Source organism: Budorcas taxicolor, chromosome 20 (assembly GCF_023091745.1).
Source record: "Budorcas taxicolor isolate Tak-1 chromosome 20, Takin1.1, whole genome shotgun sequence".
Classification (NCBI taxonomy): Eukaryota; Metazoa; Chordata; class Mammalia; order Artiodactyla; family Bovidae; genus Budorcas; species Budorcas taxicolor.
In genome coordinates, this window is record NC_068929.1 from 12,665,897 (window position 1) to 12,810,075 (window position 144,179).

At 43.8% G+C, this 144,179-nt stretch overlaps 1 protein-coding gene across 1 annotated transcript; it reads left to right on the forward strand.

The window, feature by feature from the left end:
• The first annotated feature begins 23,536 nt into the window (after nucleotides 1-23,536).
• ZNF366 (zinc finger protein 366) lies at nucleotides 23,537-84,444 on the forward strand. Its single transcript, XM_052659278.1, has 5 exons — nucleotides 23,537-23,672; nucleotides 65,205-66,556; nucleotides 70,006-70,197; nucleotides 80,762-80,936; nucleotides 83,813-84,444. The coding sequence occupies exons 2-5, from the start codon at nucleotides 65,219-65,221 to the stop codon at nucleotides 84,334-84,336; spliced, it is 2,229 nt and encodes a 742-aa protein (XP_052515238.1). The 5' UTR covers nucleotides 23,537-23,672; nucleotides 65,205-65,218; the 3' UTR covers nucleotides 84,337-84,444.
• Nucleotides 84,445-144,179: the final 59,735 nt, after the last annotated feature.

Consider the following 144,179-nt stretch of genomic DNA (forward strand, 5'->3'; position numbering starts at 1 on the left):
CATCAGTCCTTCCAATGAACACCCAGGACTGATCTCCTTTAGGATGGACTGGTGGGATCTCCTTGCAGTCCAGGGGACTCTCAAGAGTCTTCTCCAACACCACAGTTCAAAAGCATCCATTCTTCAGTGCTCAGCTTTGTTTACAGTCCAGCTCTCACATCCATACATGACCACTGGAAAAACCATAGCTTTGACTAGATAGACTTTGTTGGCGAAGAAATGTCTCTGCTTTTTAATATGCTGTCTAGATTGGTCATAACTTTCCTTCCAAGGATTGAGCATCTTTTAATTTCATGGCTGCAGTCACCATCTGCAGTGATACTGGAGCCCCCAAAAATAAAGTCTGCCACTGTTTCCCCATCTGTTTGCCATAAGTGATGGGACCAGATGCCATGATCTTTGTTTTCTGAAAGTTGAGTTTTAAGCCAACTTTTTCACTCTCCTCTTTCACTTTCATCAAGAGGCTCTTTAGTTTTTTTCACTTTCTACCATAAGGGTGGTGTCATCGGCATATCTGAGGTTACTGATATTTCCCCAGCAATCTTGATTCCAGCTTGTGCTTCTTCCAGCCCAGCGTTTCTCATGATGTACTCTGCATAGAAGTTAAATAAGCAGGGTGACAATATACAGCCTTGACGTCCTCCTTTTCCTATTTGGAACCAGTCTGTGGTTCCATGTCCAGTTCTAACTGTTGCTTCCTGACCTGCATACAGATTTCTCAAGAGGCAGGTTAGGTGGTCTGGTATTCCCATCTCCTTCAGAATTTTCTACAGTTTCTTGTGATCCACACACTCAAAGGCTTTGGCATAGTCAATAAAGCACAAATAGATGTTCTTCTGGAACTCTCTTGCTTTTTCCATGATCCAGCGGATGTTGGCCATTTGATCTCTGGTTCCTCTGCCTTTTCTAAAACCAACTTGAACATCTGGAAGTTCACAGTTCATGTATTGCTGAAGCCTGGCTTGGAGAATTTTGAGCATTACTTTACTAGCGTGTGAGATGAGTGCAATTGTGTGGTAGTTTGAGTATTCCTTGGCATTGCCTTTCTTTGGGATTGGAATGAAAACTGACCTTTTCCAGTCCTGTGGCCACTGCTGAGTTTTCCAAATTTGCTGGCATATTGAGTGCAGCACTTTCACAGCATCATCTTTTAGGATTTGAAATAGCTCAGCTGGAATTCCATCACCTCCACTAGCTTCATTGGTAGTAATGCTTTCTAAGGCCCACTTGACTTCACATTCCAGGATGTCTGGCTCTAGGTGAGTAATCACACCATCGTGATTATCTGGGTTGTGAAGATCTTTTTTGTACAGTTCTTCTGTGTATTCTCGCCACCTCTTCTTAACAGCTTCTGCTTCTGTTAGGTCCATACCATTTCTGTCCTTTATCGAGCCCATCTTTGCATGAAATGTTCCCTTGGTATCTCTAATTTTCTTGAAGAGATCTCTAGTCTTTCCCATTCTATTGTTGTCCTCTATTTCTTTGCATTGATGACTGAGGAAGGCTTTCTTATCTCTCCTTGCTATTCTTTGGAACTCTGCATTCAAATGGGTATATCTTTCCTTTTGTCCTTTGCTTTTCGCTTCTCTTCTTTTCATAGCTATTTGTAAGGCCTCCTTAGACAACCATTTTGCTTTTTTGCATTTCTTTTTCTTGGGGATGGTCTTCCATCTTGATCCCTGTCTCCTGTACAATGTCATGAACCTCCGTCCATAGTTCATCAGGCACCGCTCTGTGTATCAGATTTAGTCCCTTAAATCTATTTCTCACTTCCACTGTATAATCATAAGGGATTTGATTTAGGTCAGACCTGAATGGGGTAGTGGTTTTCCCCACTTTCTTCAATTTAAGTCTGAATTTGGCAATAAGGAGTTCATGATCTGAGCCACTATTGTCACAACTGTATCTGTTTGTTTATTTTTTATTTTGGGTGTGCTGGGTCTTCATCACTGCATGGGCCTTTCTCTAGTTTCACTGAGTAGGGGCCCTCTCTCTAGCTGCAGTACACGGACTTTTCGCTGTGATGGCTTCTCTTGTTGAGGAGCACAGGCTCTCAGGCCCTCGGGCTTCAGCAGTTGTGGCACGTGGGCTCGGGAGTTGTGGCTGCCGGACTCTAGAGCACAGGCCCAGTAGTTGTGCTGCATGGGCTGAGTTGCTCTGAGTCATGTGGGATCTTCCTGGATTAGGGATCAAACCCATGTCTCCCACATTGGCAGCTGTATTCTTTACCACTGAGCTACTAGGGAAGGCCTAAAAATACATTATTGAAATTAATTTATTCCTAATGTGGCCACTAAAAAATGTTCAGTGACATACATGGCCCATACTTTTTGCTTGCATTGTATTTCTTTAAAAAAAAATTTAAAATTTAATTATTAATTGCTTTGGGTGGCTTTGGGTTCTTTGTTGCTGCCTGTGGGCTTTCTCTAGTTGCGCTGAGTGGGCTTCTCACTGCGGCGGCTTCTCCTGTTGCAGGCTCTAGGCGCGTGGACTTCAGTAGCTGCAGCCTGTGGGCTCAGGGCTGCGGCTCGTGGGCCCCTAGAACATACAGGCTCAGCAGATGTGGCGTTGCGGCATTGTGTTGCATCTCTATTCCCATTCTCAAGTCTGGAGCCGTTTGGAAGCAAGGACTATCAGCTGGGATGCTTGAGTGTTCTTATGAAACCTCAACTCAGGCGGTGTAAATAATAATGAGAAAACAGACTGAGGCTAGGCAGTGCTGGCATTGTTAACACAGTGGTTCAGCAGCATCATAGGACTAGGGGCTTCTCACTTTTCCACTTTACTTTGGTCTGGCTCAGCTCAAGGAGAATATGTATCTGTGGGGGTCCCCAAAGTCACATGCACACATTTTTAATGTCCAGAGGAAGTAAAGGGGAGGGAGTGGTGACTTGTCTCATCTCTCTTCTTAGGCGTGAGGAAGTCTTCTCCAGACGTGCCCTCCCTTCCCACCTCTGCCACGCTCTTATGTCCGATGGACCAGAATTGGGTAACATAGTTCATGCTGAGCCACTCACCAGCTAAGTAACCGGATACTTGGTGGCTTGAAGTAATGTGGGGTGAGACATCTGTTGGAAAGAGAACCAGGACCAGGACAGGAAGAATGGCTACTTTGGACGAAATAATAAGCCCTGACATTCTTGGACAATTCAGAGAGAGAGCACATTTCTCACAAAGGGTCTTTATACATTCTGCTATTCCAGCTGAGCTGATTTAGTTTGAAACATGATAGAGCTGCTGTTTTATTTGTATCCTCAGGCTACTGAAGTTTAATAAGTATGTTTACATAAATATACCAACAAAGCAAATAAAATCTCATAGCTCAATGTGGTGACATGGAGAGAGCACTGTATCTTCATCGAGTGAAAGTCACTCAGTCGTGTCCAACTCTTTGCAACTCCATGGACTATACAGTCCATGGAATTCTCCAGGCCAGAATACTGAAGTGGGTAGCCTTTCCCTTCTCCAGAGGATCTTCCCAACCCTGGGATCAAACCTAGGTCTCCTGCATGGCAGGGAGATTCTTTTACCAGCTGAGCTACAAGGGAAGGCCAAGAATACTAGAGTGGGTAGCCTAGCCTATCCCTTCTCCAGTGGATCTTCCTGACCCAGGAATCGAACCAGGGTCTCCTGCATTGCAGGTGGATTCTTTACCAACTGAGCTATCAGGGAAGCCCTGTGAATGGAATACAAATCATTAAAAAAAAAATGTCATACCAAAGGGTTCAGGACATTTTAATATGGAGGGGGAAATGGGGTGGAGGGTGGTTTCCACACACCACACTGCAATTTTGGCAACACCAGCTTAGTGTCCTGCAACTTAATTCTGACAGTGTGAACTAGAAGGTAGTGTCAGATCCCACCAGTTAAGGGCTCAGGCTCAGTCCCCCAAGACTGCCCCCCACATTGGTGTCAGATAACAACTGAAAGTCCAAGTTGCCACCTGTGCGTCTGGCTCAGAAGCTGCTGCTTAAGGCTCAGAGGTTCCCATGATCCCCTATTTAGGTTCAGTTGATTTGCTAGGGTGACTCACAGAATTCAGGAGGAAATCAGTTTGCTTCCTAGGTTACTGGTTTATTGTAAAAGGATCTGGGACTTCCCTGGTGGCCCAGTGGTTAAGACTCTGAGCTCCCATTGCATAGGGCATGGGTTCCATCCCTGGTTGGGGAACTAAGATCCCACATGCTGGTTGATGTGGCAAAAATAAAACAAAATAATAAAATAAATCTCAGAAACGGCCAGATTGAAGAGTTACAAAGGGCAAAGGTATGGGGAAATGCTGAGGATCTTCCCTGAATCTCCTTGTGTTCCTCAATCTAGGAGTTCTCTGAACCCCAGCCTTCTGGGGTTTTATGGAGACTTTATTACCTAGGTAGGATTGTTTAAGTCATTGGCCATTGGCTTTTTTTTTGGGTGGGGGGGAAACAAACACAGTTTTTTAAAATTGGAGGATAATTACTTTACAATGGAGAAGGAAATAGCAACCCACTCCAGTATTCTTGCCTGGAAAATCCCATGGACAGAGGAGCCTGGTAGGCTGCAGTGCATGGGGTCGCTAAGAGTCAGACACGACTGAGCGACTTCACTTTCACTTTTCACTTTCATGCACTGGAGAAGGAAATGGCAACCCAGTCCAGTGTTGCCTGGAGAATTCCAGGGACGGGGGAGGCTGGTGGGCTGCCGTCTCTGGGCTAGCACAGAGTCGGACATGACTGAAGTGACTTAGCAGCAGTAGCAGCCAGTATTCTTGTCTGGAGAATCCCATGGACAGAAGAGCCTGGAGGGCTACTGTTGATGGGGTTGCAAAGAGTCAGACACAACTGAAGTGATTTCGCATGCATGCAATTACTTTACAGTACTGTGTTAGTTTCTGGTATACAACAATGTGAATCAGCTACAGGCATGCCTAAACTCCCCTGCCCTTGGACCTCCGTCCCCCCGCCCCACATCCCCCTCTAGGTCCTCACAGAGCAGCCAGTGGAGCTCTCTGCGTTATATCGCAGGTTACCACTATCTGGTTTACACATACTAGTGTGTATATGTCAATGCTAGTCTCTTGACTCAGCCTCTCTTGTCTCCCCTCCTCTGGGGGACGAGGGTGGGTTAGGGAGTGGCACTGAAATTTCCAGCCCTCTAATCACACGGTTGGCTTCACTGGCAATCAGCCCCCAGCCTTAGGTGCCTCTAAAGTCAAATCTTTACAAAAGACTCCTTTTCACTCACATCACTTCTGAAATTCCAATGGTTTTAGGAGCTCTGTGTCAGAAACAGTGGTGGACAACCAAATATACGTATTTCTTATTACAAAGCACAGTATCACTGATACTCAGAAACTAAAGGAAAAATCTCTTTCTAAAATTAAAAATAGCAGATGTTTGGAAAGTTGAAGTCATGGGGCATGTGGAAAGTAGATTCTGTCAAAGTTCCTTTGTACATGGGGCTAAGTGAACGGTGCATCATGGTGGACCAGGTTTTCTGAGTTAAGCAGGGGGCTGGGGCAGTACCTCAACAAGGGAACTGGGACTGAAATAACTCAGCTGACCACTCAGCAATGGCCAGACAGGTTCCACTTGCCCAGAGGGGCACAGACTGGAACTGGAGTCTGTCTAAGGTAAGAGTCACTGCATAGTAATGCTCAACCATTCTGATTAAAGGACCTGTGGCTCTTCAGTTCCCAGGTAGTCCTAGGATTCATGTCATTCTCAAAGTCAGCCCCAGGGATCTGGGGCTTTAAGTACGCCTAGGGTCTCCAGATTTTTTTGTTTAGTGCCCACTCTGTACACCCACCCCACCATTTGAGCATATATCTCCAAAATGTCTGTCTAATAAAACAAGCAAGCAATCATCTCAGTTCACTATAAAACATATGCAAATGAAATTTTTTAAGGATAGGGAAAAATGTAATAAGCCATGCTTTAAGGTTTTGTGCTAATATAATGACCCTATTTGATCATGAGTGGACATCAGCTGATATTAATTGAGGTTTTCATCGATGTTCAGTTCAGTTCAGTTATTCAGTCATGTCTGACTCTTTGCAACCCCATGGACTGCAGCACGCCAGGCCTCCCTGTCCATCACCAACTCCCAGAGTTTACTCAAACTCATGTCCATTGAGTTGGTGATGCCATCCAACCATCTCAACCTCTGTCCTCCCCTTCTCCTCCTGCCTTCAATCTTTCCCAGCATAATGGTCTTTTCAAATGAGTCAGTTCTTGGCATCAGGTGGCCAAAATATTGGAGTTTCAGCTTCAACATCAGTCCTTCCAATGAATATTCAGGACTGATTTCCTTTTGGATGGACTGGTTGGATCTCCTTGCAGTCCAAGGGACTCTCAAGAGTCTTCTCCATCACCACAGTTCAAAAGCATCAATTCATCAGCGCTCAGCTTTCTTTATAGTTCAACTCTCATATCCATACATGACTACTGGAAAACCATAGCCTTGACTAGACGGACTTTGTTGGCAAAGTAATGTCTCTGCTTTTGAATATGCTGTCTAGGTTGGTCATATCTTTCCTTCCAAGGATTGAGCATCTTTTAATTTCATGGCTGCAGTCACCATCTGCCATGATTTTGGAGCCCCCCAAAATAAAGTCTGCCACTGTTTCTACTGTTTCTCCATCTATTTGCCATGAATTGATGGGACTGGATGCCATGATCTTTGTTTTCTGAATGTTGAGTTTTAAGCCAACTTTTTGACTCTCCTCTTTCTGTTTCATCAAGAGGCTCTTTAGTTCTTCTTCATTTTCTACAATAAGGGTGGTGTCATCTGCATATCTGAGGTTACTGATATTTCTCCCAGCAATCTTGATTCCAGCTTGTGCTTCATCCAGCCCAGCATTTCTCTTGATGTACTCTGCATAGAAGTTAAATAAGCAGGGTGACAATATACAGCCTTGACGTCCTCCTTTTCCTATTTGGAACCAGTCTGTGGTTCCATGTCCGGTTCTAACTGTTGCTTCCTGACCTGCCTATAGGTTTCTCAGAGAGCCAGGTCAGGTGGTCTGGTATTCCCATCTCTTTCAGAATTTTCTACAGTTTCTTGTGATCCACACACTCAAAGGCTTTGGCATAGTCAATAAAGCACAAATAGATGTTCTTCTGGAACTCTCTTGCTTTTTTCATGATCCACCGGATGTTGGCAATTTGATCTCTGGTTCCTCTGCCTTTTCTAAAACCAGCTTGAACATCTGGAAGTTCACGGTTCATGTATTGCTGAAGCCTGGCTTGGAGAATTTTGAGCATTACTTTACTAGCGTGTGAGATGAGTGCAATTGTGTGGTAGTTTGAGCATTCCTTGGCATTGCCTTTCTTTGGGATTGGAATGAAAACTGACCTTTTCCAGTCCTGTGGCCACTGCTGAGTTTTCCGTATTTGCTGAAATGTTGAGTGCAGCACTTTCACAGCATCATCTTTTAGGATTTGAAATAGCTCAACTGGAATTCCATCACCTCCACTAGCTTTGTTCGTAGTGATGCTTCCTAAGGCCCACTTGACTTCACTTTCATTGATGACATAGCATATAAATCTGTATTTCAAAAATACAGAGTCAGTCTTTTAGTATTTTTGGCAGATTTCTTTGCAGATCTGATTATTTTGTTTTTACTTTGTAATATGGATGAAAGCGTAGGAAAAATGTCAGCTCTTCCATCTTCTTGTTCTTTGCTTAAGCTTGCACTATTAATATTCTATTTAATTTGTAGTTTTTTGGCAGGAATATTTTTAAGCCAATTGTTCAAATTGTTAGTTGGCAGCATACAAGCTGTACAATGTTATAATGCACTGAAAGAAAATGAAGGCAGGATGGTGTAAGGGTGAACCCCTTCCCATTGTGGAATTCCCAGTTTTCCCTCAGGATAATTTCAGCTCTGTGATGTATGACCATCTTATATATGGACCAGGTAAGAGCACCAGTGTCATTAGGTATATTCAATGTTGATAAATATAAATTTCTTATGGAAGAGGATAGATACAAATATCTTTGAAAGTTCTGCCCAGCCTTCTTTAGAGACCAATGGCTTGCACTTTCTCATTTGCTAATTCAAGTTGGAGATTCTGGTGAGAGTATAAATGGTTGTTTAAAGGCTGTTTGTTGTTGTTCAGTTCCAACACTTTGCAACCCCATGAACTACAGCACACCAGGCTTTCCTGTCCTTCACTATCTCCCAGAGTTTGCTGAAACTTACGTCCTTTGAGTTGGTGTTCACGTGATGTTTAACTAAGTCCTTTCCACCTATAAATATACCATTTCTATATGCCATCTCAGGTATCTTCTTGCCCAGTAGCTGACAAAGGCTTAAGACAATTCAATTTTGTCTCAGTAGAGGGCGTCCCTTCCTGCTAGGAATGTAGCAAGCCCTTAGCAACAAGAGGCTGTCTTAAGATCTGGGACCTATGAAAAGAGGCCAGGAGTGCAGTCTCTGTATCTGTAAGGGCTGAATGAAGTTCACTCATTATTCATTTCCTGCGGGGACTGAAGTCCAGAGAACTGCTCAGAACTACATGCCTGGCTGATGACTAAAGCCACACCTGAATTCAGGCCTGCCACCCTCTGTCCAGTACACTCTCGAATATTCCTCACAGCCCTCTGATGTGTGCTTGTTAAACAATAGTAACACTAGCCCATTTTTACATAATGTGATTATTGATATAGTTGAGTTTTAATCTATCATCTTATTTCATGATTTCAGTATGTCCAACCTCTTCTATGAGTCTTCTTTTTAAATTTTTTAACTTTTTGGCTGCACTTGGTCTTCTAGTTGTGAGCCAGCTTTCTCTAGTTGCTGCGACTGGGGGCTACTCTTCACTGGGGTGTACAGGCTTCTCATTGCAGTAGCTTCTCTTTTTGCTGAGCACAGGCTCTAGAGTTCAGGTTCCATAGCTGTGGCATATGGGCCCACGTGCCCCGAAGCATGTGGGATTTTCCTGGATCAGGGATCAAACCCACGTCCCCTGCATTGGCAGGCAGATTCCTAACCACTGGGCCACCAGGGAAGTCCATCTTCTGTGATTCTTTGTTTTCTGACTTCTTTTGGATTAAGATTTGTTTATTATTATTATTATTTTCTCCTGTCTCTTCTTCCAGTGTTAGATTAAGAACTATTTTCTTAATATTTATTACTTTGTTTTTAACTTTGGATTAACTTCTCTAAGTCTAGTATAAATTTATATATATATTATATATATATATATATTGGTCTTTGCCATTGGCCTATGCAATTCAGAAATATAAGAACACTTTAATCTCATTTAACCACATCTCCGGAGAAGGCAAGGGCACCCCACTCCAGTACTCTTGCCTGGAAAATCCCATGGACGGGGGAGCCTGGTAGGCTGCAGTCCATGGGGTCACAAACAGTTGGACACGACTGAGTGACTTCACTTTCACTTTTCACTTTCATGCATTGGAGAAGGAAATGGCAACCCACTCCAGTGTTCTTGCCTGGAGAATCCCAGGGACGGGGGAGCCTGGTGGGCTGCCGTCTATGGGGGTCACACAGAGTCAGACACGACTGAAGTGACTTAGCAGCAGCAGCAGCAGCAACCACATCTCAATTCATTTGCTATTGTCAAAATTTTAAATTCTATATAATTTTAAAATTACATAGATACTTTGGTTTTTTTGCTTTTCATATTTTCCTTTATCCCAAACTTTCCATCTAGATTATTCTACTTTATTTTGACATACATCTTTTAGAATCTCCCAAAGTCTTTCGTTTAAAAAAGTATTCATTCATTTTTATTATTGAGCAAGCTCTCTCTCTCTCTCTCTCTCTCTCTCTCTCTGTATATATTCACACACATACTAGAAATAGAATTCTAAGCAGGCAGTTGCTTTCTTTCTGCATGTTGATAATACCATTTTACTGTCTTGTGATTTCCATTATTGATTTTTAGAAGTCAACTATCAACTTAACTTTATATATTTGGTACTATGCCCTTTTCCCTATGGTTGCTTTTAATATACAGTATATATACAGTTCTGTTTCTTTGACTTACTATGATTTTATGTATCTGGGAGTGCTGAGTGCATCTACTGTATAGAAACAATTAGGCTTCTTGAATCTATGGACTGATGTCTTTCATTAGTTCTGAATATTCTCAGCTATTATATCTTAAAAAACTATTACCTTTGGCTCTCTCTCTTCCTCAAAAATAAAATCTTACTCAAACAAGAGTCTCTCTCTTGCTTTCTTCTTCAAACATAGCAAGGTGGTTTTATTGTTCATGGCTAATGATCTCAACAGATATTAACTCCAGTGCTCATGAGCCTATTTAAAATTTTCTGTTGTTTTTGCTGGCTCATGCTCAATGTGTTTTGTTTCCCTGTACGACTGGTGATTTTTGACAGTGTGTTGGACATTACATTTCAAAAACTATTTGTAAGAATAATTTGAGGCTTAGCACGATAGCATCTTCTTCCAAAGAGGATTTTCATTTGCCTCTGCCAGACACCTGATGTCCTACCAGTCTGGATCCATCTCAAACCAAGTTCAAGGCTTGAGGTTCCAGGGCCCACCCAGATAACATAAAGGCAGAAGGAAATTCAGTGCAGAGATTGGTTTACTCATGATTCACCTTACCTGAAGCTGCAATTCTTTGGGACCCTAGTTTAGAGTGGAGGTAGTTTATTAGAATTTCTACCCTTGGTATGTTGCAGGTCTCACGTTTTGCTCCCTGGCCCCAGAGATTTGTCAAAAGTGCAGCTCAGTTTTGCAGCTATTTCTTTAGGACTTGCAAATGCTCTGAGAGAAAAATCAGATTTGAATATCAGTCTTGTTCTCTGGGTTCTTTTCTTCTCGATTTTGACTTTAAACTCCTCACTATTTTGTCAACATTTTGACGCTTTTAAGAAAATGTTTTTATATTTCATACAGTTTTTAAGGTTTCTTTAGTGGGAGGGTTGACCCAAATTCCCTGGTCATCAATTATGGGGAGTGAAAGTTATATTTTTTTTATTCATCAGAGGAAAGAAAAATTTTCAGTTTTCTATTTCTAATTCACACTTATCAGTTTGTTAGTTCCTATAAAGCACTTTATACATGCCAAGGATGTACTATATCCTATAGAACCAAAACTACTTTGTAGTACTCATCCTTTCAAAGAACCCAATATGATATGATATGAAATGGTCCATAAGACAATTTGAAGTCATGATGTCTTCTGGTCTTTGAAATTCAGTCTGATAAACTTGCCCCACCAACTCAAAATAATGGAAGATCCAGTCATCTATATATAATATACATACAAAATATCATTAATTTATTAAGGGCAATTTCTTTTCCCACTGACTGAAAGCCTTTCCCTCTTTTCTTGTCTCTTTCAGATGTTTCGTCTATCTTCACCATCTCAATGAGGCCTTCCCTAAAGATCCTATTTGAAATTGCAAACTCCCCCTTATTCCCATACCTTTTAAAAATTTAAACTTATTTATTTTAATTTGAGGCTAATTAGTTTACAATATTGTATTGATTTTGCCATACATCAACATGAATCCACCATGGGTATACACGTGTTCCCCATTCTGAACCCCCCTCCCTCCTCCCTCCCTGTACCATCCCTCTGGGTCATCCCAGTGCACCAGCCCCAAGCATCCTGTACCCTGCATCAAACCTGGACTGGTGATTCGTTTCTTATATGATATTATACATGTTTCAGTGCCGTTCTCCCAAATCATCCCACCCTCTCCCTCTCCCACAGAGTCCAAAAGACTGTTCTATACATCTGTGTCTCTTTTGCTGTCTCGCATACAGGGTCATCATTACCATCTTTCTAAATTCCATATATATGTGTTAGTATACTGTATTGGTGTTTTTCTTTCTGGCTTACTTCACTCTGTATAATCGGCTGCAGTTTCATCCACCTCATTAGAACTGATTCACATGTATTCTTTTTAATGGCTGAGTAATACTCCATTGTGTATATGTACCACAGCTTTCTTATCCATTCATCTGCTGATGGACATCTAGGTTGCTTCCATGTCCTGGCTATTATAAACAGTGCTGCGATGAACATTGGGGTACATGTGTCTCTTTCAGTTCTGGTTTCCTCAGTGTGTATGCCCAGCAGTGGGATTGCTGGGTCATAAGGCAGTTCTATTTCCAGTTTTTTAAGGAATCTCCACACTGTTCTCCATAGTGGCTGTACTACTTTGCATTCCCACCAACAGTGTAAGAGGGTTCCCTTTTCTCCACACCCTCTCCAGCATTTATTGCTTGTAGACTTTTGGATAGCAGCCATTCTGACTGGCGTGAAATGGTACCTCATTGTGGTTTTAATTTGCATTTCTCCGATAATGAGTGATGTTGAGCATCTTGTCATGTGTTTATTAGCCATCCGTATGTCTTCTTTGGAGAAATGTCTATTTAATTCTTTGGCCCATTTTTTGATTGGGTCCTTTATTTTTCTGGAACTGAGCTGCATAAGTTGCTTGTATATTTTTGAGATTAGTTGTTTGTCAGTTGCTTCATTTGCTATTATTTTCTCCCATTCAGAAGGCTGTCTTTTCACCTTGCTTATAGTTTCCTTTGTTGTGCAGAAGCTTTTAATTTTAATTGGGTCCCATTTGTTTATTTTTGCTTTTATTTCCAGTATTCTGGGAGGTGGGTCATAGAGGATCCTGCTGTGATTTATGTCAGGGAGTGTTTTGCCTATGTTCTCCTCTAGGAGTTTGATAGTTTCTGGTCCCATATTTCTTAATCTCCTGCTGTCCTCTTCTTGTCTCCGTCACCGTCCACTATCTTACACACTATATGTTATATATCCTGCCTATATTCATCCCTACCCTTCCAGTCTTGATAAATCTGCTTAACCTCTCAAGCTTTTATTCTTCTAGATGTGAAAATCAGACCAAGAGAATTATTTCACCATTCATCATATGTATGTTTCACAGATGAGTGTAGTGATAGATTAGAAAGTGATTCTAAAAAAAAAAACTATTTTAATAACAAAAAAGGAGAGAATTCTAGAACTGAAAATTGCCATGTCAAAAAAAAAAATACTGGTTGGGCTTTACAGTAATGAAAGAATAGGAAAAAAAAAAAAGAAATTAGTGAACTTTAAAATAGTTCAGTAGAAATGATCCAATATGAAGAACAGAGAGAAGAGAGATTTAAAAAAAAGAAGAAAAAGAGCAGATCTGTGGGGACTTGTAGACATTATCAAAAGGTCTAGTATATGTGTAATTGGAGTCGCTAGGGAGAAGAGGGGAAAATGGTGCAGCAAAGAATATTTGGGAAAAAAAAAAGAATAGATTGAAAATTTACAAGTATGGAGAAAGAGATGAACCTACAGACCTAGAAAGGAGAGCAAACCCCTCACAGAAAAGATTTTAAAACACACACACATATGCCCAGACATATCAGAGTTAAATGGCTAAAAAACAAAGTTAAGGAGAAAATTCTTGAAAGAACCCAAATGATTTGGTTATAGACTCACTCATTCCACCCCAGGTAAAATACTTGAGTTAAATTTTAGTGGACTTGGAGTACTGGGGGAAACTTTTCAGTGGAGAAGAAATTGCTGCTTTTCTCTACAGTACATCCTTTATGTGAGAACTCATTGACAGTGAGGGTTAGATAGATGCAGGCTGGTGGATGGAAAGATTAGCAACCCTTCATTTCAGTCATGGTTGGGTAAAGTCTTCTGGAGGGAGAAGTATGCTACAGGCTCTCTGGAACACATAAAGATTTTGACCCAATGACTCTGAAATCAGGGAAAGAGAAGTGAGATCCTCATGGTAAACTTGAGAATGGTCTGACCAAAAAGTCTAGTGCTTCTTGAAGCCAGGGGGATTTTTGAGGTGGAATTAGAGGAAAGAAATTTGGGGGAAATGGGAAAGACCCAGGAGATTTTGATTATTTGACAACATTTATTTCCTTAGCGTTATTTTCTTCCTTTCTCTCACAATTTAGTCTAACCTTTCTTGGGGTGGGTAGGTCTCATGAGAAAGCACTTGGAAAAATATGAAGGCTAATTCTTTCTTTTCCCCTTTCATAAACAAATCACACAGTTCTGGAGGTAGCTATAGAGAATTCCATTTTCAGGGCAAAAGTGTGGCTCCATGTTAGCAAATGTGGCCTCTTTAGTTACTGAAGGATGATTTTAATGACTGAAAATAAATGAGACCACCAAAGGTTAACCTAAGGGTTGCTACTTGTTATTTGCTGCTAGCATTTTCCGTACTAGACTGGAAACAACGTCATGATCTTTTGTTTGTGATGTAAGCCTCTTTTTCTCCTTTTGTTTCCCTTTCTCAGTCCTACCAGCCATCCCTCAACATCTTTGTGTTTTAGGAAACAACATCCTTGAGGAATGGAAGAGCCGATGAAGTCCAAGAAATAGTTGACGGTTGGTTGCCTGACGCGGAGGCAAGGACCCAGGGTTGGTCCCAGGGCTGCTCATGGAGGGGAAGGTGCATCTCCACTGCATCGCGGCAAGTCTTCCAGACCTGTCTGCAGCTCTTCCTGTAACCAAGAGGCCTTTTCCTGTGTTTAAACTCACCACCAATGGCTATCCTACCAAAGGTAAACAGCAGCGGTCTAAGCAAACGGCTCTTTTCCCAAAAGAAAGCTTTTAACTTTTCTTTTGGAGGAGAGAGAAGAGGGTTGTTTGAGGACTGGGTGGAGGAGGAGAGAGAAGACATGAGGCCAGAGGAAACCCAAGTGACCCCAAACCTTGCCCTGCATGTTTCTTCTTTCTTTCTTTTATTATTTCTCTCTTCACCTCCCTCATTATTTTTGGCTGGCTCTTTGGTGCAGGGCGCCTTCTATTCCCCGGCAGTTGCTTTGAACATCAGTCACATCAGGTCAACTGCCAAGCTGTGAGCCTCTGGTCACACGGCTCTGAGCCCTCCAGTTTGACAGCTTCAAAGTGCCTCACATGTGGTGATTTGCCTCCTTTGGGCTGGATGTTAAAAGAAGGGGAAGCCTGTACAGACTCATGACACTGTTGGAATTAAGGCTGGGAGATTCTATCTCATTTTTCAGAAAAAATCAGGACCGAAGAGGAGAGCTGGGGAAACCACTGCCAGGCCTTGTGGCCAGTTAAGTGGAAGGACGAGGGGCGGGTCTGCTTGTGTGTAGACCCGTGGGGCTCTTCCCAGTCTTTATGCTTAAAACTGTGTTTCTCAAGGAGTCAGCCTGTCTCCAAAGTGCCTCAGCGATGGTGACGTTTGAGATGGGAGGAAGGAAGGGAGGAGAATGCTTAATGGATGGAATCCCACCCTCCTCCTCAATGGAGTCTCTTCTCATTGCGCTCATTCACTCATTCATTCATTCAGCTAGTGTCTATTGAGCAGCTTCCATGTGCCAGTGACTTCCAGACACTGGAGATACAGCAAGGAACCAGCAAAGTCTAGGTTCTTACAAAACTTAGAGTTCGTTTTCTGTGTTAGTCTCTAAGTAAGATTACTTTTCAGTCAAAGGATTCTATCCGTTTTTTTTCTTTCAAATAGAATAAAATCTTTCCCATATCTGCTTTTGAAGCATTAACTGGACTCATCTGACACTCACAACATTAAGTAGAGATTGTGCCACTACATAAAACAAATTAGCTGCTGATCTTCCAGCCTCTAACAATTTAAAATCTCCCAAGAAAACTCTCCTAAAAAGAGAACTGGCCCAGGGAGTATCACTCACTGATGAAAGTGGGAGAGAAATAAAGATACAAATTGATGATATGGATGGTGAGCCGAACACTAATAGTCCATTATATGACTACCATGGGTCATGTGTACATTCACTTCTCACGAATTTCATGTAGCACACGATAGGCATGTGATCTTTTAACGTTGCCCCCTTTGTTTGGTGGTGGGTGGAGGTGAGTGTAGCAATCAGTTAACAGTTTTGATGAGTTTCAAACTGGGATAGCCACCAGCAAATATTCCCATGTGGGAATTTTGGTTTGAAAAGTTAAGGCCTAAATTAAACAGCAGCCTTCCCTGGTAGTGTATTATTAATAATAATCTTTTGTGGTATAACAAATTACCCCAAAGCCTGTTGCTGTTTAATTGCTAAGTCATGTCTGACTCTTTTGCAACCCCTTGGACTGTAGCCCAGCAGGCTCCTCTGTCCATGGGATTTCCCAGACAAGAATATTGGGAGTGGGTTGTCCTTTCCTTCTCCAGGGGATCTTCCTGACCCAGGGATCAAACCTGTATCTCCTGCAGTTCCACCAGGGCAGCCACCCCAAAATTTAGTGGCTTAAAAAAGCAAATGTCACCTCACAATTTGTATGGTGTCAGGAGTTTAGGGACAGATTAGCTGGATGGCTTGACTCAGGATTTCTCATGAGGTTGCCAGGCCAGAGGCTTCAGTCTTCTGAAGGCTTGACTGGGCTGGATGACCCTTTGCCTAGGTCCCTTCACATTTAAATTTTACTTTTTCATGTAGACTCTTAAATAAATCACATTTCACTATATATTTTAAAAGCAAACCACTGCACCATTGTCACACCCCAAAGATTGATAACTCTTTAATACCTTTTAAAAATAGTCTGTTTTCAATTCTAAAATATTTAAATCAAGAAATTTCACATTAAAAATTCATATTTTCAGCTTTTTTTTTTTTAATTAGATGATCTGGTCACATTAGGCTTGTGTTCTTAAACGGTCACAAGCCACTTTTGATGTGTCATGGACTATTTTTCCATGATTCCTGGCACACCCTATTATGTTACACATGGGGTACTGGTTAAATGAACTTGCTTGGTTCATTGAATGTTTGGGTTTATCCCTGGTCTGGTCCAAGGAGCCTGAAAGGTGTGGCAATGGGGTTGCAGAAGGGAGAAGCCTGAGCTTTGGTGTGAGTTGGACCCCTGAAGATTAAGAAAGAAGACAGGCTACAGAAACCTTGGGTCTCACCTATGTAGTGCTGTAGAGATGACAAGGATAACCATAGAGATTTGGTTAGTATGTGTTAAAAGACCGGGTGGGCTTTCCTTTGACAGCACTTGGCACTGAGGGTGTCGGGGCACCAGCAGAACCAGGCACCTCTGAGGGGACTGCGAATCAGCCAACACGCACCAAGTCTTAGAGCTCTTTTCTTAGGGCTGTGAAAGTCCTGGGTCTGGTACAACCAAAGGAAGGGTGTGAGGACCATGGAAAATAATGACACAGAACTTTAGCCAACTTTATCAAGGAAGGGGAACTCTAATCCTGCTTAATGTAACGTGTAAAAACGAAGTTGTTTCTTGTCTCTTGTGTGCTGCTGAAACATAGGATCTCGAGGTGCTTGGAGAGAGCTTGTCAGTAGACGAATAGGCCTATACAACCACTCTGGAGGAAGACTGTGGGAAAATGAGCCCTACTGAACAATGGAAGCGAGTATTGGAGGAGGGTGCTTGCTTACCTCCGGCCTGACAGGAAACCACAGGTGCTTTTTAACACAACTACTGCCACTCCCCAACTTAAAAATGACTATGTGTATGCACGCACAGTCGCGTCCGACTCTTGCGACCCCACGGACTGTAGCCCACCAGGCTTCTCTGACCATGGGATTCTCCAGGCAAGAATATGGAGTGGGTTACCATTTTCTACACCAGGGGATCTTTCTGAACCAGGGATGGAACACCTGTCTCTTGTCTCCTGCATTGGCAGGGGGATATCACTGAGTCACCTGGGAAGCCCCAACTTAAAAATGCTCATTTGCTGATATCAAACACTGGGAGCTCAGAACTCATTTTTCTGCAGAAACCATGTGTTCCTTGGTGATTAAGTCCACAGGCCAGCTCTTAAGATTTAGTCCTGTAACTAACTCATAACACTACCCGTCTACCCTGCTTCACAGACTTTCCTTAGGGAATTTCAGCCTGAGTCCTAATGTGGAACACCTAGAGTGCGTTTTCCCCAGCCCTAGTACCTCAAACGCTGAGTTCTGCTCCAGGAGTCACCCCTCCTGGGCCGGCTTTGAGAATGCCCCTAGTTTTTCAGTAGCAGCACTGGGTGTGCTAGCGCACCTGTCGCCAACATTTTTGGCACCAGGGACCGGTTTTGTAGGAAACGATTTTTCTATGGATGGCAGGGTGGAGGAGGAGGTGGGTGGGTGGTTCAGGCGGTAATGCAAGTGATGGGGAGTGATCTTGGGAGCAGCAGGTGAAGTTTTGCTCACCCGCCCTCCACTTGCCTCCTGCTGTGGGGCCCGGTTCCTAACAGGCAGCAGACCTCTACTGGTCCACGGCCTAGGGTTAAAGACCTCTGTGCTAGAGGAAAGGAAACTCTCTTGGGCGAATATTAAGAAATGCAGGCATGGGGCTACACATGAGGACAGTGACGCCAAGGCAAGCAGACAGGAGGCCGAGGTGGAACAAAGGCAGGTAGGTACTCAGCGACAGAGGCTCTGGAGATAAGGGGTGGAGTGGGGCACGGGAGAGGATGCTGCTGTTCACAAGTGTGAATCTCTCATAAGCCAGCTGTTTTCGTGCCAGGCAGTGCCTGAATTCACTCCCCAATAAACTCTTGTCACCCAGCATATCAGTGTGGCTCTCAAACCTCTTTAGACACAGCCACCTGCAGCTCCTGACAGCCCTTCTGTCCCAACCACATTTAGACTAGAATTTACAACTCTCCACCTGCTTCCTCTCTTGCCCTCCATGAACCAGTCTTTGCACAGTGACCCACATAGGCTTTCTGAAATACAATCTGAGTATGTCCTTCTCCTGTGTGAAATATTTCATGCTTCCCATCCCTCTGAGGATCTAGTAAAGAATCTGAACTCGGATCCTCTGGCTGCCCCTTGTAAGACTGTTGCCTCCCCAGCTTTGCCTGACGCATACCTGCTCCTTCTTCAGGCCTCCATGCATCTTTCATTTTCTTAGGGAAACTTTCCCTGACCTTTTGTCCAGATTTGGTACCTGACTACAAGCTCTCCTAGCTCTTAGATTTCCCCTTCAGAGCGTGGACTGCAATTTTAATTGTTTAGATATCCAAGCGTGTTTTACTAAATTGAAAGTGTCTCTCCCCTGCCAGAAAGTAAAATTCACATGTACATTGCCCATACCTGGCATGGGGCCTTCTGGTTCATAAGACAGGCTCACTAAATAGTTGCAGAATGCACCTTTGTGCCATATATTTTTGCCTTTTCTACTATACAGCATGTTCTCCAGTTCTAGAGACCAAGTTTTACTATGTGACAGACAGTGTTTATTTAGAGGGCAGGGTAAGTTACCTTTTGTTGAAATAGGGCTCTGAGCCAGAATTCCCTGGGTTTGAAATCTTGCTAATTAAGTGATACTGGAAAGTTGTGTAATGTCTCCATGCTTCAGTTTCCTCATCTGTTAAAAAGAGGAGGAGATAAAGGGCAAAATAGCAGCGACTTCAGTGGGCTGTTGTGATGAGTAAATAAGTTGTGACACATAGTTGCTTAGAAAAGACTTGGCACGTGGCATGCATTGGAAAAATTTTAGCTCCTCTTCTTCACTCCTAAGACTATGAAAAATGGGTGTTATGTTAGTGTCCCCACTCCTTAAATGAAGACACTAAATCCATAAAACAGACTTTTTTTTTAGCAACTTGTTTATAGTCCTTCATAGCATCATTTCATGCTACAAAGAAACTAAAAAGAAAGAAAGAAACGAATGTTCTCAAGTTTGGGGAGTTGGGGCTTGGAGGATATTAGGGCTTGGCAAGACCAAGAAAATAAATCAAAGGAACAAAGGAAATTTCAAAGCAGCTTCAGGCGCGGGACTTGGCTCCCTCTTTTGCACGTTAGTCTAACACGTGAGAAGCCTGCACGAGGGAGGGCAGACTCAGTTGCCATAGAATCTGGAAGGGGGATGGCGAGAACATGGAGCATGACTCAGAGCAACAGGAACCAGCATCTCCAGGTTGCAGCAGGAAGTGAGAACCGTGACTCCCAACCTGTTCCGAAGCTCCGCAGGAACTCTGCCAGCATCTCCAAACACATCACTGTGTCCTCAAGCTGAGTCCACTTGAATTCAAGAGTAAAAGCCATGCCATACGTCCCATGTGAGAGGAAGTGGGCATAAAGAAGCCAAACAAAGGGCCGTGAATCACTGGAGTGGACATTCTTCCTGGAGAGAGGGGAGTCCTGCACCAGGCTTTAAAAAGACATCTGGCAGGGGCAGGAATATTCCTGGCAGCCTGCTGGTAATGGCCCCGAAATAGAAACAACCCAAATGTCATCTTCAGTAGAGTGGATATATAAAGTGTGGCGCAGTCGCAGAGTGCAATACTCTCCAGCAAGACAGAGACTGAGCCACACTCAACAATAGGGGCAAATCTCACAAATGTAGTACAAAACAGAAAACACAGTTCAATGCCATTTGTTATGTAAACCATGTGATATGTATCTGTGTCAGGTTTGAGGACTGAGGACCCTTGAGGAGAAGTAGAGGGATGGAGGTTCACAGGGATCTCTTGTTAGGTTTCTCTTAATCAGATGTGTTTGTTTTATAAAATTTCACTGATGTGTACGCTTACTTTTTTGCATACTGTTCTGAATATACGTGCATGAGCTCAGTCCCTTGAGTTGTGTCCTACTCTTTGTGACCCCATGGACTTTCTGTGATTCTTTGCCAGGCTCCTCTGTCCATGGAATTTCCCAGGCAAGAATACTGGAGTGGGTCACCATGCCCTGCTCCAGGGGGTCTTCCCAACACAAGGATCGAACCCATGTCTCCTGGGCCTCCTATGTTACAGGCAGATTCTTTACCTAATGAGTCATCAGGAAAGCCCATTCTGAACTTATCTTATATTTCAAATCATTCTTCATTTTCCCACCCTCCATGGCCAGGGGTTGAATGAGTCTTGGGGTAAATAGATAGCCCTAGAGCTCTCAATAACCAGCAGCTGGGAAAGTACCAGTTAGGATGCTTCAGAAGCGGGAAGCCATTTTGAGTAGAGCTTGTGTTTCTGCAGCGCTGGTTCTGAGTCTTGGGGTCACTGCTTTTGTCTCACTGAATTTTAACCTCGGTGTTTATCCTTGTCCCCTGAAGTTATGCTGGGAGAGATTGGGAGCAGGAGGAGAAGGGGATGACAGAGGATGAGACGGCTGGATGGCATCACTGACTCGATGGACGTGAGTCTGAGTGAACTCTGGGAGTTGGTGATGGACAGGGAGGCCTGGCGTGCCGCGATTCATGGGGTCTCAAAGAGTCGGACGCGACTGAGCGACTGAACTGAACTGAACTGAATCGAATGATCTCTGTAATAGCTAATGCAATGTGAGCTCATCTGCTGGGTCAGAGGCTGGCCCATGGTCTGCTTCTACACATGCCTTTCCTCAGGGGTCTGCAATACAAACACCCATTCCCTTCACTCCCCTTCTGAGTCTGAATAAATCCTGAGGTGGCTGGAGAGGAAGCTTCACCAGCCTGAGTGACCAGATGAGAAATCTCTCCCGTGAAACCTGAGGGGAGGGACTTGGGAGTTTCAGCTTCTAGACACCCAGTGGGTGACATTACAAGTATTAGAGGATCATCTTCATATGATTGACAGAGCAGGGAAAGAGACAGAGGTCCATTCTATGAATCTCACAGGAGGCGACAACGAGCTATCTGAATGGAACAGCTTGGCACAGGCAGGGCTGAGAACCCCTCTTGGAAAACCGAGGCTGACCTGCCTAAGACCGACACTGCTTCACGGTACTTTGGAAACACTAGAAATCACTTGCAAGTTTTTCCAGAGATGACATGGACCAGAGAGAGCTGCAGCCTGAACGCCTTTGTTCTTCTCATCACCCCGTGGCCTCCGCTGACTGGGGCCTCAGAAACCCAGCCCGGCCTTTCCCTCCTTCTCCTCACTCACCCGCTCCTCACTCCCTCCCACTTACTTCCACATTTTATTGTAGAGCAGAGCGCTTCTTAAACCTCACAGTTACCCAGAGTTTGGCCCCCAGTATTGTTACTGCTCTACAGGAATCAATTCCTATCCCTCCCATTCTCTCATGCTCTTCTCTTGCTTTCTCAGATTCTCCCGCTTCTGTTCCTTCCCATGTCTACAAAGGCAGGAGAGAGAGGAAGGCCAGCAGAGGGCAAAGAGCACCAGAGCTGAATCAGGAGGCAGATGAGCTGTTTGGGTTTGGTCCCTGATGTGGATGCCTTTGGGCAAACAGTACAGATTCTTGTCTGGGCACCAGGGTTGTCGTCTGTAGACGGAGCTGGGTACCCCCCATGGCAGAAACCCAATGCCACGTGTTGTGTCAGTATTGGTGCCATGAGGCTGGAAAGAATAAAACTGTCCTGGCTTTTACGAACTTACTGAGTAATGTCACATTCTTGATGACACACACACATATTCAGATAGAGAGATAAATTGATAGATAATTACTGGGAGCAGAAAACTGGATAAATGAAGGATCTTATAGTCCACTGAATCCAATAAAATCTTGCAGAGAGAATGAACCAGATTCATCCTTTCCCTGACTTTACTTGACTTGCTCCTTGTGTTCAGGTGTGACGCTCCACCCCAGTTTTTCACCATTGGTTGGAATAAGGAAGCACTTAAAGCTGTTGTGTTTGTTTTTTTTTTTTGCCGCCACAATGATCTGCAGCTGCTTCCTGCTTGTGGCAAAAAACGATCTTAACCAGATGAATGAAGGGCATGGGACACACAACACAAATCAGAACTGTAAACCAGGCTTACTCCTGAGTGAAACATACCCTAACCAGAGCTTGTGCTTGCCCTTTACATGCCTGGGACCCCCTAACTGGGTAAAGAATAGTCCCACAATTATCTAGCTCCTTGTAGTCAACCTCCCATTCCTTTTCAAACTTTGTGGATGACTTACCTAAGACCTGTGCAATATTCTGAAAACAAATTAGAAATCAGCTTCTGGTTTTTCCAGAGGTGACTAAATCCAAAAAGCACTAGGAATATAAAGGACATGACAGTCTGAACAGCAGTTCTGAGATAACTATGTCCAGCAGCAGTGTGGTGAGTCGCTGCTGTTGTTTTTCATCCATCAACAAAGATGAAATCTTGGTCCTCTGCATGAGGCTCAGTGACCAACGCATACATCTGTTGTTTGGTCCTGGAAGAATGGAAAGCTCTAGAGTCAGGCTGAAAACTTGCAGCAATGCTGGTGTTTCACAGAGCCCAGGGAGAGCCACACATTCGGGCTAACCTGTGCACGCCTGGCCGCACAAGCTGCAGGTTTGCCTTGGTTAGCATGACAGACCGAACTTTCCCTCCATCAGAGTGGATGAGATGGATTTGTTCCCCTTTCGTCGTGTCTTTTCTGCAAACTAGATGTCAGGCTGCAAGCTCAGGAGAGTCTGCCTTTCTGGAACACCATTTGTTTGGACAGGACAGGCCAGTAAGGCTTTTCATCTCTTTAAAGCTCCCAGGGCAGAGAGCATATTTGAGGAATTCCTTTTTTCAAAGTTTTTTTTTTTGCCCCTTCCAACATTTTGTTTAAGAGAAAATGAGATGTCTATCTTCTGTTTCCTTATTTTTTTTCAGGAAAGCAAAGGGTTGTTGACTTCCTCCCTCTCCCCTCCCTTCCTTCCTTCTTCCCGAAGGTACTCATCTGAGAAAAAGAGAACGAAGTATTGTTCCTGTTCTCTTTCTTAAGTCATTTGAAACACTGTCCCTGCGAGTTCTGTAAGTTCCCTGCAATCTGTACACAAGAAGGGAGAAAGAGAGGGAGAAAGACAGAGAGACAAGGGATCAGGTAAACCTCGGGGGCGGCTGCAGCCACTCAGACTCAGGAGCTGGTAAGTTACCCACGCAATCCTTTCTACTTCCATTTCAGTGTCCTTGTGATGGATGTTGCTGTGGGCATCTTCCACAGAAAGTGCCTTACTGGGTGTAATCCTTAATCAAAGGGTGTGACTGAAGGATGGCCCAGAATTGAAGCTTGTATGTCTTTTTTTTTTGAGAGAGACTACTGATGTTCTGCAGGGTTGAGCCTGGCAGAACTGGACATAGAATTGCTCTAGGCTAAGAAGGACATTGTGTTAAATCTGAATTTGGGCACAGATAAGCTGGTGGGTTAATCAAGAGCCACTGGAGTGCTGTATCTCACTGAGAATTTGCTCTTCCTCAGTGCTGGGTCCTGGGAGCCTTCTCAGGGTGTCTGTTAAGAACTGTGGTTTGCTCTGGGGATTTTGTTACCCATTGTCTTGATGGAGGTGCCTGCTCCTGTTCTTTCCTTTTCATTCAACATCTCCCGCCTCAAAGAGGACTGTTAATTTGTGACTGTTATTCTGCCTCACTGAGGCAGGAGGAAGAAAAAGAAGAGAATGTCACTTTGATTTGTACTGTAAGGGGGGGTGGGGTATGCTTATGTGTTCAGGCTCCACATGTGGGTTGAGTGTAAATTTATTATCCACTGTCAATTGAAGATGTCATCTGCCACACAAAAGAGGGCAAAGATTTAGGGGCAAGCAGCTTTAATTTTGGAAAACAACATACCACTAGGATAGGAAGGTTGAGATTGATCACTTGCGTCAGTAGGAGTGAAAAGCCCAGCAAAACATTGAAGAATGTTTATCCAGTGCCTGGTTTTTTAAGCATCAAATAGAATACAGCAAACCAGTCAAGATTATACACGCAATTAATTTTTAAAAGTCTATCTTGCTTCATTTAGATTCATCAGGATGTATAATGTTACCAAAAACTCATCATGGCAAGCCACAAGAGAGTCAAGATCACATTGTCAAAAATAGACCAGCAAGGTTGCTCTGAAAGACTGTGTATATTTACTAATATTAATCATTCAACCCAGAGAGGTGTTGAATGGCTGAAAGACAAAGGACAGGCAGAGGTTTTTCTTATATTTATTTCTATGAAATTTACTGATTGAAGTCATCTGGGATGTGAAGAGTGTAATAAAATTAGCTGTTCTCTCATTTATATATTAATTTGGCCAGACTATGCATTAACCACGCTCAAGTAATTAATCTTTAGTTAAAAATGAGCCATCTTAATAAGAGTAAGAAAATATAAAATTGGACTATTATATGGGTTTTGTTCCATTAGTCAGACTTCTTTTTTCTTCTCCTTTTTTTCAACAGACTTTCCTTAGGAGCACTATAAAATGAGCAATGGGAAAGAGATATGATAGCGTTTTCCTGCTTGTGGAGGCAAAATTATACTAATAATAATTGAAAGTGGTGTCTAGCTCCCCTACCACCTACCCTTATTCACCCCATTTCATAGATCTTCAGGTCAAAAGGTAGCCGGGACTGATCAGCTTGGGCTTTTTTTTTTTTTTTTTTCCATTTTTTATCAGCAAATGTGACTCAGTAGAAAATTCAGGGCTGCAATTTTTCGTGCTTCTTTCAGTTTCATTTTTCCTTGATAATATATTTAATTTTATGCTCAGTTAGAACAACATCAGAGGATACTATCTCATTTGGGTTATTGAATAAAATCATCAGATGCAACACAATATGCAAAAAATGACAGCAGAGTCCCACCGACAAGTAAGACAAAAGGTGGGTCTGCCTATGGCACAGAAAACAGCCCCTCCTGTGCCTGTGTCTCCAATGTGGCCCAAGACTAAGGCGCTCAAGATAGGTTCTTTTCTGTAAAAGAAAAAATATATATTCAGTATTTCCATTTGAGTTGTTAAGTCATTGCCATGAGAATTTTGGACACTGGGGGAAAAAAATGCAGCTTCCTAAATAAGAAAGTCATTGACAAGTTTAACCTATTTGCTACTAATCTGTCTTCACTCAATTCCAAGGAGTGAGTTGGCATTTGTGGAAACTTCCAGTGTGTGCTTCTTACTCGGAGTCATCAGAGGCTCTTCTGTGATATCATTAAGGAAACTCCAGGTTGAAATGAGCCAGAATTTGACACACAGAAAGTTGCATTAATTAATGTGTGCCAGAGTTGTACGTATAACTAAACCATAAATTTGCTGTGTAAATGTTAAATCATGTTAGGATGTGTCCTGTGGGCTGATATGTGAATTAAATGTGAGCAAGCAGAACACCAAAGCACAGGCTTTGTTGTTATCCAAATCTGGGTTTGAATTCCAGCTTTGTCGCTTACTGTGTGACACTTAATTTGGCCAGGTAATTAACTCCTCTAAGCTGCAGGTTCCCCTAACGTAAAATTGCATCTATTTAATCTAGTTGTAGTGAGGATTAAACAAGATTATTTATGTAACACAATTAATACATAGTATGGTAAGTAGTAGGAGTCAACCCATGTCAGATGTAATTTTTAAGTCTTCTATTAATACTTAAAGGTACTGTCTTTTGAATGCAGAGAGTGGAATATACACACTATAATTTGTATCATGATCCTTGATCAATACCATACCAAGAGTCTGCCAAAAAAAAAAAAAACAAACCATCCCTCATAGCTTTGAAGTTGGGCACACATTGAGTGAAGCTATCCTGAATCCCAAAATCTTGCAAAACAAAGGAAAGCAGAGTTTAACATTTTGATGTTTATCTCTGCTGATGGCAGAAACAGCCAGATTTAGCCTCATTAAAATGCCAGCTGTGTTCAGCAGAGTAGAGAGTAGGGGAGAGTTTGTCTTGGGATAAAAGTCTTCAATTTTCGTCATGAAGAAACTACATGATGTTGTGGACGTTTCATTCTCCCTTTCACCCACTTCCCCAAGATGGTGAGCTCTGGGTTGCTGATGACCTTTTCCCTGGCAGTGGAGGGCTAGAGGCTTTTTTTTTTTTTTTTGGAGACCATTGTGGCAGTTCGTGACTCAGCCAGAGACGAACAGATTTGAAGTGACATGTTCTCCTCACAGTAAAGACTAAGGACACTCAGTGACCCCTCTCCTCAAACATTTTAGCGGCAAGCCACCTATCACCAATAAACAGAACAGGGGTACCACTACTGTGTGCGTGTGTGTGTGCGTGTGTGTGCATGTGCGTGTGTGTATGTGAGAGAGAGAGAGCTCCAACTGCTATTTTTCTCTCACTCTAAACTTTAAAATCTACGTGCTAATTAGCCTATCAAGTAATAATGATACTTTAACTTAGTTAAACTTCCCTCTCCACTTTACCAGAGCAAAACACAGCCACAAAAACGACCGGAAATCGACCACCAATATCCCAAACCGTTGAGGTTCTTTTGTTAGAGTCAGAGGCCCTGATACAATAGAGACTTGCCTGGACAACCTAGCCTTTGGAGAGCAGGTTGAAGCTGTGTTGTTCTACCCTAAAGTGCAAAACAAGCGTCTTCTCAGGTGGCTTGGAATAAGAGAACAAAGACCAGACTGGGAGTCCGAGCGCTTCTGCCAGCCTCTGCCGCCCTCTCCACCTATGACCTGAGAGGTCTGCACTTGCTTGGACCTTAGTTTTCTCTGTAAAATGATGAAGTTGGATGAAACCGGTGACCCTCAAGGGCGTCTGTGTGTGTGAGTGTGTATCAGAATTCATCTGGGACTTGTTCACACTCTTCTGCCCACTGCACTAGATGCCCTATGAGACTCCCATGCTGACATCCTGTGATTTTCTAAAATGGGTGATCACTGTTTTGTTCTATCTTCCTTAGGATTGCATCGACATTAAAATGTATTTTTACATTTTTGTTCTAAGAACCATACTTTCAAGCATAATTCCTATTCGGCATTGGATGTTCTCTTTAGAAATTAGTTTCAAATATATCAGTTGTTATTCTAGAAGCTGTTAGTTTTATGGAGTGAGGAATATGCCACCAATCTGATCAATATTCTATAATGACATATATTATAAAGAGCAATTACTTACAATTATAAATATTAGAATTCTATATGAATAGCACTTTTTGATTTATGCATTTATATATTATTTGTCTCTTGGAGTGAGCATGCATTCTTTCTTTCATCAAAGAAAACACAGATACTGTTTTTCTATTCACTTTAAAGAATGTAGATTCAATATAAGTTTTTTGGTTTTATTTTCGCCTTTTTACAATGTGTGTTGTGCTGAGCCTTTATTAGAAGTTAGACCCTTGTCCCTAAGTTAATACTGACATGGAAAGGCAAAAGATTGATAATGGTGTTTGAAAAACCAGCACCCACAAGTCATATTAAACCTGCTATCAAAAGAAGAGTTCTCCACGTGACAGAGAGACAGCAGATACTTTGATGTGCACTTTCAGAAACAGCTAGCCTAATGATGGCTATTCTTTTTAATTATTCAAATATCAAATACATTTAGATAAAAGAATAAGAGCTTGTCTTCATCAGAAGTTATGTATACTACATAAATTCACTAGAAAGTAAGCACCATGAGGACAGGGCCTTCTTTTGTTCACTGCTGTAAGCGTATAGCCTAGAACACATAATAGATGTACAAAATATTTATTGAATGGATGACAAATAAGTGGGCTGTAGAGTGAAGCATGCCATTTCTAGTTAATACTAAACACAGCAGTTAGGAAGTTAAAGATCAGTCAAACTCTCTGGGACTCTGGACAATGCCAAACTGCCGGCTTGACATGTTTATTTCCCACCTGAACTGACTGAATGGCCTACTCCTCCATCACGTGCCTGGGGCTGCTACCTGTGTATTAATGTGTCACCTTGGTGAGGACCCTGCCCACTTGTTCCTGGGTGATAAACATTTATCAGATGCACAGAAAAGACTGTTGGTTGCATTTTGTTTTCCATTTCTTTCCTGGGCAGATGATGGGTTAGCACATTGTTTTTGGCGAGAGGGAGAGGGGTCATTTGTTTTCCCTTGACTGAGGCAGTCGTGAGCCAGGGTTTAGCCTTGTGGGAAATGCTCAGTGCTCTCTGGTTTTTACAGGCAGGGCTGTAAATCCAAGTTAAAGGGACGCCACTTTGGTTGAGTTTACATAAACATGAAGGAGTGAATTCAGGGAGGGAAACGTGATATCCTCGCGGTGCACAATACCCTTTCCTTCATATAATTAGGCACTGGAGACAGCCAAAACAAGCAAATACCGGGTTGCGGCAGTTTTGCATTTACATGGCAAATGTAAAAGTGGTAAATATATGTATGAATATGATAACAACTTTGCTGTCTTAGTTGTTAAGACCTCTCATTGATAAAGCCTATCTCTTTATTGCCAAATACCAGGACCACACAAAGGAATTCTTCCCCCTTCTCTTTTCCTATGATCTGTTACGGCTGCACTCTGACCTCATTCTGTGACAGCCACTGGTATTAATGGGGAATGAGATAACCACAAGAGCACCACCACCACCCGCAGTATTTATGGAAGAGTTTTTAGCAAGATTGGGGCCTGCCAAGAACTTTACGTACATTATTTCACTTAACCCTCCCATTCTAAGAAGTAGGCGCTTTAGAGATGAGGAAAGGCACCTACCTTGTTTAACAGATAAGCTAGAAAAAGTAAATGATTTGCTCAAGGTCACTGAATTGATGTTGCTTGTTTTCAGCCTTCTCATTAAAGAGGAAGCAGCTAATAACTTTTTTTTTATTAAGTATCCCTTAAGGTGTGTGTGCAACCTTAGTCATGTTGCTTTGTGACCTTCCCAGCCGCCCCCCCCCCCCCCGCCCCCCCCCACACACACAGACTGTAGCCCACCAGGCTCCTCTGTCTGGGATTCTCCAGGCAAGAATGCTGGAGTGGGTTGCCATTTCCTCCTCTAGGGAATTTTCCCGACCTAGGGGTCGAACCCACATCTCCTGCATTGCAGGCAGATTCTTTACTGCCGATCCATCGGGGAAGCCCATCCCTTATGGCAGCATTCCTCAAATGTAGTCAAATAACCAATAGTATGGTATTACCTGGGAATTTGTTAGAAAAGCAGAATCTCGGGCTGTATCCCAGACCCCCTGAATCAGAATTGGCATTTTAACATGATCTCCATATGATTCAGGTGCACATTCGTGTTTGAGCAGCACTGCCTTAGGGTTTTGATCTGTTATATATACAGACTGACATAGGTCCCTCTCCTATGGAGCTACAAAGCCCTTTCATAAATTCTGAACTTGTCCAAGACAGCATTACTCCCTCTTGGATAACGGTGTTACTAGACAAACCTCAAGTCTATCAGCTGTGAGCAACATTAGGCGTGACTTTGATGGTCTCACCTAGCAATGTGACACCATACAAAGGGACCCTGATAATCTCAGAGAGTACAGGTCTGGGGTGTTGTTTTTCAAGTCTGTTCTGAGAGCCGAATATCAGAGTCACTGGGATAGATTCCTAGACACTTCTCCAGATCTGATGAATCTGGGGAGGGGCCTCAGAGGGGAACATCTTCCTCGTGGTATCATCTTGTGGCTTATGGAAGACCCAGCAGGGGCAGTGACAAGTTTGGGGAACATCATTCCAAAAAGGTGTCCAGCTTTTTCAGCAGCTTGAAAAAATATTTAAATGCAATAGTACAAGATAGAGTATCTCAGATTATCTTCTTCCAGGAAGAAGAGGTATTCTGCCAGCTTCCTCATTTGAAAGCTGGAGGACGGGGTCAAGAGACCCCCTGCTATCCGCCTCTGGGAAAAGAGGGGCGGATCCCCAGCATCACCGCCCAGGAGCAGACGCCAGCACACACCCCTCACTCTCGAAAGAGCTTCCTCTGCACTGGGGACTCACCGTTCTGGCTTAGAACAGAAATCAAGAGGGGGCTATTGTTGGAGGGGTGGGGAAAGGAAGCTGGCCGGAAGAGAGTGAGGGAGAGGACCGGAATAGCCTCTGGTTGGCTTGGGCCCGGACAAAACGCCTCTGCCTGGATGGAGGTAGTGGCTTCTCCCCCTTAATTGAGCCCCTCTGGCCCTCTTCCACCGGAAGTGTAGGGAGAGAAAGAACTTTGAGTTTTCAGTGCTGTTTTATGGAACACCCACCACAAAAGCCACTACTTGGTTCTTGCTGTTTTTCTAATTCAGGTGGTTTTCTTCCCCATAGCATAGTGGAGCTTCCTCTCCTTCCCTCCACACCTAGTAGCTTGTTCAGTTTAAAAAAAAGTGTACAAAGAGGGGTCTTTCTTATCCTGAAAAACGTATGTATTGAAAACTTTGAAGCTGCCATAAGGAGCACCATACTTTATCCATCAAGGTGGGGCTCCTGAACTTTTAGAACTTGAACTCTTAGGGTGGAGAACAAGCAAAAAGCTCTACAAGGTTACTCTAGGTATATCCAGAATCCTAGCCCCTACTGGATTTTTTAAGAGAGTAGCGCAATCATGGTCTTTCTCAACACTTAGGAGATGGCCAGTACACAATGCAGCAAGCAAGCTGGTGTCTCCTGCCACATGCCCACAGCTCCTCTGCTGCCAGTGTTGTCTATACACCCCCCCTCCCACCCCCAGGGATGGAGAATTCTTATCTGCTGGCTGTAGCCTAGGCCGTGAGTCTTAATGAGGATGTTGGAGAAAGAGAAGAGCCTAGGTTTTGGAGAAGAAGGTGCAGCTCAGTAATACATCATTTTGGTGTGTCTGAACAACCTTTAAGTGCTCAGATGTCTCCCACTTTACACTAGCTCCTCTTGCTCTTTCTGAGCCTCCTAGGAAAGGAACTGTGGTATCACATACTTGGTGCCTACAGTTAGGAAGGACGTTCAGCTGTGAGCAGATCCTACCCCAGAAGGATTAGGATAGAAAGTGCCAAGTGTATTTGCCTTCAACCAATGTGGATTTTTTGGGAGACGGTAATGGTTTACTTAATAAAGTATTATCTCTTTTGTTTCTAGCACATGTGCTTTACACACATGTGTACAAACACACATACATAGAGACTATCCAAAATCACTGGCTCTTATCAAAGGAAACTATGGATTAACCCCAAATTGTTTATTTGACCAAGAATGTAGTATCTAATTCTCAGTCCCTTGTACTTTCATATAGATTTACTATTGTAATTAAAATTTTCCTACTGATGATAAAAAAAAAACCCCTGAATTTTGTTAGTTAGTGGCAGTGGAGGAGAAGAGAGGACTTGTGTTATTGCAAGAAATTCATAAAGTGTTCCATTAACTTATTGTGTGTTGATTTGAGAATGTTAATGCAGGAGAGAAAGCTAAACTCTGAGTTAGTGATAGAGGCTTGAGTGTGCTCATTGACACATGGACAGAAGGCAAGTGAGTGAACCTAAAAGCATATGGAAATTTAACATATGACAAAAATAGCATTGCATATCAGAGAGGAAAGTTAGATTATGTAACTAATGATTGGGACACCTAGGGAGAAAACAAACATATCTGTTCTTTGTTTCATAAAATTCAAGATAGATCAAAGATTTAAAATGTTAAAAATAAAAACGTAAAAATAATAGGAAAACGGCAGATTTTTTTTTTAAATCTCAAAGTAGGAAAAGTCTTTCTAGTTTTATCTAAAAGCCTTAACATCTGTTATACATTAAAATTAAAAAGCTTCTATAGGGCCCAAATTCAATAAGCAAGATCAAAATAGCAAATAAAACACTAGGGGAAACATTCTAAACATGTATATCGCAAAGAACTTAATATGACCAGAAAATGGGCAGATGACATGAAACACATTTCTTATTAAATGAAATATAATTAGTTCTTAGACATGCGAAAAATAAAAGATAATATGTTGTTGTTGCTGTTCAGTTGCTCAGTCGTGTCCGACTCTTTGTACCCCCATGGACTGCAGCACACCAGGCTTCCCTGTCCTTCACTATCTCCCACAGTTTGCTCAAATTCATGTCTACTGAGTCAGTGATGCCATCCAACCATCTCATCTTCTGTCGTCCCCTTCTCCTCCTGCCTTCAATCTTTCCCAGCATCAGGGTCTTTTCCAATGAGTCAGTTATTGCATCAGGTGACCAAGGTCTTGGAGCTTCAGCTTCAGCATCAGTTCTTCCAATGAATATTCAGGGTTGATTTTCTTTAGGGTTGACTGGTTTGATCTTGCTGTCCAAGGGACTCTCAAGAATCTTTTACTTCATAATAAATAAATGCAAATTAAAACTATGAGATACCATTTTTTACCTACTTGATGAAACAAAAGTTGAGGCACTTGTTTGGATATTTGTTTCTGTGGATTTGGAGAGTACTGTCATACACAGATGGTGGAATGGAGAATTAGTAAAACTTCACTGTAGAGAGCAATTTGTGAGTGTCTATAAAAATGTAAAAGTGACTCTTCTTAGAAATTACCTTACAAATATACTTAGATGATGTAAAAAGATATACCTACAATGCAAGATTAAAAAAATATTAATATAGCATAATTGTTCATCAATAAGGGATTGGATCAATTAAGTATATATCCATATACAATGAAAATGCTTCTGATTTTAAGTTCCATGTTCTGATAATTTCCTTAAGGATGATCACTTCACATCCATCTACATTCCTCTTGTCCTTTCCCTGCCAGCATGTCACCGAATGCCATATATAAAGCCACAGCCAAAGTCTATGTTCCTTCTCCTTCAGTTGCCTCTCAATTTATAGGGTCCCTATTCCCTTGGCAACATGTGAAATATGAGTGTCAACCAGGGTGAGAAAACAGTCCTGGAAGCCAGGTATGAGGGGGAGTGGCAAGGCAGTATAGAGGAGTGGTTACAACCCCTGCTCTGGGGGCAGATACTTGAGATCAAGTCCCCATCCTCTCACTTGCCAGTGGTGTGATCATGCATAGTTTAATTTTTTCATCTGCATGACAGGTACAAAATCACACCACCCTCTTAGGGTTTGTTGTAAGGATTAAGAGTGATAATTCATGCAACTGCTTACTCACAGTGCCTGCCTCATAGTAATATTCAATAAATGTTAGCTCTTTTAATTATTAATCTGAACTTTCCCTCCTGCCCACGGGACCTGAAACTCTCTTGGGGGAGGAGGGAAGAGAGGCATCTAAGTTATCAAATTATGTACTCATTAGCATCATGAACTTGGAATGCTGGGATGATTGAAGGGTTTTTTATTTTTCAATACAACAAGAATAAAGGGAGAGACTGGAGTAATTTCTGTTGCCCCCAAGTTAATATCATCGAGGGAAACTTCTTCCAAAATTCTATGCCCTGGAGTCAGTTATATCCTGAAAATATGATGAATGCAGGCCGTAAAACTGCAAGATTGTATGTAACATTGTGCTGGGAGTTGAGCCAGTTAACCAGCAAGTTTCAATTTGCATGAAAAATGTGCCTTAAATTACATTTGGATCAAACTATCATTAAATATTAATATTAGGGCCATAGTATAACTTCCTCCCCATGGTAGTCATTTAATAAATGAGTTGCAGTTTCAAACCAAACCAAACCAGACCTAAACCTTCTGTCACTGTGATGTGCATATGCCCTTATTTCCCAGCTCTAGTCTCAAGGCAGTACAGCGAGGGATGAAGCTAAACCCAGCCAGTCTGTGTGTCCCTGTGACTTCAAGGATCCCAGCCAGAGATAGCAGACCTCGGCAAAAACAATAAAAAATATCTGATGGCTTTTACAGGAACTGAATTTCCCTTCTGTGTGTAAGGTGCTAGTGAACCCTCTTTACATACATCTTGCATATATATAAGGAAAGAGACACAGGAAGAGATTCAGCAATGACTACTTCCAGACACTTTCTATCTAGACTTCTATCAGATGTACAAACTTGCTATAGGTAGCAGTTTAAGAGTAGAAAGCTCATTGCCGCCAGAAGACCTGGATTCTTCAAAGTATCTTCCTTTGTATGCCTTATATGTTATTAGATCACATTCTAGAAGCTTCCAGAAGACATAGTTTAACTTAATGGGTTGCCCTGCTTACTAATTCTTTCATGTGTGTCTGTTCTCCCTAACTACATTGGAACCATATTTGTCAGAGACTGTTTTTTAACCATTTTTGTACTCCCTCAGAACCCTCCAAATTCTTGTTGGTCTCATCTTAATTCTCTCTGAGATTCTTTGTAAAAGCTCTTATTATCCCCACTTTAAAGATGAGCAGACTAAAACTGGGAGATGATGGATGATTCAGCAGAGGTCATGCAGCTCTGTGAATCTGCAGGGTCTATGGAGTTATTGCAAGGAGTCAAGGGGTCTCTACTTGGGTGTCAAGTGCCTACTGTTTGTACACGGACTAATGTTTTGAAAGTATACGTACCTCTGCTTTCAAATATGGTTCTTTATATCATGGTAATTAATAAGATATAAATTAATGTAAAATGTAAAATTAATGCAAAATTTTTAATTACTGAATTAAAAATAGCTTTTGGTTACTTTGTATTTTTACTGGGGATTTGCAAAATGAGTTTAGTTAGTTATGGAATTTATGAAATTTACAAAGGGAATCATGCTGAGAAACCTGGAAACCACTGCTGGGGTTTTCTAATAAATTATATGGAGGTGCTTTGAATAATCTAGGTCTTCTGGTATAAATGAAATTTTCCACTCTAAAACTGCTACCTATAGCAAGTTTGTACATTTGATACAAGTCTAGATAGAAAGTGTCTGGAAGTAGTCATTACTGTTTAATCTCTTCCTTTGTCTAACAACTATCTCCCCAAAGACTCCTGGTTCCTTCCTTTGTAACCTGTGTGACCTTGAGCAATCTGCTTAACCTATTTGTGTACCAGTTTCCTTACTGGCAAAGTGGGGGAAAGTGTAGAGCCTACCTCATAGGATGCTGTGAGGTCCCATGAGTTAATACATGTGATAACTTACACATTCTTGCTCCATAAGAAACATTCAGCAAGTGTGGTTGTTGCTGTGGCACCCCTTGGCGCTGTTCTTGTCACAGAGTTGGAACCTGATGGACCTTTTTTGGGATGAGTTAATGGAAAGTGAAAACGTGGCGCAGGCAGCAAGGGCAATCCAGATCCATATAACTTCTCCTCTACATCTCTTTAGTTACAGGCAGGGCTTTTATGCAGATGCTGCGTTTGGAGTATTTGCTTCAGTGAGCTCTAGATAGCGAGATGAGGTTTCTATATCTTCTGGTCCAGTAGCCTTTACAAATCTATCAATTTTATGCATTAGATTCATCAAAATATGCATTTAATGGATCAGGCAGGAAAACTCTGGAGCTCATGTCAAGTACAGGCTTTACTCCTCATCAAAAACTATAAGAGGAAACAAGACCAGTAGACCGTCTAAATGGGAGGAGAAAAGCATTGCTTTCTTGCCACAAACCAAAATGCTGAGGATCACAGTTATGAGAGGGTCAAAGGAAGTTAGAATGAACTTTCATAGCAGGCTCAATGTTTATCTAGCTTAAAATTTCACTTCCAGATCATCCCATGGATAGTTATTTAGCTTTATTCCATAAACAACCTTTGAGCCAGATAGAAAGTTTTTCTGTTTATCTTTTTTTCAGTGTTTGCAAAATGAGGTGTTGATGGCAGGAGAAAAGAAGCCCTCACTAGACTTTTAAAAATGGGCCACCCTGAGTGTCACTGCTGGCTGACATAGTTTTTTCTAACAAAAGTGTCAGGCATATGGGCCAGCGCAGACGCAATCGGCTTGTCCGAACTGGGTGCTTGTTCCAAGGCCAGGCAATAACAGTCCTAGCAGCTTCTCACCCTTGGCTGTCCCATGTGGGCAAGGCTCTGTGCTCGTGCTATGGACACTACAGGAATAAAACTCAGTTTGAGCTTTCCATATTCACCTCCATCCATTGACCCTATTTCTACCCACTGGGACCACACAAAACAAATCCAGTCCTTCCATGTGTCAGTTCTTCAAAGTATTCAAGTAGAAGACCTCAAATCCCCAGACGTCCACACACCTGCTTCTTGAGACGCCGGTCTCAGGCACCTCAGGAAGCGGGGTTTTCTGTCTCCCCTCCAGCAGGCCACCCTCCTCTGCATGCTCCCCACTGTGTCTCAGTCCGCAACATTTCACCCAGAAACCCCTCCCCACCATCCCAGTGGTTTGGCCAGTGCACAACCAGGGCTCTCTGAGGCCCATTTCAGGTCCGGAGCAATTGCCGAAAATCTCCCTCAGAAGGTCCAGATGAAAAGGGCTGGAGTGAAAAACAGAGAACTTAGGATTATTGATTTGTGTTATCATTTTTCTAAACTTCAGCCCTAATCTTGTTGCTGGTCCTTCTCCTTCCTCTTTATGACCATGGGAATCTCTTCTCACCAGTGTTGTTAGGAAACCAAAACACATTACTATAGGTATTATTTATTGAGTGTTTTTGTTATGTTTTGTTTTGTTTTTGCTTTTGGTCAGGTGTTTATATGTCTTATTTTATGAAATCTCAGAACGAACCTTGTGAGGTAGTTTTCTTTCTTGTTTGTTTTGCTTCCGTATGAGAAACCTGAGGCTCAGAGATTAACTGCTCACAGTTGGTAAATGAAAGACACAGAATTCAAACCCTTGGGTGCCTATCTTCCTCGTTTATGCTCCTTCTAACTCACTCAGCCTCTCTGTGACATAGAAGGTTGGAACATTCCTAGCTGACAATACTACATGCTCAGTAAATGTTAGTTTCCCTTTCTCTCCTCATCCTCCCCCTTCCTCCAATGAATGCAACCTAAAAATGAGGAAGAGGGTTGTGAGCTGACATAAGTATATGCCAGACCTCTGAGGTGGCCATGCAACATGAACCCCAACGTGAGGTGCCTTCAGCCCTCTCTGTCCCATGGGGCTGTGGGCGAGCTCAAAGGGCCCCATCGACATCCGATAGCCAACTGGTTTAGTATCAAGCCATGTCTAGGGCTTCTTGCTAACCAATTTGCACCTTTTATAGCTTCTTCATCTTTCTTCTAGTAATTCTATTCATTCCCCAAACTCCAGTTAAATTGAAAGTCTCTTCAGAACTACCAGCACCTCAAAGCTAGTCCTGCTTCATTTGGACCTTTGGGTCCATAAAACAAGTTAAGGTGTAGACAGAGAGCATCACCTCAGGGGAGGCGGGAGGCCTCGGGCGGGCTTCTCTTCGGATCCTTCTGCCTCACTGGGGCCCTTTATGCCCCTTGGAGAGGCCTCTAATGCAGCGCTGCCAGCAGCTATCTGACTCAGGCTCAGTAGTGCTCAACTAGGGACAGTGCATTCCACTACCACCACTACCCCCAGGCATCTGGAAGCAGGGAGGGTACCTTTTGGTTATCACAATGACCAGGGGTACGACTGGCATCCAGTAGTTGGGGGAGGGCAGGGATGTTAGAGTTCTGCAGGGAAGCCTCACAAAACAGATCCCCTTGAGAAAGTCCGGACTATGACTGTGCCCAGCACAGTGCCTCTCCTTCCACAGATGTTTAATACAAATCTTCTGAAGCAATGTTCCCCTTCGTCACATTTCCTATTTTTATGCATATCTCATCTCTCACTGAAGGTTCTGAAATAGAGGTATCTTGCTTGCCTCTAATTTCTGGAAGAGACTGCAGAGGTGGAGGTCTTATTCAGCTCTGTCTCATACATACTCCTTCCTCTTTCCTTCTATTCTCAAGAATTCAACAGTTTAGAGAACCACAGCCCTAATGAATGCCTTCTAAATGGATCAATTAGATTTACCCTCTGAATAGGTCTCAAAGACTAAATTTACTAGAGCAAATTTAAACTTTTCTCTTCCAATGTGGAGTCAAACACCCTAAAAAAGTACAAGGTTGATGACGTAATTCAACGAGTTGTGAATGATTAAGTCTAAGTGAGTTTGAGCAAGCTCTGGGAGTTGGTGATGAAGAGGGAAACCTGGTGTGCTGCAGTCCATGGGGTCACAAAGAGTCAGACAGGACTGAGCAACGGAACTGAACCGATTTGACTAAATGAGCAGCAGTGGCCCATTGGTTTCTCCTCTCAGACCCATGAAGTCACAGCCTGGATCAGGCAAAGGAAGGGAGAGACCTCTTAAGAAGCCAGTGAGGAAAAAGCTAAAAGTTTGAGGTCTGACCATCTTCGTCATTCTCCCCAAAATGTCAGAAAAGCAGGTACTAAGTAGATCAAGGCCCTGACCTTGCTCTAGTACAGATAGCCTGTTACTATCAAGAGTCAGAACCAAATCCCTACAAAAGCTCTGTGCCCTTGATGCCAACTCCTTCGCAGCAGCATGTTGCTGTCAGGTAAAGCATTCTCTGTGGTGGGAAGTTTTCAGAGTTCATTGGTTTTACTTTATGGCTGATTTCCTTGATAAGACACACAGCTCCTTTCTCATTTATAAATTTCACAGAGGAGCTTCTCTTCTCATCATGGGAATTTCCAACTCTGCACCTCTCAAGGGCTTTCTCATTTTCTTAAAGGGTATGAGGGAATGCTTTAAGAAGTCTTAAAGTTTATTTTCATTCTTCTCAAACTGGAAACAGCCATCTCAGGGCTGCTAAGGAAGAGCTGAGAAGGATCACAAAGCAGAGACATTTAATAAGTAAGGAAAGAACTAACTTTTATTTAGCACTTGCTATGTGCCATGAATAGTACTATTAGGTGTCTGGCTTTAATCTTTCCCCAGATAAATGAAGTTAGTGTATTAGTCTGGATAGACTAGGTAATGCTTCAATGACAAGCAAACTCTAAATCGCCATGGCTTAAAAAAATAAAGAAGGGAAGAAAACAAGGATTTATCTCACCCTTCCATTACATATTCATTACGAGAATCAACAATGGCTTTGACCTAGGTCATGTTAACTTTAGGACCTGAGCTGACAGAACAGCTATACTGGAAATGTTTCAGGTTGCTATGGTAGAGGAAAAGAAAATTATGGAAATCGTGGACTGATTCTCAGAGATTCCACAAGGAAATGACACATGCCACTTGTGCTCACATTTTGTTGACCCAAGCTAGTCACATGGCCATGCCTACATGTAAGGGGAGTAGGGAAGTGCAATCTGACTATGTGCTCAGGAGAAGAGCTAGAAATATTTGATAAATGAAGAGTGATTATCCTGTTGTTATAGCTGAGAAAAGAGAGGCCTAGGAAAGTTAGTAGGTGAGGGAGCTGGGGTTCTGTGTCCTTAGCTCTTTACTCTTTTTACATACATGCTGCTGTACCTTTTCTCCCAATGCTGCCATGAGCTTAAGTATCCTTGGGGCTTGAGGGCATGTTCACCTTGGTGTGGACATGTTAAAGCCAAACCCAGGTCATTGTGGCTTAGCCTTTATTTCATGTACTTTTATTCTCTTTAAAGGTCTTCAACATGTTCAGTGTGAAATTATTATGTAATAGAAATTTATCTTTGAACACATGTCCCAGATTTTTCTTTTAATCATAGTCTCAAGTATCATAGGTTTCTTTGCTTACTGCTTTTATTTGTTGAATGATGAGAAAAAGGCCACTCTGCCCTTAGCTTAATAAAGATGCTGCCTGGTGGATATTCAAGATTCAGAGGAAAAGATGCCCCAACTTATCTTCATTACCTTCAAGACAGTCTTAAAAAAAAATTACTTGCTCAAAGGAACAATAAGATAACAAGACTGATTCTACTAGCCCTTAGAAAATCAATCCTGATATTTCATCTCCAGAGAGCTCAGAGGAAGTGCCATGTTATATCAATTCTTCTCAGAGTTTTCTAATCCAAGTACTGCTAATGGGAGAGAAAAATCTGGAAAGGAAATCCTAAATGATCTGCCATAGGTAGAATTTCAGACTTTAACCTGTCCTAGGTTTTGCATTCTACTCCATAACCTATCCATATTTGTTTGCATTTAAAATGTTTTAAATTATGCACCACTAAAACTGATAAGCCAAGAAGATATTATACAATTTATTATTTGGTTTTCTCCATCCTTAGAAACTTGACTTAAACCCTTCTTAATCCACTAACAACAATATGCTTATCACCTGAGAGTAGGTCCCAGGGGAACAGGGATAAGGATTGGGGGTAGAGCTGGTTCCTCCTAAAAGCTAAATTATCCAAGAGCCAGGAGAGAATAAAAGCGAGGAAGAGGAGGAAGGGTAGGAGTCGGGGAGGAAAGGAACAAGAGCATGAAGTGGCGTCTGGAGACAAGGAGGCGTGAGTACAGCCAAGGAAGAACCCCAAATATGGTCTTAAAAAAACACACAGAAAGAACTCAAGACTATTTTACTGATCACACCAGTTGTTAAATAACTACATTTTAAAATTGGTTATATTCTCCTTATCCATTAAAAAAAGACCAAGTACTTTGTCCAAAGCACAGCTAGTTGTAGCCTTAGGCAAATTGTTTAACTTTGCTCGGTTCTCAGCCATAAAACAGGAACTCAAATGCTGCTCAGCTTAATGAAGTGTTAAGTTTGCGAAACCCTTTGAAGGCAGAGAGCGCAATTTAAGTATTATGTATTATTAAATAAATGCCTATTTAGGAAAGAAACTCTCCATTAGCATTATGTGTACCCTAACTAGTAGTTAACACCCGGGAGAGCTGGTTGTCAAAATTTTGATGACAGAAGGGATCCAGGCATCCATCACTTAAAATGGAAAATAAAAGAACAAAGAAACAAGCCCGGGCAGTAAGGAATGGAATGCACCATTAAGGCATTGGCTTGGTTCAGAGAGAGATTCCCCGAGCTAAAGAAGGCTTCGTTTACTGGCATGGAAAAATATGGGGCCAGGAAATTGCTCAGAGGTCTCCTGTCTTTTCCTGTGCACATGGAGATACGCTATGTGTTGGCTACTGTTTTGGATCAGAATCTCCGTTTTAGAAATAGCCTGAGTTGTGTCCTTGGAAAGGGAGAGGGCTGTGTGGTATATTTGTGTGCGGTGGGGATGGAGGAGGGGGAGGTGGGAGAATATGGGGAGGAGCTATTTAGATGTTCCCTGGAGCCAGATTGCTTCCTTGGCCTCACAGACAGTTACCAGAACTGAGCTGGGGCAGTGAGCAGCTGACCTGGGCTTAGGGAACCTCCAAGTCTCCTGAAATAGCTCCAAAGTGGAGCCAAGCTGGCCCTCCTAACACACCGGGCCAGCTCTGCGTGGTCACGCTGGATGGCTGGTTGCAAGTCCACCTGTTTTTCAGGTTCATGGGCTGAACCTTAGTCTTTGAGTCAACAGACATTTATTTGGCAACAACCTCCTGACAAACACTGTTTTAGGCACTGGAGGTACAACAGGAAACAAAAAACAAACATTCCTGCCCTCATGGAGTCTGCATTCTAGTAGAGAGAATTGGACAATGAATAAGATAAGTTATATAATTTGTTAGAAGATATGGAGAAAAATAAATCAGGGAAGGAGAGAGAATAGGGAATGTGGGGTGGAGGGATCAGAATTAGGGTGGCCTCATTGAAAAGGTGGTTTTTGTTCATATCGAACAAAAACTGGAAAGAAGCAAAGAGAGAATCATGTAGGTATCCAGAGGAAGAGCTTCTAGGCAAAAAGGGCAGCAGGTGCAAAGGCTTTGAGGTGGGAGAATGCCTGGTGTGTGCAAGAAACAACCAGAGGCCGTTAGGCTTAGAGTGGAGTAAGAAAGGGAGAGTGCGGTGGGGCATGAGGTCAGAGGGGTAACGACATCATGGAGAACTTGCAGGCTACAGGATGAGCTCAGACTTTAAAACCAAAGATTGCTGGAGAGTTTTAGGCAAGGGAGTGAAAAGATCTGACTTCCATTTTAATAGAATCAAGTTGACTATCGTGTTGAGTAGGCCTTGAGGAGCCAAGGGTGAAGGAGGAGAGTTAAGAGTGGTTCCATTAAAAGGTAATTTTCATCTGTTTCAAAGTAAAGGTCAAAGACCTTGGAAGAAACTTGCGGCTTGGACCATAGTACAGGTAGTAGAGGTGGTGAAAAGTGGTTGCATTCTGGATGGACACTGAAAATAGAGCTCATAGAATTTGCTAATCCGTAGCTGGGGGTGGCTTCCCAAGGGGTGCTAGTGGTAAACAACCTGCCTGCCAAGGCAGGAGACATAAGAGATATGGGTTCAATCCCTGGGTCAGGAAGATCCCCTGGAAAAGGAAATGGCAACCCACTCTACTATTCTTGCCTGGAGAATCCCATAGACAGAAGAGCCTGGCAAGCTGCAGTCCATGGGGTCGCAAAGAGGTGGACATGACTGAAGTGACTTAACCCTTAGCTGGGGTACTCAGGTGGTCTGTCCAGGAGCATGTTAATGAACTGTGAAGGAAGAGTGATGAGGGGTGTTCCCTTTCCACTCTAGTAAAGAAAGAAGAGACAGGGTTGGTTCTTACTGGTACAACCACCTCACCTTTCTTCCTTTATCCTTCCCATTAATTAAGGGCCTGTTATGTGCCAGGCACTATAGTGGGATACAGTAGTGAGTGTGAGCTAATGGGCTCATCACCATTATGGAGCAAAGAGTTTACAAAGGGAGTTAGACATTAAGTGAATAATCACACAAACAAATGAAAATGACCACTCTGATCTGTGCTGCGTGTTGACATTAGTATTCCTGCCCTGGTCAAGAAGTGCTGAGGAAGGGACGCTTTGAGCTGGATCTGAATAAATGGATATTGATCAGACGACAGTGGGTGGAGGGAGAGCAAGAGTGTTATAGGCGATGGGAACTGCATGTACAGAGGTTCTGAAGGGAGGGGAGTATGGCAGGGATGAGGAACTGAGAGAAGACCAATATGAGTAAAATGCAGAGTGCTTGCGGAACATGGGCAAGGTGCTGCTGAAGAAATGGATCAGACCGTGCTGAGCTTGAAGGTCACGTTCAGATTTTGAATTTTATCCTGAAATAAATGGGAAGCACTGGAGGCCTTTGAGGAGGGGAATGACATGGTCGTCTGTGCTCACTGAGAAGCTTTCTGCACTGCTACGTGGAGAATGGATTTCCAAGGTGGAGTAAGAACGGTGTGGAAGACCAACAATGAGATAAACACAGTGGCTTAGGTGAGATCGTGGTTGCCTGGACCAGGCAGTTGCTTGTGGAGGTCACGATGAGGATAAATGTAGAGATCTGAGAGGTATTTGGAAAGCAGAACTTGCTTTTAGATTGGCCATGAAGGTTGATGGAGGGATAGTTCAAGAATAATTCTAGTGCTTTGTTTACAATACTCGTACAAGTAGATGTAAGACTCTCTTACTTGTAGGACTCACTTATGTTAGACCAAGCCGTGAGAAGTTGAGAGATTTATTGTTCTACAAATATTTAAAAATAAGATTTTTTCTTGGATGGTTTGGTTAGCTTTCAGCCTTTGCGCTAAGAGACCAGTGGGGTAGATGACCCCTCCAGGTCTCTCCAGCCACAGGGCCTGGCTGTATAATGAACTGATGGAATCCTGCATTGAAGAGATAATCTCTGAACGAGTGCTGTCCAATAGAAATATAATAGAATGTGAGCCAAAAAGTAATTTGTATTTTCTAGTAGCCATGATAAGAAAGTAAAAAGAAACAGATGAACTTAATTTGAACAATATTTTTTATAACTCAATAAATAAAAAACATTATTTCAACATTAATCAACAGAATAATGATTAATGAGATATTTTACCTTTTATTCACTGAATTTTTGAAACCCAGTGTGTATTTTATACGTACAGCAAGTCCCAAATCAGACTAGTTATATTTCATGTGTTCAAAAGCCACATGTAGCTGCTGAGCCCTTAATTGGACAGCACAGCTCTAAACCATCAGAGTAGCCACACAGACCTTAAATCCACACACAAAGACCTAGACATAGAGGTCCTTCTACGGCAATTTTAAAAAACAAAATAAGTAGTGTCCTACATAGAGCCTCAGAGATTTTGAAATTGAGTACGTCATCATTAATTGGCGGTGTGAATTTGAGGAAGGTGGTTTACTCCTCTGTGCCTCAGTTTACATAAGGAAGTGTGGTGGGGCTGGATAATGTTTAACAACCTCTTCAGCATTAACAGTCACTGACTTCAGGTTAAGGAAGTCCAAATAGGTTTTTCTTCTGTTTATATTAATTATCAGAGCTCCCAAAGAGATCTCTCCTTTCAACCTTCCAAACTCTTCTATGACATCTGTCTTTTACTCCAGAGACAAAAAGTTGGATTTTCTAGAGAAACTTGAATATTGACTGCATATTTAATGATTAAGGAAACTTGATTTTTGCAGATATTACATATAGTATTAAAACTAAATTTAAAGAGAAAAATGCTTATGTTTGAGATATGTCCTAAAATAGGTATAGATGGAACAATAAGTTGTCATGGATATACTTCAAAATCATCCAAGTTGTGAGGTAGGGGAGTGGGTGGGTATAGATGAAATAAGCTTCGTCATAAATGAAACTTGGTGTGAGACATGGAGATGAATTTTACTATGCTTATAGTTTGAGTATTTCCATAATAAAAATTTTTTTAAAAAGATTTCCAGACTTTTTTAGGTTCTCCTACTGGTAGGATTTTCAAACGTCCCCCTTAAATACTGTGTATCCTTTATGGTACAAATGTACATGCCTACTTCAAGAATGCACCATTCTTATTTAATACTGTAGCAGAACAAAGCCTCAGGCACAAAATTCCCATCATAGTTTAAATATGTCTGGTGGTTTTAGTGGTAATATAACCTTGCACTCTTGTCTGTCCCTTTGGGACAGGTTTAGGGTCAATATTTATAAGCAAAGCTTGTGCTCTCTGTGTGTCAGGAAGAACCCCACACTCTGCCCGAGCCACAGAGGGGCCCAGGGAGCACAGTGATATAAACACATGGACAAAGTACATTGCAAACCTACAACCTTGCAGATGCTCAACCCATAGGCATCAAGATTTCCTTCTGGCTGGCATCATGGAGACTATCTGCTGCAGGGGTAGGTAGGGTCAGAGGAGCAACTCAGAGGGAATGTGACCTCAAAGGTCACAAGGCCCTGCAGCTGGGAGCCACAGGCAACGTGTGCATATAGGTCACTTGTCACCCTGGGTTGCCAGGGCACTGTCTAAATTTCTGGTGTAATGCCCTATCTTAAGTTCAGTGAGAGATTTCCAGCCCCCTCCTCTCCACCTTGCCCTTCTGAACATCATGATGGTGGATGAGGAGAATGAGGAAGCTACCTCCAAGTTTCCTCCAAGGCATTGTCTGGAGCTGAGTAGTAGATTGAGAACACAGGACAGTCTTGTAGGGCCAATACTTAGGTTCCATTGCCTTACAAGCTGGCTCTTTTGGCTTCCACACCTTTGGGTGTTTGACATCCCACCAAGAATTACAGAGCAGGCACTCATTTTCACTCCCAAAGAATACCATTGCTAACGTCTGCATAAAACAGTGTCTACAAAGAAAGAGAACAGAACTCAGTCTGAGAATGTTTTCTTTTTGCATTTTCATCAGTCAAAGTAGTATCGATTTTAGGGTACCAACATATGGCATGAGTGTTAATTTTAAGGAAAATCTGGCACATTCAACAGGCTGAACTGTGCTACTTTCTACACATGTGATACTTGGCAATACAGGGCCAGATTTTCTTAAATGTCAGGCATTTTAAGAAGTGGTTTCTCAAAATTTTAAATTACATACACATACAAAATAAATGGAAATGCTATGGAGATGTTTTCGAATAAAATAAATTTGACCCCTGGGAGAAAAGTGAAAGAAAGTGAAAGTTGCTCAGTTGTGTCTGACTCTGCAACCTCATGGATTATATAGTCCATGGAATTCTCCTGGCCAGAATTCTGGAGTAGGTAGCTCTAGTTCCCTTCTCCAGGGGATCTTCCCAACCCAGGGATCAAACCCAGGTCTCATGCATTGCAGGCGGATTCTTTACCAGCTAAGCCACCAGGAAAGCCCTGGGAGAAAATGAAGCAACAACCGACCGGAGGCTGTGATAGACCATCAGACATCAGCAGAGTGCTGGTTTCACTTCTGTGCAACATATTGTAATCCATAGTGCATTAAGCAGATGATAATCTGCAGAGGATGTCCAGTCTTTGGGGTGGATGGAGCCTTGACAGTTCTCGAGGATTCATCCTGTCTGTTGACAGAGTTTACCTATTCTACCTAGTTCATTGAACAGGTGAGAATTACTAGTGAAAACAATTGCCCCTGAGTTTTAGCATACTCCAGCATTCGACAGTCCTCATGGTCAGAACAGTCTGGTACTAAAATGTATTGAGGCTGGAGTTCTAAACTTGTTTTCACTATTTCCCTTAACCACTTTGGTTTATCAAGTTCACCGCAAGCTCAGACCTGACTTTCTCATGTCTGTTGGCTCACTGTCATCTGCATGCTCTTGGGGGTACTTTTCTAGGCCATCATCCACAGCATTGATAAAGTGCTTCTTTACAGATTTCTCTGTCTCTACTTATGAGTCTCAGTCCAGACTTCCATATCCCTGTAACAAGGAGAGATTGAACGGTGCAGTTCCCAATAACACTGATAAAACAGCGCAGAGGGAGGAGGAAATTGGGAGTGACACAAAGCCTTAAAGGGACCAGCACAGAGTTCCCTCATCCAGTGGGAAGGTAATATATGGACTGAGATTCCAAACAGACTCTAGAACTTCAAAACTCTCATATCCTCCCTATGCCTCTGTCAGATGGACGAATTAATAAAATCTGAACAAGATAATGCCTGATACATTCTCTCATGCTTAAAACATTCTAAAATTAATTTTCACCTCACGATTTTTTGTGGGGACTAAATGTAATAATGGATATGAAAGTTTTTGAGAAAGTTGAGAATTATCTCAGTATGTCACCACGAAGTTACAGTTCTCTCAGTAGACCTAGATTTGTTTTTTATTCCTATTACAATGTTGAGCCATGTTTAAGAGCCTATTTAATTTCAAGTGAAAAATGAAAGGTTCCATAGAAGGTAAAAAGATACATTTAAAGAAGTGGATAATTTAAGAATAAATTAGGTTGACCTTCCAAGAAACCAATTTTGCAATATGTGTTGAGATCTGAAAATTCATATCTTTTGACTAGGTAATTCTATTTCTAGAGAATTTAATTTAAGGAAACAATAGAAACTCAACCAAGATTCTGTATGAAGTAGTCTATCACAGAGTTAATTATATATTGCATAGAGATATATAGTAAATAATCAGTATTATAAAAGAAAATGTATTCATGCATAGTAAAAGACTAGAAAGAAACAGACCAAAAATATTAACACAGTTACTCTGGGTGGTGGTATTATTGATCATTTTCATTTTCTTCTTTAAACATTGCAGTATTAAATTTTTAAATGGTAATGAATTATATTATTTAAAGGTCATTAAAAATAAATCGTGTAGAGTTGCTCACCTTAATCTAATTCTGGTCGCAATTCATTTTATCTTGTAATCCGTCTTGATCAATAGCCAGCTAACCTAAACAGATTTCATGACTTTCTTCTAGTTTTTCTGCTAACCACCACACTGCGTGGGCTTTGTATTATGCTTGTCATTTGCCAGCAGCCTAGATAGCGCTGAGAGAGCTGAGTCACCTGTCAGTTTTAAGGTGTCTACATATGGTGCTCTCTCCTTCTTTGAATATCCCACACACTCTTCACATGAAGTTCAAAAAACATGGATTGGCACAGAACTCATATCTTCTAGAATAAGCTATACCAAGGGTCACTTATATTATGGCTTGCTTAATTCTCCCTCAGAAGTTCTAAGGCAGGATCATTCTCCACTTTCATTGAATTTTTCGTCCATCCCTATAGAGTTGCTGAAACTCAAAGGTTTTGAAATTATAGGCAATGCCCTAAACTCTAGATTGGCTTTGCTCACATTTTTTGTTATTATTAAATGGACCCCAATGAGTCACCTCTTACCAGGTGAGACCCTCAGTGGAAAGGTGTTTAGTTCTATCTTGTTAGTCTCACCAGTTCTTCAATCAGGACAAATGCAGATGAGCACTTGAAAGGGGCCATTTCTCAAGTGCCCATTAAATGATGTTATCAAATGTACCCTTTTTGTAAGAAAGCCAGAGAAGATCAATAATCTAATAGAATCAACCTGTTATTGGAGGGGGCAGGGGGAGTCAGCCTATCCCAACCACTCAAAGTGAAAAATCTCCAAAGGACAGAAAATAGGCCATGGAAAAGCACTTAAAAGAACTCTTTCTTTTACTAACCCTTCCAAGGAAATAGTCTTTACCCAGAATCTTCTAGATTCAGCCTTGTAGCATTCAGATTCTCATAACATGCCCATCAGTATCTTAATTGACTTTTCCTCACCACCTCAATTTGTCACACAATTCTTAGTCAACTTAGATCCAGTTATTTCTGCACACTTTTACATTGATTTAGAAAATGTCCTTCACACCAGTTTCTGTCTCTAATCATAAAATATCATTTGCATTAGGATGAGTTAGTTTCATGAATGGATTTTTCTCCCTTATGATTTTGTCTTTGATGGAGCCTCAGGCTCTGTAAACTTCATTCCAGACATTTTTGCAAAACAAGAGATTTGGAGACTGCTTCCTCTTTAAATATATCTCCTTCTTTCTCCCTCTGTCCAAATCCTCAGAGTTGAAATCTTGGCTACGTTTGTATATGTGGTTTTCATAAGTTTGAAATCTGACATTCAGTTCACTCTTTGTCTCCAATAGCATTCTCTCCAGTCAACCAAACTGTCTCAGACAGGTATAGGTTTTTATAGAGAGATTACATATGCCCATGTGAGTGTGTGCACATACACACACACAATTTACATATGCCAGATATAACAGATATAATCTTGTATGTTTTATCTAAACATTTCTACTTTGATGATTCCATAAGAATTGCATATCTGGAGTTACTTGAAACTAGCCAAAATCTTTTTTTATTTGTCTCTTGAATTGGCTTGTGCATTGCTTTTTGATGGTGTTTGCCCAGTTTTCCACTCTAAGTAGTTACTTTTCTGATTGATTTGTAGAAGATCTTAGATATTTTTCCAGTTTGCCATTTCCTTTTGAATGTTATGTGGCTTTTGACATATGGAAATTTTTTCCTAATATAATCAAGCTATTCCACTTTTCTAGTTCCTAACTTTTTGTTGTTATTGTTCAGACGTTCAGTCGTGCCCCACTCTTTGCGACCCCATGGACTGCAGCACAGCAGGCTTCCATGTCCTTCACCATCTCCTGGAACTTGCTCAAACTCATGTCCATTGAGTTAATGATGCCATCCAACCATCTCATCCTGTCTAACTTTTAGCCAAGCGTTTTGAAAGGTCACAGGTTTGAGGCAGAGACCCATGAAAGTCATCTTATACCACATTCCCTATCACGTCATCGAAATAACAGAGCAGGGGTTAGATCTTGGAGAAAGGATTGGATTTACATGTATTCTTTCAAAAAGTACCCCTTTTGAAACTAGAGGAATGGAAGTAGGAGGAAGGCAATGTGGGGAGGGGTAGGGATGCCACCAGTGCCTTTATAAGAGTAATTTATGTGAACAGAAATTGGATGACTATTCTATAACCTTTTCAAAGTTCCTGAGCTTTGGGCTGATTTCAGGGGATTTTGGGGGGCTAATTCCTGCCCAGACTTGGGCAACCTGAATGATTCAGTGGCCCGGGGCTCCCTGGGGGCAAGGAAACCCTTTCAGTGGCTAGCAGTGTGGCAAGAGGTGAAAGTTGCTGCCTTCCCACAGCTCTGACCAGTCCTCTGATACATGCCACCAGGGTACCTTCGCTGAGTTTCACACTTTGCTAGAATATTTCACATGTTCTATCTTGCTTGACTATCTTTGCAACTATGTCTAATGAGTAGGATACACCAAGGTTTCCTACCCTCATTTTTACAGAGTAGATGCAAACAATTTCAAATTGAACTAACTTTCCAAACTCACTCAGTGATTGAGTTATGAAGTAAGGTGACATGTGCAGGCCACTACGAAGGGGCAGTGTGGCCAACTAGAAGGTACACAGGCAAAGAAACTGGGCACGTCTGCTATGAAATGCCAGCCCAGCCACTTACTTACTGTCTGACCTCAGGCAAGTAACTTACCTTCTGAGCTTCTATTTCTTATCTATAAAATGGAATAATGGTGACTGTCTTGCAGGATTGATGTGGGGATTAGGTGATAGAGGATTCCATCTTCTTCAGGTCTTTTATCTTACTGGTTTGCTTGTTTTTGAGGTCCTCCTTGAAGACATATGGAAGGAGCTGTCCTTAGACACTCCAGAGACATAGAGAGCATGAAGAGCCTCTGCACAGAGCAGATGCTGGAAAGCCCAGCTCCTCTTCCATCACGTGGAGAAGGAAATGGCAACCCACTCCAGTATTCTTGCCTGGAGAGTCCCGTGGACAGAGGAGCCTGGTGGGCTGCCGTCCATGGGGTTGCACAGAGTCGGACACGACTGAGCGACTTCACTTTCACTTTTCATTTTCATGCATTGGAGAAGGAAATGGCAACACACTCCAGTATTCTTGCCTGGAGAATCCCAGGGACAGGGGAGCCTGGTGGGCTGCCGTCTATGGGGTCGCACAGAGTTGGACATGACTGAAGCAACTTAGCAGCAGCAGCAGCTTCCGTCATGCCAGCTTACAAGCCCCTGAGAGCTAACATGCTCCCAGAGGTTTTCCTCTGAGGGGTCCTTGTTGGCTTATAATCCTACCCCTCCAGAAGCCCTTTCCTATCATAATATTTAGAATGTTGCTGCCATTAAAGAGAATACGACTCACTAAAAAATAACAATTATTTGCTCAGTAGGTCATTGTATAAGTAGGCTCAATGGCTCATACATAAATGTAAATGATCCTGAAACAAGATTATTGAAGTAAAAGAGTCCAGGAAAAGGCCTCAGGAGAGAGCTTATCATCACTGTGGAAGAGCAAGAGTTAGCAAACTACTGCCCCAGGACCAAGTCCGGCCCCCCACCTGCTCTTATAAATAAAGGGTTTTTTCAACCATACAATATGGTAGCCTTTAAAGTTAATGTAATTTGGTGATGTTTAATTAATTAATATTTTGTCCAATTTTATTGCGATATAGTCCTTTCTCTCTCTCTTCCATTTATATACATATCACCAATAAAGTTTTATTGGAACACAGACACTCCCATTTTGTCACATGGCAACGATAGCTGCTTTTGCCCCAACAGCAGGGTTGACTAGTTGCAATGGACTCTGTAGGTTTCACAGAGCCAAAAAAAATTTACTCTTTGACCCTTTATAGTAAAGGTGTGCCAACAAGTGATTTGTGAACTACCGCTTTCAAGATGTGACCTTAGACAAATTATTTATACTCATTATACCTCAAGTACCTTATCTATAAAATAGGGATAATAATAGTAGTGAATGAACAAGAGAATCCATGTAAAAGCCTTGCATACAGTGAGTCCTCAGTTAACAATAGCTGTCATTATTAATATTTATGCCATTGATTTACAGCAAAGTCCCTTGGGTAAAATCGTCACCTGCCCCAGGAACAAAAACCTAGGTATTTACCCTAGTTTCAAAGGTCCCCCATGCAGATATGATTAGCAACCTTTTCTTGCCACAGTCATGTTTTCTTAAGAACAGCCATTTCAATGCCATTAGCTCAGCTTCCAGGATGTTAAAAGCTTACGCTACCTTTCCTCCACACTTAATGTGGACATTTGGATCAGTATTACTGAATATTTTCCAGTAGTCTGTGTACCCTATCTGGGAGAGGGGGAATTGAGTGAGGCATTTTGTTAGAATTAAATGTCAAGAGCACCAGCTGCTTCCTTCTAAAATTATGAGCTAGATATTCCAAAAGGTGTGAACCATCAATCAAAGTACATTGGAAGATTTTACATCTAGTTGTTTGTTGTTAGAAAATTAAAAAAAAGATTTTTAAAGAAAACCAACCTTGACAAATGGCATTGAAATCCATTTAGGAAGCTGAGAAAATAGTAGTCCCACTTGTCTCCTAAATATAGTGGAAAATGCCTTCTCAGTGTAAAGAAGAAGTCTTGTCCTCGGTCCAATCAGCATATGGAGGTGATTTCCAAGAGAGAAGTGAAAAAAAAAAAAAATCCCGCAACTCAACCTTTCAGAAGTACCATAGTCATGCAGGGAGAAACTCCTGTACCCTCTTCCTCATTGTCAACCTTTGCAGGTTAAAAGAGCCAAGAGGACCCATCCCTGCGGTGGGGGGTTGGGGATGGGTGCAATTCTCCAGCCCAGCTCCCTGCAAGGTGGCTAGGCCTGGGAGGAAAAGGGATTAGGAGGGTCTGCCCACTCTCTCACCAAGTACAGCATGACCTATCCAGGATGCTTTCTTTTGTGGATTACCTGCACCCTAGAATGGCCACTGCTATGGGCTGTATTTCATCAACTCAGCCTTAGCATGGAGAAGAATCTTCTCCTCACCCCCACAGCCCAAATCTAGGAGCCTGAGTGGGTGGTGGAAAGGCAGGGATGACTGCGAGTCACAGGGGTCCTTTCATCAGAATCCCTCCTCCACCCCACTCCCATGTCCACTCATGCTACCCTCGTTGTATAGGCTCTGTATTCAGGCAACTCCTTAAAGCAGTTCTTAAGCTTGAATGACCATGACAATCACCTACAGAGTTCTTCAAAAGCGTCAATGCTTAACGTGGGGCCCCACCCCCAGAGATCCTGATATAACATAGGTCTAGGGAGGGTGCTAGGCATTCCTTTTTTTAGGTGCATGTGGGGGGAGTGCTACATATTCAAAACCTCCCAAATAATCCAAATGTGTTCACCTACTATGTGTCAGGCAGTCTTCTAGGTGGGTTGAACAGTGACGAGCATAGGCAAGGTACCTGGTCTCATGAAGCTTACGGTCCAGTGGAGAAGGTGGAGAATAAATAGATGAATGGCCGAGATATTTTCTAACTCATTATTTTCCAGGTAGTACTTACCAGCAAAATAAAGCTGGGGCTGAGTAGGAGAGAGCTGGCCGATGAGGGGGTTGTTAACTTTAGATTGTGTGTGCTTAGTTGCTCAGTTGTGTCCAATTATCTGTGACCCCATGGACTGTAGCCCTTCAGGTTTCTCTGTCCATGGAATTCTCCAGCAAGAATGCTGGAATTGGTGATTGTTCCCTTCTCCAGGGGATCTTCCTGACCCAGGGATCAAACCTAGGTCTCCTGCATTGCAGGAGGATTCTTTACCATCTGAGCCACCAGGGAAGCCTTTACTTTTACAAACTTTAGATTGCATAACTTTAGGTTGACTTAAGTTGTTTTCATACCTTGGCTATTGTGAGTAATGCTGCAGCGAACATGGGAGTGCAGATATCTCTTTGAGATAACAGCTTTGTTTTCTTTGGATATGTACCCAGCAGTGAAGTTGCTGAATTGTATAGTAGTTCTATTTTTAATTTCTTATGGAATCTCCATGCTGGCTGTATTTTTATTTTGTTAATACAAGACACCCACAGAATATAGCAATGCCTGTGAGTATGTGTACATGTATGTGTGTGTGTGTGTTTGTGACAGAGAGGAAGAAAGTGAGATCATAAATGTGGTAATATCTCATTGAAGAAAAAATGAGAAAAACTGAGAAGTTCCAATAACCTTCATTTCTGAATTTGGACAACTCCTCCCTACACTAATTTCCTTTTAGATTTTCCCAGTTGAAATGCCTAAGGAAGGACACAAAATTGTCCAAGATATGAGTCTTGTTATTATTTCAATTTCCTAGACGAGTAATTAAACCCTCGAAGGTCTAATCCACTGTGGCATTTTCCCCTCTTCTCTCTTTTCCTCCTTTGCCTTCAGCAGGGGAACTCTGCCCTCCAAGGAGGCTTCTGGGCAGTTCTGTCCCCTGCAGCCACCTGGCTCTAGCTCAGAACAGGAGCTTGAGAGCAGGAGCCTGAGAGTAGATGTGTGTTTCTCCCCCAAGTCAAGCCTTTTAACTGGCCACTGTAGCTGTTTCTGAGACAAGGAGAAATGGGAGCCATTTCTCCTTGTTTAATCTCACATCCTCTTCATGCCAAAAGCTCAGATTTAAGAGACTGGAGGTTGATCTCCAGTACCAATAGATGTGCTACCAACAACATATGAATCCAATGTAATGCTCACAACAGTAAAGAATCAGTGATGTTTGCTACTGCAAAATATTTCCACATGGCAAATTAATTCATACTGATTATGAACTGGCAACTAATGGTAATATTAATTTTATCAGAAGAAAACACAACCTAAATTCACATGTGCTCTTAGAGCCACAGACAAATCTGTTTTAAAAGCAAATATAGCAGTGGATAGTAGGAGAATCCAAGCCCAGCAGCACCTCTGTGTTGGGTACCTACGTGGCAATCTGTGTCATGCAGGGCACGATGGGAGAGAGAAGAGGATGAATCCCGGGCTGAAGACAGCTTACATATGGATTGGAAAAACAAAACCTAACCATGAAATAATTAGTTTAATACAAGGAAAAACACTGTATTTAATTCACGCCTCCTTAAGATCATGCAGTAGAATTTATCTTCTTGGGAGAGATAATTGGGTATAAGAGTAGCAGAAGAAGTTACAGGAAGAAGCTGAATTTAAGTTCAGTCTGGAAGATGAGGTGGGTCAACAGAAAGAATATTCCTGGATGACCAACCAGTCTAATCAAGGGCAAAGAGGTAAGAGTTACTTTGCCCCATGTAGAAAACAGTGAAAGAGTGGTCTCCACTGGGTTGAGGGGATTTTAGAGACAAAGGGAATTGAATTGGACCTGCTTATAAAGGACTTTGAAGGTCAGAGAGAGAGATTTACATTTGATTTGCTCTGTGTATCAGATGGGGAATACATTTAGCTACAAGCCACAGAACTCTGAATACATTTTCTTAAGCAAGTGAAGGATTTATTTTCTTAAATAAGAAGAAATGCAGCACCAAGTGGGTGCAGGAGTTCCACAGTGACGCTTTTCCTCTTGCCTTCAGCCATACTTTGTGGAAGGCATTGTTATTAACCTTATCACTGCACTGTTCCAATATGACTGCTCCGTCTCCAGCCTCGTACCCGTGTTTCAAGCAGAAAAAAGAGACAGGACAGGAAAGGATAAAGAAGGTGGTTTCTGCATTAGGAGTGCAAAAGCTTTCTCAGAAGTTCCTAGCAGCCTTTGCTTACATCTCATTGGCCAAGATTGTGGCACAAGGCAACTCCTAACTGAAAGGGTGTCTAGGAAGGGGAGTGTTCTTGCCAGGCACATCACCACCACAAGCAAAATTAGGGTGATGAATTTTCAGAAGATGGAACTGGCATTGGTATTAAAGAGATTTGGAAGAAAGGAGAAGTAAGATCTGGAAAAGTGGATGGACACCATTGAAAGTAATCCTGGAGTAATGTGGTGGGCGCTTGAACTAGAGACCTAGGTATGGGAATGGAAAGAAAATGAGGTGCTAATAGTCACGTCAAAGGAACAATGAACAAAATGTTGTAAAAGCCGCCCAAGAATGAATGGTCAAGGTGGTTAGGTGCTGGCAAATTAACTTCTCGGCCCTTTTTTCTATGCAGAAAGTTAACATTTGGGGTGGATGAGAGAGAACTTATTAGAAAGGAGAAATTGACAAAGAAAAACCCCAGAATCAGAGACATGCTGAAGCAATAACAAATCCTAAACTACATTACATTATATATTATTACAGATAAAAACAGACTAAAATCATTTTAAGACTAGAAAATTACTGCAATTCGAAAATGAACCACTTAAAAATGTTAGTGAGTGCCAGTCATTGTACAAGTCAGAGAAGGCACAGGAAAGTTTGGGAACTGGTCCTGACCTCAAGGGGGTCACAGTGCAGTGGGGAGGCAGATTGCTGCAATACTCTGGGAGGAAGCTACATCAAGGGTGTGGGTACAGACTTGGGGACTGAAAGGAAAGAGGGACTAACTCTATCTGAGGCTGGAGCCCGCTTTGTGCTTTGACATTTTATGATTTTGCAGCGGCATAAATAGAGTCATATTTCTGGTCTGAAAGGAGCTTTTAAGTAACTACCTTGAGGTTCTGGGGTGGGGAGGACCTGACATTGCCCCATATCCAGCAGTCTCATCCTTAGCATCTTGGAGTTCCTTCTCAGTCCTAGGGAAAGAGCCGAGGAAAAACTCAGGGCTGGGCAGAATGGAGAAACTGGATTCATCATATTTGAGTGTGATTCTGTAATCATTGTGAATCCCGAAGTCAGATTATCTTTTTGGAGAAATGAGACAGTCAGTTCAGTTGCTCAGTCATGTCCAACTCTTTGCGACCCCATGGACTGCTGCACAACTGGCTTCCCTGTCCATCACCAACTCCCGGAGCTTGCTCAAACACATGTCCATCAAGACGGTGATGCCATCCAACCATCTCATCCTCTTTGGTTCTCTACTCCTCCAGCCTTCAATCTTTCCCAGCGTCAGAGTCTTCTCCAAAGAGTCGGCTCTTTGAATCAGGTGGCCAAAGTATTGGAGCTTCAGCTTCAGCATCAGTCCTTCCAGTGAATATTCAGGACTGATCTCCTTTAGGATTGATTGGTTGGACTTCCTTGAAGTCCAAGGGACTCTCAAGAGTCTTCTCCAACACCATAGTTCAAAAGCATCAATTCTTTGACGCTCGGCCTTCTTTATGGTCCAACTCTCACATCCATACATGACTACTGGAAAAACCATAGCTTTGATTAGACGGACCTTTGTTGGCAAAGTAATGGCTCTGCTTTTTAATATGCTGTCTAGGTTAGTCATAGCCTTTCTTCCAAACCTGAACTTTTAAGACTGAATGTAGTTTACCTGTGGTTGAATGTAGTTTATTTGTGACTTTCTTAATGTGGTCTTTGTGGTTGCTTATACTTATTTCCTTGATGATATAAGCCTGGGTCATAAAGCTGCATGCCCAAAGTATAAACCAGGGTAAACTCTGCCAACAGGTAAGCAAAGGAAGGTTCAGAGGTTCAGTGACTTGTCCAAGGTCAGAGGTAGAAATGTGGGCACCAGAATTCTAATTATTCTGCTGCCCAGGCATCAAAAGATGTTGGGCAGAAAAAGAGTCCAGAGAAACGTATAAAGAGAATTGTTCAGCTTCCAAAAGGAAGGGGATTTCAATACTAATTTTGTCTGAATATTTGCTGTTTGAAAGACAACATGCATTTTTATATTTTAAATGCAAGTATTTGAATAACTAAGTTACTCACAGTATACAATTTTATGTAATTAAAAGTCTCCTCTCTGTGCAGGGAGTTGTACAACTGAGCAGCATCTTCCTACAGACTCTGATGGAACTGTTACCTCAGACTAGCAGCTAGACTTTCAAGCCTTCTTCCTCCAGCCATACAGTCTTTCTCTGGCAAGGCAACTAATACTGCAAGATTCCTGTATTTCTTTCCAAAAATAGGCTATGTGTACCAGTACATGAGGAGATGAGTCTAGATATTTTATAAGTATATATATTTTCCAAGAATGGTTTTAGTGAATACAAGAATCAGCAATGAAGCAGGTCAATGAAAAAATCTTGAATTAAAAAGCATAAGGGAAAAAGGAATGATTATTCATCAGAAGGCAGAAAAAGAGCAGGAACCCAACCCATGTAAAAATAAAAAGAAAGGATGAGGTCACAGATCCATCTGCCCATTAGGATGGGTATTTCCACAAAGCTGATGAATATTTGCCTGGAGATTACGGGGCACTTGGTGGTGCTGAGTAAGCAAGAGAAAGGGTGGCAGCCTGCCCTCTTGGAATATTGTTTGCTAGAATGGCAACACACTCCCTCAGAGGCCTCCCTCAGGCATGTGGTCACTGTCCCCTTAGGCATTTCCAGAGCCCTCCCACATTCATTCATTTCAGTGTTACAGGACATTCCATCTTCCAGGTCAGTGGAACAGGGCACATACTGGCCAAAGATTCTGAGCCAGGATAAAGCAGAGGGGACCATGTTTTCTGGAAAGCACAATCCTAATCATTGCCACACCTTCCCTAAAGCCCCTTCCTCACTGGAGATGTTCTTGGCAGTTCACTGATGTGAAGTTGGCTCAGGATGAATTGGAACAGGCCAAGTAAAGCAGTTATTTCTTCTTTCATGTAATGGCAAAATTGTGGTTGGGATCATAGAGCAAGGGCAAGCTAGAACATGGCATCTGCCAAGTAAATTCCCAAGCAATTACTGAATCCCAACAATATATGAGGCAACAGGCATGTTTCTGACTTTCTACCAGATTCTGTTAGAAATACAAGCTACCCACCCACACAGAAAGGTGACTAGCAGCACAGGACCCAGTCAATGAGTGGGACAAACATGACAGACCTCAGAAAAGTGAGGAACGTTCCTCCAACTCTGGTGGAAAGGCAAGTTTCACCTCTCAGTCTCCATAAAGCCTCCAGTAGGTTAGGTTCTTTCCACCTCCAGCCCTGTAGAAACTTGGGACCCTCTGGTTAATATCTTCAATGAAAGGTATCAGAGAAAGAAGAAAGCTGGCGACACGGGTAGACTTCACAGAGTATCGGCTCCTGGAGGGACTGCCATGACTCAGGGTTTGGTCAGCAGGCTTGCAGATTCACCAGCTCCATTTTGTAAGAGATTTCCATTAATCAGTCTTGGGGGAAATGATTCATTTACAAGAGTGATCTATGAACCTAAATGTCAATATCAACCTATTAATTGACAAGGGGTAGGAGCATATTTTCTAGTCACCAGAATGATCTTACCCACTAATGGCAGAGTAACTTACATTCCAAAGAATGTTGGAGCAATTAGAGAAGACTATTTGCTGAACATGCAAGCAAGGCCAAAGATTAGAAGACCTGGAAGGATATAGTTTAACGCATAATCCCTGCCTCACAAAGTTCCTGCTGAATAGAATACATACAAAAACAAAAAAACCTGCCATCGGCCATATAGAACATCTTCCCTTTGGCTAGAGCAGAAATTTAGATTATCAAATTCTTAAAAACAAATACCCCTCTTTATAAACCATATGTGTGTTATTGGATGCTTTCCAAAGATATGAACTGATTAGAGTGTAGAGTCTGGTCATCTTAACTACTGCTGGGTATTTCTCAAATATCCTCAATTATGTCTTTTATAATATACACAGGGGCATTTGTACATTTCTTTTATATTTTTAAACTTATTTTGAATTTATGTGCAGTAAAATTCATTTCTTTTGTTCCATGAGTTTTGACAAATATGACAATTATGACAAAAAACAGATTTTTGCTCCCCTTTCCACAAAACTATTGCCTTGAGTGACACTTTTAAAATAGGTTCCTTCCACACATGGCTAACTTCATCTATTATGTGTTGATTCTTAATACTTCTGCTTGCCAGAGGGTCACATTTTCTGGTATTATCTACCGATTCTAAGGTCCAACAGACCAAATATGCTGTCATTTTCAGAGACAGACTAAATTCAGCTTTTAAACATGCATGTGTTTATTGGCTTAGCTAGGAGTGGGTATATTAAGTTTACTTAATTTATGAACATGAAATAATAAAATTGAGATATACTCTAAGGATACTCCAAAGAAATTAGGAGAAAAATTCTAACATTCCAGCTGGAGCTCCATCCCTGAGTGATATATTAGCTCTGAGAGCTGGGAGAGAGAACTGCTAAGTCATTATCTCCAATTCATTTCCTTCCTTTAAATGGGTCATGAGGACAGTGATAACCCTACATGCTAGCAGCTGTTTCAGTGTTCAAGTAACTAGTGCTTTTCAGAAACGAGATCTAGGCATTAAGCATTTTCCTAAATGAAACCCACGTTCATTTAACCTACGCAAGTTAGTAGCTGAATTTCTTGTTGTTTTAAGAAGGACTCTTTAAAAGCATATCTATATCTATATGCAAATAGTATGTATGCATGTGCTTTATGGACAATTTAAACAATGGAAAACTAAATTTGACTTTATGTTAGTCTTGGTGGTATTTAGGGACTTAAAAAAAAAAAACGTTATGTGACTTCAATTAACTATTGCACATGTGAATAGGTCTCATCACCAATTAATATTTTCTGACCAACCTAGGAAACTCAACTCATGCTATGGGTGGATAGATTACTTTTTATAACAAAATGAAAGGAATTCAGGTTTACAAACTAAACAGGGGACACAGGAGCATCCAGAAGGGCCCTGGGGTCTGGCTACCAGGCATCTGGTTCCCTTTTCTGGAGTCTCCGTCTAACCCAGGGAGTGACAAGGCAGACCATTTATTTCTTGAGAACACAATGCTCTACCTGCCAGATGCATACAGAGATCCTTCTGTTCCTGCCAATATCGGGAACTCAAGACTGAATCATTACTTGCCAAACACCTGCAGATGAGGAACTCAGCAGTACAACCACATATATAGTAAGACAATTATGTTGAATCATCAGAATGTTTAATTCTAAGATTCAAAGTCTTTTTCTGTTACCACCAATTCAGAAAGAACCAGGTGATCCAATAAAATCCCATTTTGGAGGAGCCTTATAATAATAGCCCTCTGTATGAATAGAGAGAGGTTGGCAGTCGATCCACGTGTTTCCCCTCCCGCCTTCCTGTTATCCTCCCACGACTTCCCACCCTCTGCTGCTCTCACTGCTGCTTCTTACGCTTCAACTTCTCCACTTGCACCTCCTCCCTGCTGCCATCTTTGCTGAGGTCAGAGCTCCAGGGCTGACCACGTAAATACAATGCCACTCTCTCAAACTAAAAGGGAAGCCAGCATCTCCAATAGTAAAATGTAATGTTTCCAAGGAAACACTGGAAACCTTCAAGGAATAAAGAATATCAGAGAATATATTTTTCACCAATTTCAGAATGAATAGAAATCATTGTTGTGGAATGAGGATAAACAGATCTGCCCCTGGGACGCTGACTCAGAGTGACTGTTCAAATAGCATTTACTGGACTGAACTTCCATTCCAATGAGAACCACAAAATACCAGTAATTTTATCTGGGGGATATTTATATTTTGGTGCAGTAGGTGAATTCCCAATTAAAGGGCATTATTAGAAGAAAAATTTTTCCCCCAAACTAAATGTAGTTTCTTCTTGGTTAAGCCTTGTATTTCTAATTGGTCTTTACAGTTCAAAGAGGAGATTTTGTTTTTGTTTTTAAAATCCATTCATTCCCCATTTCCTCGTTAACTAACTCTCATGGGTAACATCTGTTAGAGAAGACATCCTGAACCCCATTTTCCTCTAGAATAGATCAACCCAATATTCTCCTCCTCAAACCATGTGCTTCGTGACTTACAGCCTATTGGGTTTGGTGGCTGAGTATACATGGAAGAAAGCCAGGGACCTTAGAACATTCTCTGACTACAGCAATGAAAATGCATGATTATTCTAAGGCCGCTCCCTCTCCACCCTCACATTAGTACAAAGGATAGACTGCTACTAACTTCCCAGACATTTCCTTGGGGTGGAAGAGTGAGAGTAATCACCCACTCCTGGTTCATGCTTCATAGTTTCAATCCCAGGGGTCTTTCTAACTGCCGCCTTTCGGACTTTTCAGGCACCTCTCTCCTGACTTAGTTACAGAATCTTGTCCTCTAGCATTAGTACAGCCAGGATTTAGGGCTTACCCTGAATCTGAGAGTCAATTCAGAGAGCGATATCCTTGGGAACTGAGCCAAACAAAAGCACACACAAGGTGTATATATTGGGTTCTTCCCACAGTGACTGCCTGAGAATTTATGTGTCTTCATGATCTGATTAGGGACGTCCTCCAAAAGTCACCTGCAGTCTATATAAACGTAAGATATAATAAAATTCAACACAGAAGTTTCCATATGGAGACTTTAAGAATAAAAGTAAGGACGATTCATTTCTTCTCTCATCCCACAGTGGTTTATTGAGCACCTGCCTTGTGCCAGGCATGATGTTGGGGACTGGAAACCAGCAGTGCATCCAACAGACCCAGTCTCTGCCCTCACAGTCCAGCAGGAGCTGCAAGAGCTGGTTTGCCAGTGTTGCCCAGCACTGCCCCAGTGTCTGAGACTTTGAGTTTGCCACACAGGTCCTCTGTCTATGGGAAAGTGACCTCTTATATTAGGCAGGGACAATTCCTCAGCTTCCCACAGACTGGCTAAAATAGCTCATGAGACCACCCTGTCCTCTTTGTCCCAACCCAATCCCAAAACCCTTTTGTAACCAAAGTCATCTGTTATAAGACTTGAAGATATGTCCATAATAGTAAAGAGCCATAGAGAAGGAATGAGAGAGTATCCTTATACTAGAAGGTTGATCTCCATACTAAGTAAATAAACTCATCCTGGTCTTTCCTATTGGCTTTTTTGAGTGTGGTTCACAGTGCCTGCTGGGACAAGACCAATTTGAGGCAAATAGGTAAAGCCTTGGTTTGAGGAGGCCCAAAATGCCAGTCACTATTGACCAAGAGCTTCAGCTTGGAAAACAGAGATGAGGTCAGTTGGCTTTAATCCCTGATTACCACCTCAGGCCTCCTTTCCTGTCTATCCTTTCTTACCATGCCAGAGTACAGTATTAAACTGTCCAGTGTTAATAAGCTTTCACAAACACACCCTATTTTAAGTATCCAACAACCCCATGGGGATATGCCAACCCCTATTTCACGGATGAGAAAATCAAACCTCCAAATTAACTTCCTCATTTTCCCACAGCTACTAACAAAAAGCCAGCGTTCAAACCTAGATCCTCAGGCTTCAAACCAATGCTCTTTGCATTCTCCCATAGCTGTCTACTTTGACGATTTCAGTTCTTTATTTTTGCACATTATTTCAGCACATCCTGGCAGAGAACTGGCTTCTAACCTGCTGTTTTGCTGGGAGCAGCCACAGACTATCGGCCAGAGGAGGGCCTGCAGTTCCCCATCCCCTGTGCTGACCCACGCCTCTCTTGCCTCTTGCATGGGAATCCCACATCTTTCAAGGATGCCAGTGGAACTATTTCAGAGATAGAGGGGAATGTGTAGGCTGCAAACTTTCAGGTCTTTCCGAGTCTGTTAATATTTCTGCAGAGGCCATTCAGGGTTTTAAGTTGACTGATAAAAGGCCTCCTGAGGAGACATCTGTTCTCTGCTCTCCCCTTCAACACTCCCCATCTCTGATATGGACTTGGTTTTGGGGTGTAATTCTTTTACCACCCCCCCCCCCCCATCCAGGGCCCTCTTTGTCACCTTAGATTAAAAAGACAGGGGTAATAATAACTAGCAGCAGTTACAGCTGACTTCTGTCTCAAGAAGGTCAGGAGGAAGAAGATCTAATTCTCCTTGACCTCTGTAAGGATCGGCAGTGCTCCTTAAGATCTTTATGCAGGAAGGGGCTTCTGCCTTACAAGTCTAGAGAAATGTCCATGGATGAATCTCAATGCTTTTTGAAACCTCTTGAGTTATAATTTTATTCTAGAGAGGGCAGACTACTATTTTAGAGGTGGTGTATATATACGTACAAGGCAGAAACTGGGGGGGGGGGGAATTTTTGCCATATTAAAATAGGGAGGAAATTAAAATGTGCATATGTAAAATCTCTGAATTTGCAGACATAATTCTGCATTCATGTTAAAAATCATATCATCTCTGTTCAATAATGTTTCTTCACTTTAGTAGGTCAGTGGTGACAAAATAAAATTGCATTTGCCTCACCAAGGACTACAGAAAATCATTGGTCCTGGAACTCTCACACTGCACTGCTCAGCAAGTGGTCATTCCGAGGGGCCAGAGCCCTGTGTGAATCCAGAACCTATCCCAGCCCTGTCTTCAGTGGCTTGAGGCCAGACCTGACTCCTAACCAGGCTGACTGGTTCTGTAAGAGCATCTGCTGAGCAAAGGGGGCCAATCCCATTCAGGCCCAGAAGATCTGGGTAGCAAGGGCCTTTGCTGGAAATGTGAAGTCAGCCATCTGGTTCTTTCCACCTGTACCCAAGCAAGGAGGCTACAAGATTGGCAAGGAGACATGTGTGAGGAAGCACGGTCCCTGGCTGAGATTCTGGCCCCAGAGGCTCTCCCAGACATGCCAGGGAAATCACAGGTACCACAGGCGTCACCAACACCAAAGACCAAGCTCTATGATGATGCCTGTGCGAAGGAAGAGACACAAGTGCAGTCTGAGAGACTCACAATCTTGGGATTTTTTTCCCTGATATTGCTTCAGGTGGAAGGGTAGAATGCACAGATTGCCAGAATGACTCTGTTAACACTGAAGTATATGCTTTTCTTAATCACATTGATCTTGTCTGCTCAATATACCCCAGCAACCTTGCTGCGGGTGGATATCCAGATAGTCTGAGGTCTGTAAACAGTAAAGTCTCCTCTCCTGTGTGGCCTTCAGTATCCCCATCCCCCAGCAGCAAAGGCCCTTAGACAGGGAGAGGCAGTGGAGATCAATTCACTTAGAGAAATAATCCTAAAAGACATAAATCGCCATTTGGCAGATGCAATTGCATCTCAAGCAGAAAGGTGTCCTAGTTCTGACTCCTGAACTGAGTAGAAGTGGGATTTCAGCACGTTATTTCATCTCTCTGGGCCTTGGTACTCTCATCTTAGATGGGGAAAATGCCCGATGAATTCTCAGGTTTCTTCTCAATCCAGCCCGTTCTCATACCCTGCCCCCACCCTAGCCCCAGCTATGGTTTTGTGACTGTGGATTTTCACTGAAGCCCTAGGGTCCCACTCCAAGAGGCCAGTGCTTTCTACATTAGTAACCAAGTTTGCAAGGGGGAAAAATGATATTTTAAACAGCCTTAGGATAAACGGGGATGGCTATTAAACAAACATTACTCTCTATAGATTGGTACTGACATCTAGCCAAAAATGTTAATGGAAAAAAGGGATTTTTTAAAAAAACAATAAATTTCTTTCTCTTTAAAGGAAAATTGCTAAGGATGCAGAAGGAACTGAAGATGGTCAAAGACGAAGATGTGCATTTCAGTTTGGGTGTGAAGAGGGCCCCCTCCTTTCCCCACGGCCTTCAGCCCGTGGTTTCCCGAGGGAAGGCTCCCCCAGGACACCCCTTCCCGGAAGCTCTCCGGGGGCCGTTTTCCCAGTTCCGGTACGAGCCTCCTCCAGGAGAGCTAGACGGATTCCCAGGGGTCTTTGAAGGAGGAGGGTCTCGCAAACGCAAGAGCATGCCCACCAAGATGCCCTATAACCACCCCGCGGAAGACGGGGCTCTCGCCCTGCACCCCGAGGAGAACAAGAACCCGGGGGCCCCGGACCTCCCCCTGCTCTTCCCGCCGCCGCCGCCACCGCGGCCCAAGTACGACTCGCGGATGATCGACCTGTGTAACGTGGGCTTCCAGTTCTACCGCAGCCTGGAGCACCTGGGCGGCAAGGCCGTCAAGCAGGAGCCCGTGAAGCCCAGCGCCGTGTGGCCTGCGCCCGCGGCCCCTCCGTTCCTGCCCGCGCCCTACCCCTACTACCCCAAGGTGGCCCCGGGCCTCGTGTTCCCCTTCTTCGTGCCCTCGGCCTCACCCTTCCCCTTCAGCCGGCACACCTTCCTGCCCAAGCGGCCGCCGGAGCCGCCGCTGCCCCGCAAAGCCGAGCCGCCCGAGAGCGAGGAGACCAAGCAGAAGGTGGAGCGGGTGGACGTGAACGTGCAGATCGACGACAGCTACTATGTGGACGTGGGCGGCGCGCAGAAGCGCTGGCAGTGCCCCACCTGCGAGAAATCCTACACCTCCAAGTACAACCTGGTGACCCACATCCTGGGCCACAGCGGCATCAAGCCGCACGCGTGCAGCCGCTGCGGGAAGCTCTTCAAGCAGCTGAGCCACCTGCACACCCACATGCTGACGCACCAGGGCACCCGGCCTCACAAGTGCCAGGTGTGCCACAAGGCCTTCACGCAGACCAGCCACCTGAAGCGTCACATGATGCAGCACAGCGAGGTGAAGCCGCACAGCTGCCGCGTGTGTGGCCGCGGCTTCGCCTACCCCAGCGAGCTCAAGGCTCACGAGGCCAAGCACGCCAGCGGGCGGGAAAACATCTGCGTGGAGTGCGGCCTCGACTTCCCTACGCTGGCCCAGCTCAAGAGGCACCTCACCACGCACCGGGGCCCCATCCAGTACAACTGCTCCGAATGCGACAAGACCTTCCAGTACCCCAGCCAGCTGCAGAACCACATGATGAAGCACAAGGACATCCGGCCCTACATCTGCTCCGAGTGTGGCATGGAGTTCGTGCAGCCCCACCACCTCAAGCAGCACTCCCTCACCCACAAGGTACTGAGGGGCTCCCTGCCAGGGGCGGGGCTCCTGGCCAGGGGCGGGGCTGGCCCGTCTTTGGAGGAGAGGATCCAGGAGTCCTGTGTGGCTCCCCACCCCTAACACGTGTAGAGCCCTAATGTTCTTCCTCACCTTGAAATGGGAGAGAATGAGGAGCCCAGCCATCAAGCCCTTTCCCATCTAGACTTCTAGAGTCTCAGGTGGGCCGAAAAGGAAATAATGCGGTTTGGAGAGGAGGGTGAGGAAAGATGAAGGACACATCACAGCGGGTCCTTGTGCTCTTGCTTCGTAGCCTCCCAGATTTCCTAAGATTTCATTTCTGGAAACTTCATCCAGGGCACTAGCATGAGTGTGTCGTTAGTCTCAACTACCCAAGACCAGCTTTGCACCTGGGATACACTAGTCAGAGCCTTCTAGAAAACTCTGGAAAGTTCTCTTGGTCTTTTTCTGCTGAATCTGTGGCTACCTTTTGGCTTAGTTTCTCCTTTCAACTGCTTCATTTACAGGAGGCTCTGAGGGGAGCAGAGTCTTGGCCTGGATCCAGCAGGGTCCGTGCTTCCCCCACTGAGCTTCTGCCTCTTGGTTGCAGTGCTCTGTGGTTTGCATTATAGGAGGCACGAGTGCATCCTTCTCTTCTGGGTTTGGTTTTCTCTTCCCCTGTCTCAGATCTTCAAGGAGAAATATAGGCCCACATGTCTGCCTTCAGCCTACTTTGCAACCAAAGCCCTAGAGTCACTCAGGATGAACTAAAACAAGTCCCCGGTGTGTCCCTGAAATCTTACCCAGCTAAGCTAACTTAGGTCAGCTTTAAGCGTCCAAGAGGGGAAGTTTGCCCCACTGACCTCTACTCTGTCACCCTTGACTTCAAGTGGTTTTTTTTGGCAGGAGAGACTTCTAGGGAGCCAGAGTCGCTAAAACATTCTTTCATTCTGAAAGGTCAGTGGAGGACTTTGCCCAGCCAAGATAATATTTCTGCTCTGGCTTTGCGGGTTTCATCTGATTGGTTAAGACCAAACAAGACAAAATGTGTAGCTGCCTTGGCTCTGCACAAACAGCTGCCCTGCAAAACGCTCCTTAGAAACCCCCAGAGAGGAGGTGCCTACCTAGTGCAGGAGCCATCAACAAAGAGCCTGAACTGAGAGGCAGTGGCCAGAGGGACTGTGTGCTGATTTCAGGGATTCCTATATGTGGGGAAAAGGAATCAGATACATTGTAGAACGTATAAAACTTCTGTAAGATTGTTCCTATACTTGAATATATGGTCTATATATATCATATACATGATATGATAAAGCAGATCTCTATATAGTATATATCATATAGATGACGTCATATAGATGATATCCCATTATCATTTCAGTCACAACCAAGTATAGGAATCTTGAGAAGAGAGATACTGAAGTAAACTTTAAAACTCAGTAAGAAAATAGTTTTTGTTAATAATTTTAAAATCACTGAGTATGCAACACATTTTAAAAATTCATCTTCTTAGGAGGATATTAAAATTTAGATGTCTCCATTAGCATAAATCCTTTCTCATCTGCAGTCACCTAGACTAGACAGTATTCCAGTTAGGAAGAGCCCAGCACTCCATTTGAGTGCTTCATCTAGAAAGGCTGAGGGACCCAACTAAGATTATGCAGTCAGTAAATGGCTAGGCAGGGCCCCTAACTCCCACCCTTTAGTGCCAGGGGCTCACCAAAATTGAGGAGTGGTACTTTCTTGTGCAGTTCAGTTTAGTCGCTCAGTCGTGTCTGACTCTTTGTGACCCCATGAATTGTAGCACGCCAGGCCTCCCTGTCCATCACCAACTCCCAGAGTTCACTCAGACTCATGTCCATCAAGTCGGTGATGCCATCCAGCCATCTCATCGTTTGTCGCACCTTCTCCTCCTGCCCCCAATCCTTCCCAGCATCAGAGTCTTTTCCAATGAGTCAGCTCTTCACATGAGGTGGCCAGAGTATTGGAGTTTCAGCTTTAACATCATTCCTTCCAAAGAACACCCAGGACTGATCTCCTTTAGAATGGACTGGTTGGATCTCCTTGTAGTCCAAGGGACTCTGAAGAGTCTTCTCCAACACCACAGTTCAAAAGCATCAATTCTTTGGCGCTTAGCTTTCTTCACAGTCCAACTCTCACATCCATACATGACCACTGGAAAAATCATAGCCTTGACTAGATGGACCTTTGTTGGCAAAGTAATGTCTCTGCTTTTGAATATGCTATCTAGGTTGGTCATAACTTTTCTTCCAAGGAGTAAGCGTCTTTTGATTTCATGGCTGCAGTCACCATCTGTAGTGATTTTGGAGCCCCAAAAATAAAGTCTGACACTGTTTCCACTGTTTCCGTATCTATTTCCCATGAAGTGATGGGACCAGATGCCATGATCTTTGTTTTCTGAATGTACCATGTATTGAACGTACTTTCTTGTACCATGTCCCAAATGAAAGAAATGGAAATACAGGCAGAGAGAACCTTAGAACAACGCCCCGCCCTAGTCCCTATGAATGAATAACAGGCCGTATGGGTTTTATAAGGTACAGTTGTTAGCTAAAGACTTGTCTAAACCTGTAATAACCCTAGTTTTATTACCATGGATCTCTACATTTTCCTTCCCAAAAGTCATTCTGGGTCAAAATTTCTTCAGCAGCTGTTTAAGGGAAGCTCTGGTTGGCCAGGATTAGGTAATGTTCTACTCACGCTGTGAGTGAGTCCCTAGACATGCTTTCAGTTGAGGGCGTTGACGCTTAAGTATTCAAACACTTCTCCACAAACAGCATGGAAACTAGAAAATCTTCTTTCCTGTTTTCTAATCGAGAAAGCTATCCTCTGCCAAATTTCTCTGTCGGACAGAAGCTGGCTTGGAGGAGCTTCATAGTCAAATCACACCGAGGCCACCATTGCCTGTGGGAACCCAGGGTACCGTCTTAAGAGGTGATTATCAAGCTGTGATTTTTTTTTTGAAGTGTGGATCTGATTGTGTTTGAATTTTCAAGTCCATTAATGAGAACTCAAGAGAACGTTGGTTTTCATACGGGAAATGGTATAAGTTCAGGAGGTTTTGTTTTTCATGATCATGAAAGCTGGGTTAGAGACTCATTTTAGCTAACATTCCGCAGTGCTCTCACCCAAATCCTATTAATCCGTGAGAGCTGTTACTGCAGAATTAACCCCAAGCAGGCAGCGGGAACAACAGAAGCAATAGCTGTCTTTTCCTCTAACCATCTGGCTAGTTGATGGTTTTCAGAAGAAAATAAAAGATTATGTAATCAACACTTTTTAAGAAAATAGTTATTTGACAGGGGTACAGCCATACTGTTTGGAACTCAACATCTGTCACCAAGTTCTTGACGGATTTAAGTGTCAGAGAGAAAATCAAAGACTGCTGTCCCGACGGCAGTCTGTACCTGCTCACCATGGTTCTTTTGAATCTTGGCTGCTTCCAGGGCGTGAAGGAGCACAAATGTGGGATCTGCGGGCGGGAGTTCACGCTGCTGGCCAACATGAAGAGACACGTGCTGATCCACACCAACATCCGCGCCTACCAGTGTCACCTCTGCTACAAGAGCTTTGTGCAGAAACAGACCCTCAAGGCACACATGATTGTCCACTCGGACGTGAAGCCCTTCAAATGCAAGGTGAGCGGTGGGCCTGAGGGATGCGGAGAGGAAGGGCTCAGCGCGTGTGCGTGGTCAGTGCTGTTCAGCTCTTTGTGACCCTGTGCCCTGTAGCCCATCAGGCTCCTCTGTCCGTGGAATTTTTCAGGCAAGAATACTGGAGCAGGTTGCCATTTCCTACTCCAGGGTATCTTCCTGACCCAGGGATCACACCTACATCTCCAGAGTCTCCTGCATTGGCAGGTGGATTCTTTACCCCTGAGCCACCTGGGAATCCCAGGAGAGCTCAGAGGGCTCTGCAGATGCGGGGGGAAGTCTCCTCAGAAGGGCCTCTGTGGCTCAGCATACGTCTGCGGCCAGACCCAGGCCATCTGCTGTGTCTCCACCACAGCTGTGCTCAGCTGTGCCCCAGGAGTTGCCCTGCTTGTCTCCCTGTGGAATCGGTCAGTGTGCAGGGCCTGGAAGCAGCCAGTCCCGGGAGAGCTGAGAGTGGAAGGTCCATTTGGAGATTGAGTTCTTTACAGGATGAAGGTGATGTGGAGGGCTCCTGTTCTAGAAGGCAGCAACCAGGTGCAGCCCTCTTCCCCTGACAAGCCAGAGACAACACAGAGAAGTCAGAGAAGCTTCCCGCCCTGTCTGCTTCCCTTCCCCCATGCTACCCCCGCTCCCGGCCTCCTGACACTTGGACTGAGCAGTGTAATTTGAGGGCAGGTCTCCTGAAGGGGACGAAAGAGATTTAAAGGTTAACCCCTCCCGTGACTTCGGAAATGCTTGCTTGGGCAGAGGAACAGCTGAAGTGCTTCTTGTTCATTCCTGAGTACCATGGAGCGTCTTTGTTACCATCGCTGTGTTGCATTGGCTTGGTGGGGTTTTATTTCCTTCGCTGAGATAAAGTGTGGGCTGGAGACTGTCAAGTCTAAGGCACTGGCGGGTGCTGCTCAGAGCGCTCGGGGTGTCCAGGCTGCCCCCTCTCCCCATGCTCTTCCCACTCCTCAGGAGGAGAAATCTCGCTTAGGGTCAGATAGTTTAGCTCAAGGAAGCTACCGACAAGTGACCCCACAGCCATGAAGGGAGGGTTGAGAGGGGAGCAGAGGGAAATCGCCAAGTTCAGATATCATTAGAGCCTTTCTGTTTGAAGCGGCTGTTCCTTCTGTCTGTGCTGCGCGTCTGACAGAGTCCCAGTGACATTCTCTGTCGATCCCTGTTTCTGGAGTAGGGTTCCCTGCTTCCAGGGGCTGTTGCTGCCTTCATCCCTCCGTAGTATGTCCTCGCACTTGAAGGAACCCCCTGTGAAGCTGACTTCTTTCCTGTGCTGGCCCCTCCTGGACGGGGTGAGAGGGGTCAGGAGCCAGAGCTTCCCTAGGCCTGGTGGGCATTCTCCGGAGGTAGGGGAAGGACGGGTCTCCCCCCGGCCCTTTTCCTGCCACCCACTTGTGTTTCCCCTGCTCTCCTTCAAGTTCTCAGTGGTTTGAAAGTCAGCTTATGTCCATCTGGAGTGATCTGAGCTGAAGGGGGAGGAAGCTGTATGCAGGACGATGTACATAATTTGCAGGGCCTGGTGCAAAGTGAAGATGGGGGCCCCTAGTTCAGATGTTATTCACAATTTCAAGAGGACGAAAGCAGAGCATTACACCAGACCCAGCACCCTTCTGAATTCAGGGCCCTGCGTGATCACATGGGACACACACATGAAGCCAGGCCCAGCTGCATGAGCCTATGGATGCCACAGACCAGCTCTTCTGTCTCCCTGTAGACATGCCTTGGGTTTCCTTCCCACCTCACTGAGTCTCTTGAACCCTTCATTTTTTTTTAGATTAAAAAATTTTTTTCTCTGCTCATGCCATGTAGTATGTGGAGTCTTAGTTCCCTGATCAGGGATGGAACCCCTAGTCCCTGCATTAGAAGTGTGGAGTCTTAACCACTGGACCACCAGGGAACTCCAAACCCTTCACTTTTCCCAGAGCTGTTCCATCCTCCTGGGGTTTACTGTCTGCTACAGAAGAGGTGTGCCATGAGGGGCTCATTGCCCCTCTTCATTCCTTGTGTTGAGTTTACTCTTGAGCTTCAAGGACAGACTGTATTTGTATCTGCTGGTGGCAGAGCACACGAAGTTGTTGAAATATCGCATGGTTTGCAGTCCCCTAAAAATCCATGTTCATCCAGCCCAACCCCCTCCCGCTTTACCAATTCAGGGCCAGCCGTAGCGGTTAAACCAGGTAGCAAACGTCTCTGACATGGAGGGATATGATAAAGCAGAGCCAATTCAGGAAAAGGGCTTGCAGGCTGTGTGTGATTTGGGGGCACAGAGGCAGTTCTGTTTCTGTGCCTCAAGGGTGCAGAGGATCTTGGACCAAGAGTCCCTGAGAATTCAGAGGGTTCTCCCTGGTACCAGGGCACAGAAGACTGGACTCGATGGGGCCAGTGATGCAGTGAGCCAGGCCTCCACTCACCCTGATAATAGAGCACCACGCACACTTCACAGGGTACCAGCTGGTCAACTGCAGAAACCCAATCGGACCTCTCCTTGACGGTGGATAAGGCTCCAGATATCTACTCCAGATATCTACATGATAAAATCCCATAAGAGAGGGGCTTGAAGTGTGAAGTGCCAGCTCCTATATGAGGCAGTAGAACTTTCCAGTGGGAGGTGGGCTTGGCCATCTGCAAAGGTCACTTCTTCCTGGTGAGCAGGTCCCCAAGGAGATCACAGGAGGTTGGAGGCTGCCTGGAAGGGAGCGTCAGTCATTTAAACAGAAAGGCCTGGATGTCAGTGTATGTTTGTCCAACTTAGGTGGCCCTTCTCTGTTCTTAGACGTTTCTGATGCAAGATTAGGTGTCAGTCGCCTCATCTAGAGCACGCATCTCCCGACAAGGGCAGACGTGCTGCCAGCCTCTCCCTCGCTCTGTCCGTGCCTCCCTGCCAAGCGCTTGGTGTCTTCAAACTTTCACTGTTTTTCATTTCAAAGGAATTTCAGAGCATGTCAGAATGTACAGATTATGTAATGAGGGCATGTCTGTGTGTTTATAAACTGGTTCCAGACACCACTATGGGATGGGCCATTTCCAGATGGTGTCCTGTGACTTTGCTTCTTATTCATGTCATGCTGGATTCTTGGAAAGCTGGTCCTGGGTGGGGTTTGTTCGGGTCTGGGAGTTGGGAGAGGAACAGAGAGCCATTTGCTCATTGCCATGCAAGTCACACCCCTCAGAGAGGAGCCGCTGGCTGGCTGCATGGTGATGCTGGAGAACAGGCCTGGACAACTAAACCTGACCTTTATCATGGGGAAGGGTATTTCCCTTTACGTGGCTGACATGGCTAGAAGAAAAGAGGCAGACCTTGCCCCAGCCATACTCCAAGAGTTGGCTCTTACCTGTTGTTGTTCAGTCGCTCGGTCATGTCTGACTCTGCGACCCCATAGACTGTAGCCCACCAGGCTCCTCTGTCCATGGGATTTCCCAGGCGAGAATGCTGGAGTGGGTTGCCGTGCTCTCCTCCAGGGGATCTTCCCGACCCAGGGATCGAACCTATATCTCCTGCTTTGGAAGGCGGATTCTTTACCACTGAGCCACCTGGGAAAGCCCTGACTCCATCTCCTTTACCCCAAAACTTGAAAAAAAGGTGCAGGGAAGAGTCTTTAAGTAACAGATTCTTATTTCCTGGGATTCTTACCAATAAAAATCCTTCCTAACATCAATCCCTCCTACTGTGGTCACATGAACTGATTCTCCCTAGCTCTGGCTCAGTGGAAACAGCTGTCCACAGCAAGTAGAAACATTCGTTTAGTGCAGGATTAAGCATTAACAATAGGATGGAAAATTGGAGGAGAGGAAAGGTTTCCATTTAGTTTTTTTTTTTCTTCTTATGAAAAGTTACTGCCCTTCTGGGTTCTTTTGCTGTTGGCTCGACTTCCGGACTCCTTGCTTCTTGGAGCCAGCTGGAGCTTCTCCAGAGACCTGCGCCTGTAGACTTAAGCCATGTTTCAGAAATATGCTTCCCAGATTCTGCGTAAGCACGAAGGGCTTGATTTGGATGCTGTCCTTATAGCGGCCACGCTCCATAATAGCAAAGAACCAGCTGCCGTCTTTGGGAAACCTGTCCAGGAAAAGCAGTCATCCAGAATTTCCGGGACAAATTCTCCTTTGAGATGGGTGAAGCCGGGAGCTGCCTGTGTTATGAATCACCAGGTCATCTGCAGCCTGCCTGAAGCAGAGGGCTGAAGGCTGAGGGAAGAACAGATAGAAAAGGATGAGGTCTCCCTGAAAAGCGTCCCTACTGCCTCTGCCAGCTTGGCTCCGTCTCCCCCTCAAGCTCTCAGATGCTCCAACCCAGTGGGGATTTGCAGGCACCTGGTGATTGGGATCAGGGTTCTCAGGCTGGCATTGAGGGGGTTAAGGCAGTGACCAGATAGCAGCCTTTTGGCAGCAAAGCCCTCCTCAGCAGAAGGAAGGATATAGCTGTATGAACTGCCTGCTTAACAATGCCTCGCATGTCCCCAGGGGCCCGCCTGCAAATAGATTTCATCTTGCTTTCTCTTGTACTTTTCAAAGCTTCCTGTTTTCTCACGGTCCTTTTGGACAGTTTACAGTCTCTCTCTCCCTCCCTCCCTCTCTCTCCCTTTGAGGAAAGGAACACCCTTCTTATTAAAAGAGAGAGAGAGAGAAGGATGTAAGGGAAGGGCAGCTTAACGGAGGCCATTCTCCGGGGCTGCAGGCTGCGGCTCTTTGACCTTTCCTCTCAGAGCAGGGAAACAGGCTTCCTGGAGCATCGCAGTCTCAGCTGTGTGCCTCTGCGTGTCTGGTGGGCCTCTGGCGACCAGCCCAGTGGCTGCCCGCTGCCATCGCCCTGCCGCTGTGCGCAGTGGCTTCTCTGGGACTCCGGCTGTCAGCACTGTCACTGGGACTCGCGGGAAGTTGCCTGGACCAAGGAGCGACTGGGCGCCAGGAGGCGGAGTTAGGAGCTTCTATGCAGAGAGGGGACAGGGCACCTGCCTGCTGTTTAAAGGACTGATGGAGGGTCAGAGAGCCAGGTGATAGGCTCCCCGGAGCCTGCAATCTAGGGTGAACCTTCTCTCTCTATCCACATTTTCCCAGGGCTGCGTGAGCCACACCTGCTTCCATTTCTGTGATGCCTCAAGTAACTGGCAGGTGTTTACTCAAAGGATTCTTCACTTGTTCTTCCTTAGCGTGCCTTCCACATAATTTGGTTTAAAAAGACAGCACCCTCATCCTCAAAGAACTTACCCATTTCTGGAATGTGACGTGTGCGTGATAGTGGCAGTAATGACCTATTTATCGAGCACTTACAGTTTGCTCAGCCCTTTGCCTGGACCAGAAACTCGCATGGGAAACTGTGATTACCGTGGGCATTTTACAGCAGAAAAAATCAAGCAAGTTCTGTATTGCTCTGGGGTTTCACCATTGTCTCTCTGCTCTGCCATCTCAAAGTCTAATGATCCATGCAACCCATTTTTAAAGGACAGTTCAAGACATTTGTCCCAACTGTCAATTACACTTTGATATCCACTTCCCTTTTTAAAAGTAGGTTTAAAGGTGGGTATAGGTGGAAAAGCTGATATTTAATGTCAGAGGCACACTAATACTGCTCATTAGAGCAACGGAGAGTTAAGGAGGGCTGGACTGGTTGAGATGACCACCTGCGAGATGAAATATGACTCCTCATCACTCCAGCAGCTTCTGCATCAACACCTATCCTGGCTTTAATTTCCACAGACCTTGGCAGGAGGCGATTCAGCAAGTGTTGACTTGGGCAGGCTCTGCACCTCATGTCTCATGATTTAAGGGGGCTGCGTAGATGACTGCTTTCCCAGGAGAAGCTAGAATTTTGATGCTCCCCCACAGCCCTTCTCCCTTTCCACGCAGCTCCTCTCCTCCACTACAGTGATTCTGCTTAGAGCTCACACCAAACCCCACCTGAAGGCACCATCTTTAACTGCCCCAATCCTTTTTCTCTGGCCTCTCTTCACTAATGGTGACTGAAAGGCCTCTCCAGCTTTCACAGACAGAGAAATTCTCCATACATATGTGTGTTGTCATGTGAGGACGATCCTCTAAGAAGGATGACAAGGCCAGGTGTTCTGGATAAGAACCCAAGGGCTCCGTGGAAGGGCCAGAGGCTGAGAGGAAGAAGCTGAGTACCTACCACTGAGATGTGAATGGTGTCCAGGTACTTCAGGTCCTGAGTTAATTGCTTCTATCTTTCTGCCACTGAGGATTTTGGTTTGCAAACTAGTGTGAATAGCTTTAGCGGGAAAGAGTTGGTGATGGCTGCTTTGTGGAACTTTTGCATGAGGAAGTCATATTTTCCCTAACTTGGTTGTTTATTTCCTAACCATACACTTAGACATTCATTAAATGTTATTATGTATGTAGCCTTGTGCTGAATACTGGTGTTGGCCACACAGAGAAAAAGGTGGCTACATTTCTGAATACTACCTGGGACACTTTTAGTGTCCTCAGAATTCTCAGGGCTAACACATTATTATTTCTTATCCCTGGGAAGGCTCTCCATTGGCTACCAATCAGCTGTCATAAACCATAAAAACTGGTATATTAAAAATATAAAAATTTCATAAACCATGGTGTATAAAAATTAAGTTTTATCAACAGCAACAAAATTAGTCTCCTTTACCAATCACACATAAGAATGTATAGCTGATCACTCACGGCCCACAGTGGATCTTCCCTGAGGCTATAAACCTGGACTTCAGAAGACAATCAGTTCAGTTCAGTCACTCAGTCATGTCCAACTCTTTGTAACCCCGTGAACCGCAGCACGCCAGGCCTCTCTGTCCATCACCAACTCCTGGAGTTTACCCAAACTCATGTCCATTAAGTTGTTGATGCCATCCAACCATCTTATCTTCTGTCGTCCCCTTCTCCTCCTGCCCTCAATCTTTCCCAGAATCAGGGTCTTTTCAAATGAGTCAGCTGTTCACAAAGTATTGGAGTTTCAGCTTCAACATCAGTCCTTCCAATGAACACCAAGGACTGATCTTTAGGATAGACTGGTTGGATCTCCTTGCAATCCAAGGGACTCTCAAGAGTCTTCTCCAATACCACAGTTCAAAAGCATCAATTCTTTGGCGCTCAGCTTTCTTCACAGTCCAACTCTCACATCCATACATGACCACTGGAAAAATCATAGCCTTGGCTAGACGGACCTTTGTTGACAAAGTAATGTCTCTGCTTTTGAATATGCTATCTAGGTTGGTCATAACTTTCCTTCCAAGGAGTAAGCTACTTTTAATTTCATGGCTGCAATCACCATCTGCAGTGATTTTGGAGCCCCCCAAAATAAAGTCTGACACTGTTCCCACTGTTTCTCCATCTATTTCCCATGAAGTGATGGGACTGGATGCCATGATCTTAGTTTTCTGAATGTTGAGGTTTAAGCCAACATTTTCACTCTCCTCTTTCACTTTCTTCAAGAGGCTCTTTAGTTCTTCTTCACTTTCTGCCATAAGGGTGGTGTCATCTGCATATATGAGGTTACTGATGTTTCTCCCGGCAGTCTTGATTCCAGCTTGTGCTTCATCCATCCCAGCATTTCTCATGATGTACTCTGCATATAAGTTAAATAAGCAGGGTGACAGTATGTGCCTGGATGGACTCCTTTTCCTATTTGGAACCAGTCTGTTGTTCCATGTCCAGTTCTAACTGTTGCTTCCTGACCTGCATATAGGTTTCTCAAGAGGCAGGTCAGGTGGTCTGGTATTCCCATCTCTTTCAGAATTTTCCATGGTTTATTGTGATCCACACAGTCAAAGGCTTTGGCATAGTCAATAAAGCAGAAATAGATGTTTTTCTGGAACTCTCTTGCTTTTTTCATGATCGGAGACAATATGAATGAAACATCCTATTGTCCCCATGTACCACTAAAATGACCCAGAAAGTTCAGAACTGAATGAATTGATCTAGAAAAACATGAGAATAGAAAATATGCCCTCAGCTATGATGATCATAAAAGGTTGCTTGTCCAAAACTGAGGAAGAATCTGGAAAATCCCTGGCGGTAGCCCTCATGCTGTGTGCACACCTGTGTGTGTTGGGTGGAGGTGGGCTCTCACATGAGGGGCAAAGGGGCCGTGGCCGCAGGCAGGTGAATTGCCACAGAGTCACAGCAGCTGCAGTAGCAATAAGCTGTGGGTCACCATCACAATAGTAGTGGCTCCCTTGTCTGTAGTGTTAAGGTTGGTGAAATGTCTGAAGATAATGAAGAGACCGTTCTTGTGCCACAACAGAAACAAAAGGCACTCCACACATTCTTCAAGGTTAGGTTCAAATTTTGTCTCCTTTATAAAACCTTTTTAGACCATTCCAGCTTCTGATACCTCAGCAACCAGAGATGATAACTAAAAGTGGAATATCACCCTCCATGAAGCCATTGAAGGAAGAAGGCACCCATTTATCCCTTCAGTTCTCTCTCTCTGTCTTGCGTATAACACCACCAGACCCGTCCTGGCTTGGACAAGTGCAGTAGCTTAACTGATCTTCCAGACCCTAGCTCCTCTCTTCTGCATCTCTTGTGCTTATCTCCCCATGGCTCTTGCTCTTTTCAGATCTGCCTAATGCGCCTCACCCCTTCGCTCACTCAGCAGAGGCTTGCTAAGGACCTACCATGTGTCAAGCCTGGTGCTAGGCAGGGATTATAACAAAAAGGCAGGCAGAGCCTTTAGAGATGCCTCTGTCTCATGAAGGGCTGTTCAGCTCAGCAACTTCAACAGCAGCATTGTTCCACAGTCAGGAACTATCCTGTGAACCAAATGAGAGATATCTTTTCTTAAATGACCCATGACTGGAAATACCTAGTGTAGAATCTCTAGATACATTTTTCTTCTTAGCCAGGGCAGAGAACTAAATAAACTAAGCTTATAAAGAGACCGCTATCAGAACTTTCACATGTGAGCAAAATTGAGCCACAGGCTTATATATCTTTATGAACTGTCTCTGTTGAGGATAAAAGAAAGCAAGTATGCATACTTTTCCTTAAATTAGACCCACTCTCTCAGCATCTCCCCTCTTGGGTCACCTTTTCCAGACGAATGTGGTGAGGATGCTGGTGTGGGGCACCAGCATGCTGCATTCATTCTTGCTAGTAAGGAAGTGAAAAGGGGAAAAGCACTTAAAACCCCCAAATGTGAACCATTTAAAAATATAGAACCAGCCATTCATTGCCCATGCATAGATTATCTGTGAAAAACCTGCAGTCCCAGGATGGCTTCCTCTTACTGCCCAGCATTCTGTTAGTCTGAGTGCCCGAGGTCACAGCTGATGGCCAGCTCAGCTCTCACTGCCACGGCCACCTGAAGACAATATGGTCTGCATTAATAAAAGTTCCACCCAGAGTCTCCTCACTGGCGCCAACACCATATCTCAGTGAGAAAGGAAAACTGGCGTCTGCTTCAGCGGACACTGCACTCCACGCCCTCTCTTGCAGGCCCCGCTCACTCTGTTTCTCTACCCTCTGATGTGGGCCTCAGAGGGTGGGAAGGGAGGAGGGAAGGAGAGTGTTCCTCCCGTGAACCTGGAGTCCCAGCACAGACACTGAGTCCTTCTTGGCATTCCTCACAGCACAGCCAAGCAAGGGCTGAGCTTCCAAACCCCACTCTGGTGAAGCCTGGGGACAAGAGAAGCAAGGAGAGCACGCACAACAGCTGCTCCTGTCTGCCACCCTCAGCATCTGCACGTCCTGCCTTCAAACAGGCAGTTCTGCTGTTCCCATGGGAGCTAGGGAACCAGTGGTGTGGTCCATCATGTGTTTGCAATTTGATGGAAATAGGAATGAGAAGAAAAGAAGTGACTAAAATAGGTTTGCTTTTGTATACCTAGGATGATATTTTCAGTACTTCAAATCTCTACCCAGAGAAAGGACACAGTCCTTCCTTTATACACTGTTCCTTTTAACTTGCTACAGTTAGCAAATTAAAAAAATTAGAGAAGCATTATTGATACAGTCTAAGGGAAGAGGAGTTGTGTTGGGGGAAACTGTGATACATGATGACTGATGATATGGTCACTGGTGTCCAAGGACCTGAGTTCATTATCCTACCTCCAGCACCCATAAGCTGTGTGTGCCTTGGCCAACCTTTCATCTTAACCCCTCAGTTTGTCCATCCAAATAGTCCGTGGCAGACTTGGGATAGCACTTTCCATATTGTAAATACTCCATAAATACTAACCAAGTCATCATATCCTTATCATTACAATGAAGCATACTTTGAGCAATTGCTTTTCAGTGAAGATTTTCTCCTTTTTGAAAGGCTGTGTTCAAAAGAAGCTTCAAAAGAAGCTTCCTAGCTTTGCAGTTTTTACCTTGAGTTTAAAAATCCCTGTACAACAGGAATAAAATCTCATGAATCCATCCCTCCCTGCTCCACCTCTGAGCCTGGGCTCAAGGCAGCCACTCCCTGACTTCCTTGGGGACACTTTATTTGGAGGCAGTTTAAAAATGCCAAGATTCAAACAAAGTAGCAGCTCGCCCATCCTCACCCAGGCCTGAGTGTGGTCATCTGGGCAAGGGTCCCAGCCGCGAGTAAGCTGTGTTCTCCTCGTCACTGTCTCGACAGCTCTGCGGGAAGGAGTTCAACCGGATGCACAACCTCATGGGCCACATGCACCTGCACTCTGACAGCAAACCCTTCAAGTGCCTCTACTGCCCCAGCAAGTTCACCCTGAAGGGGAACCTGACACGCCACATGAAAGTGAAGCACGGGGTCCTGGAGCGGGGCCTCCATTCTCAAGGTAAGCGCCCTTCCAGGAACCCCACGGGGGCCGGGCCCAGCGAGCAATGAAACGGGAGCTGAGCTTGTCTTTAGGGAGCTCTACTCTGGGGGGTTATTCCTACATTCAAAAAAGGGAGCATCGTCTTCAAGACCACAGCAGAGTAGCAGGAGCAGGCTGGCAACATAACTATAGCAAACACAGAGTGAGTATTTGGAGGTTGTGAGTGAAAGTGACGGAGGTTAGAGCATCATAACGGTGTGGGTCGGCACCGCTCTGCAGGCTGTGTCCCAGGCCCTGTGGCAAGAGCTCTGTCTCTCTGAATATTTATAGTAACTCCAGGCTGGAGGAACTTCTGTTATCCCCATATTACAGATGGGGAAGGTGAGGCTCTGAAATCTTACCTGACTCAGCTGAAAAGTGGCTGACTGAGAATTTGAACGCAGACCTTTCTGACTCTAAAGCCACACTGTCTCCTCTTTATCGCACTGCTGTTAAGGGGCAGGCCTGCAAGTTCTGCTGATAACTGAAGTGGGTCTAGTCTAGGTCTAGGTCTAGCAGGATGGCAGGCTAGGTCTCATCCACCTGCTCACAATCAGAAACTCACGAGGACAGTTTTCCTGCTTGGAAGGGCCGGTTGGCCACAGGCTGAGCAGGGGCTTCTGTCTCCCCCACTGAGTCTTAACTGAACTGATGGAAAGTTCCTGCCTCCTGTTATCTTCTCAGTCCCTTTCTTTGCAGGAAAGAGTTAATTTCCAGAAGTACTGAATTCAGTAGGTTGTCCTTCAGTAAATGGGCTGTAAATGCTCTCTGTCCAGTGTGGTATGCTCCATGCCCTGGCAGATGCAAGGGGAACTGAATCGCCTTTGTTCGCCCTCTGGGAGGTCTGTGTGCGGAGAGAAGACACACATATATGTAACTTGGAGTAGCATGTTAACTGGGCTGATGATCCAAGCACAAGGCAATGCACTTAGATGTTATTGCTTGTCCCCAATATCCCACAAAGTAGACTGTGTTATTCTCATTTTGTGTAAGAGGAGGCCATGGCCAGGAGGTCTTATAGAAACTGCTCAAGGTCAAACAGCAAGTTGAACGCAGAATTGAGATTCTAACTCAGGAATTTCTGGCTCAAGCCAGTGCTTACTGCACTGGGTAAAAACATGGGTGGTTTGTTCATATTTGCTGCTTCTCCCCACCCTTTACAAAAGATGTGGTCAGCTAGGCACCCATATTCATAAGTCGAATGCATGCATGCACACGCAGCATGAAGCAAAATGATTGTAGCTTTCAGATTTCTGAGATGCCCACTGAGTTTATGATGACTCCTGGGTGACAGGAAATTGATCATCCTAAAACAAGGCCTGGAGTTTGTATAAAAGCCCTGAAAAAATGCTCGTTAAAAACAAAAGCATTTTTTTCCCTTGAGGATGTTCTTTTCCTGAATTATTCTTTGCATCCAGCTAGTCTGGATTTTTCCAGAATTAGGTGAAGTTTGCTCAGCCACCACAGCTGGAGACATAGAAGGCAATGAGGAGACAGTGCTCCATCTGACAATCTGACTCGGTCACCAGAACTTACCCCACGTGGATGCTCATATCCTAACAGGCACCTAAAGACTGTCATTCTTCTGGAAAAATCAAGAGCATCACTATATTATCAGAGAGTTGCTTTGAAAGTTTGTAACAGACTTCCGACAATGTTAATGCTTTGATCTACAAAAGGTTTTGGCATTTCTTCACTCTAGTTTTTGAAATAGCTCAAGAATCATGACCCAGATTAAAAAGATCCTCCCTCTGTCCCTGACAAGATTAAAGCTACAGATAGCTTCATCGCCTGACAACACGGTAAAGTGGGCAGCACTGGAGATCGGCCTCCTTGGTGTGTCCCCACCTCAGCAGCCTGCTTCTCCCTGGGCACCAGGGTCTGGCCACCCCCAGGCCCTCCCTGCTGTCCTCCTCCTCAGTCATCCCCACCTGTTCCTCCAGGCCTGACCGCTGGCCCACCACGGACGGGTCGCGCCTCCCAAGTGTCTGCTGGCTGCTGAAAGCCCATCCCTGAAAGTGAGGCCCGCCCACCTCCCCGTGTCCAGTAGCAGGGACACTTGTGGTTGGGCAGGGGGCTTCGAACGCCGCAGTGCACCTTTCTCTGCCCTTCCAGCTCTGTCTGTGCTTGGGGAGCCCTGGCCCCAAATGCAATATCTGGGTTTTTTTTTTTTTCCACAATGAAAATATCTTTGTTATTTTTTCCTTATGGTAAAATATGTGTTCACTGTTAAAAGTAAAAAGAAATATATTCGAAGAGAAAAGAAAAATGTAAAACTCACCTCATAGTTACCCATTTTTGAGATTTTGACATATATCCTTCCAGACATTTTTGATAGATAAAATAGAGTCTACACAATAAATATATATTTTTTTACTTAAAGTATATAGAGAATACCTTTTATGAGCACTAAGAGGTATCAACATATTATACACATAGAAATACCTTCTACACACATAATACCTTGACTGTTCTTTATGGTCTGAGACACCAGGGAAGCCCCATGGAGGTACTACTATTTATGTAAACACACCTCTGTCCTTAAATGGATACGTTGTTTTCACCCATCCTTATACAGTTTTTGCATCTGCCAGACTATTTTCATAGTTTAAGTTTTCAGTCGTGTGATTGGCTAAGTTAAAGGTGTGCTTATTTTTAAAGTTTTTCATGCACGTTGCCACAGTCCCCTGAAAGGAGTCACACGGATATAGATTCCAGCTGTGACAAGGCCCGTCTCTCTACAGCCTTCTGGGGATTTATCTAGTTTTAAAATGCAAAATCAAGTTATGCTAACCAGCCCTGGGTTCCACCCAACGACCCCTTCGGTGGCCTGAACGTGCCTTTGCTCCTGGCAGGTTTTGGAAGGGGGAGAATTGCGCTGGTGCCGACCGCGGGGGCCCTGCGGAGCCTGGAGCAGGAGGAGCCCTTCGATCTGTCCCAGAAGCGCCAGGCCAAGGGGCCAGCCTTCCAGTCGGACGGGGAGAGCGCCCGGGGCAGCTCCTGCCACGAGGAGGAGGACGAAGACAACTGCTACGAGGTGGAGCCGGACAGCCCGGGCCCCGGGCCCCGCGGCCCGCCGCTCTGCGCGCCGCAGGACCTGTCTGCCAAGCCGGAGCCGGGCCCTGGGGAGGAGGCGCCCGCCGAGGAGGCCTCGCCTCCGGGGGCCCGCCCGCTGAAGAGCCGCGACAGCCTGGGGCCCGAGGGCGGCCCCGAGCGAGAGTTCGCCCGCAGAGACGAGCGGCCTGGCCTCCGGGTCCTGCCGAGCACCCGGAGGGGCCCAGCCTTTTCTGATTACTTGTACTTCAAGCACAGAGATGAGCGTTTAAAAGAATTACTGGAGAGGAAAATGGAAAAACAAGCAGTGCTTTTGGGGATCTAAATGGACGGTTTAAGAATTACACTTGGAAAATGAGAGCTAGGCAGTGCAGATACAGCTTTCCGCATGAGCTCTCATTTGCTGGAGACGAGAAGGGCATGAATCTTGACAAAGGGCGCAGACTTAGATGAGCAGAGAAGCAAATGCTTCTCAGATCTTGCATTTGGGCCCTTGATTTTTAACACACATGGAGGGCCTTCTTCAATGTTGTTTCATGGATCTCCAGTACAATTAACTGTACATACTGTTCTAGACATCTAATTGTAAGCTGATGCTGAGGTGCTTTTAGAAATTCTATTTTCCATTGACTAACATGGTAAATTTCTTTCTAGTTGCAAAAATATGGTGCTTGACATGTTACTTTATTAATAACTCTTTAGTTGAATTTGTGAAGGTTATATTTTTCCAGATAGATGAAAATAGTAGTAGTGGTATATATTTTTTAAATCATTTTATTAAATAATCAAAAAATATCAGAAATGACAGGAGGGTGAGTTTTTAAAGAGGATGTTCTGGAGTAGTTGCTGCAGATATAAGATAAAATTTCAAGAGAATGTGATTAGTTTTCATTAAGGAAAAACCAGCAGTGCTTAGATTCCTGCCTGGGTCTGCCTTGTTCAGCTCCCGCTGCCTTCATCAGATGTGGCATAGGAGGGTATTTTCTGATGGCCCAGCAGTGCTCAGTGTCTGCAGGCTAACCCTGAGTCCTGAGCAGGGCTCCCTCCTGGAGACCTTGCTCCAAGGCCTCATGCCCTGTAAAGCAGCTGCAGGAATAGTTGGCACCCTGTGAGCAGTGGATTTCTCGTCAGTGCTGGAGCTGCAGGGTTGGGGGAGGAATTCTCCCTGAAATGTCAGCTGTAACTTATTTAGAGTATTGGAATAACCATTGCTAGGAAAGCAGTTGCGGGGCTGTGTTCTCAGTGCTGCCTGCACATTAGAATCATCTCAGGAGTAGCAGTGTTACCTGCTTAGTCGTGTCCAGCTCTTTGCAACCCCACGGACTGTAGCCAGCCAAGCTCCTCTGTCCCTGGGATTCCCCAGGCAAGAATACTGGAGTCGGTTGCCATTTTCTTCTCCAGAGGATTTTCCCGACGCAGGAATCAAACCCGGGTCTCCTGCATTGCAGGCGTATTCTTTACCATCTGAGCTATAGGGAAGTCCCAGAATCATCTCAGGGAGCCTTTAAAAAAATACTAATGCTGGGGCCTGAGCCCCTGAGGCCCTGATTTAATTGGTCTAGAGTGGAGCTCTGGCATTGGTTATTTTCCAAATTGCCCCAGATGACTCTTACGTGTAGCGAGAGTTGAGAAAGATCGACTAGGATAAAACAGTGGCTCCCAAGACCCCCCTCACAAGGATTCCATCAATATTTCTGCTTCTGGCTTTACTCATTAAGATAGAAAGCAGGACACCTTGAGATCACTCTGCTGACTTAGGCCTTCTTACCTGTTCTGTCAGAGCCTCACGAGAGGAGACACACACACACACGCTGTATAAACACACAGTTTTTTTTTAATAGGAGATGATGCCTCTGATGTTTATGATCACTTAATATGTTTAAAAATACATAGTCAGCCTACAGTGGCTAATTATTTCTTCCTAGATTTGTGAATCATGATTCCAGTGAGTGGTGGTGACTGTGAAGTGTGGTTTGAGCCCAGCAGATGGGCTTTCCTTAGGCACTGGATTCTGACAAATAAAGCAGTGCTGACAAGATGTCACATACATGTGACTGCCCGTAAGCAGTGACCCTCTGGTACTGTGTCTGTGTTTATGTAAAAACTGCTGCTTGGTAGTTTCAACTCTTATTTGTAGAGCTAGGTACTGTTTATTTTTTGCTTCTTCTCCTCCCAAAATTCCCAGTACATTTCATTAGGCAGTCTGACCCATCTCTGACTGTGGGATGCCGTTTTTTCTCTCTTGGTCAAGGTGCTTCCCCATCAGCCTCACTTAGTCCTCATCAGTCACGCATGCACTTCGTCAGCCCCTGATGCAACTCCTCCTGCCACTTTGCTTAAGGTTCCTTCCTCCAGCATCACCACCACAGCTTGCCAAAGCCGCTTGAGTTCCCTGCAGCCATCCTTGCTTGTCTCAGGGTCAGGGCACCTGCACAGGGGATGGTAAAGGGAGGATTGTGGGTTTCTGCAGTTACCAGAACAACTCTGATTCAAGTACCTACCCAAAGGATAGGACCCAAAGGATCCAAACCTATTCTTCTGAGGGGCCATTTGCTTTCCATTCATCATTTTTAATATAGCTCACCAGTGCCTCCAATGATGTCACTCGGAGGCTGGCAGAGTGGTCTCTGAAGCCTCCAACTCTCAGGGGCCTGTTACATATTCATTCTTTCAGCAGCCAGGTGTTGAGCACCTGCCATAAAGGCTGCAGATTTCAGTTTGTTCTGGGTGTGCCAAACTGGAATAGGAACTAGGAGATCTTGAATAGCAAGTTTATAGACTTTTCTACCCAAAATGAGTCAGGTGGGAGTGTTTGAGGAACAAGTTAATGTTGAGATGGAAAGAGCATGGTCCAGAATGGTGGTTTCCACATTGTGTTGAGAAGCAAGAGGTCCTCTTAGGCCTTCTAGAGCTGCTAGAGGAGGAGAAATTCTCAGCCTTCATCCCCACTTCACTCAGAGCAGCTCCAATTCCATCTGTTTTATTTGTTAGATTTCCAAGTAAAATTTCGTTTGGAGGAAGGAAAAAGGGTCTAGGAAAAGTAATTTAAAAAATCGTTGTGAAATGTATTCTAAAGCCTGTTTTTCGTTCTTGACCGTGGCTATGAGAGACTTAGATATAATTAGCTATCACCTGCTGATTAATACACCCTGTCTAAACCAAGTCTAAAACCTTGGTTTTGTGTGTGACCAACATCCTGATTTGCCTGGGACAACCCAGGTTTATACCTCTTGTTCCCACGTAGTCACTAAGGGTGTCACCTTAACTCTCAAAAATGTTCCAGTTTGGGTGATGAATTATATGGGCCCCCTACGCATAAGTACAGAGTAGAGAGCTACGGGAAGGGGTGGCCAACCTTGCCTACAGCTGTTAATAATGAGCCAGAACGCAAGCCTGAAAGAGAAGCCATAAGGCCTTTCTCAGAGAACTAAGGGATGAGACCATCCAAGGTCATCAGCACTCCCTTGGCCAGGATAGCATGACATTTACCACGTTGGGACACTATGAAAATAGGTCACTACCAGATGCTTTCCAGGCTTTTGACCGCTGTCTTTGAACCGACCAGCTGACCCTTCCAAGTGGCATATTTTCTGTTAACCTTTTTATTCCAGCCTATGATTACCCCCTTTTGTTGCCTTTCAACTCATTCTCTCTTTTTAAAAATTTGCCTTCCCACTGGCCATGAGACTGAGGCTGACCTTCCATGATCTCACAAGGGTATCTGGTATATGTGTATATGAGTAGTTGCGTGAGACAGCCCAGTGTGCACACTGTATTTATTAAGCCCTGAAGGCATTTAATAAAATATTAACATCGTGTTTTGAATTATGATCTTTGCTTTGCTGGAACAAAATGTAACAGAGCTAACATTTAAAATCCTCCACATATTTGGACAATATTACACCAAATGTTGATTTTGTACAGAATTCTGGCCTGCTATTTAAAACTAAAACTTGAAGTATGTAACAACCCAAGTTGTGAATATTGCTTTCTGCTTCAGTGAAAAAGCAGTTTACCTGAAAATAGCATGTAACCTATATTTTGTTAATTTAAGCAAATAAAGACATGTTGGAAAGAAACTGAGTTAATCATTTGCGAACACCTGAAATTTTACAAGGAAGCTGCCTTTCTCAGTGTCTCACTCCTGCCCTGAGACCCCCCCAGCAGAGTGGTTCCCACCGGGGTGCGTCTCAGCCCCAGGGAGACGTGGGTGATGGATTCTCACTCCAAGCTTTCAAAAACAGATGAGTGAACCTCAGCCCATTGGTAGGCAGGTGGCATATTCTGCATCCTCTGCTCTCCTATTCAGAAGAACTAGTTCTGGAAGGGTGTCATGGGAAAGTGAAAGGTTAGAGGCGGCACTAGGTTGTTCTGTGTCAAGTCCTTTGTACAGTATATGCTGTAGTGGGCAAGAGCACAGACTCTGGTGCCAGGTTCCTGGGTTCAGCGCCCAGCTCTCCCACTTCTAGTCTTTGGGTCCTGAGGCCAGTTTATGAACTTCTCTCTGTGCTTTAGTCTCCTCATCTGTAAAATGGGACCGGGAGCAGCACCTTCCTCACCAGGTCATTTTGTGGGTTAAACGAGGTAATACATGAAGACACTCGTGTGCATGGCTCGCAGTATTTGCCTCATAAGACTTAGCTGTTACTATTCACATCAGTGAAGCGGCCAGGAAATGGGACACTCAGCTCCCCCTCTTGAGCAGAGCACCCCAGAGCTATGTCAGCATGGGAAGCTGTCCATTTCTGAGGAAGCTTCCCTTTTAAACATTACGTGCTGTTAGGAGCCAAGCGATGTGCCAGGTGCTTTGCACACTCAACCTCGTTTAAACGTCACACAACCCTGAGAGGCAGAGGTGGTTGTCTCCACTTTACTGACGAGGAAATGGAGGTTCAGGAGAGGGAAGCAACTTGCTCTGAACAGCTTCGTCAGCAAGTTCTTCCTTTGCCCGCCAAGCGTACAGCCTGTAGCAGGCTATCTGGAAGCACATGCTAAGACAGATTAGGGTGCAAGGTGTTTGTTAGGGGTGAGCACCAGTTAAAAGAAGCACGAGGAAAAAGCACCGAGGAAGAGAGAAGCAGGGCTGTGCTGCTCTTATCCGACATGGCGAGGGGGCAAGGTCCACTCATCTGAGTGGTGCCACGCTGGGCAGAGGCATTCAGGCCTCGGTGCCCTCCACCCCCACCCCTTGCCCTGTCAACAGAAGCTGTGCTCCCAGGAGGAGCCTGACCTCAGGAAGGTGTGACTGCACAGGGGCAGACCCTGAGAGAGTCAGGGAGCTAGTGGCTAGAGGCATCTGCTGCCTCCACTCCACACCTCAGCGCGAGGCCCTCTTTGAAGAGAGACTGGGTGACTCTGCGTCTGCCACAGCCTACCGCTTGGATCACTCCAATCCACTTCCTCATGTGCAATCACAGAACACCGCCTCCAGGATTCCAGCGGGCCTCTCTGCCTGAGGGACAACTAAGAAAAGGGAGATTCGTGGAATAAACTTCAGCCCCGCTGCGACAGTCACTCTCAGACACACTGATGCTCTTTTCCTCCTTCCTCCATTACCTGTCTAGATCCACCTCACTATCAGATACCACCTCTGCCCGGTCAGGGGCTTTCCATGTAGCGTGGCCCAGACGCTCATCTCCAAAGGGCCTGCCCGTGGTCTTCGTGTTGCTGTAGACTGAGTGCTTTGGTCTCCCCTTCAAATTTATATGTTGGAACCTTAACCCTAGTGTGATGCTATTTGGAGGTAGGACCCTTGGGAGATAATTGGGTTTAGATAAGGGCATGAGGATAGCACTGCATGATGAGACTAGTGCTAAGACCAGAGTCTTCTCTCTCTGTCTGCACTGCAAGGATGCAGCAAGGAAGCGGCTGTCTGCAAACCAGGATGAGGGTCCTCACCAGACACAGGAGCTGCGGGCACATGATCTTGGACTTCCCAACCTTCAGAACTGTGAGAAACCAATGTTTGCTGTGTTAGCCAGTCGGTCTGTGATATTCCGTTATAGCAGCCCAAATGGATTAAGATAGATGCTCTGCTCAGAATGGGGTTACCGTGTCCATTTATAGTCACGGGTGGGGAAGGAGACACCAAGAGAACCCCAGGTGGGTTCCACGCATGTTCCTTCCTGACCCCTTACGTGACGACAGCTCTTCTCTCTCCTGATTATCAGGTCTTTCCCCTCTGCCAAGATGGTGACTCCTCTGCTTGTCTGCAGGTCCCTGGAGACACAGAATAAAAAGTGTGCCCAGGTGACAGACACACTGCTGCTGCTGCTGCTAAGTCGCTGCAGTCGTGTCTGACTCTGTGCGACCCCACAGACGGCTGCCCACCAGGCTCCGCCGTCCCTGGGATTCTCCAGGCAAGAACACTGGAGTGGGTTGCCATTTCCTTCTCCAATGCATGAAAGTGACAAGTGAAAGTGAAGTCGCTCAGTCATGTCCGACTCCTAGGGTCCCCAAGGCCTGCAGCCCACCAGGCTCCTCCGCCCATGGGATTTTCCAGGCAAGAGTACTGGAGTGGGGTGCCATTGCCTTCTCATGGCTTATCATTAAATGGTCCTCTTGCTATGCCACAGGTGGAAGTGTACTCTCTTTGAGTAGGAGCACTTCTAACCCTCCAGAGCCCAGAGTCAGAGCGGTGAGAAATACTGAGTCCCCCACCATGTCACTACAAGTGAAAACAAGTAGGGCCTCTCCTGCTTCCACCCTTGGTCCCGGATCCATGCATTCTTCCTGTTGAGAGTGTAGGACCATATAAAAGTCTTTGATTCATCGCATATGCTGGAGGATGACATTCCATCCTTGTGGAGTATTTCCTCCAAGAAGAGCTCTAGGCAGCTGGCCCCTTCTGGGTGGTGTGTGTGTGATACAACCTGTAGATCCTATGGCCACGGGCCCATCCCTCACCTCATTTGCTGTAATGTGAATGCTATGGTCTGATGTTACACTATCTAAGATTCTGTGTCCATAAAACAGACACTCCATAACCATACCACTTGCATAAGCATGCTGGCTGAGGTCCTACCAGCAGGAAGGGCAGACCTACATATGAAGTATGTGTCTATTCCTGTGAAAAAGTCCTTTCAAATCAAAAGGGACTCAATATAGTCAGCTTCTCACCAAGTGTGCTTCTTGAGTAATGCTGCCATATTGGAAGCTCGGCACCATTCTTTGTGGCTGGTATGTTGGATATTCAGCAATAGGTACGCCTTGGTAAATGGAGTTCCCGCTGTTGCACTCGTGTGTAGCTTCCATCTGTGCCACTGTGGCCACTTCATATGTGCTTTGTTATAGCACTGGACTAGCTGTTGACAGAGGGTTGAAGTCAGCTAGCAAGGTCTGCCTTGTCTTGTCTCGCTTGTCTGCCTGACTTAATCTCTGCCTGACTTTAATGTCCTTTCATGGTGAATGCTATCTGATGGGTGTTAGCACGTGATACACAGACTCTCATACTGTGTTCACTCCCACATATCTGTCCACTCAACTCTGCTCTCATAGACAATAATAGTGAATGTCTACTTTAATTAGAGTGGTCAGAGAGGGACATCTAATTTGAGAACTGAAGGGTAGAAGGGGCCAGCCGTGGAAAAGACAGGGGGAGAGCATTTCAGGCAGAGCAGACAGCATGTGCAAAGGTCTTTGGCGGAAGGGAACATGGCCAAGGAAAGGACGGCGTGGAGGGCACAGCAGGAGAGGGAGCGCGATGCGAGGTGAGGCTGGTGCGGAGGGCTCTGAGCGTGGGGATGAAATAATGAGCTCTGCATTTTCTAAAGCTCATTCTGACTATTGTGTGGCGAGTAGGTTGGAAGGAAGCCAGGATGATGCTGGGAGACTATTAAAGGGCGGTTTTAATAGTCTGTGGAAGATAATACTGGCCTGGATTAAAAAGATAGCAAAGAGGAAGTTAGGAATGGATGATTCTAAGTCTGTCTGGGGGCTTCCCAGGTGGTGCCAGTGATAAAGACCCTGCCTGCCAGGGTAGGAGACATGAGAGACACGGGTTCGATCCCTGAGTCAGGAAGATCTCCTGGAGGAAGATATGGCAACCCACTGCAGTATTCTTGCCTGGAGAAGCCTCATGGACAGACGAGCCTGGCGGGCTGCAGTCCATGGGCTGCAAAGAGTCGGACACGACTGAATGACTAACACACGCACATATCTGTTTGGAGGTCCAATTGGCGTGTTCTACTGAAAGCCACTTTTAGTTTTAATAGATAAACATACATTTTTCCAAGTAAAAAATAAAATGCCACTTGATATAAAGTTCATCTCCTCACATAATGATGGAAAGGGTGAATTAGATTTTCATAGCTATCAGAAAACCCACGCTCTTTACTTGATTAGCAAGAGAACCTACTTGCCAAATAGTATATGTAAAAGTAAGTCCATCTGGTTTCTCTCAATTTTATTCTGGGTTATGATCAGTGAAGAAGGAAATAGTCAAGACTGAGTGAAGCTTCTCATACACAGACCCTGGGAAGAAACGGTACCAGTGAAGACAAAGGGGCACAGAGTTAGAACCTAGCAAACTGAGGGCATGAGATGGAGCCCCAGGACCCCAAGGGGAGGCTCAAGGAGTTCTCATCTCCACAGGCCCTGGGGCTGTCTCTGATCCAGCCAGTAAAATAGCACATGTTCCTGATAATGGACTTGGATGGTCAAAGAACAGTTCATCATCTCTGGCATATTTATTAACTAAATGCACTCCAAATACATTTTCATTTTAAACTATTCAGTCCTCAAAGGGTGACAGTCCAGTTGTCTGAAAATCCAGTGCACACATTACTTTGCAACAGTACAGAATAAATAAGATGTTGTCACATTTTAAGTCCCAAAGTGAACGGGTCCACAGCGCCACAGAGAGCACCTAAAGAAGAAATGAACAACAAAAGCATGCAGCAGGAGGCTGCCCCTGCCCTTGAGGAGCACACAGTGCTTACAGGCCGGTGGGGGCGGGCAGGAACACAGCTCAGGGCCATTACTCCAGACCTCCAAAGCTTCAAGCTGAGAACTGTCCTCCCTGTAAAAGCCCAGGTGGCAGGACAGCCTGGTTCCCCGAAGCACCAGGGTCCTTCATTTTCTGCAGAGCAAACCTGAGCCAAGAGTAACTTCCAGTCCCATTATGAGCTTGCTGTGCAAGCGGAGGAAGACGAGCTCATTTGAGAGCTGGGGAGTGACCCTTATAGGGTCCCCGGGGACCCAGTATCAGTGGCGCTCACTGTTTCCGCTTCCCTGGATGCAACAATATATTAAGAGAGAAAAAAAGGAGGTTGGCTCTTTTCATGATTTTCCTTTTTCATTTTTGTTGAAAATGGAACTGTGTTCTCTTGATCCTTCAAACAAATGGAGGGGAAGTGGAAGCCCGAGAGTTTCTCTTAGGTTCCCCAGAGAGGGTGTCTGTGTTTGTAGCGCGATGTGGGAAACGTCCTTGTGTATCTGCTGCATTGTCACGTCGTACCAGAGTGATTTGCAGTAGGAAGTGTGGGATGGATACAGTTTCTGTGCAAGAGAAAGTGATGGAGCCACACTGTTTGAATCAAAGATCTCAGTTTGCCCTTCATCTCCAAGACGTGCTTCCCCTGACCTCCGCCTCCCATCTTTATTAGATGATGAAAGAAACACAAGAACACTCTCTGAACTCGACCCAAACAGTCAGTCCAGCCAGAAGTCCTTGTTATTCAGAATGCACGTGGGCAGGGAGGGGAAAAAGAGGACATGCCAGAGATCACAGAGGCCATGTGAAGGGGGCGTATGAAAGTTGCTGGCATCGCACCTGAAGAATCATTTCAAACTGATGTGGGAAGTATGCATTGCAAGTCTCTTCCCTGGGAAGATCTTAACAAACGAATGGCCTTTGGAAGAAAAATGGAGAGATACATTAAGACACATCCAAAGAAGTTACAAGGATATTTCATTCATTTTCACAATTCATCACTTTGAGCATGCTGCCAAACAATTTTGTTTCTTCTTCTAGAAAGTAGTCATAATGAAACTGGTCTCCAGCCTGTGTCAGATGAGGGACTAGATGAGGTAAAACTTACCAGTCATTCTGGACTTGCAGACACAATGGCTGAACATTGCATTGTTGAAGGGCAGTTTTCCCTTCCAACCTGTAGCAAGCCTCGTGAGGAAAACAGCGTCACTTAGAGTGGCAGATTATCCAAGTCAGAGTAAGATTTAGTGTCCTCAGCGGTGGTTTTGCAACACTGGATATACTGAAGCTTGAGTCAACTACCTCTTCTCACTCATTAAAAACCACCTGAAAATAAAAGAAATATGAAATCCCCAGCAATAACCACATCTTTACAGGAAGAAAAAGCAAAACAAGATTATTCGGAGCCTTAATTGACAGTGTCGTCCTCCCAGGGACATTCGATAAACATTCACCAAATATGACAATGCATCTGGGAAGCGAGCACTACAAGCAAGAAGTCACTCTGAGTGCCTATCGGAAGAACACAGGTGATTTTGTGGATTTCAAAGGACTTGTATTTCCAAAAGCTGTGTGTGCCTCTGTGATGCTAACCCTTTTACCTTCCTGCAGGGACACTACACCTTTGATCTCAGGCTTATCTAATCAAACACTCTCCTTATTCAGGCTGTTTGCTCTCTGAGCCAAGGGCTTGGCCACCCCTGCACCACCTCCAGCAGGTTTTTAGACAGACTTGAGACTGCCTATGGCCACCATCTCTGCTTCTCCTTGGACTACTGTAAGAAGGGTATAAAATTAGCACCTGAACTTACCAGGAAGATCCTTCAAGAGGATCTGTACAAAATGCTACTATTCAAAAACATGCATCTTTCCATTATGCTCTAAAACTCTGTGGAGTAGGAAGGGGCTCCCAGGAGAGAAGTGTGAGGATCCCAGTGAAACCTCACTCCTAGAGAGACATTTATTCAACTGGTAAAAATTAGCAAAAATAACCATTCAAAAAACTCTGGAAATTAACCAAAAACCTTACAATTTAAGAAATCATAGACTTCGCTAGCAGTCCAGTGGTTAAGACCCCGAGCTTCCCCTGCAGAAGGTGCAAATTCAATCCTGGTCAGGGAACTAAGATCCCACACGCCGCACGGTGCAGCCAAAACATTTTTTAAAAGAGAGAGAGAGAAAAGAAATGTCTATTCAACAAAATCTACAGAAACTCAGTAGGAACAGTGGAAGGCATGGCTGCACCTACCCCTCCTGAGATCCATGTTGTCGCCATGGGCTTGAGAGCTAAGTGGCAGTTCCCATCTACCCAGCTCCAGGCAGAAGACCTAACCTTGGTGGGTGGCCCGGCAGTAGAGCCAATGTCCCCACCCAAACCTTTGCCCTCTGGGGAGGAGGTGGGTGGAGTGGCCATGAGCACAGTCTCTCCTCTCCACAGCCTGTGCTGTGCAAGAGCTGTTGCGGTGGATGTAGAAGCCAAGGGGCAGCTTTGATTTCTCCCCAGTTCCTGGGGTGGGAAAACTATTCTAAGCCAGCCAAGCAGTCAGGGAGCATCAGCAGACCCCATCTCCCTGTCTCTGTGCTATGAGATGCCTATTCTGAGGGAGGTGGCAGCATCTTAGTGGTGACGTTTGTGTAATAAGGTGAAGATAATTAATATAGTCACGGGGCACACAATATATTCTTTTTTATTGTGGTAAGATATATGTAGCCTAAAAATGGCCAGTTAAACCATTTAAAGTATGCAATTTATTGGTATTAAGTACGTTCGTAATGTTGCACAACCTCACCGCTATTCATTTCCAGAACCTTTACATCATTTCAAACAGAAACTTTGTTCCCACTAAAAAATAACTGTCCCCTCTCCTTCACCTCTGGTAACCAATATTCTTTTTTCTGGCCCTACAAATTTCACTACTCTAGATAACTCCATGTAAGTGTAATCATATTTATATTTGTCCTTTGTGTTTGCCTTATTTTATTTAATGTTTTCAAAGTTCATCCATGTTGTAGCACATATCAAATTTTCATTCCCTTCTAAGATTGAATTGTATGATAAATGTTTTGTTTATCCACTCATTTGTAATGAACTTGGGGTTGTTGCCACTTTTTGGCTGTTGAGAATAATGCTGCTGGGAACACTAGTGTAGGAATAACTGTATCAGTCCTTAGTTTTAATTTGTTTTGATGTATACCTAACAGTGGAATTGCTGGGTCATATGCTAATTCTATGTATAACTTTTGAAAGAACTGCCCAGCTCTTTTCCACAGTGGCTGGACCATTTTACATTCCCATAAGCAGTGCACAAAGGTTCCAGTTTCTCTCCAACACTTCTAATTTTCCAGTTTTTGGATTAAAAGCAAAAATGACAACCCACTCCAGTACTCTTGCCTGGAGAATCCCATGGACAGAGGAGCCTGGTAGGCTACAGTCCATGGGGTCACTAAGAGTTGGACACGACTGAAGGGACTTAGCAGCAGCAGCAGCAGCAACCTAATGGGGGTGAAATGGTATCTCATTGTGATCATAATTTTTTAGTTAAAATGTTTAGATTCCTTTATCTGTTCATCTGTTAATGCTGAGATCCATATTTTATCTTATAATCTACTTGTTTTTTCTCATGAATATAAAAATAGAAAATATGGACTAGAGCTTTTTCTTGTAAAAAGAAAGTAGATGCCCCAGTGATTTATGTGGGGTTTATTCCTGTTGTCTTGCTGTTTGGGGGTGTCTCCTGTCCTTCAAAGGACAAAGACACTACTTGGGTTTTGAAAAGAAGTCTTTCTCTCAGTTACTCTAGTCTGTCTTACTAGTCCATCTTTTTTTGTTGTTCCCTGATCATATTTTCCCTTGACCCTGAATTACCAGATGAGCTAATAACTATAGCAAACTGGCTGTAACTCAGGTTGGCCCTTGTAAAACTTGTACCAGAAAGATTGGGGTTAGTCTTTGCTGGGACTTGTCTGTAGCTAGTGGGTAGAGCTGCCCCTTCCATTTGCCTAGAGAGTCTCATGGACAGAGGAGCCTGGTGGGCTACAGTCCATGGGGTCGCACAGAGTTGGACACGACTGAAGTGATTTAGCATGCACGCATGCACACACGCATGGAGGACAGTGGCGTGCACACAGCTGGAAGCAGCGGAATACATATCCAATCAGGATCCAAATTGCTGGGAACTATCTCCTTGTCCAAGCTTACAATTTTAAGCTAAAAACTTAAAAAAGAAAATTAATGAAAACATTCTGTGAGACTTTGTTTAGAGGGAAAGAACATGGGTGGCTAGTTTAGTACAATTAGGAGTTATCTAGTGATCGAAGTCTATATTTAGTCTCTAAAACGAGGGAACGATATCCATTCATCAAAACCCTGATACTTACTCTTAAAATGAAAAATCTGTCAGTAGTATAGCCAACCATTATTTTCCCATTTGAAATTTTAAAAAAGGGCATCAGCAACTTCATTTACTTGTTTAATGAAAGTTTATTGAGCATCTGATATATGACGGGCCCTGTACTGGGAGGGTCTGGAGATACCGAATAAGCATCACACAATGACCTCAAGAGGCCATTATATAAAAAGGCCACTGATATGCATGTTCTAATAAACAACAATCAATGGGTGTATAGAAAGTTCTCAGATTATAAGCAGAATTAAGTTCCTATTGAGGTGATGATTCTGTAATTCTACTCATGTAAATTGTGTGCTCTGTGTGTGCTCATTTGCTCAGTTGTGTCTGACTCGTTGTGACCCTGGACTATAGCCCACCAGGCTCCTTTGTCCGTGGAATTTTCCAGGCAAGAACACTGGAGTAGGTTGCCATTTCCTGCTCCAGGGGATCTGCCCAATCCAGGTATCGAACCCGAGTCTCTTGCATCTCCTGCATTGGCAGGCGGATTCTTCACTGCTGAGTCATCTGGGAAGCCCTCATGTACATTAGCTGTGTATAATACTAGCCACAGCTGCTCAGATGCCTTCAGTGGAATTGGTAGAGGTGGTCTGTCCCCCACAGTTTAAATGTCTTCCCTGGCATTAGAGATTCCTTTTCTGGGGCTTTAGAAGCCAACTGTGAAGAAAGACTTGAGTGCTAAGTATTCTAAGAACCGTGCAGCATGGTTCCTGCCCTCCAGTGATCTGCTTCTGTTTATTTAAGCAATGAAGTATAACATTTCTCTTGGCCTCTCATAAGGTGCCTGGTTTAAGAAGGAGTTTTAAGTCAAGGCTTTAGATTGAATTGAGAATATGTCGAAGCCCTCACAACTTTAGGTTTGACACTTGGGGAGCTCAGAAATGCCCACGAACTTGCACTGTTGTTTGTCTGAAGACTCATCTGAGACTTGCCCCTCCCTCACCCCGCCTCCCCGCCCCCCTTCCCCAGCCATCTTATGGAGAATCAACAGAGGAGTCTGCGTTTCTCAGTAGCAGCCCAGGAATTGTCCCACCGAGCCATATTCACACTTGCATTCCGGGAGGAGCTGTATTTCCCCTTAGACTATTCCAGGTCACTGTGGGCTTTGGATGCAGTAGTGCTGAGTGGTTTTAGAAAAAGAACATGGTATCAAGGCATAGTCTGGCTGAACCACCTGTCAGCTGTGTGACCTTGGACAGACTACTTAACCTTTCTGAGCCAGTTTCCTATCGGCTAAATAGAGATTTTGCATATTGGTGGTGATAAGCACAGGCTCTGGGCTTGAACAGATCTAGGATCTGGTTCTGGTTCCATCTTACACCAGTGATGTAACCTGGAGGAAGTGATTTTCCCTCTTTGCGCCTCAGTTTTCTCATCTGCAAAGTTAAGAATCACATAGCATCTGCCTCATAGAATTATGAGATTTAATAAGCACTCAGTACAGGTTTAATAAGCACTCAGGATAGGCTACCCTCTCCAGTATTCTTGGGTTCCCTGGTGGCTCAGCTGGTAAAGAATCCACCTGCAATGCAGGAGACCTGGGTTCGATCCCTGGGTTGGGAAGATCCCCTGGAGAAGGGAAAGGCTACCCACTCCAGTATTCTGGCCTGGAGAACTCCAAGGACTGTATAGTCCATGGGGTTGCAAAGAGTCAAACACGACTGAAAGCGACTTTCACTTTCACTCATTTTCACAGTACAGGGTAACTCCTGTTACACTTGCCCCAGTGAGCATGAGGGGATGTGCCGGAACAGGACCTGACCCACAGGTGACTTACAAACCATGTGGGTGTCTCTCCCGCTCCTCCTGAACAGACCTGAACACAAATGTGGCATCACTGATACTGCTTCAGGGGTGACGGCATAAGGTTAGGGAGAACTCTTCCACACCTGCACCCCTTTCCTTGCTTCTCATTTTACGCCACTCCCCTTGCTTCTCCTATAAGAAATCAGTCTTGTGAGTTTCAGAGACACACACACAACACACACACCCCTCTTTCTGCCATGGAGTGCAGTCAGCTACAGGGAGACAGATTCTTGGCCCAGGCTGACTAGTATTTGCATTCTCTTCATTTGAGCTGCATCAAAGGCATCCAAGAGGGAAAGTGTCTCCCCAACTGTGACAGACCATCAAGCAGAAGGACAGAGCCAGGCGCACTCACTGATATTCCCAGCACCAGCACCGAGTTACAGCGCCTTAATGCCAGCTTCTGAAAAAGTCAGATTCATGTTGCTTCCGGTACATTTAACGAGGATGACTCTTACCTTTTAAAGGAAGAACAGTTCAGCAAGCAGATAGCACAGGCTTTTCAGGTTCTTGTTACACAAGACAGACACCTGGATTTTACCCTAGCCCTATGGTATGCTGTGTTTTTCCAGCTACAGACCTTGACCCATGAGTGAGCCGTAAAATCAAGTGGGTTGAGACCAGCATTTTTACAAAATGGAGTAGACTAGACTAGAAAATATCCAAGAGTTTTACGCACAATACAGCAAAATGCTTTGGGTGACCCTTTTCTAAGATACACACAGGTGGATAGATTGCATCATAAATGTTTTTGTTACTGTTGGTCATCGTCAAAGTAGTTTGAAAGTCACTGAAATACTAGATGTACAGAAATACATTTGTGCATTTTATGGAAACAAAAGGGAACACCCACTCCAGAGTGAAGAATTATATGCAGGTAAAGGAGTCCGTCAAGGCTGGATATTGTCCCCCTGCTCATTTAACTTCTATGCAGAGTACATCATGAGACATGCTGGGCTGGAAGAAGCATAAGCTGGAATCAAGATTGCTGGGAGAAATATCAATAACCTCAGATATGCAGATGACACCACCCTTATGGTAGAAAGTGAAGAAGAACTAAAGAGCCTCTTGAAGAAAGTGAAAGAGGAGAGTGAAAAAGTTGGCTTAAAGCTCAACATTCAGAAAACGAAGATCATGGCATCTGGTCCCATCACTTCGTGGGAAATAGATGGGGAAACAGTGGAAACAGTGTCAGACTTTATCTTTTGGGGGGCTCCAAAATCACTGCAGATGGTGATTGCAGCCATGAAATTAAAAGTAGCTTACTCCTTGGAAGAAAATTATGACCAACCTAGATAGCATATTCAAAAGCAGAGACATTGCTTTGCCAACAAAGGTCTGTCTAGTCAAGGCTATGGTTTTTCCAGTGGTCATGTATGGATGTGAGAGTTGGACTGTGAAGAAAGCTGAGCGCCAAAGAATTGATGCTTTTGAACTGTGGTATTGGAGAAGACTCTTGAGAGTCCCTTGGACTGCAAGGAAATCCAACCAGTCCATTCTAAAGGAGATCAGTCCTGGGTGTCCATTGGAAGGACTGATGCTAAACCTGAAACTCCAATACTTTGGCCACCTTATGCAAAGAGTTGACTCATTGGAAAAGACTCTGATGCTGGGAAGGATTGGGGACAGGAGGCAAAGGGGATGACAGAGGATGAGATGGCTGGATGGCATCACCGACTCGATGGACATGAGTTTGAGTGAACTCCGGGAGTTGGTGATGGACAGGGAGGCCTGGCGTGCTGTGATTTGTGGGGTTGCAAAGAGTCGGACATGACTGAGCAACTGAACGGAACTGAACGGGAAGCACAAATCCTTCTATCCATAATGGTGTAATTTTACTTTATCATAAAACGTGTGTGTGTGAGAGAGAGAGAGGAGGTGAGGGGGAGGGAAAGACCCCCCAGAGAGTGTGTTCGCATCCTCAGCGCCTTTCGGGCAGCCTCTTCCCTGGTGACTGGAGCTGTCTCCCTGACGGAGAAAACCCAGCTGACTGGACTCAGCTCTGCTGGATCCCACGGTGAGTGGGCAGACTTGATCTTCACTTCCTGAAGTCTTTTCCTTCTTTGAGCTCTCTCACAGGGTCCTAGCACAGAAAGTGTTTGAGAACTTTGTATCGACCCGAAGGTCAGTGCCGGACGCAGGTGAGGATTTGCTGAGGCAGTTCTTTTTTAATGTCTTTGTCAGAAGCAGCCATAAGTTTTTCATGCATTTGCTTTGAGCTCACTTGAGCCCCTTGTGTGATGGGTACACTGGGGTCTTTAGGCAGTTCCCAGGTCACAGCTCCCTACAGATCAGGGCTGGAGAGTGAGTTTGAAACGTGCATCCGCAATCCCAGTTCACGGGTTTTGTTCTGCCCTTGTCTGCACTCGTGTAGGAGGAGGCCTATGTACGTAGGTATTGTGAAGGATGTTTTGAAATATCAGAACACTCTAAATGCCTACAGATAGGGAATTGCCTAAATAAATGGTGATACCTACTTCCACAAAGTGAAAGCCTTTATAGCTGTGGAAAGGAATTAGGAAGCCGTTTATGTATTGATACAGAATGATCTCCAATAGGGTGGAAAAATAAAATTGCTATATTTAAAAGAAGAATACTTGTGATTCTAAAGGGTCATGACACTTGAGAAGTGCTGGGGTGACTGAAGCGCTCCCAGCTCAACCGTCCTGCTGCCCGAATCCAGCTCCCTCCCTCCTGCCCCTCAGGTTCCTGTTTTTATTTTTGTTTGTTTGTTTGTTTGTTTGTTTCCTTTCTCTCTGCGTGTCATGAATCACCCCCAAACTTAGCAGCTCAAACCCACAATAAGCACTGTTATCCTGTGGGTCAGGATTTCAGGTAGACACTGGTGACAGGTGCTGCGTATGTTTGGTTAAGGTGACTGAGCTTACAGTGCCTGAGGCAGTGAGAACAGGTGAGAGGTGGGGACCACAGCTAAGCCATGTTAGAACAACATCATCTCTTCTGTTCTAATGACCTCCCGAGGAAAAAATTCTACTCCCAGGCCAGTAACCCCGCCCCACCCCACCCCCAGCTGTGGCTGCAGCCTGTTTGCTTACAGTATGTGTATGCTGACCTCTTGGAGAGTACCTTTACCCAACATCATTATTTACCCAACATCCCTTTTTGACTAGCTCATTAATGCTTCCTCTCCCTTTTCCTTGATATGGTGAAACAGTTTCTTTCTTATGATGTCTTTTTCCTTCACCATCTTCTTCATTATGTTCCTATTTGCATGAGGGAAAATGGAAACAGAGACTGAAAATCTAAACAGTATTCCCTTACAATCATTGGTTAGTTAAATCATGGGGTCATGCAGTGTCTTTGTGTGTCCTATTCTCTACCACGCATTGCTCCCCACGAACATCTTTTCCACAGTTTTCTGCATCTTTCATATGCCTTAATCATTATAGAGCAAGCTAATTTAATTATGAAAGGAAGTAGTGTGGAGAGGTGGTTGGAGGACTGGGCCTCTCCCTAGCCATCAGCCCTCATTTCCATCACTTTAGAGCTGACTCCAAATAAATATGCAATCTAACTCAGTCTAGCTTCAGTTAATCCTCCTAGCCCCCTCTCCCGACAGTGTTTACATCCTGAGACTGTCTTGCACTGTTCAGGAGCAGCTGCTGGCTTGGTTACATTGTGTGACAGACCATGCCTTTGATGTTTCAGCTTCTACGGATAAGGGGATCAGCTGACTGGTCGGCATTCTAGGAGAAAGTGTCTTAATTTTTACTTTGCTCTCAGATTAAGAAAATGAATGGTGTTTCTTTCTTTGGAAACAGTGCCTCTTATTGAGTTGGCCCAGTACCTTTAAGACAGGCTGCCCTGCCCACGCTCCAGAGGGTCGGTCATACAAAAAGAGTGCCAGTCTCCTAGCCCCACTCAGAACAAAATGGTCTTTCCTTATTCCTCTCTTCTTGTGCAATTCTTGAATCCCTGGAGCATGAACTTGACGTCCCCCATTTGATGCTTAGCATTCTTTTAGACACATGTGTTTCACTCTCAACTTCCTTCACGTCTAAGTACCCCCAGAAAGCTACCTTGCCTAGCAAGTGCCAGAGCCTACGATCCATCCGTGGCTGGCTGTTCAGCCATTTTCAGATCTTGTGACTTCATTAAAGATGGTTAAAAGGAAAGGAAACCGAGTCGTGGACAAATTTCAAATTTCCAGATTAGTGTGTCTATAAAACTAAAAGGGCATCCTGATGATAGGTTCCAATGTAGAATCCTCACGGGGCTCTCAGCCTGACTGGGCTGCTGTGGTTTCTCAGGTCACCAACTTCTCCTCTAAAGTCCAAGCCTTCCTGGGCTTGATGACACCTGCGTTTGACATTTAGACTATTTGTATGCCCTGCCTCCATTTCAAAATACAGTCCCTGGAAGTATGAAGTTTTAAAAAATAATCCCCCAGTTACTGTCATTCTGATTTGTTAGGCAGGGGAGAACTCCAGGATGATATGAGAAAAACTTATCCAGAAACTTTGCTGTATTCTGTTACCCCTTTAACTCCCTTAATCTCATTCTTCCACCCACTGTCATCATCTTCTAAGATTTTTTTCTCTGAATCAATGATTCTGAGAGTTGTCGACTCCTCCAGTATCTGTGTGCTCAATGATTTTCCAGGTGAAGATGTCTTGGGGAGGGACAAGGAGATGACCATAGCTCACCTGTGCTGGTCAGTCTAGAACTGAGCCATCTGTTTGGAGAGTGTTTCTAAAGGAAAGCCTGCTGTAAGTCACCTGCCACATTGGAGCAAATGATAAACTTTGAAGAAATCTACGTATCTAGATAGGAGTTTAGGCAGGAAACTGAGAAGAAATAGGCATCATAATATTTTTATTTCTTCACACTGACTGTTCTTTCTTTAAAGAAAGGTGGTCATGAGAAATGAATGGCTAGCTACATGACAGGCACATGTGCTCAGCTGCTTTAGTCGTGTCTGACTCTTGGCAACCCCACAGACTGCCTGCCAGGCTCCTCTGTCCATGGGATTCTCCAGGAATACTGGAGTGGGTTGCCATGCCCTCCTCCAGGGGATCTTCCTAGCCCAGGGATTGAACCGATGTCTCCTGCACTCCATTGCAGGTGGATTCTTCACTGCTGAGCCACCAGGGAAGTCCCACATGACTGGCATAAGTTCCTCGCAAAAGTTGAGGGCCACTTATAAAGTCTGGAAGGAACACATTTAATAGGTTGATCATAAATAATGTTCCTGAAACAATGATGAAGGAAAAAAAAGTCTAAGAAAAAAAAGTAACATCAAATATTATGAAAGGTACAGGAATGAAAGAAAGAGGAAACAGAGTATCAGGAGCTCTGTAAGCAGCATCTTCATGAAAGGGGTTATTAAGGTTATTAAAGGGACGATTAGTAATTTTCAGGAGGAAGTAATGGGAAAGATTCAAGAAATACATTTAAGATTTTCCAATACCTAATAATAAGCCCAAAATATGGTTGTTACAGTAATTCAGTATTTTAATATGAGGTAAATGTGTTTGTATATTGGTCCTCTTTTCTAGAAGTTTTGGGAGTGCAGGGTAAATAGAATCTCAGAGATGTTATTAAAATTGGCAGAGATTTTGGTATTCCTAGGACTTCCTTCCACTATTCAGATACCTGTGGGAAATCTCTCCCTGCTCAAAACAGAGCATTTCATAAATTCTTAATGCTCCTTGGTAACAACATCTCTTTTCAGAAGCAGATGGATGATCAGTGCTTAACTTTGAGAAAAAAGCTAGATCCTGTTGGTAAAGTGGAAGTGAGGTAACCCTTGGGAAACAATAGATAGTGGACATTTGTTATTCTTCAGCAGTCCATTCACCACCACCCCTATAGGTAATTGCACCCCAACCCCCTGAGGAGTGATTCCTTGCCTCCATATCATGCAGTTTTGAGGAGCATGTCAATCAGCATTTCCTGCCTTGCCCTAGCCAAGGGACGACTATCAGACCTAGCTAGGCCAATCAGATACACTGTCTCTCCTAAGACTTTTAATTTTAAGTGAATTGACATAAGGAGAGAATAATTTTCACTAAGTGAACTTCTGAAGACATCCTGGTTCTTTCAGTTTCAGAGCCTGGTTCCAAATCTTCTCATTAGTCTGAGTTTCCTGATAATCTTCCCAACAAATTCCACTGTTGTTTAACTCAGCCGTAGTCTGTCTTTGTTGCTACTAATCTAATAACCACATTGAGTATGACATCCCTACACTCTTTATTGAGTGTTATACTCTATGTCATCCTTGTGATAGCCCAGAGGAAAACAGAGGGCATAAATGAGGCATCTATCTGATATTTCAGAAACCCAAAGAAGAGATAGACGTGTTGGTATAGCTAGAGCCTATTAAGGGGGAACTGGCTTAAGACGATAAAAAAATAAATCTAAAAAAGTGATTTTAAAAAATTATCTTGGTGTGAGGGAAAAGCAAATGGGCCACTTCAATGAAGTCAGTTTGTAAAAGAAAACACACACAGATCAGAGAACAGTGCATTACTAAGGGAAAAAGACAGATTGGTGTAAAAGAGTAAAAAATTGTATCTAGAAGGCTGCAGCCAAGGAAAGAAAGGAATCAAAACTTTCAGAAAAATCTGGAGTCATCAAAAGGTCTTCTGTTGAATATGACGAGAACACGCATGAGCAGGGTTGTGTGCTGAGGCTGATGTGCTAAGGCCAGTGGATGACAGGAGAGAAACAGAACTTCATCACTACTCTTACTTTACTTCCATCTTCTCTATGAAAGTGAAACATGACAGTGTGGAATAAACATGGTTATGAGGTCACTGACATCCAAGATAGGGGCCAGGGTAGGTAACAAGATGTCGCTCTGTGAAAGACTGTAGTCCAGACCTGAATGAATTCTGCCCCAAGGGGCTGAGAGAACTAACCAAAGTAACTGCAAAATGATAGCCCGTGATTTTGGGAAAATCAAGAAGAATAAAAAAGGTGACTGAAAATTGGAAATAGAATGGAAAAGGTGCCTGAAAAGAGTGGAATAGTCAAATAATATTGGGGTTTGGAATCTATAAATAGTCAACTTAATATGAAGCCTGGTTATTTGGTTACAAAACTTAGATCACATCACATCACTATATAGTGATTCTTACAACTTAGGTCCATCAGAATAAGATGGAAAACTGGATTAAAAGTACTAATACGTGGATTTCTAACTGGTTGAAAACTACTATCTAAGCGATTTTTAATTCTGCCTTCTGGAGGGCAGGATCTTGGGCTGTGCTGCAGCAGTCTGTTCTTGTACATCTTATACAATATTTTTTGATAACTTGTACCAAAGCACAAAAGCCACTTTGTGGCTGACTCAGAGCTAGAAGAAATACTAAATATAAAATGATCTCTATGAGTCATTTATGTACAGAAGTTTATTTATGGATAATTTGGAAAGATGTTTATTAAGAGCCTGGAAAGATACACAGCAAGGTATTCATAATGATTAACTCTCAGTGAGTAGCATCAATAAAAGTTTTAATGTTCTTTTTTGATTATCTGTATTTCCTGACTTTTCTGGTAATGAACAAGTATTTATTTCGTAATGAGAAAAATAGACTTATTTCAATAAGAAAAGTTCTGTTGTCTGGAAAAATATAAAAACAAGCCAGATGAAAGTTAACAAGAATAACTGTTGTACAGCTTTGTGTTAAGGTAGAAAAAAAAATTATGTAAGCATAAAATGGGGAAATTATGGGTCTGAGAACAGTTTATTTGGAAAATGTTCAGAAGTCTTTGGCTCAGAGTCTGTATGTGCCAAAACGGTTGATGAATGCACTCAAGCATTCATAGGATATAGAACTCTGGGAGGAGGGAAGTGATGGTTCCAGTGACTTCTGGTCAGACCCCATAGGGGCACTGTTCTGAGCTCCACATGCTGAACACGGGCACTGATGGCCTAGAGGAAGCTCAGGGAGGGCCATCTGAGCAGGGACAGATCTGAAGAACAAGGCACTTGAGACACAGGAAAGTGAAAGTGAAAGTTGCTCAGTCGTGTCCAACCCTTTGCAACCCCATGGACTGTATAGTCCATGGGATTCTCCAGGCCAGAATACCGGAATGGGTAGCCTGTCCCTTCTCCAGGGGATCTTCCTGACCCAGGAATCCGACCGGGGTCTCCTACACTGCAGCCAGATTCTTTACCAACTGAACTATGAGCAAAGGACCTAGGTTAATTGTTCTAGGTCAGAGAGGAGTTAAAGGTTATGTGACAGTTGTCACAGCTCAGTCAGCAGTGGGACAGGACAGAGGAGAATCCACAGACCAGATAAACCTACCACAGACTGACTAGGATCGGGGAAGTTTCTAGCACCTGTAAGCCCAGGGAGGGGGGTGGAAAACAGGAGCATCTTGCAGATGACAACAGGCAGAGGTTCAGGAAAGCAAGTGTCAGGGGCATCTGCCAGCAGAGAGAGGAGACCCCGCGTATTCTGGTACTTGAAGCTGTCCAGTTGCTAGAGCTGGCGTTACAGGCGGGCATCAGAATGGGGGTCAAGAGAGGAGTCAGTTAGCGCCGACATGTGGTTCTCAGGCCAGCAGCGTCAGCATCACCCAGACACTAGTTATAAATGTAAATTCTCACGCTCACCCCAGGCCTGGTGAATTAGAAACACCCAGCAATCTATGTTTGAGTAGGTCCTCTGTGGTTCTAATGCGTGCTCAAACTTGAGAACCTCTGGCTTAGCAGTTAAGCAGGAAACGCTAGAGCCAGAAAGCCAGAGTTTAAATCCAAGCTCTGCTAGTAACCAGCTGTGTGATCTCAATTTCCTCATCTATAAAATGAGGGTAAAAATAGTATCTACCTCATAGGGTGGTTGTGAGAATTAAATCTTTTACACAAATGCACAAACACACATGCACAAACACACACGCAAAGCACTTAGACCCGTGACTCTGGCATATTTAAGCATTGCAAGCGTTGCTTCTATTGTGAGTTATTAGAACTAGGGTATATTGGTGAAGCAGAGCCAACCGTCTTGCTGCTTGATGGGAAGGGCAGAGGTTGAAGTTCAAGGCTGCTTCTCCCTGGGTCGCTGACTGCCTGCAGTGAGGAGTAGGCAGTTCCAGCTGTGGAAACTGGGGAGCTCAGGGAGCCAAGTGTGCGAGCGTGACAGTGACTTTTGATGTTCAGATCATGCTGCCTGCTTCCACATTACTCCTAAAACAGTGAAACAAAGGCTAAGGGATGAAATTTAGAATGTTTTGTTTTAAGGCAAGGAAGAAACTGGTGAAATAAATCTCTTCCAAAACAAGAAAGCCCTTTCCTACTGTGTATAGATAATCTGAGACTAGGTCGTCACTTACAAGGAATATCATAAAATTGATTTTTAAACGGGGAGAGAAGCTGCATCTCAGTGATAGCTTCCACTGTTTAGAATCTAGGCATCTAAATCTTTGAGTGCTGAGCATGTTCTAGGCGCTGCCTCGGCCCCTTGTGAAGGCCAGTTCTATTGACATAAGCGTTCCCCTCCCCTCCCACTCCACTCTTTCCTTTTGACGCACATTTATTTCAGCTTTGAAATCCAGATGTGACCTGATTTTCAGTCTAGGATGAATTAATATGTAGCAGGATGTGTTCTTATAATATTAATCGTTGCCTCTTTGTCATTTTTCTCTTCCTTCCTCTAGACATTTGGAAAGAAACAAAGGGAATTTTACCCACTTCTCCCCACTAATAAAGGATAAGTGGTTAGCCCTTTTTTCTAACCTCCAAGAAGTAGTTAACAGATACTCCATATGTGATGCTACATGCACACATGGACACACACCCCCCGAAGGAAAGCTGCCAGACAACCCCAAAGAGGACTCATGTTTAGTTTTTTTGTTTTTTGTTTTTTTGCTTTCAAAGGCCTAGGAATTGCATGAAAAAAGCCTTTTGTGGTTTGAAGATAAAAGAGAAGAGTGTTTCTTATTTGGGTTGTTGGTTCCCGGATACTAGGAGAAAGGTAGGGCTCAGCTTCCTTGTGGGCAGGGGCTACCAGCACCGCCTGTGTGATGCCTACAGAGGCCAGGTGCCGAATGACTCTGCTGGCTTTATACCCAGACCACTAATGAAGGTGGAGATCCGATGAAACTGTGGCCAGTGAGCAACAGCGGTGTGCAGAAGAGGTGGAGTGATGCTGAGGGTGACTGGTGTAAATGGATAACCAGGTGCCATTCCTGTCCCCTACACACACACACAATCACATACATCTTTGGAGACAGACCTCTAAGGAGCCAGTGTCCAGGTGCGAACCAAAGAAAAGTGCAACTATGGAACATGACAGAGATACTGACGTTGGGCTGATATTGACTCCTCCAAATGGGATGTTGGGACCGGAATCTGTTTTAGATAAGATAAATAATGAGTATTTGAGGAAGGAATGAACTGCCTAGTTTAAGACTTACATTGGTAAAACACACACACACACACACACACACACACACACACAAACTCTTCTTACATTTTCTTAACTCTTAAAAATCTTTGGGGTGGCAGGATGAAATGATGCTTCAGAGAGGCAGAGCAAGGAAGAAGGGCTGTAACCCCTCCCCCCGGGAGTGAGTCCACTCGAGATGCTGGCGTGAAGAGGGCCGCAGCAGCAGAGCACAGCTGGGACGTGTCCCGGAGCTTCCAGTCTGGTTGGGGCCTCTTAGCCTAGGTATCAATCACTATTGCTTCCCATTGAGTGGTTTGGCTAAAAAATGGAAGGAAGGAAAAAGTAACTTTGGGCAGCAGTTAGCCCTAGACCACTTAAGGAAGACGAGCGCAATCCCGTGACAACTCCATACAAGAAGAGCCAAGGGTGTCTGAGGCACCAATGGCCCTTCCTCCCTACTCCTACTTTGGGAACGCTACACTTCCACAACCCCTGTGTCTAGATTCTAGTTCCCTCTGCCCAGCTGTGTTCCCCTGGGCCCCCCGCGAGACACCTGGTTTAGACCTAACACACTAGCAGGCACGCCTCGCCCACCTCCCTTCATAACTCACGGCCTCGGCTGACATGACACACACAGAAAGAGCATCATGGTGAACCAAGCCTCTCTCTTTCGGGAAAAAGTATCTGGAAATTATTTCAAGGGCTCAACAAAGTTGCAAGATGTCCATCTTGTATGGGGCCCGTGGGGCCTTTCTGTCATCACTTCAGTAATGCAGGGACGTAAAACACAAAGCAGAGTCCAGTAGTGAGAACTTAAAGGCAGGCTCTGCCTTGGATTTGCCTGAGGCTCTGACGCTGTGAGCCGAGGGCTGGGGGCCAGGGACAGGCCGCTGTCTCTGCCTTGGCGGTCGTGAATGAACGTAAGCACACTGCTTCCTCTCTCTCTGCAGGCCCTGTAGGCTTCTGTTTCCTTAAGGCTGCCTTGTCTTTGGTCTCAGTCTTGAATGTGCTGATGGGCTGCTTGATTTGAAATCTGGTTAGCAAACAGACCCAGGGGAGGCGCCTGAGCCGAGGAAGAGTAAACTCCAGCACCCGTGGGGTGTTTCATAGCCTCAGACGGAGCCCCTTCATTTCTGAGAGCGTGGCCAGAGGTGGTAACCATATTAGGTTGTTCTGTGAGAAAATGATTCCCTATCTTACTTTTGAGTTCGTGTAAGGCTCACTTTTCACTTTCATGCATTGGAGAAGGAAATGGCAACCCACTCCAGTGTTCTTGCCTGGAGAATCCCAGGGACGGCGGAGCCTGGTGGGCTGCCGTCTGTGGGGTCGCACAGAGTCGGACACGACTAAAGTGACTTAGCAGCAGCAGCAGCAGCAGCAGCAGCAAGGCTGTTTGTGCTGATGGGGTCAATTTTAAAGAAAGCACTGGTGTTCTCATTCTCATCGTTTAAACACGCACACATACACATTTATAAATAGGAGGCCTGCTATGAGCCTCACACTGGGCTGGACTTGGGGATAGGAAGTTGAGAAGGAAAGGTCTGAATGTTTGCTATTCAGCAAGAAGAATCACTAAGCCAAGGATCAAAGGCCAGAATCTGTGGGATTCCTTGCTAGATTTTTAATTTGCATCATACTGCCTATTTTAACAGTGAGGTAGGCTCAAGAATTCAGGAGAGCAAAATATTCAGAAAAAATCTTCCCAAAAATGGACACTCATGTGAATGTCCCCTCACATATCCTCTCACTTTGCATGTAATAGGGCAATTAATGGATAAGGCCACTTAGTTCCTAGAATGTTTTATTGAGGTCTGTACGAGGTGCTTCTTAACAGTGGTTATCACTGAGTGATAAGGCTAGAGGGGATTTTAATATTTTTCTGTTTGCTTTCCTACTTTATAGATTTCTTACAATGAATATGTATTGCCCTGGAAATTAGGAGAAAATATTATTTATTAAATTTAAATACTCAAAACTAGCCAAAGCTTTATGAGACAGGCCCTCATTTATTACTGTGAGTGTACACTGGTAGCCACTTTCTAGAAAGCATTTAGCAATGCATCAAACACTTAAAATTCCACGCGTCTGTTCCCATCTTTATCTACCTGCTCTCTCAGCTTAGCTCCTCTGCCTGCCCTCAGTCTGCTCTGACTTCAGGGGGCTGATCCCTGTGGATTATGTACTTCCAGCTCCCTGGTTACCTGGTCATGGACACACAAGGGAGGAGCTGGGGGATGAGAGGAGACAGGAAAATGTGTCCCCCCCTCACTTTCAGGAGCACCTCTAAAAGCCACTGCTGGTGATCCAGCTCCTGCCCAACAGTCCTGTCCTGGTTCTAGATGCCATTGGATGTTCACAGAGGCTGAGAGTGGCTCCACTCTTAAACTCTAGATATCCTCACATCCCGGGATGGCTCTGTAGCCACTTCTAGAATCTGCGTAGTCTGTGTTTTGCATGAATTCCACACTGCTAGAAACACTTGAGTGATTTTGTTTTCCTGATTAGACTTTAACTGACCCATCACTCACTTCTAGTTATCTGTCATAGAGAAACCATTAGAGAAGGTGACATCAAAGATTCACGCGAAAGAAGTCCATAGCAGCATTATCATTTGGAAAAAAATAGAAACAACATATAATAAATATTCAACAAGAAGTGTGGTGGGTTGAATTGTGTTCCCCAAGAAGATATATTCAGGTTCCAACTCCCAGTGCCTACAGACGTGACAATGCTTGGAAATATGGTCCTTACAGATGTAACCAAGTTGAGATTAGTCTCAGTTACAGTGGGTCCCAATCCAGTGACTGGTGTCTTTTTAAGAAAAGGGAAATAGAGGTATAGACACTTAAGAGAGAAGGTCGTGTAACAGTGGAGGCAGAGGCTGGAATGATGCAGCCGCAAGCCGAGGGCTGCTGGCCACCACCAGAAGCCAGAAGAGAGGAAAAGGATTCTTCCCCGGAGTCTTGAGTGGAGGCATGGACCTGCCAATGTATGGATTTTGGACTTCCAGCTTTCAGAACAGTGAGAGCATACATTTCTGTCATTTTATGCCACCTAGTTTGTGATAACTTGTTTAGGTAGCCCCAAAAATCTAATATAGTAAACTAATGGTTAGTAAATGTTTTTTAAAAAATTGGAATTACCCAGGATAACTGATGTGTGTGTGTGTGTGTGTGTGTGTGTGTGTGTAAAATCTACCTAAAAAAAAAAAAAAAAAAAACAGAAAATTTAATAAGAGTGCTCATTTAAAATGCACATTCCTGGATCTTAGATATTCTGTAGCTATGCTGATGTAATAAATCTGGCTTAGCAGCCAGTAGAATCTTCTAGAAATCCTAGCCATCATCAGATGGTAGCTTTCTCAGTCACCCCAGGCTGGAGTCAGCACAGTTGGACCTTAATCTTGTCTCCTGAGATATAATTTAAACGATTTAAGAGACTGGCAGTGGGTCTATGGCCATACCACCCTGAACGTGCCTGATCTCATCTGATCTCGGAAGCTAAGCAGGGTCGGGCCTGCTTAGTACTTGGATGGGAGAGACTGGCAATGAGGGGTGGGACCACTTTTCCTGGTTTCCACTCTCAGGTAGTCTCAGACTTCAAGGAGCCTTAATTTGCAGCTAACTAACTTGTCAGTCTTACTTAGGAGAAATGGGTTTCCTTCGGATAGCACTGAAGCCTGAAGAGGTGTTTGCTGGCTTTCTGATGGTCTTACAGAAGGTGCTTCCAATCCCAAATCACAGAAATCAACCCAAGATTACTTAAACGTAAGTGAATGATTGATTGAACGAATGAATGAATCAGAAAACCCCAGCAGGAGTTGAACAGTCAGCTTGAAGGCGGTCGGGTCCAAGGCAGATGAGTCATACACATGAGCAACAGCTCCAGCCACCACCCTAGCTCAACAGCATGGATCCTCTTATCTATGCTCCTCAATTCAAACTCCCAAATTCCTAGAGACAAATCTGATTGGCTGCATAGAGGTCAGGGGTCCCCTGGACCAATCCACTGTAGTCAAGAACAGAGTCACGGAATTCGGATGCAGCTGGGAGCCCACCCACAGCAGCTATGATTAGGTGTCAGTTCTCCCAGGAGGGAAATGAGAGCATGGCAACCATCTCAAGAGGCTGCTACTCATCTAACTCCCTTCCCCAACCCCTGCCCTCAGTCCCCCTCAGAGAACAGATCATAAAACTTCTCATAAGAGAGAACTTTTCTATCTTCCCTTCCTAGTCCACACTCCAGTCCAGACCAGCCCTCTTCTGAAATGCCCCAAGTTCTCTTTCCCCACAGGTCCCACCCATGTGCAATGTGAGTTTTTGTTCATCTTGCACATCTAGGAGCTTCTGTGAAATCCCCTCTCGGGAGGGGATTCCTTTAGGATCAGTGAGATGATACTGCTCTTTAGACATCAGGAAATCAGAGCCTGTGAGTCTTGGTGTGGGTTATTTTTCTAGTGGCAGTTATGGGTCAAGCTGAGTCATTCATACTAGTTTCCCTTGTCCTTTACACGTTGGACAGCAAACTGGCTGATTGGAAGGTATAGTCTTTGGACAACTGCAAAACAGGGCTTTTCCCAGTGGAAAGCTGGGTGGCCAGAGCAGGGAGTGAAAAGTGAATCCAGGCACAAGGCACACTAAATAGAAAGCATATCAGTTTTGAAAAATGACAGATCTAAACCACATCAGGTCTCCTCTCCCCAGCCTCTCCCTCAAGGCTTATCTGGCCACATGGTTAAAAATCAAGGCAGTTTCTTAGGGTACCTTCATATATTATTCTTTCTTCACGGACACTGTGCTAGTTACCACATCATCAGGCATTAGCTGTAACAGCAAAGTTAGCTCTTAAGCATCATGGCAAGGCGCCACAAGACTTGGGTATGTTGTCCTCTGAATTGAACTAAAAAAACACATCACGGTAATGTTTAGCTTCCATTATAACTGAGTGCCACTGGGGCCAGTTGCATAACCGATCTGTGAGTGTTTTCTCCTCAGTAAGATGGCATAATAATCATCCCTCCCTCAGGGGACTGTTGAGATGATTAAATAAGTATAAAATAAATTAGGCCAGTTCCTGGCATGCGGTAAGTACTCAGTAAGCGTTAACCATCATAACCGTCTCCTGCACCCTTTAAGTCTGATCCTCCCAGTCTCTGTGAAAACATCCTGCATTGTAGATATTAGTTTATCAGTCTTTTTCACCCGTAGACGAGGGCACCAGGTGGGAGCCGCTTCTTCACACCTGCGTCTCTGCCAGTCAAAGAATCAGTGATACTGGATACATGTGTGAGCAGGTGCTGAAAAAGCAGAGGGTGTTATTAGGACTGGGATGTAAGAGAACTGTGACCCCAAGTTTCTTTAGTCTGTGAGGAGAGTGAATCTGTTAATTGAAGGATTTGCCCAAAGATCAGAAAAAGCGAGTGGAGAGGACTATTTAGGAGCTTTGTGTGACCTTGGGCAAGCAGTTTAACATTCTAAGCCTCAGTTTCTTTATCTGTCACATAAGGATAAGACCACGCAGCATTGTGTGAGAGTTGAGTGTGGTAACAGGAGAAAAGCGCTTGGCACATGACGAGCATAAGTAATAACTATACAGCAAAAATACAACTATAAAAGTAAGAGTTTCCCTCCCAGAAGTTCAGTTCAGTTCAGTTCAGTCGCTCAGTCGTGTCCGACTCTTTGCAACCCCATGAATCGCAGCACGCCAGGCCTCCCTGTCCATCACCAACTCCCGGAGTTCACTCAGACTCACGTCCATCGAGTCGGTGATGCCATCCAGCCATCTCATCCTCTGTCGTCCCCTTCTCCTCCTGCCCCCAATCCCTCCCAGCATCAGAGTCTTTTCCAATGAGTCAACTCTTTGCATGAGGTGGCCAAAATACTGGAGTTTCGGCTTTAGCATCATTCCTTCCAAAGAAAACCCAGGACTGATCTCCTTCAGAATGGACTGGTTGGATCTCCTTGTAGTCCAAGGGACTCTCAAGAGTCTTCTCCAACACCACAGTTCAAAAGCATCAATTCTTCAGGACTCAGCCTTCTTCACAGTCCAAGTCTCACATCCATACATGACCACTGGAAAAACCATAGCCTTGACTGCTGCTGCTAAGTCACTTCAGTCTTGACTAGACTGACCTTTGTTTGCAAAGTAATGTCTCTGCTTTCTAGCTCTGAGTAGCTAAATGACAGAAATCAATAATACCAACACCTGATGCCTTCCACTGTATTTTTACCAAGTATTCTCTAATGCTGGGGAAGATTGAAGGCAAAAAGAGAAGGGGGCGGCAGAGAATGAAATGGTTAGACAGCATCACCAGCTCAGGGGACATGAATTTGAGGAAACTCTGGGAGATAGTGGAGGACAGAGGAGCCTGGGGTGCTGCGGTCCATTGGGTCCCAAAGAGTCAAACGTGCCTTAGGGACTGAACAACAGCAGCCCTCTGATAGTGATTTGGTTTCATGTGTCCACTTACTTAGCTAGAGAAGAGTTGGAATTCATCAGCCAACGGGAGCCCACTTGACTCTTTCAGGTTTTGTTTAAAATTTGTTGTCGTTGTGTTTGACTCTGTGCAACCCCACAGACTGTAGAACTCCAAGCTTCCCTGTCCATCACCAACTCCCGGAGCTGCTCAAACTCATGTCCATCCAACCATCTCATCCTCTGTCATCCCCTTCCCCTCCTGCCTTCAATCTTTCCCAGCATCAGGGTCTTTTCCAATGAGTCAGTTCTTCGCATGAGGTGGCCAAAGTATTGGAGTTTCTGCTTCAACATCAGTCCTTCCAATGAATATTCAGGGCTGATTTCCTTTAGGATTGACTGGTTTGATCTCATTGCAATCCAAGGCACTCTCAAGAGTCTTCTCCAACACCGTCACAGGTCAAAAGCATCAGTTCTTCAGTGCATAGCCTTCTTTATGGTCCAACTCTCACATCCATACATGACCACTGGAAAAACCAGAGCTATGACTATACAGACCTTTGTTGGTACAGTAATATTTCTGCTTTTGAATATGCTGTCTAGGTTTGTAATAGCTTTTCTTCCAAAGAGCAAACGTCTTTTTATTTCATGACTTTAGTCACCATCTGCAGTGATTTTCGAGCTCCCAAAAATAGTCTTTCACTGTTTCCACTGTTTCCCCATCTATTTGCCATGAAGTGATGGGACCGGATGCCATGATCTTTGTTTTCTGAATGTTGAGCTTTAAGCCAGCTTTTTCACTCTCCACTTTCACTTTCATCAAGAGGCTTTTTAGTTCCTCTTCACTTTCTGCCATAAGGGTAGTATCATCTGCATATCTGAGGTTATTAGTATTTCTCCCAGCAATCTTGATTCCAGCTTGTGCCTCATCCAGCCTGGCATTTCTCTTGATGTACTCTGCATATAAGTTAAATAAGCAGGGTGACAATATACAGCCTTGACATACACCTTTCCCAATTTTGAACCAGTTCATTGTTCCATGTCTGGTTCTAACTGTTGCTTCTTGTTTAAAGAAAGGGCACTTGCTTCTTGTTTAAAATGGGCACTTACAAATTTTATCTGAGTCCCGCTGAGCTGGAACAACTCCTGGTGAAATAAAGGGCTGTTTCTGGGCCTGCAAAGGCACAGGGTAGCCCTTCTTCTTAGGCCACCCAGCCCAAGTGTATTCACCAGAAACACTAGTTCACCTCTTCCCTGTCTGTCTTTAACAGCAAGAAACCATTGATAGATGACAAAGTTAAATAGAATGAAGCCTTGTGTGCCCTTTCAAACCTTTTAAATTTTGAACCATGTGAGTATATTTGCTTATTCAAAAATCAGATTTTTAAAATACTAAGCAATTAATGGAAATAACCCATTTCTGCTACACTTTGTAACTTTCTAAAGTCTTTTATGTCCCTATGGTTGATCAACGCCCATGACCTAACACAGTTAAAACCTGCATTTTAGTCATTCCATTCTTAAGGATATTTACTTTCTAATTCTCTTTTAAACCTTCTGCTATTTAGTTATTGATTTCTATTCTCTCCTGTTTTAAATCTCAACAAAATTTTTGAGGGGAATTTTTTTTTTTAATTTGAAAAGGAGCAAGGCAGTTCCAATGATGGCCAGATAGTGTTTTTGGGGTGGCGGGTGAAGGGAGGTGAGGTAAAAGTAAACAGAAAAGAGGAACAGTTTTTAATGCACATTTTCTGTTTCCATTCATTATGAGATCCTTCTGATATACGGCTGAAGATGTTCCTGCTGAACTTTCCCTAAATCTCTAGCCACCTGTGTAAACTGAATGAATGATTTGCTCAGATCTTCAGGAGATCCTTTGATTTATTGAAGACTCTCCTGACACCGTTTCCTTCTGAGGCATGGGGTACGTGGTGTACCTGGGGCTTCACAGTGAGACAGAAAGTTGGGCGTGAAGGGGAGGGTGGCCAGGCTGCCCGCCTCTGCTTCAGTCCCCTTACCCCTCCTCAGGGCACCTCCTACCTCAGGCCACCCATCCTCTCCAGCCTCCCAGTGTCTTCCCCACAATACCGACACACACAGATGCACACTCACACTTAGTGCCCCGGGTCTACCAAAGAGGTGGTCAGACGTGAGCGTGCATCAGAATCCCTGCAGGACCTGTTAAACCCAAGTTTCTGGGGCCCACTTCCAGAGTTTCTGATCCAGAAGGCTAGGGCTGGGCCCAGGGGTTTGCATTTCTGGCAAGTTCTCAGGGTGATGCTAAGCTGCTGACCTGGAAACCACATTTTTAGGACCTCATATTTGTATCTTTCCTCTTCTACAGGCCTCGTCTCTGCTTACAGTTACTTAGAAAGGATCCTTATCTATCAGTAATGTGATTCTAGTCTAGTGTTTGGTCTTTGGAGGCAAGTAAGGCAGGTTCTTGGAGGGAATGATGCTGAAGCTGAAACTCCAGTACTTTGGCCACCTCATGCGAAGAGTTGACTCATTGGAAAAGACTCTGATGCTGGGAGGGATTGGGGGCAGGAGGAGAAGGGGACGACAGAGGATGAGATGGCTGGATGGCATCACTGACTCGATGGACATGAGTCAGTGAACTCCGGGAGTTGGTGATGGACAGGGAGGCCTGGTGTGCTGTGATTCATGGGGTGGCAAAGAGTCAGACATGACTGAGTGACTGAACTGAACTGAACTAAAGGCAGGTTCACAGATCCATTAAATACCACCCCTGTTTAATGGTGAACCAGACTCTTCACTTCTCAGCCTCAATTTCCTCATCTGTAAAGTGGGAATACTAATATCTACCTCATATAAACAAATAATATAAAATATTTAATAGGCCTAGGCCATATTAGATACTCAATGAACGTCGATTTCTTTAACCCCACTCCCTTTCCTGATGTGTAACAGGCGGATTAACTACTAGAAGTGTTAACCCTTCCACAAATGCCCAGGATGATAAGAGTGATTATTTATATCTATACAGCTCTTTACATTTACAAAATTAGTTAATACACATTATCTTCTGAAGGAATTCTGAGAATCTGCATTTTTAACAAACACCAATGATAATTTTCCAAGTTGGAAAGCAACTAATATCCTGATTAATCTTCACATCAACTTGCAAGGTGACTTTTTTTATCAGATTGTTTTGGAAGAAAACTTTTATTAAATGAATAATCCTTAGTGGAGCCTTGAGATGTATTATTCACTTCATTTTACAAGAACAGGGACATTAACTCACTGCTAAAAACCTATTTGACTCTTGTGAGCCTTAACTTTCTTTACTCTAAAAATGGAAAAAAGACCTAACAGGATTGTTTAAAGTTCTTGATAAGCTGTTAAATAAAGTCAGCTACCTTAGCAGAACATCTGACAAACAACAGATTATCTGTAAATATTTTCTCATGATTTTTCTTGAGCTGATCAAAACAGGGGCTTCAGAATTGAGTTTTCGTGATTTTTTTCTGGTAGCATGTTCAAATGTTACCAGAAACATCTGGTAATCTGTTCAAATTAAAACAACCAGTCATCTATATAAAATGATAAAATAGAAAATAATCAATCTCCTAATACATTGACAAAGAAAAACTTTAAAAATAATTTTACATCTGTAAAATTCAGTCCTTTCAGTGATAAATTATGTAAAACTTACATTTATCAGATTTTATAGATAAGACATGAGATTCAAAGAGGTTAAGTGCCTTGCCACAGTAACACAATGACACAATCCCAAACCTATGACTTATGATCTCAGTTCTTCAACACAGAGATAAAAATCTTTCCTGGTAGTATTTTAGGCACCAGAGACTGAAAAGGGGGGTGAATATTTTTGCCTCGAAAAACTATTTTTGGCATCACCTGATGCCTGATATGTGACTTGCAAGGGAATCTGAAAGGCTGGATGGTCAATTCACATTCAGTGTTGTCTGAGTATGCTGCTCCTGTGCCATCAAGGTAAGGCAGGAAGCACCTGATGCAGGTGCCCCGCGGCCTTTCAACTCTGGATGGCTGACCAAGCGCCTTTGTGACCCTGTTGACAGACAAGCTTCCTCCTTTTCCATTCCTCCTTCTATAGCTCAAGCCTTAATAAGGGAAGGATACGGTTGCTCCTAAATGTGGTTCTGGAAAAATCTTCGTCCAGGAAAGAGCATATCTTGGCTTAGACCTTTACAAGTGGGTATGGCCATAAGCCAACACACCCGTTAGGTTATTTATACTGCAAAAGGAAATGATTTCCTTGTAAGCTTCTGCCTAGTTCAAAATGTCCCAGAAACCAAAAGTCAGAGTGTAACTTAATGAAACAAAATATTTAGTAGGCAACCACATGGCTTCTTGTAACAGAAGTGAAATTCCATGCAGTTATCTATATTAGAGCCCCACTGTTTAAGTGGCCATTTTAAATCAAGATTGACTTGATTTTCTGCAACAACTTATATCTTTTTTACTTGACCTCCTCACCTCCCCCTCTCTGTTCTATTTAAAAAAAAAAAAACAAACAAAAACTAGCATCCAAACCTGGGCAGGGCGGCTCTTTGGGACACTAGTCCACCATCTTCTCCGTCCTCTGGCTTTCCAAATAAAGTCATTATTTCTGGCCCCTCCTTGCCAAACAAACAAACAAAAAAAAATTGACTTGATTTTCTCTGACCTTCCCATCCCAGAACTTCATCTGCTTTTTGGAAACTCCTCTTGTACTCAAGTATAAGGAATGCCCCTCAGGCTATCATGGAGATTTTTCTGTTACTTATTTGAGTAAAGGATGCTCAAGAGAGAGACATTATCTATGGACAAAGGCCGGGTTTCCCATGTGGTTCGGTGGTAAGGAATCCACCTGCAATGCAGGAGACATGGGTTCAATCCCTGGGTCAGGAAGATCCCCTGCAGGAGGAAATGGCAACCCACTCCAGTATTCTTGCCTGAAGACTCCATGGACAGAGGAGCTTGGTGGGCTACAGTCTATGGGGTCGCAAAGGAATCAGACATGACTTAGTGAATAAACAATAACAGCAAAACTAGCCAAAAAAGAAAGTGACCCCCGGATTGGTACTGAGTCTGACAACTAGAAATTGATTTCTTATACTTAAGGACATTCTATCTGTGGTTATGGCAGCAAAATCATATAAGCCAAAAATTTCCCCATGAGCTTTTGGAGGAAAATCCCATTTTCTCATCAAAGAAACGTAGTTTATCCTCCTTCTGTCTCCAATTAGAAACAGAACATGTTTTTTCTTGATGTTGATATCCTAAGAATTCACAGTTAGCCCCACTGGGAATGTGATACCTGTAACTCAGCAATTAGATCTGGTGCTTATGGAAAAGAACTTGAGTAGGGTTACCTATGCTGAACTATGAAATTCTTTAGAGTTCAAACCCACTTTTTTACCCTCTTTTTACAGGTGAGCATGAGCCCAGATTTAAGTGGGTACTAATGGACTCTTGGAAGAACCAGTAATTTTCGAATAGACTATTTTTTACATCACAGACATGGCTAATTTATAGTGTTCACAGATGGTCATGATATCAAATCAGAAACATTAAAACCAATTTCTGCAATCTAGCTTAAGACCCAGAACAAGAGTTTATGAGCCTGGTGAGAGGATGAGCACATAATTGCCTCCTGGAAATATTCTTAAGATCACAAAAATATACATCACAAGCCATCATTTTCTTTACAGACTATAAATCTCTGCATTTGGGAATGGAAGCTTTCAGGAGGAGTACCAGCTGGCTCAGTCCTGTGGTACCCAGAGGGGCCTTGTCTCATGGATGTGGACAGAGCTGCTCATCTTGAGCCGTCCTCCTGCAGGTGTGCTGCTGCTTTGCCCAGGGATTTCTTAGTCATGGAGTCCAAGACTTGGCTCAGGGTCCTTTGCGTTCAGTTTCAGTACGGTTTTACTTAGTGCTAGACCTGTACCGATTCGCATTATAAAATTCTGGACGCCAGTTGCAGACCCAGTTCCTGGCCTGGTGGTCAGATGCCCAGGGGCATCAGCAAGTGCCTTTTTCCTGCTTTAGCATGTGGCTGCAATGTTTCTTACAATCAAAGGAATTCTAACCATGGCAGGGGTTCTTGATATTCAATAGACCAAAATGCAGGTAGGTGTTATTTGGTTTTTGTTTGTTTAGCATATGACCAGTAAGCATGTATAAAAGAATATGAAGACTGGAGGTGGAAATGGTTTTGCTACTTTATTTATACCACTTTCTATTAAACACTCTTTCTCCTATTTACTGGCTTCAGTCCGCCCACTTGAAGAAATGCTTACTCAAAAGTCTTCTTCTAATCTTTAGGCTCTACACTGAGCTTCCATCGATGGAATAATTAGGGGAAATACTGGTTGCTAACTTTTCAAAGTCAGATTTCAACTTAATGATCAACACACTCTAGTAGGAAAAGTGCTACAAAGGAAGCTTAAAAAAATAACAAGTGTTATATCTCCCCATACAATTCTTTTAACTTCATAATTCCTATACGTAAAAAAAACCCAGTTCAGTGACTAATAACTAACAACCATAATAACAAAAATAGCTTAACCCTATTTTGGAAGATTTTCTTTTTCTCTCCATTTTACCACTTCCTACTCAATCATCGTCTATTACTTTTTTTCACACCACACTCAGAAACCGATAACACAAAGTTACTGAGCATAAACATTTCTAACCTACCTCTTTCTTACAGTTTTGTTCCTCATTTTCCTTCTCACTTCCCCTTAAGGAAGATTTTTCTCTCTTTCCTAAATGGGCTCAAGCCCATAATTTGTCCCATGAAAGCTTGTGCAGCATCTTACTTTCTAAACGGTTTCTCATTGCAAGATGGTTTTAAGACTCTAATCCCAACGCAATGATCTAAACATACGGTTGTTATTTTTGAAAGAAAAAGAATAAATTCCAAGAAGTCTGGTCACAAATCAGTAATAGGCCCTGCAAACAGTTACAGCCACCCACAAAATCAGAAAGATTTTTACCTCTGCTTACTTGATAAATATCCTTGGTCTTTATTTTCTTAACCATACTAATTATAACCATCATCTTAAACTGTTTAAAACACAACAGCAGTGTACCATTGGGGTCATTAATGTTCCTCTTCTCTCACATCAAGCTTTCTATTGTCTGCTTAGTATATTCTTATTACCAACTGTTTTCAGTCCATCCCACCGTTCCTTTGCCTTTGTGCCAAATGGGTTGTGCCCGAAGGCTTGAAATTAAGCATCCAACCATCAAGCGTGGCCAGCCCTCTCCTTTGTTTCCCTGGGAGACTGTCACCATTCTGCTGAAGCCCTCCACAACCTCCTGAGTGAGCCATTTCCCATGGTGTGTGAACCACACTCTATCTCTACTTCTCTCTGGAAGTTTCGATTCTGAAAACTTGCTAAAATTGAATCTCTTCTTAATTTCCCCCCAACAAATTGAATTCCTCTCTAGGGGTACACTTTCCTCTCAGAATGTTTCTTTTTTTTTAATAGCTTGTTTCTTTTTATCCTTGAATAATATTCCATTATGTTGGTGTACCACTGTTTGTTTTTCCATACGTCTATTAAAGGACTCTTTGGTTGCTTCCAGTTTGTGTGTGTGTTTGTGTGTGAGAGAGAGAAGATGAATTAAACTGTTATAAAATTCACGTGCATGTTTTTATGTGGGCATTAGCTATCAAATCATTTGGTGAACTAACTAGGAGGGTAATTGTTAGCTCATGTGGTATGACAATATTTAGCTCCGTAACAGATTGCTTCCAAAGTGACTCTGCCATTTTGTAATCCCGCTAACAACAAATGAGAGTTCCTATTGTCCCTCATCTTTGCCGGTAAATGCTTTGTCAGATTTTTGTATTTGACCTTTCCGATAAGTGTGTAGTGGCATCTCACTGCTCTAATTTCAGCAGTCTACTCTAAAAGGTGATCTTATTTCCATATTTCCATTGGAACGTTTCCATTGTGTTTTATTACCATCAATTTTTCAGGTGTTTTGTCTTTAATCTGAGGTTTAAATAGATCTGCTCAGCAACACGTCTGCTGGTTTCTAACCTTGTCTCTTACCTTTTTGCTGCCTGCTTTGTAAGCCTCTTCTTCACTTTGAATCAGTTTTGTGTTGGTGTTATCCCTTTCTCCTCATTTAAAAATGGGCAGAATATAGGCTGATTCTTTCTCTCCAAAAGATTTTTTCTTACCTTAAAAAGAATCTGAAGAAAACGTGTTCTGTTTATTTCATTCCTCTTTTTTGTTTTTTTTAAGTGTAAGATTTACAATACTGTATGTTTCAGGGATACATCAAAGTGATTCAGCTGAATATACATTTTTTCAGATTATTTTCTACTCCAGGTTATTACAAGTTATTGAATATAATTCCCTGTGCTATATAGTGAATCTTCATTGCTTATCTATTTTATATATAGTAGTGTGACTCTGTTAATTCCATACCCCTAATTTATCCCTTCCTGATTCCCTTTCCCCTTTGGTAACCTTAAGTGTATTTTCTGTCTGTGAGTCTGTTTCTGTTTTGTATCTGGAAATACAAATGGATATTTGTATTACTCTTCAGATTCTACATATAAGTGACATCACGTGGTATTTGTCTTCTGCTTACTTCACTTAGTATGGTAATCTCTAGGTCCATTCATGTTGCTGCAAATGACAATGTTTCATTCTTTTTTTTTATGGCTGAGTAATGGTGGCTCAGCAGTAAAGAATCCACCTGCCAATACAGGAGACCTGGGTTCAATGCCTAGTTTGGGAAGATCCCCTGGAGAAGGAAATAGCAACCCACTCAAGTATTCTTGCCTGGGAAATCCCATGGACAGAGAAACTGGAGGGCTGCAGGCCATGGTGTTGCCAAGAGTAGGACGTGACTTAGCAACTCAACAATACTGTATATATATGAAAAGTGAAAAGTGTTAGTTGCTCAGTCATGTCTGGCTCTTGTTATTGTAAATAGTGTTGAATTAGAGAGTTTGTCTTTTCCAGATATGTGCTCAGGAGTGGGATTGCTAAATCATATGGTAACTCTATTTTTAGTTTTTAAGGAACTTTCATACTGTTCTCCATAGTGGCTGTACCAGTTTACATTCCCACCAACAGTCACCATTCTATTCAGTTTTTTAAAAGTACATTTAAGCAGTGGTTACCCCCAAATGTGAAATTGGAGCAGTTTTGAGGTAATGATTGGGAGTGAAATGGGGCAACTTTACATTTGATTTTTACTATTTTCACTTAAAAGTTTTTATGATAATATGGTATTGCTTTGCTGCAAAAACTAATTTCTTTTATCCAAAAATGTCTTTACGTTGTTCAGAAAGGGAAAGAATTTCTACCTTAAGTATTTAAGCTCCTCTAATATTATAATCACCAAGATTGTCATGACCAAAGTGTTATTCATAGAAAAGAAGAGGTGAACAGAGACAGGGGGAGACTGTGAACCTTGGGAAAAGAACTTTGTTCAGAGTCAGCCTTCCCTGTACTTGCGTTCCGGCTGAGGGCACATGACCAAGTTCTGTGAGCATCACACTATGAAGGCTGACCACAGGGAGAGTTCAGATAATTATGAAATAAAGCTATGTAAGTTAGTCTGATGTCCTGTTATCAACTTCTGATCCAAAAGGGCAAGGTATCTCTTAATTTTTCCTCTACATGGTCTTATAAAATTTTTTCAAAATTAGTACACGTTGCTGTGTTGTGAAACACACACATGCACATACACTCACACCCCAAAAAACTCCTCTTCTCCTGAGACTGAGAAATTTAATCAGGTTTTTCCTAATACCTACCACTAGCTATGGTATTTTCCAGAGTCCCAGCAGGTATTTAGAGGATAAAGAGCTCTGCTGATGCAAACCAAACAGGGCAGCCTTCAGGACCCAGAACAAAACAGTGACAGGTGGAGAAGGGAGTGGGAGGAAGAGGGAAGAGTGGAAAGATTCTTATAGAACATCATATCCAGGTATCAAAGAACATATTTTAAAACCCAGTCACAGCCATATGCCACAAATAAACCTGCCTGGTGGAGCTAAGCTTCAGCGTGCTGGCAACCAGAGTTGCAGGCCTAGAGAATTAGAAGGAAACTACCAGTCTCTAGAAATACTCTTGAAAAGTATTTCTACTTATATATATACATAGAAGTAGAAATATATAAAAGTATAAATGACAATCTATTTAATTGTAACATTCGTAGGTTGCGCTATTCCTTCAAACCCCAGTGTAGGTCCAGGCCCTTTACCTAATCTGTGTTTCAGTTGCCTTTTTGCTTCTCAAAATCTGTTTGCAACTCTCCAGGCATTTCCCATTGTCCTTACTCTAATACTATAATCTGAAAGTTACCACTCTCAGCATCATTCTCCAAAATACTGACTTTTTATAAATTCCTAAATAAAGAGGATTCTATCTACCGAATGAAATATGTCCTCAGTGTTTTCCATGCATCAATTTTTAAGCACTGGCATATGTCTTAAGGTAAAAATTGTTTATGTCTGCCTTCTCACTTCATTAAAATACCTTCCCTCTTAAGGGAAGTTTTTGAGCAACATTCTCTGTTACCAACCAAATTAAAATCTCTCTGGAAGCCATCCTCTGGCAAGTACAGTCTTCCTTCTACAAAATACTTTTCCTCGTGGTAGAATCATAAGCAATAGTCTCTGAGGATATGTACACCAACCCCTTCATCTGACTGATGAGGAAAAATCCTTCCTGCTTTGTCCTTTTTTAATGACAGCATTTAGATTTCAACGCATCTCTCCCTCTCTCATTTATTCTCCATTATCATTTATCTTTCAACCAAGGTCAAAGATCTCCTGGTGGTGGTGGTGGTTTAGTCTCTAAGTCGTATCTGACTCTCGTGACCCCATGGACTGTAGCCAGCCAGTCTTCTCTGTCTGTGAGATTTTCCTGGCAAGAAAACTGGAGTGGGTTGCCGTTTCCTTCTCCAGAGGATCTTTCTGACCCACGGATCGAACCTGCATCTCCTGCATTGTAGAGGCTTTCCTGCATTTCAGGCAGATGTTTTACTGCTGAGCCACCAGGGATGCCCCTAAGATCTCCTACATCTGTAATAACCTAAGATAAAAATTACGGAGTTTCTTTCTCCCAGAGAACTTTTCCTGTATTCCACTCCCCGAATCAGGTTGCTGATGACATTGGAATTCCTTCTCTTAGTGTCTAGGAGGTTTTCTGGTCGGGATGTAGATTTTTGCTATGAGTAGTTGTTTCGGTCTTCAGGTTCCGGTGCCTGGTGCTAGCACGCTTCTGCCACGCCTAGACACACTTGGCTCCAGAACTTTTCTGGATCCTGTGGTTGGGTCGACGGCATTCCTACCGTGCAGCGGGCACCTTCACAATCACTTTCCACCCAACACACACACACTTGGTCCTCATAATGTGGAATCGTGGAGCAGAATTACTGCTCCCATTTTAAAGGGGAAGAAGCAAATCGTGGTGATCAAATGTCCCATCTGAGGCAGCTTAGCTGGCTGGGGGCAGAGCAGGGATACAAACCTCGGCGTGCTGGCTCCACCACTTGCACGGCGCTCTTCTCTGTGTTGCTGACTAAGAGCTCTGTTTTCCTCCTCTCTTTCACACTCTGCTCACGCCTCAGCAGTTCATGTAACCAGAAAAGAGATGAGAATCACAGAGAGGAAAACACCACCATCCCTCCCATGGTCCACCTAGCGTCGGGGTCCCCCTAAACCCACTGTTTTTTCTTTTATAATCCCTGGAAAGAATCAATAGCACTAATTTCTGACCCTTGCTCTTTCTTGCTCTTCCGCCCTCCTGTTCACATTAACTTAATGCTAGGTTTACTACAACATTTCTCTAATAGGAACTTTCAGGTTGTGTTTTAGGTTACTTTCTACCTTTATTCACTGCAAGCTCAGTTTGCTCCACTCTCAAAGCAGTCTCTTAGAGGTTGTGCCTATCTGTAAACTCTGCCCCTGTCCCTGTTTGCTTCCGCTGAACACTTGGATACTTTGGGGCAGCTTTGAAGATACAGCGAAGGGGACAGAGGAGATATATGTTCCCATGGACCAGTTTATGGTAGACCCGCCCCCCGCCTCCAAAAAATGCTGTCACAGCAAAACATGATCCATAAAATAAAAATATGATAAACTGGGCTTGATTAAAGTTAAACCTTTCGTGCTTTAAAAGACCCCACGAAGAAAACCAAGTCTCTTGACTGAGAGAAAATATTTGCAAATCATGTATCTAATGAAAGATTTATATCCAGAATATATAAGAACCTGAACAACTCAATAATAAAAAGATAACCCAATTTAAAAATGAGGAAAAAATTTAAATAGAGATTTTAATAAGCATATGAAAAGGTGTTCATGTCATTACTCATCAGCGAAATGCAAAGTAAAACAATGAGTTACCTTTTCACACTCATTTTAATGACTAAACTCATGACAGGCAATAACAAGAGATAGAAGATGTGGAGAAATAGGAACTGCCATACATTGCTGATGAGGATGTAAAATGGTAGAGCCACTTTGGAAAATAATTTTGTAGTTTCTTAAAAAGTTAAGCATAAACTTACTATGTCACCAAACAATGCCACTCTGAAGTACTCAGCTAAGAGATAAAATCAAACATCCACACAAACACCTGTACAGAATGTTCATCACAGTGTTATTTATAAAAGCCAAATTTAGGCCAACTGAAAGAAGCCAGATATACACAAAAGTACATAACGTATTCCATTTATATAAAATCTATCGAGTCAGAAATTAGTTTCTGAAGCTGAGGGTAGAGTATACATAGACATAAGACACTGTTTGAAACAGTGGATAAGTTCTAAAACTGGGTGTAATTATGATTATATAACTGCCCATTGTTTAGAAATAATTTAAACATTTATAATAGGTAAAATATGTGATATATAAATTAGAAAATGGTTTTTCATTTAAACTTTGCTAAGTTTCTTAACTTTCTTGACTTTTTAACCTGTTAACCCACCTTGCTTTGCTTGGCATTTTTCATTTCTGAGAAAACTCTAGCATTATGGAGGAGGGAGGGTCCAAACACATTACACTGCCCCTTGGTACTACTTGCCCTTGCTTGGCCTCTGAACAACATAAACTACAATAAACTTTAAAGTCATGTTGATTTCTTTTCCTGAGTTATCAAATTTTGACAATGTTAGTCAATGTCTTCAAAATCCCACACTGGATGAACAGATACATTTGAAAGGCTGACTTGTAGACCTAAGTTAATTAAAAATTAAGGCTGACTTTTAGACCTAAGTTAATTAAAAATTTTAAGTTAATTAAAGTTAAATTAAAGTTAATTAAAGTTAAACTTAAATTTTAAGTTAATTAAAAAATTTAAAGACTAGTGGTAAAAAGAAGCAACATATTTTGCCTTTATCAAGGTCAAATTTGTCATCAAAATCTGGGTTGTCTGTTACCTATTAGATTAGGCTTCTTCCTACAAACAGGGCATTAACCTATTCTGGTTTCGTGTTGGTAGAAGGTCAAGTATGTTTGCCATGTGTCCTCATCCCATTCAAACATCATGTGAGTGGCCTGCTTTAAAGCTGTGCTATTCAGACTTATCCTGCTTGGGAAAAGGGCCAGAGCGTCTGAAGAAAGCAAGCCGGCGGGGCTAACAGACAGAATCTCCTCGCTTTGGCTTCCAGTCACTGGAATGAAGTTACATTTCCTTGTCAGACTATTTACACAATTGTTATTTCCACATAGATTATAACTGGGCTCTGCGCTGCCTGCCTGAGACATCATACACCAAATATGTTTTAACATGTTGAAGTAAGAAGTTGTATGATCCTTTGCTTGGCAAGCATTTTCAGCAACAACAAAATAGCTTTGAACAGTGGAGGAAATTGGGTTGTGATTCATTAAAGAGCTCCAACTTAAGTACCATGATCTGCATGGATTCCTTGAAGGGCTCAGAAACTTGAATTCTGCCTGTGTTCATATAGGCCATTGGCACTTTTGGAAATGGAAAGGCATCTGATTATGCGTGTCTCCAGAAGTGTAGCTTCCGATGCCAACAGCTAGTTGCCAGGAGACACAATGAAGTATTTCCCTTGATCATTTACTGGGACTTGGGTGTCAGTCTTAAAATTAGAATTCTTATCAATCGATAGCTTACCTGATTGACTGATGCTTGGCGGGCACTGAGAATGGACTTCTCTCTCAGAGGCAGACTCACATTACCCAAGCTCATAGGGACCGATATACACAAATTAAAACACGAGCCCATGAGCTACCGTGAACTGTCAAGTCATCCAGAAAACTTGTGTCAGCCAATGGGTGCAGCCCTCCCTTCAGCTTGCGAGTTATAATGAGTCAGAGAAGGGGTTGGGTTGGTTTCTCACTGTGTGAGTCTGCTCAGGCTACCAGGACAGTATACCATAGACTTGATGGTTTGAACAACAGAAATATATCTCACAGTTCTGGAGGCTGGGAAGTCCATGATCAAGGTGCTGGTCGATTCAGTTCCTGGTGAGGACTGTCTTCCTGGCTGACAGACCATTACTTTCTCATTATGTCCTCACAGAGTGAAATGAGAGATCTCTGTGGTGTCTTTTCTTAAAAGGCACTAATCTGATTGGATCAGGCTCCGCATTTAAGGCCTCGTTTAACCTCAGTTACTTCCTTAAAGACCCCATCTCAAATTCAGCTTCACTAGGTGTTCACGCTTCAATATATGAACTGGGGGAAAGGGCACAGTGCAGTCCATAGGAGTCCTTTCATCACGTGGCCTGTCCTCCTCCTTCCCTTCTCATCGCTAGTTTCTGGTCCATGAATATGAGGGGAGAGGAGATTTAAGGAAGCAGGACCGTTTATACTTGTCTGAAGCTGGTGTGAGCCTTTATCATGTTCCCCAGGCCTGGTAAAGTGTACATGTGACTCCTTCTCTTGGGAAGAATATTTTTACTTCTTAGGAGGCCTTCTTGATACGGTTGCCTCACTCTCCTGCTCCATGCTTACAGCTGTTTCCTCAATCCCTAAGAATTCCAGGGCTGACTTCCAGCGTCTTCCTCCCGAAATCCATCTCTCCCTCTCAGAGGACCCACTTGCACAGACGTGAATCAGTTCCACACCAGCTCCCTCTCAAGTGTGGGCCCTTATGTCCATTGGAAACCCTCATGTTTCCTTTTACTTTCTTTGTTTTGAATCCCAAACTCTGGGAGGATAGCCAGACACAGTTCAGCCCCCAAATCACCTTTGCTCCTGCGATCAGGGCATCTCTCATTTTTAGATCCCCCAGGCAGGGTGAGATTGCATCCCCCTCCTCCCTCCTAAACTGCAGAGGACACATCTCTCACCTTCTGAGCTGTGTCCCTGAAGCCCTTCTCTCTTGATCTGAAGGAAAGGGGAACCACCCCTGACACATACCCCAGGTCCTCCCTTCTATAGCCAATATAGTGAATTGGTCCTTAGCATCAAGTCCAGTCTTTTTTCTGCGCTTTCTTGTACTGCACAGTTGAAAGCCATCATTTTCAGGTTCTGTTCTGTTCTCACCCTATTGCGGTTATGGTTCTGGAGGCAAATTAGATTCTGAAATTGAAGACACTTGAATAAGATTTGCAAGGCAGAATGGAGAAGGGGAAGGGGGCAAGGGGTCTTCCACTGCCCCCAAGGCCACGGAGATGGAGACAGAACTTATCTATATCTGTGCTGCAGGGTCAACCACTATCTTCATGGACATTAAGAAGTAGTTGCAGCTGAGAAGTGTTGACAGAGACTTCCTCATCTCTGGGCTGCTGCTCTGGTGGTGTGATCTTGAGCCCAGTGGTTCTAGAATGGTTCTGCTGATGTCAGTGGTTCTCATTGGCCTCTTGACTGCTCACCTCTGGATGGTGCCAGAGTGGCAGCTCCCCCGGGGTCCATTCAGTGGTCCTGTTCTGAGAGCCATTTCTGTAAGCCTGGTCTGAAGTTTATTCCTCCAGCCCTTCTAAAATGTTCTGAGTACCAAATTCCTTGAAATCAACCTCCTTCTGATTAAAATATCTCGAGTGGTTTCTGTTTCCTGCGACTGATCCCTCCCCTTGGGAAGGGAGTCGGGAATGGAATTCACTGGCACATCAACAACCAGGTGGAAGCTTCCATTTTAATCCTCTTATAAACTTCCTGTGAAAGTGAAGTGCAAGTCGCTCAGTCGTGTCCAACTCTTTGCAACCCCATAGGCTACACAGTCCATGGAATTCTCCAGGCAGGAATACTGGAGTTGGGTGGCCTTTCCCTTCTCCAGGGGATCTTCCCAACCCAGGGATTGAACCCAGGTCTCCTACATTGCAGGCAGATTCTTTACCAGCTGAACCATGAAGGAAGCCCTATAAACCTCCTGAGGGCAGTCCTAATGCTGAGTCCTCTAGCACTTCATTCACAATGAAGATAATATCTTCATTTATGTGTCTTTTTATACTCAAGGATATATCCAGTGTTTTATTTATTTGACTGATGACAGTGTAATTTTTCCCCTACCTGAAGGCAACAACTAAACCTCTTGACTCTTATTTTCCTTGCCTTAGGAGCAGGCAGTTCAGGAGGCAACAGTTAGAACTGGACATGGAACAACAGACTGGTTCCAAATAGGAAAAGGAGTACGTCAAGGCTGTATATTGTCACCCTGCTTATTTAACTTATATGCAGAGTACATCATGAGAAACGCTGGGCTGGAAGAAGCACAAGCTGGAATCAAGATTGCTGGGAGAAATATCAGCAACCTCAGATATGCAGATGACACCACCCTTATGGCAGAAAGTGAAGAGGAACTAAAAAGCCTCTTGATGAAAGTGACAGAGGAGACTGAAAAAGTTGGCTTAAAGGTCAAGATTCAGAAAACTGAGATCATGGCATCTGGTCCCATCACCTCATGGCAAATAGATGGGGAAACAGTGTCAGACTTTATTTTTTTGGGCTCCAAAATCACTGCAGATGGTGATTGCAGCCATGAAATTAAAAGACGCTTACTCCTTGGAAGGAAAGTTATGACCAACCTAGATAGCATATTGAAAAGCTGACACATGACTTTGCCAACAAAGGTCCGTCTAGTCAAGGCTATGGTTTCTCCAGTAGTCATGTGTGGATGTGAGAGTTGGACTGTGGAGAAAGCTGAGTGCTGAAGAATTGATGCTTTTGAACTGTGGTGTTGGAGAAGACCCTTGAGAGTCCCTTGGACTGCAAGGAGATCCAACCAGTCCATTCTAAAGATCAGTCCTGGGTGTTCATTGGAAGGACTGATGCTAAAGCTGAAACTCTAGTACTTTGGCCACCTCATGCGAAGAGTTGACTCATTGGAAAAGACTGATGCTGGGAGGGATTGGGGGCAGGAGGAGAAGGGGACAACTGAGGATGAGATGGCTGGATGGCATCACCGACTCGATGGACATGAGTTTGAGTGAACTCCAGGAGATGGTGATGGACAGGGAGGCCTGGCGTGCTGCGATTCATGGGGTCGCAAAGAGTCAGACACGACTGAGCGACTGAACTGAACTGAACTGAACTAGGAGCAGGCAGAGGGGTAGAAAAACTTTAGGAGCAATTTCCTCTCCAGAATCCTCATTCCACCAACTAACATCGTACCCCAAAGAGACTAATTCTTAGGCTTAGGTTTTGTTCCCGACAGCATACAGATAACTCAGTCATTGTGATAGTTGAGCCTGTGATCCAGAAGTGCCTTGTTTGAGCTCATCCTCACCTGTCCTGGGAGCAAATGTTGATGAGAAGGAAGCAAATAGAACACAAGAACAGGCCAGCGGTACAAAGGAATGAGTATCTGACCTGGGGAAGGGTTCCTTTCCTCCATTCTCCCAAGCCACCCAATAGGAAATAAGAGAGACATTGTTTGAAGTGAATAATTAACTTTCTCTTATAATTATGAAGAATGTGAAGAAGAGCATGTTTTAGAAACTTTGCTATTTGTCTTGCTTCATCACAGACTCTATGCAAATAATGGTTTGCTGGCTCTGTAGTTGCAACCTCAAGAGTAGTCCTCTGCCTCCTCCTTCTACTCAGATTGCTGCCCCTAGTTTCCACCACTACAGAAACTCTGGAGCTGCCACTGTGACTCAGGGCATGAGGGAGGGAGGGACACCCTGCAAGGTAGAAGACAGCTGAGAATGGGGAAATCCACCCAGATCTCCTTTGTAATTTTGTCTTTAACTTTCATCTTTGGCATGCTTAGCCCCAAAAGAACTACGTGAAAAATCACTCCCTTCCTAAGGTTTGCACCATGCTTTTTATTCCAGTCTGAGTCACGGCACTGTTCTTTGAGTCATCTGCCAGAATTTAATCAAAGTTTCACAATGTCCTTCCTATGTGAATAGTTTCTGGCTTCTCCCTTAAATTTTATTTTGGCATCAAAATATCCTTTGGAAAAAAATGGCTCCAGGACCTCCTGTATTCCAGGGATCTCCACACAGTCTCTCAGTCCCTGCCCTGGCCTCCCTCTTCTCCTCTGGGGCCCCCAGCAAGGTCGCCAACTCCCGTTGTTCTTCCTTCTTCCCTTGCCTGTTGTGTCATTTTCCTGTCTCCTTTCCTTGCATTATTTTCTCCACTAAGAGCTTCTTCCCCCTCTTAGCACCCTTCCAGTCCCGAGGGGACAGTGACATTCACTAACTCAAAAGGGAAGACCCCAGGCTGAGAAGCAGGCCGATGGCTCAAGGTCTTACTACCCTGGAGAATTTCCTCAGTGTCTCAGGGCCTTGGTTTTCTGTAAATTCAAATAGCTCTCAGTTCATATCCATACTTGGTTTAAACCATTTGGATAAAAATCCTGTCACAGCATAGGTACATTCTACCCTTACTCTGAAAGAATCCTACAGTTACATGAAAAAAACTTCTTTGAAATTCACTTTCTAAGTATTCACCAATAGGGTACTTGTAAAATAATGATGCATTTATATTTTAATATGAGGTGACTGTGTATAGTGTCTGGAGAGTAAGGAAAGCAATTTGTAGAAAAAGACCTCTAGTAGAATCCCTGTTTTTAAGGAACCTATTGATATGTTCTATGCTATGTGAAAGGATTCAGACCACATGTAACAGTGGTTGCTATCAGGGGAGGAGAAAGTGTAGGAAGTGAGGAGGAGAATTTTAAGTTTTTCCCTCTATACTTCTGAAGTGTTTGAAATTTTTACCAATGTTTCTCCAACAAACCAAATTTGAATAATTGGGGGTGAGCATCTTCTATATCCTGGATTTATTGATGTTTGAAACTTTATGAAATGAATGATATTATAATAGCATTTTCCTTTCATCCCCATTCACAAAATGTCATTCATTCTAAAAAAAAGAAATTGAACAGATTATTTGACTGTTTTGGCCTGTGGAGAGTGACAGCTGAGCTGACTCTGTTAGGTCCCTCCTTCTGGTCTTCTGACTGTTCCTCACCTCAAACATTTCAATCACCCTAGTCAGCAAGATTGTCTTGAGACAGGAAATGGGCCTAGAGGCTGAGGTGAAGCAAAGGTACTGAGTTTTCCTTTCCCTTCCTGGGTTCAACTCAAAGAATGCAGTTTTATATGAGAAATTCATTACCCAGCAAACAGGCCCAGTTTCTGCCTCATAGACTGTAGCTTCTAAAGAGTGATTTTTACCGAGTTACTTATTTTAAACTTGTCATATTTCATGTCAATCAATTTAGACGTCACATGAAGTTTATTTTGGTGGAATTTTTTCTTATGTCACCAAATGAAGTCATTTCTCTCCGAACCTTTTTGATAATGGAATTCCTATGAACTTGTTTTGTTTATAACTTGTTACAGCAATGCACGTATGATTAACACAGTGAGTTACACATGTGTGTACACAGTCTTCATTCGTAATATCCTCCCAGGATACATCTTTGGTAGTAGATCCCTCCCTGCACCCAAGGCCCCACGAAGAAGATCAGTAATATTTAGAAGTGTGATTTCCTCCTCCTTCTCTCATTCTGCCATCCAGGCTATTTGAAGACAGCTGTACGTAAACAGGCCCATTGCCTGTATGACTCAGCCTCTGCTAATCACAGAGAGCAAGAGATTTTTTGGCAGGAGGATCAATCATTGTCTCCGAGTTCCTATGCTTTATGGCTGATATAAGCTCCTTCTGCTAGGCATAAAAGTTCAGTGAAAATTCCATGGTAATTCTATGCATTTATGTGGAGATTGGGGATGATGTGTTCCATCGTGTTAGCGCATTTCTGGAGGGCAATATCAGCATTAAAGCACTCATTATTTTAAAAAACTAACTCTGAAATAGCTTTATGTATGTATCTACTTATGTATTTTCAGATTGACACCATCTTTCTTCCCTGTCATCTCTCTCTGCCTGCCGCACCACCTCCTGACAGCGCTCCCTGCTTCACTCTGGTCCCCAACCACTCCTTCTCTCCAAACAGTGCAGAACTGTTGTTTTAAAATGCAAGTCAGGCCCAGTCTCTACCATGGTTTCCAACCCCTCACTGACGTAACCACTGTACATCCGATGAAACCCACCCTCCTTTGCATGTCCTGGCCCCACTCCCTCTCCACCTTGGCCTTGGACGTTGTCCCCCAGCACTCCAGCCTCCTCCTGAGAGCACGCCAGGCTTCCCTCTCTATGCCCTCCCCCCCACCCAGCCTGAGCACTCTGCACTGCTCCAGGCGCCATCCCTGATTTGCAAAAGTGGCCTCTCTCAATTCTTCTTTACAGCTTCCTAGCAGTTTCTTTTGGACTTCTCAGGTGGCTCAGATGGTAGAGTCTGCCTGCAATGCAGGAGACCTGGGTTTGATCCCTGGGCCTGGAAGATCCCCTGGTGAAGAATTGGCAACCACTCTAGTATTCTTGCCTGGAGAATCCCATGGACAGAGGAGCCCGGCGGGCTAGAGTCCTTGGGGTTGCAACGAATGCGCAACTGAACAACAATGCTGGAGCTGAACTTTTTGTCCTCTTGATTGGTTGATTGATTGATTGGCTGTGCTGGGTCTTTGCTCCTATGCAGACTTTCCTCTGGTCGCAGTGCATGGTCTTCTCATTGGGGGGGCTTCTCTTGTCGCAGAGCATAGGCTCTAGGCACATGGGTTTCAGTAGCTGCTTGGGCTGGCACATGGGTCCTCGGGCTCTGGAGCACAGGCCCAGTGGTCATGGCGCACAGGCTTAGCAGCTCTGCAGCACGTGCGGCCTTCCTGGACCAGCGATCACACCTGTGTCTGCTGCGTTGGCAGGTAGGTTCTTTACCACTGAGCCACCAGGGAAGCCCCCTGTTAGTTCCTTTTAATACTTATTGTCCTCTATATTTACTCGCTTATTGTCTTCCTCTTTCAGTGGGTGGAAAATTCCTTGTGGAGATGGACCATTAGAGCTGGCATTCTCAATGTTCAGGGACCTGCCAAAGCCCACAGAGTTCTGGGGAGCTGACAAAGATTCTCTACCTCACAGACTTTAGGCAGGCTCATGTCCCTGTAAAATCCTATTTAACAAGAACCCTGCTAAGTCAAATTTAATTAGAACTTTCCACCCTTAAAATCTGACCACCCTCAACATCTAATCAAGTTCTTCATCCTCCATTGGCTCTCAGTTGATATCTAATCACCCTGGCCTGTCTTCAGTTAAAAATTCTATCTGGTTGATTAAGTCAAAGACCCCTTACTCCTCATGTTTCCTCTTAAGTAATCTTCCATGTTCTGGCCTCCCCTCTGCTCTTTGGCTATAAATTCCCAGTTGCCTACGCTGTATTCAGAGTTGAGCCCAATCTCTCTTCCCCACTGTAAGACCTGATACAGTGACTCCTATACCTATCATGCTGGTCCTGAAAGTCTGTCTTTCCATCTTTAGTTAGTGTGTTTGAATTTTTTTCCTTTAGGGCAACACAGGTTACAAACTCCTACCATATTATCAGCATGAGTCATCACTAGCAAAATTTGCCTTTAAGTTCTTGCTAAACATCATCAATTTTATTTTATTGAACAATTTGTCAACATTAGTCTAACCTGTTAACTCTTTTCCAGTTAAAATACATAAGTAAAGCTTTCACCACAGCTTAAAGGAAGTAGGATACAGAAGACAGCCAGCTTTGAGGCAAGGTATTGCAAAGGTTCACTTTTCATCACCGTGGGGGGTGCTACAAAAGTTTTATGATGAGGTAACGATCAGGGAGAAGTTTTGATGAGACAGAATACAGAAGCATGACTCAGCTTTCCCAAATAAAATCTTTTCACAATGACTTCATTACTTTATTTGAAACAATGGGAGTTCCAGGATCCTTGGTGCGTCTGTACTCAAAAATAGTGAAGAAAATATTTTAATCCTATTTTAAAACTCCCTGTGTCAATCAATGCCTCCTTCCATTCCTGTGCCTGGTCAATATGATTTCCTGTATGTCTTCACACAAATCAAAGTATTAAAACAACCAGAGTTTTAATTTCTTTTGTTGTTAACAAGAAAGAAATTTATATATTTGTGAAAATTCAGTCAAAGTCACAGGTAAGAATTATTGTTTGGTTCTGGGAACTTGGATTTAAAATGTAGAAAATTAAGCATGAAGCTATTGTAAGACATATTTTACACTGGCTACATAGTTCCATGATTTTGAAACAAGGCAGCCATGATTGTTGCCACTGACAAAATATAGGAGGCTATTTAAGACTGGGGCCTGTTGTGACTCTCCTTAACTAATCAATTGAATTGACATGAATTTATTGAGCTTCTACCAGAGCTTTTCAGAGGGATAGATATGGTCCCTGCCTTCAAGAAGGGACTGCATTCCAGGAGACCCCTCAGCCTCAGACAAACCAGGGTGGCTGCTCCCCTTGGTGCTAGAAGAAGTGGAGAGGGCTTTGGTGAACATCTGCCAGCTGCAGGAAGCTTGCCAGGGCTAAGAAAGGGTGTTATTTATCCCCACTCAGCTCCTGAAACAATGAGCAATGAAATAGGAAATGCAAATAGCGATCAGAATAGCCACCCTTTTCACTGATACAGACAGATCAGAACAAGGCTTTTATCTACTGAAGGAGCTCCCTTGATACTGAACCCCAGAGTAAGGTAGCCTTTCCCTCCTAGCCTGGACCTTGCTGTACCTTTTCTCATGGGAAACATGACTCGGGGAGCAGAGAAATCCCATTCTCTGTGAGCAGGTCAGCTGTCAAAGTGTGGCAGCGGGGGGAAGAAGTTGCTCTTGAGCATCCCATTTATTTCCCCCCAATTTGCCAAGTAGAGAAGCCATGCCGTCTTCCTGGGGAATCAAGAAGGAGAGACTGAGTGAAAGGGGGAGTCCAGGCTATTGTTTTCATCAGTCTTCTGTCACAGAGGGAAATGCCAGCCAGAGGGAAAGGATTCCCACTTAGCAGGAGGAAGCCACAGCAGTGTAACAGGGCAACTCCAGAGCTGGGGGCACCCAGGACACCAGCCCAAGAGAACTCCAGGCGGTGGGACTGAGACGTTTGGTACTTTAGTTGGAGAAAGATGCGTGAGCAGAAAAGCGTAGACTAGAACACAGAAAATGGGATCTAGAACGTGAGAAGCTGGGGCTGGATGCGGTTCCCTTAGCAAGCTCTGTCTCTGAAAGAGGGAGAGAGAGCTGCCAGGGTCTCCTTGTCAGTGACATCATGGAGCGAGTTTTTCTTGTTTCATTCCTCTAGTAACCTGTCCTTCCTTCACCACCACCACGATTACCACCAGTGGTGTATTTTTCACTGTGAAATAAAGAATCAGCATTCTGGTTTGTATGTACCAGTCTCTGTGACCCTGGTCAACACACAGCATCCCAGAGAGGAGAAACCCTCCCTTCACCAGCATATTGGACCAATCAAGTCCCATGTCTGGAAGGCTGAAGATGAGGTCCTGGATCATGGTGAATCCCCATAGGATAAACACCACCTTCAAAGTTCCCTTGACAACCAACCAGCAGCCTTCTTAAAGGATGCTGTGCTGGACCACGTGAGACCAAACAATGTTTCCTTTGAAGTGACATTATTACAGAGCGCCTGACTGCAAGATAAATTTCAGTTCTAGGCTAAAAGGTGATTCTCAAGTGCATGACTGCAACCTGGAGGTAATGCTGTGATGTGTGATGGGGCAAGGGGAGAAGGGAAGGGGAGGGGGATTAACATTCACAGGACACCTTCCTTGTTGTACGGCATCTTGCATACTTTCTGTAAGGAAGAATAACCAGAGAACACCCTTGAGGAGTGTAAGTGAACTGACCGGAGTTAGCCAACTAGTAGCTCGGAGCAATGGTATTCAACCCCAGGCTAGGCTAGCTTGAGGAGTCATAACAATAACAGGAGGAGATAATTGGTATAAAAATAAGAATAAAAGTCCCCTTGTAATAAGACTTAGAAATTAGAATGCAGTTATCTAAAACAGACACTTGCCGCAAGTTCTTTTTTAAGCATTCTGTAGATATGTCCTGCTTGGAGTCATTTCTCAGTCCTGTGTGAAGGCAAAGAGATAATAAACTCAATGATAAACTGTGGGATTAAACGAGCATACGGAGCATCCTTCCTGCCCCTGCCCCTGACCCAACATGTATTTGAGCACGTGGCACGCCAGAATGTCTGGAAAGGTGAAGGAGAGTCAGTATTTGTATGAATTGGTCTTCCCTTTGTGGAATTCTCTCCTGGATTTTGTAAAAATATTTAATTCCGAATTAAAATTGCCCTGCTTGTTAAATATTTGCTTTTTATAAATAAATAGGTGCATTATTTATAAACGGGAAGATTCAATATTTAAAGGAAGATTCAGTATTCAATATTGTATTTTTAAAGAGCCCCTGGCTGGAGCATGTCACCAGAACCTTCCTCCCTGGTGAGGGGATGAGATGAAATGAGTCTTCTTTGGTGTAGATTCAAGAACAGAGGCTTAACCTGCACTTAAGCCCCCTTAGGTTAATGCTGAACTCCAGGCTGCAGCCCTGTTTGGACCTCTGACCGTCCTTGCTCCTGTCCCTCATCAGTGTTCCTCTAAGGGTGGGCATCTGACCGCTGAGGGTAGAGTCACCTGGGATGAATTTTCAAAATGTATCAGGATTAACAATTTCTTTGGCCAAGTCTCATAGAGTTGAGAATCACTGCTTTAACCAAGGCAGCGCCTAGTAGGAAAGCTGCCTCCAGCCTCTCCTTTAACTCAGTCTGGACTTTGTCTTATGAGCAGTGGGGGCACCAAAGGGGTTCAAGCAGAGAAAGGATGTGGTCACATTTGAACAGTAACAGATCAGTCCAGCTCTAGTGTGGAGAACAGACTGCTGGGACCAAGGAGACTGGCCGCACAGCTGCAGTCCAGACGAGGGGGAGTGCAGAGCTAGGGCGGAGCGGAGGCAGGGGTGGATTGGAGGGGCCCCAGGGCCAGGGGCTGACAGAGCCTTGGCGCCCCCCTGGTGGGGGACGGAGAAGTCAGCAGGCGGTGGAAAGAAAGAACTTAAACGTGAACTTTCCAGGTTTTGAATGGGAGGCACTAATACGAGCACCACACACCACTGTCCAACTGAAACGTATTATAACCCAGACGTTCTGATACTTCAGAATTTTCAAATATACTTTGATTGGTATAAGATTTATTAAGTGGTGGTGCTTTTTTGTTTGATTTTATAATTAACAATTCTTTGATTTTTCAGGGGGGTGGCCTAAGGGGCCTGATAATACAAAATTAAATCATCATATCTAGTTCCTACTAAAGTTATTTCTCGGTTTAAGTTCTCTGAGAAGTTGAACATAAACCAAAGCTTCAACTTTCATTCCATAGGGCTAAAAATCCTTCAGTCTCCTAACCTGAAATTTGGAAGTAAGCACCATCTCTCTAAGTCACTGGGAAGTCTCCTTTATTTCGGTCTTACCCCCTCTATCCTGGGATGCTTTGTTTGAAGTTTTTTGTAGAACAGATGCGTGATATCTAACTAGAACTGGAAAAATTCATAGGGAGCAGAGTGTAGCAGTCGTTGCGGAACAAGCAATACAATCTGATCACTATATTTTTTCAGTTTTATTCTTTACATTTACAGTGTCGTTTTTTCTTAATTACAAAACAGTAAAACATTATTATCATTATTAGAAATGCAAACAAAACAGAGAAGTTTGATACAGAAAAGGTAAACACCGTGTCATCTCCGTCTCAAAAATAGCCATGTTAACACTTTGATGTATATTCTTCCAGGTTTCCGCACTAACATAGGATGAAGGTTAGGGTTTAGCCAGACATTGGGTAGCGGGCCCAGGGCTGAGACCTGTGTTCTTAACAGATGTTACAGAAACTGGCGACTCAGTTTGGTGCTAAAACACAGCATGTGAGGCTGGCGTGGTGAGATGTGAGGGGTGGAGGCAGGCACGGATTTTGAGTGTTGTGTATGTGTGTGTGCCCCCATGCACACTTATGCATTTGTGCACCTTTAAGAAAAACTGGATCATACCATGTATTCTCTTCCAAAACTTGCTTTTTCACGGGAAAATCTTCCCACATCACTACATTTAGCTATTGCTCATCGTTTTAAAAACAGCTATGGAGTACCACTCTGTTTTTTGGGTGTACAAAGTTTGTTTAACTAAATCAGTATTGGTGTGAGTAGTTTCCAGATTTGGCTGTTAAGAGTGTAAATGAGCATTTAGGAAATACCCATGGAAGAATTTCTGAGGGCTATATTGCTAGGTCAATGACCATGCATATTTAAAATTTTGCATGACCTACTGTTTTCAGGATTGGCTATTTCCCTTCATCTGTAGCAGCACTGAATGCTGTTCATTTATTGTTTGCCAACCTGATAGGCAAAAAGAAATAGGTCATTTAACATTCTATTTTAATTATTATTGAGGTTGAACTCCTTTCCGTATCTTCCTTGCCTATAGGTATTTATTCTGTCAGTTACTGGTTTTGCCTTTTGTTTCTGGTTACTTTAAGTCACCTGCCCCTGTGGACTAATAAGCATGTTACTGTAGACTTTTGTGACTTCATTTACCTGGAGCATTTGCTGTGTTGGTGAAACAGTGAAAATCCGTGACCTTTAGGGCCTTGGAGTCATTTGTGCCTTTCAGTTTGTACTGAAATCGCAGGGCACTATTTTCTTTCAGTCGCTCAGTCGCGTCCGACTCTATGTACGCTATGGACTGTAGCCCACCAGGCTCCTCTGTCCATGGGATTCTCCAGGCAAGAATGCTGGAGTGGGTTGCCATTCCCTGCTCCAGGGGATCTTCCCAACCCAGGGATCGAATTCAGGTTTCCTGCATTGCAGGCGGATTCTTTACCGTCTGAGCCACAGGGAAGACTTAGAGAATTAATTTTCTTTTGTAGCAAGCCATATTTGCTCCTGCCCTTTTTCTCTTGGCCTGTACCTCCTTAATCTGTGGACCGTAAAACTCCTAATTTCCACCATTCAATTTCATCATTTTAAAAAGAGACTTAAAAGGGCCTTGAGGAATGCTTTAGGCTCTACATCGTCATTTTCTATTAATGGCTTTGTGGTATTCTGGGAAAGAGACATAGATTTTCTTTTGGATATGCCTGTCTTCCAATTTAGACTTCACAGTTCTCTGCCAGCAACCGGGGGAACTTGTGCCACCAGGAGTCCAAATCAGTCCACGTGACTGTTCCAACTGGCATTGGACTGCAACACTTGTCCCCAACAGGTGTCATGCTAGTCTCTAGCTAGACAAACTGAGAGAGATAAATTCTCCTGGAAATTGTGGTAGATTGCTTTCTGGATCACTAGGGTGGAAAAGAACAACAAGATAAGGAATTTTAAATACAGGTGTCCCAAATCACTGCAGATGGTGACTGCAGCCATGAAATTAAAAGACGCTTACTCCTTGGAAGAAAAGTTATGACCAACCTAGATAGTATATTCAAAAGCAGAGACATTACTTTGCTGACTAAGGTCCATCTAGTCAAGGCTATGGTTTTTCCTGTGGTCATGTATGGATGTGAGAGTTGGACTCTGAAGAAAGCTGCATGTCTAAGAATTGATGCTTTTGAACTGTGGTCTTGGAGAAGACTCTTGAGAGTCCCATGGACTGCAAGGAGATCCAACCAGTCCATTCTGAAGGAGATCAGCCCTGGGATTTCTTTGGAAGGAATGATGCTAAAGCTGAAACTCCAGTACTTTGGCCACCTCATGCAAAGAGTTGACTCATTGGAAAAGACCCTGATGCTGGGAGGGATTGAGGGCAGGAGGAGAAGGGGACGACCGAGGATGAGATGGCTGGATGGCATCACCGACTCGATGGACGTGAGTCTGAGTGAACTCCGGGAGTTGGTGATGGACGGGGAGGCCTGGCGTGCTGCGATTCATGGGGTCGCAAAGAGTCGGACACGACTGAGCGACTGAACTGAACT

Coding starts and splice junctions, on each gene's coding strand:
- ZNF366 (XM_052659278.1), top strand. CDS start 65,219: ATGCAGAAGGAACTGAAGATGGTCAAAGACGAAGATGTGCATTTCAGT. Junction 66,557..70,005: donor AGCACTCCCTCACCCACAAG/GTACTGAGGGGC, acceptor GGCTGCTTCCAG/GGCGTGAAGGAGCACAAATG. Junction 70,198..80,761: donor TGAAGCCCTTCAAATGCAAG/GTGAGCGGTGGG, acceptor CTGTCTCGACAG/CTCTGCGGGAAGGAGTTCAA.